This window comes from Kryptolebias marmoratus, linkage group LG19 (assembly GCF_001649575.2).
Source record: "Kryptolebias marmoratus isolate JLee-2015 linkage group LG19, ASM164957v2, whole genome shotgun sequence".
Classification (NCBI taxonomy): Eukaryota; Metazoa; Chordata; class Actinopteri; order Cyprinodontiformes; family Rivulidae; genus Kryptolebias; species Kryptolebias marmoratus.
The window spans coordinates 9,704,433-9,848,611 of record NC_051448.1 but is presented as its reverse complement, the minus strand read 5'-3'; the positions used below and the strand labels follow the sequence as shown (position 1 = coordinate 9,848,611).

Here is a 144,179-nt window from a genome sequence, read left to right as displayed (position 1 = left end):
TTTTAGTTGTTTATCTCTTTTGACACACCTGATTTGAATGAGTGATTAACAGGCTTCTGCGCTATTTTAAAACCTACTGAAGAGCAGGGAAACAAGTGAAACATGCAGGATAGTGTTGCTCCAAGACCAGGATTGTGGACCTCTGCTCTAGAGGGAGGCACCGAGGAGGGATCCTAATCAGATGCCTGAACCACCTCAGCTGACTCCTTTAGATGTGGAAGGAGCAGCAGTTCTACTTCAAGCTTTCTCCAGATGATGGAGTTCCTCAACTTATCTTTAAAGCGGATCCTAGCTTCCCTACCTTTGTCACACAAAGGGGATCTACCTGAGATCTCGCAGATAAGTCACATAAGGAACTTTCAAGAACCAATTTCACTAGATTAACTACAAGGTCAAATGATCACCTTAAATCATACTGGTTGTCTTACCATGTCTTATTCTCTTAACGAAGTCATGACTTATGTGAGAAAAGAAGAAGCTACTTCCTGTAAGTTCTCATCTTAAAAAAATCCTTTCCGTTATCCTTCATCTCTAAATTGAGCCAAAAACTTCAATCAAATGTGCATGAAAACATAAACACACACACACACACGCTTTCAAGGCCATCCAAGCACAACCCACCAGATCGATTAATGAGTCCTGGAACATTCATTCATTCCCCTTTTATTCAGCCATCATTTCCTGCCTTGTAGTATACAGAACATGAGTCCTATGATTTGTTTGTGTCCTCGGCTGTTTCATTAGTCAGATCAATTATCCTTAACATTTGTTCCCTTTAACCACAAGGGGAAAATACCTAACACAAATGGAGAGAAAGGAAGGAAGAGTCTGAGCTGCTAAATTCTCCTCAATGTGACCTGACAGCTTCAACCCCAACATATGGTATCTAGCTCTCTTTGAGTGTAATGTTGTTAGTAGAAACTGAGCGAAGGGCAGATTGTGCATGGCAATACAATTAGGCCACACCTGAAGTAATTAAGATCTCAGTGGCACTGGTTTATCTTCATTCCAATTACCTGTCCAGTGCCATTTCTCATTGAGAGAGGTATGGCTGGAGCTTGGCTGCTGTTTCACCTCTATTATCTCATCAGGCTAATCAATTTTGCAACAGGGATGTGTGTCTTTAGGTAAACTGATTCAGAATACATCCATTCGAATTGTAATTGAACAATTAATAGCGTACCAAATCTAGAAGGAAACTTTTTCAATTAACTGCCTCGTACTCATAGGAGGAATGTGTATCACCTGCTGCCATATACAATATGTCAAGCAATATTGCAAGCTCTTGAGCGATCTATTAGGGTTCAAAATATGTGTTGAGAATGAGTTTCAGCTAAATACTACATCCAATTTTAGCTCATTATCTAAAATTGATTATGTTTTTGCCATTTTTTGTGTTTGCAAAGTTGCTTAGCTGTGGCAACCATCTTGAATGGGGTTGATATTGCATAAGGTATAGTGCTATGAGTATGTTTTGGGGATAATACTCAGTTATGACCATGCCAGGTTTTAGCTTATTATCTCTAAAATTAGCTAAGTTGTACTCATTTTTAGGTGGGTTTATGTGGATTAGCTGTGGCAGCTTGAATAGGTTGACTTTGAAAGTTAATGAGTTGTAGATGTACACCTTATTATTAATTTCTGAAAGTTTCAATAAAATTCATCCAGAGGGTCATGAGATTTTTGCTAACCAACAGGTAGAGTTGACTGTAATAGTCAATGACAATGTTTTAAAAACAGATATTCTGTGATAAGTTAGTGCTCAGAATGTGTGTGGAGAATAAGTCTTGGCTACTGACACACCAAATTTTAGTCCAATATCTGTAAAACTGGTTGAGTTACACCAATTTTGTGTTTGCTGAAGTTGCTTAGCAATATGTATGCATGTTTGTTTTCCTCAGTCCCATCAACTCTTCCCAGTACTGTTAAAGCACAACTGAAACTAAGGGATATTTATGACAAGTAACAACAGATTACAACCAGATGTGGCTGGCACAGACAGAATAATAGAGTCATCGTCAGAATGTAGATGTGAAACAAACACAAAGAGCCAAACCAACAGAAAAAAAACAAGGGAAGAAAATTTAACATAGAAAAGGGAGTGAATGAAATAGATTAAAAGCAGTACCACTGATGGCTGCACAGTATAACCGAACCCAAACCATGACAAAAAGGACAATAAAATCAAATGTTTTTCACGTGTCTCTGTGATGAAGGAGCCACAGGGAATCAAAGTTTGCTTGATGCAGCCCTGAGCAGCAGAAGACGAGGGATGGCAATGATTCGCCTAACTAAAGCATCATGTCATGTGTGACTATAATTCCAATTCAAGTTTACCAGCAAACAGATGTCAGCCAGCAAGACATGGGACAACACAACAAAAGGTTACTCAGCAACACCGACAACCAGAACGTTTTAGATTGGCTTTAGGTAAGGATCTTTTTTTTTCATAACTAAAGAAAATTTAAAAGAAATATTAATCAATTAGCATTATCACTGTAAAATTTAATTTCATGTTTCAGGGTGTTATTTTAGTGTTTTGATTATATTCTTGTTCAATTTTTATTATTATTGCCCACTGCGGAAAGGCAAAGGTCGGCATTAATATTTTTGCTGGTGTGTCTGTCAGCAAAATACCTCATGAACAACTGAACAGGTTTTACTTTAATTTCAGAAAGTAATCATTGGATATACACCTACAACTGATTAACTTTTATAGTCTTATCAAACCAAGGGGGCCACCAGAACTAATCAACATTAGCTAACACCAAAATACCTATAACACAGTCACTTTTAGAAATTCTGAAAAAAAAACTTTTTATGTAGTAGTAGCTGAGAGTTATGCACAACACATACGGTGAGATCTCACAATACTCCATGAGATTGTTGATAACATTATTTTCAAGCTTCGACCAGAATGGCTAAAACTCTGTCATTTCTCAACATACGATGATCTTAGTCTAAAGCTCTGTCATGAAAGGTTGGCAAGGTGATAGAAAGTCCTTCAGGGAATGTTAGGTCTTTAAGTGAGGAATGAGTCATAATGGGAAAAAGGATCACACTTTACAATTTAACTCAGTGAAAAACTTTTTGTTTTTGTTAAAATATCTAAATAATCCAGGAAGGTTAAAATTGCAAATGAGCCAAATCATTACAAAGATCCACACTTCCACTTTTGTTGTGTTTGACAAAGTCCATAACTTTACAGTTTACAACAGTCATCCCACAGAAATGTGATGGCAACAGTTTGTGCATTTTCACCACTTGCTGTTAATGAACTGACAGAGTCTGACAGCAGCTTCCTGGCACAGCATGCCGAGCTCCAGCCAAGCAGTCAAGCTGCCTATGGAGAGTGTTACTGCTGACTACCAGCTGGATAACAGGGTTAACCAATTAGCATTAGGAGGATAGGTCATCATACAGAGTCAATCTCAATCTGTCCACGAGCCGGCTCAGAGACCACTAATCCACCAGCAGGTCACAACCTCTAACACACCAGAGTCTGAAGAAGTCACAGAGAGGCACGAATGGCAGCATAATAGGCTTCCTTTTTATTTGTTGGGCTTTTTTTTTTTGGTGTTGTTTGTTTGTTTTCATATTTATATTACTCCATGTTTCATGACAATCAAAAAGTGCAGCATTCTTTTAGTAGGTAATGGGGTAATAAGTGTAATATTTCCTGAAATAAAGAATTATTTTACGTATGTATCCTTAATTTAACTTGACAAGTAGTTTTTTAATTTGACTTCATGTACTATTGGTTATGATTCATAAACATGCATGTAGTTTGTGTCGTTCGTGTCACTACAAGGCTGCAGTAAAACCGACTCAAAGACTCTCTGTGTTTCTGTGTATATTGTTATGAGGATTAAATATTCAGCATTGACTTATTACTAATACTGAGTATATATCTGGCAGATATGTCTGTATTTTCATCTGTTTTGGACTCAAGCTTCTCCAAAGGTTTTTGAAAAAATATTTTTATTTCTTCAACTAGATATGTCAGACTTATGTTTCATTATGACCTTTTCCAAATGTAAGAAAATTATTTTTTAAAAAAACATTTTTTTAACAAACTCCTATCTTTCAGTTTATAGAAATATAGTTTATCATTCATATAAAATTAAGAGTTTTACCTGAAATACAAGATGTAAGATGTAGTAGATAATGTGTAAATTTTGATTTAAAAAGGAATATTCTAAATTGAACCACTGAAAGTAACCAAGAAAAAAATTACTATTGATGAAAAAATTATGCATGCAGCTAATGGAAATAATATTAAAAGATAGGTGTTTATACAAATTGCCACATCATCTGTGTGTTTAATGAAAAAGCTGGTCTAATATAACTGCACTACTTCAGCAGTGATTATGCAAAGTGTTTAGGCGTGAGCTAAAAATACCAAAACAAACAAGTAAAACCCAGAAGGGGGCTGACCTTGCGACACACCATGAACGCCACCAACAGTTCCATAAATCCTCCTGCTATCAGCATCGTACTAAAAGTGCCATCCAAATCCTTAAGCCCCCGGTGTTAATGGTACACACTATGTCTGTCAGATTAAAGCTCATTTACCCGCAGCAGGGTCTTCAATTACCAATGATTAACCTCCCCTCCCCTTTGGTTTTTTATGGTAAGAAAAGTGGGATCTGTCTAGATTTCAAAGAGCCGAAAGCAGTGGTGTCCAATCCTGGTCCTGGAGGGCCACTATCCTGCATGTTCTAGGTGTTTCTCTGCTTTGACACACCTGATTTGAATGAATGAGTGATTAACAGGCTTCTGCAGAACTTGAAGACCTGCTGAAGAACAGAGAAACAACTAAACCAGACAGGATAGTGGCCCTCCAAGACCAGGATTGAACACCACTGACCTAAAGCAATAATATCAACATAATAATTATATAGAGCCAACAGGGTACATATAGCAAAACATAATGCTTTTAAACCAAACTGAAAAGAACTTATGATGAATGTGCTTTTCTCCACTGTTGGTAAAAAGTTTTCTACAGTCATACTTAGCTTTAGCAGCGTAAACACTGTCCTTTACAAGGACCTTTAAATATCAAGGGATCTGATCTGAACCCACTAAGAACAGAACCACTAAACAGCTCTGATCCATATAAACAAACTGAGGCAGATGTAAACGAGTAAAACAGAACACAGTTGTTCCATCAGAGCAGAGGACACTGTTCAAATTTAATTTGTCATCCAGAGAAAACACAGAGCCACTCATCTGCCGTAGGGTTTGTTTCTGGTTCCACTGTGTTTGCAGAGTTTATGTTTCAGTCTTTTCCCCTCTGGATCCATCTTTGTTACTTAAAATAGGCAAAAAGTGAATAGGGATGTATCACCAAGCACTCACATCTTAACACAAGTTCACTAGTGCATTGTTGTAATGTTATCTCCCATTGCTAAATTAATGAAAATGTAATTACTAAGTTAAAGTTTAAAGTAAGGTTTTAGAGCAGTGAGCAGCACTTGGGGACTGTATCTTTAATTTGGCTGTGGCAGTAATCTTGAATTGGGTTGGCTACAGAAGTTAATCAGTTGCTGATGTACAGCCATTGATTACGTTTTGCAAGTTCTATTAAAATTCATCTAATGGTTCATGAAATATTTTACTAACACACAGACACACTAACACACATGCATGGACACAGACAAAAAACATTGTCATCTACCTTTGCCTTTTGGCAGCAGGTGATAAAAAGTCTATCGGTACAACCAGCCAAACAGGAAGAATTGGGATAAAAGTTTAAAAGGAAACAATTAAAAATTTACATTGGACGTTAAACACATAATATGGGACATGTAGTCTTCAGTCCTCTATGTGTAGACACAAAGCTTAACAAACATATACAGAGTTGTAGTAACCCTTTGCTGTTTATTTATGACTCTGTAGGCGAAGATTTAAGTTGGCACAAATGATCATATCCATTGAAGCAGTGAAGAGAAAAATGGGGTTTTTGTGCTCACCCCGCAAACACATTTTCTTTACCACACAACTCTCACCCATCCCAATTCTCTCTGAAATAGGGCTCCCAAGCTTGGCTGCTCGAGTTAAGCTCCTTTTAGTCTTTGCTGTAACTCCAGGAGACCTGCAAGTGACCCAGAGTACCCCTCGGAGCTGAAACGTAAAGCCTGGTGTTCTAATTCAGCAGGCGGCGAATCTGTGCCTTCACCAATATTGTCAGGTAAATCATCTGCGATTTTCCTTGCGAATAAGATGTATCTACTTGTGAAATGAAGATAAACGATGTGAGGTATTAAGAAAAAATCTGTATCATAAATCAACATTAAACCGCGTTTACTGTTTGTTGTTCTTCTCTGTGGGTGTTTATGTGTTGACGAATAACTCCACAGCAGTATCATGATGTTCCAGGAGTTACACACTTAACCCACCCTGCCTCCCCCTCTCCAGACTGTGATGTTTTTCTAATTACTCTGAAATATGACGGAGGGTGTCTCCATTCAAGTGTGTCGCCGACTATGGCACCGTTGGCTGCCGAGACATACATCACTCTAATTGGCTCAAATGGCTCTAATATATGCCACCATGTTGCCTTCATGGATCAACAGCGTCGCCTTCTGAAAATCAATACAGGAATTGCACGCTGGGACTGAAGAGTGTTGCATTCAATGGGGAGTCCAATGACTTTGACATTTCGGCTTTCATCTTTTTGTGTTTAGAGCGGTAATTGGTGGTAATTGAAAGGGCATAACAGATAGGAAAGGCTTAAATGAGTCAGGAAGCACCGGATTTTGTTCATATGAGCATAAAATTTGGCATGTCTGAGTGAAAGTCAGTGGATGGGTTAACATGTGTGAATGGTGAAAATTCTTTGTTGTTGTAGCTATGCTGATATTTAAAAAGAGTCTTGTAAATATAGAAAATGGTTAAAGGGCACTTATGCTCATCATTAACACATGGGTTCATTTTACAAGTAAGAAAGGAAATTTTATTTACATATATCACCTTTCAAGATAGAATTTTCTAGGTGATTCAGATCAAAATCACATTAAAATCATAAAGATAAAATAAAAAAGTAAAAAAAATAATACAAGACACCAAATCAGATATGATAGTCAAATCAAATGGAATGTAACTTCCATACCAGTCTAAAAAGATAAGATGTAAGCTCCTTAAATAAACCCATTTAGTTCACAGAATATTGTTGGAAGTTCAAAAAGTTCAAAGTAGGGGTGAATGCAAATGCTTTGTCACTTTTGTACTTTTCAGTCGTGATTTAGGGATAACATAAATGCTTGATCGATCTACTTTAAGGTCCTGGTGTTGTGAGAGATCGAAAATGTATAAATATGCATCACCATGCAGAGCCTTAAAGGTCTAGAACTGAACCTTCAACTGAGTTCTGTACTGAACTGGAAACCTAGGCACAAAGTTCCACAAAAGTGAAACCCAGGTTTCCAACAATCTGATGGGCCAAGTTATGTTTTCTCCTCATTAAGCTGGAAAAAAAACAATATTTGATACATTTCAAACACCTTTGCTGGACATGTTTTGGGGACATTGTTAGGTTTAACAGTAATAAAAGGCTAAATGTTAGCAGCATTGCAGTGATGACAGAGTAAGTTCTTTCGGCTGCTCCCTTCTTCAGGGGTTGCCTCAGCAAGCAAACTCACATGAACAACTCGGCAATTGACTTACGCCAGATGCCATTCCTGCTGCAACCTGGGCTTGTACCTGCAACCTCAGGATTACGAGACTGTGGCACTGATCACGAGCCACTGCAGCCATTGCAGTGAAGACGGAGATTACTAAAATATTTAAAAAGAAAAACCAAAAAAAATACAGCACAAATAACATACGGCCAAGAACAGAACCTTGTGGTACACCATACTTAAACGTTGCTGAAGAAGAGTTAAAGTTGGATTTAGTCATAGAAGTATTTCTAAATGATAAACAGAACATCAGCTGATGTGACAAAATGCTGCAGCAAAATACATCGTTTTTATGTTTGCTAATCATACAACAGTTTTGAAAATCCCACAGACTCAGGTGTTTCATCTGCAGCCAAATAGTCTTCAATGGAACATAAAAGGAATAATTCTAATAACAGTCAGTAAAAGCCTGAAAATGTCACTGGTTTTCATTTATTTGATTTGGTTTAAAAAACTAAATTTCTGCTTTTGTAATGTTGAGAATAAAACAGATCAAGCATTCACCATTTATAAATATTTCCACCATTGGCATTTAAGAAAACTGACATTTTAACTTGAATTTAATTTACTGATAAGACATATTCTTCCTATATTGCACAAAATTTTATCAGTAAGCAAACACATAGCTTGTTGACATACCAAAATCCTTGCAGAACGTCCTTGATAAAGCACTACAGGGTGGGTCGTATCATTCCTTGAACTGATGTATTCTCTATCTATACAGTCTGAGATTAAAGGACAGAGGGAGAAAAACAAACAGGAGACATAGATCACTGTCACCTTGGTGGAAATGGAAAGTGGCCTTGCTGTGAGAATTTTTGTCAGGCAATTTTTTTCCTTCCCATTTTCCTGTTCGGCCTTCCGTTGATAGAGCAGCTGTGGTGAAGATTTCAGTACATGGTGCTGGTCTTCATTTAGGCCCATTACACAGTGTGAGGAATGATAAACACACACTCAGTAGCAATGCATCGCTGTTGTGCAAAAACCTCTGCTACGCTGGGATTCTGGCTGTAGCTAAGAAAAAAAAATTCATAAATAAACCCCTGGCTTGGGTTTTGGTACCTTATCACACCATTACAGCTGTTTGTGCTCAGAAAGGCTAAGCTACCATCCCCTGGCTGTGTGTTTGTCTGTGTGTGTGTTCACAGAGAAAGACAGTAAAAAGGGGGAGATGAACTGAGGTAAAGTGAGGAAGAGTTATGGAAAAGGCAGTTGAGGGCTGCTGTTTACAGTTTTTCTGCTTGTTAACAATCTTTACTAATAAATAATGAGCACAATAGTTGACATCACTGTAGAATTATTTCAGTACTTGGGTAATAAATTGAGCCAAAGTCAGTTTCTGATTAACACCATTTTTTTTTTAAATTGCCTATTTTAACTTACACAATTTTAAACTTCTAATGCTTCTGGGTGTGCAGTTATCCAGTTTTCAAACTAAAATGTAACTATTTTAAGAAATGTATTAGAGCTTTGATCAACTTTGCTTTGATTTTTGAGTTTATTTTAATACTGCAGCACAATAAAAAAGTAAATAAATCACATAATTGTGGCCACATTTACACAGCAACTCTGAGGTTTTCCATCTGTCAATAACTGTTTTGTGAAAAGTTTTCTTTGTTTAGCTTTTTAAAAGAAAATTGTTGGATCATTCAGAATCATCATACGTAGACGCAAACATCAACCTCTAAAATTGTCTTTGACAAACTGAAACTCTTTGTTTCACAGCATGAAGCCCTTACTGGCAAACAATGAAAAGAATAAATGGATCATTAGCTCATCCTTACGGTGCAATTTATTTATTTTTTGCCTCATACTGCAGTTATACCCAGCAGAGAGACGGATAAAAAGCAAACTTTCTTGCAAACTTTGTGTATATAAGGAACAATACTGGTTGAATGAATTTTCAAAAAAGTAGGCAAAAAAATTGGAGTTGGTGGACAAGACCTAAAGTGTTGTGCTTTGTGAAAGTTAACTTTGAATTATGGTAAGTGTCACTTGGCTATTGAATACAGGTGGTAAAATGACAGTTGCAGTTTTTTGTTTTTGGTGATCCTCTGATAATTACAGTAGTAATAGCTTACGTGATCCCCTGGTGGCACCTGACAGAGGAGAAGGCTCCAAAATATGTTTACATCCCACTAATATTTCCTGTTTTAACATTGTTTTGAACCTGCAAACATTTGATCATTTGTGTAAATACATATAATAAACTCTGTGAGTATGAGACATGTGGTCATGCATGCACAGTAAAAGACAAAAGGAGGCAAATACCAATTTAAGCATCAGGGGTTTCAGGCTGTGTAAGTAATCAGGTCAGCCCTGTGTGAAGGCCATCTGTCCAAAAGCTGGAGTTTAAATAAAAACAGACTTTTTAACAAGATGATCCTCAGCACACTATCCTCAGCTCGACTGACCGAGTACTAAGATGGAAAATACATCAAAATGTTTTGAAGAAGTTTCAAAGGGGCAATAAAGTCAAGAAAATCATTAATTAATCTTGCAACTAAAATTTCAGACACTGGCACACAGTTGCTCAAACCACCCACACAAACTAGAGCACTGATATAACATTTGAGACTGAGTATTAAACACTTTAAAAGATTCATATTTTGAGTTTAATACATTATAAGAAAAAATGTGTATTTCTAGTGTACAACGCTTACATATAGGCAATGCATCGAAGTGGAGCAAGAGTAGAATTTTGCACATATTATGAAGAAAACCGACACTTTCAGGAGTTGTCACTACATTTTCCCAAAACTGTCTGTTTTTACTCTCTAACAGATGAGTCTCTGAGGCAAAATTTCCTGAGCCTCATCAACTCTGCTGAAAATGTACCTGATAACATTACCAATAACACAACCCTTCCTGTTCACTTAATATTCTCTGAGCCCATTTCCTGAAGGATGTAATTCGGCTTATCAGTTCATTTTATCTTATCAATAATTAACTCAGGCCCCCATTGTTCATCCTTTAATATTAATTAACCAGTACGAAAAATCAGGAATTAATTCAAACATGCAAAGATTTCAAAATGACAACTGTATATCTGTTGTTGAAGATAAACATATAATGGAAGTATTTAAGATGAAATGACATTCATTTGGAGTTTTAGGTTGAATTCATTCCTTTACAGATGGAATACTTTGGTATTAAAGTCCTCCTGTGCTCTCAGGTGTACAGGACTGCAAGGACGTTCTTCATGACAAGTTCTGCACAAGGTTAGATGATTTTGAGAACTTTGAGTGACATACCTAGTAAAAAAAAGAATAAATGAGATTATTTAAATTCTTTTTCATATTCAGATAAAGACATTGGAAAACAAAACATCCAACAGAGGACGAAGTTTAGACTAGAAAACATGAAAGTAGAGGACAAACGAAGCGTCTTTACAAAACAAATTTTGGTCATTTCTTTTTAATATATGCTATACAGTTGTCCAGGGGTCCCCAATCCTGGTCCTGGAGAGCCATTATCCTGCATGTTTCAGTTGTTTCCCTGCTCTGCAGCAGGTTTTCAAAAGCAAAAGCAAAAGCCTGTTAATCATTCAGTCATTCAAATCAGGTGTGTCACAGCAGAAAAACATCTAAATCTTGCAGGATCGTGGCCCTCTAGGACCAGGATTGGGACCCCTGCATTATGGCATGAGCAATAAAATTGGACATGCATTGACAGCTTTGAATTGTTCTTTTTTTCATTAAAAATTATGTAACGTACAGCTTTAATATACTCAAAAATGAGTATAGATGTCAATATTACAGATACTGAGCAAAATTAAATTAATCAACAACTAAATCAGCGATTGTACCTGACTCATCCCCAACACATACTTTTTTTTACTTTAACACATGAGATCTTGTGAAAAATTTTGCCATCCAAATAAGAGGGTGCTATGCTATTGCTTCAATGAAATGCTACATTCATTATAAAAAAAACAATTAAGTTTAATTTGTTAGAAAATGTACATGAGTTACATTTGTAAATAAAGGTTTTGAAACAGAATTGATTACTTTTTTCTGAGGGATACATCTATCATTTATTTTGGTTTTTGCAATGTCTGCTGATAGAGAAGCCTCAGCATTCAGAACAAGTAAATAAATGTATACCAACAGCAGGCATGAGAGGGCAAAGAGTGCACAATCCCTCAGGCTCTATGGGCAGCATAATGAGTTGGTAGACTGTGCCAAGGTTTCTACTGAAGGTCTGCAGGAGTTGTACGCTACAGGACAAACTGCCTTCTGAAAACTAGTGTCTGAAAAACAAGATCACCTATTTTTTTCTTTGAGTAGCAAGAACTTTTAACAATGATTTCCTTGACTGTCAGATTAGAATAGAGAAACGTCTCTATGAGGACACATTTTGTGTTTAATTCTAACCAGCCAATCCCAGCTTTTCAACTCTGGAAAAAATCAGAAAGAACATGAAACAAACAAAATAACTGGGTTTACTGGAGAAAATGCAGTTTCTGTGAAAATGCATAGTGAATGCTAAGCACTGAATGACTGTTGAAACCTGCTGAAGAAGCTGAAACTGAGTTGTTAAAGCTAAAAGAAACAGAACATTAACCAGAAGCCAGAAGTAGCAAAATTCCAGCTATGAACTAAAAGTAGGAAAACACTGTCTAAAAGATAAAAGTAGAAAAAGGGTACCTAAAAGGTGCAATGACTAGCTAAAAGTTGAAAGTTGGAAAAAGCTGACTAAAACCTAGAAGGAGCCAAAGGCTAACTTGAAGATAAGAGTATCAAGAGGCTGGCTGAAAGCTAAAAGCAGTAAAACATTAGTTGAAAGCTAAAAGTATTAGAATGGTAGCCAAACACTAAAGTAGCAGGGGAAAAAAGCCAGTTAAAAGCTAAGAGAAGCAGCATGGAAGCTATAAACTAAAAGCAACCAGCCAGTATCAATTACCCACATACTTTACAAAGTTTTGTTGTGTTTATTTAAATTTAATTATGAGAATTTATGTTTTACAGAAATCTGCAGGGAAAGTGACATCTGTGGTTAAACTAAGATCAACAAATTTATCTTCTGACAGAGTTCTATGATTTATGAATTCCAGATTGCAGCTCCTCACATTTACTGCCTTTTTCTCAATTGTTGATCAAACTAGAATGTAAATCATGTGTTCTTAGAGCCACAGTGGCAGCAATAAAGTTTAGTCAAGTATTTTTTATTTATTTATGTAATGCACAACAACCACACAGGAAGATAACTGACAAGAAAAACTGCAAGTTAGCCACTGATACAAAGAAATTTCAGATCCATTTTTGGTAATGTTTAAGTACAACTCAGGACTGGTTATTGTTTGGCTTTCTTCCAGTTTCAGACATATAGTTCTGTTCTGCTGCGGATCCTTTAAATATTAACAGTATTAGTGACAGCTAAGATTTTTCTCAGCTGAACTTTTCAACCTGCACATCTGGTTTGTGCTCAAGGAGCTTCTGATCCGAGCACTTTGTGCAGATACGGTTTTGAGAGAAAGCAACACTAAACGCTTTAGACAAGTGGGGGTTTAGGGAGGGCGTGAAGTTGGAGAGTGGGTGGGGGATTCTGAGTGATGCTTTTAGGATGTGAGTTTAGGATCTGCCCCACAGCCATGACCCCAAACATTTCCATGGCTGTTAAAACAGACAAACCTGTTGTTAAGAGCGTCTGTTCAGCAGAAATGTCTGGTTTAATAATAAATCTAAAGAAGATTTTGTAGTTAAATAAAAACAAAAACATTTGCTAAAATATGATCCCTTTTGTCAAAGTTAAGAGTCACTCAGACAATTCAAAACCACAAAAACGTCCCCCCAAATAAGCCTGATCATTAACCTGTTGTGTGTGGTCTCAGTGATTTATACCTAGATGGTTTTAACCAACAGCTGTAAATTAAAACAGTGACCCTCTTGACCTTACAGACTCACAAATATAAAAAACACATCCAAAACTGCTGACTGAGTCTTTCTATTTGGAAAATACCCTGGAAACATTAGACTGATTTTTAATAAAACTCAGAATTGAATCATTGGATCATTGGATGTACATCTATAACTTATTAAGTTAATTCAAGATGGCCACAACAGTAACATGAAAATAGTTATCATCAGTCAATTTTACAGATATTGAGCTGATATTTGACATGGTAGTAGCTTAGCGTTGTCCCAGTTTATATTCTGAGTGCTATCAGATTGCGTAAGATCTTTGTTTAAATCTTGAACTTGTAAGTTAGTGGGCAACACACATTTTATTTGATCATACCCTCCCGTTATCAATCAGAGTCATTGTTTTTAATCATTCTTGAAACTTTTTCTTAATCAACTGTGGCTTATATAACATCTTTCACATTTTTCCACAGCTATTAATTGCCTAAAGTTCTTTTGACAGTCCCTACAGATTGAATGAATCTCATCAAAATAAGAATTATCCATACCCGTAACAATGAACATACTCTCTAAAGCACATTGAGTTTTGCTATAACACCCAGGTTCTATTTACAGCAACAATAAGCAATGGGACAGAACAAACAGACTGATGGTGACCCAACCAAAGATCTGGCATGTTACAATTAAAACCTCCAATCCATTCATTTACAAGGACTCCACTTAAAGCACCAGACGGAGTCCAGATTCAAATGAGTGGAAGAACTAAACACATAAACAAAAGGCCACAGCCACGGATAATTGCAGAGGAAAAGACAGCTCAATTGAAAGTGACATCACCAACGTAAACAGCCTTCTCAGATGAAAGCACATCCTGAATCAGACGCCTCGTAGTCACAGCGAGGAACTGAACTATATTACAGAGCAGTTTGTTGGCTCACTGCTACCATGGCTTGTTAGTAATTGTTGAAGTATAAATGGAATCATTGGGACAGTTGATGGTAATGGCTCATTCTATGTTACCAGATGAGATGAGCAGAAGCAGGGGACTGGTTTACCGACAGACGACAATGACTGGTGCTGTGTGAGGTTACTGTGACAAGCAGTGAAGCCGTATGAAACATAGGGGTTGGAGTACTTTGTACCCATTTGTTGATGCATTTGGTTGAAACAGCCTGTTCAAATTATTAGAGCTTGTTTGTTGTATAATGGAGTTCACTTAAACTTAGCAAAACAGTTTTAGAAGTATTAAAACTGTATGCAATGTAAAATTTTGAAGACTGTGTTCACTATGTGTATTTCTGTAAACATGCACAATTTGTTTATGTACAAGTTTACATTTGTCTGTCAGAGAATTGGTGACAAAGCTCAATGAACTACAAACTCTGATATAATTTAGAGCAAACTCCCAATCTTATTGATCATATTTTCTGATGTGAGCCTGTGACCTGAAAACTCTGCAGCAAGACCTTCTTAGAGCTGATAAATGGCTTACTCTTTACTTTATACAGGTTCAGGGTTCATTGTCGATCCAGCAGCAGACTGTGTTGAGTGACAGTAAATTCCAAGGTACTCCTGAGCCCGTGTGGTTTTACGGATCACAGCGGTGTGACAGTTTCTTATGCAGTGCTGCCTGGGGGCTCAAAGTCATGTGCATCCAGTGATCTTCAGCCTTGGCCTTTTCACCAAGAATTCTGGCTGGCTTTTGTTCTGTGACTGAGAAGTGTAGGTTTTATGCTATAAGCAGTCATATTCACATACATGTGAATATGATTTTTGCCACAAGGATTTTGTGGTTTCAACTGTTTGGTCTATCTCTAGTATGATTGTCCAATCACAATCAGTGGTCATTGCAGAAACTAAAATCTTCAGTATTTCCAATTGATTGAAAAATTGTGTAGCTCATTTTAAGCATTTTCTTTTTGATTCCTCATTCCAGGCTGATCAAATATGCAAAAGGAAGTCTTGGCCCAGATATCAGTTAACGGTTTCTTAAAAATCTTTTGGCTAGAAATCCTAAAACGTTAGCCTCTTGCCTTTAAAGACGTACTTATTGAATTGTAGCAGATGGGTTACCAGAATGTGCTCTGGGTATTTATGGTGTGGAGCCATCTTACATTACATTTTAATTTTACAAATGATACCTTTCAATCTAATTTTTTTTTAATTTAAACTGAAACAATAAACAAAAAACAAGACAAATAACAATAAAGGTACAGAGCGAGACATTCAGCATTAAGTATCTCCAACCCTCTTTTCAGCTGGATGAGCAACTGAAGCAAGATAAAAAGGCTGAGGCACAGGTGTTTGATATTCTGAGACAGACAACAGACACAGGCTGAAAGATCAGGCATGTTCAGTTGTCTCTTTGTCTCAGCCCTGTGTGGATGGCTGAGCAACAGCACTGGCTGATACTGCCCTCCTCCAGGAATGCCAGCATGTATGGGAATATAGAACAGGGGACTATAGGTGGGTACAATGTGGAAATGTACAAAATATGCATACACATAGATCATTTTTCTCTGTTTTACAACATACCAACTGTATCTTAAAGAGTAAGAATGAAACAATGTGCATATGTTTCATGTTTACTGCAGCATGTAAATGATGGTTGGACACACTTGTAGCAAGAGGCTCTATGAGAAGGCAAAGGGGGGTGGAGTCACTGAGTCTCTGTGGGCCATTTTTATGCCAGGATTTATAAGCCAGTTTTTGGTTCACTATAAGCAAGTTTATTTTTTGAAGTGGGTGTGCCCACCAGACAGTCTCATGCTTCTCAGTCTGATCCGAGAGATCAGATTGAGAAGAGAGATCAGATCCTCCCTGCCCCACATTTAAAATCTGAATTAAATTTTAAAGCCTCCCTTCCGTTGTCCTGCATGGTTACCTGGGTGATGAATCTAGCTTCAGGTGGTCATGGCGACACCACCGCTGTGTGGCACTTCATTTGCACATCACAAAAACGTCACTGTTTCTAATAAAGGCTTCGGACTGTTCAAACTTTGATCTCACCTCAACCCAACATAGTACCTCAACTGTTACTGAAAAGTGTAAAAACCCTTCACCAATAAATTTAATAACAACCTAAAAAAAAGAGTAAAATAATGTAACAATGTTCTGATAATAACCAACAAAGGACATAAACTCCAGTCTACAGTGCTGAGTCTGAGTCATAGCACTGTCATAAGTTCAGCTCAAGCTTATTTATAGAGTAAACTATAAAACAATACTTCTGCCTCCAGCAGAACCCGACTCAACGAGAGCAGCCATCTGCCTCCACTGATCGGAGTGAAAGCATGGATGAGAAAAAAACAGACTGAAAGAAAGGAAACGCTATAAACAAGCTCAGTAAGATGATCAGACCAATATCAGCTGGTCACTCAGTCTTTTTTATAGTTATTTAGCTAAAATTAGTAGTGGTGGTAGCTGAGAATCATCCACAACACATACTGTAAATGCTAGCAGATAGCCTTTTTTGTTTTTCATAGATTGAGATTATTATATGTATTTCTGTTAGATGAAGTTGTACCTTTTGCACAAACATGTGCAATTAAAAATACTTTACATGGGACCAGAAAGCCTGAGACTTGAAAACACTACTTTCTACTGAAACATGGTAAAGGCTCAAAATCAAGAATGTGGCCTATGTGCTCTTAGTACATGAGGAACCTGGTACTTTGTTTTGTTTTTACTACTTCAATTAGTTTTACCTAACATTTGGGTTTACAGGGTGGTCTCTCTGGACTCTTTCACAGTGAAACATCACAATTTGTTTTTCACTTTTCTTTTTTTTTTGACAACATCTGTCCTCTAAAGGTGACACGTGGCAGCTGTCACATTACAGCTCGTCTCGTCACTCTGCTCTCTAACAGCTTCCTGTTTCCCTGGACACCATCAGTGCTCGCAAAATGCTTTATGTGCCCTTTGAGTCACACCCACACAATGCTTTTGATCAGAGCTTAGCTACCGCAAATGCTCCCTGTCTCTTTCTCTCCCTTTCTCTCTGTTTCTAGCTATCCTTTTGTTCTCATATTTTCAGTTCATTACCTTTTTGTAATCTTAGTTGTGATCCTCTCTTTTACCTGCAAAGTTGAGCTCTTAATCTCACACCTGTCATTGGTATTTGTGCCTTTGGAATTCTAAAGTCATGGAAATGTTGATGTTCAGAGCGAGATCTTGATAGCAAATTCATCCAAATTTTCTTCGGAGAGAGACAAATCTGTAAAACTCAATTAAAATCTAAAAATATGTTTTTCACTTTACTGTGACAGTCTTTTTAATTGTATTAAAACCTGGATGGAAAAAAAGTCTGACAGTAAAAAATTACTTCTGTCATTAATTATTTAGGGTTCAATGAGATTTCAAAAAGGAAACATTTTAACACCAAGGGTAATCGCCCCCGCTTAATTTTCTTATATTCTTTCTATTTGCATTGAACCATGTAAATATTTCTGCCATAGACAAAGGCAATTAGCACCCACAAGAAAATAGCACAAGGCTGCACTAACACTAATTATGTAACTTAAGTGAATGTGCTGTTACACCCCTGTTTTAGCATCAGATGTGCAAAAATCATCACATTAGGAGGTGATTCTGTTCACACATCAGCTCTGATGTAACTAAATATTTGTTCTCATGTCTAAATCCACTTCGAAAATAGAAATAAAGAATACATTCGTATAGTTAGCTATTTTGGCAGTGTTTGATCTAAAAAAATATGTATAATCTTTTCTTTCTTTCTTTTTTGCAATATAAATCATTGATTAGAACCTAGGTTTGGGCTCATCCAGCTGTTCATAATATGTATTCCAACATAAATGTATCTAAAGGCACCAAAATTACAACCTCCCAGCTAAGGCTTACTGAGGAAATCACACTAAAATCCCACTGTCCTTGGAGGCCTCACAAGTCACCCACAACATTATGGCCATTGATAAATAAAGGAATGTCTGATCTTTTCGGCCTCACATGTAGCAGATTGAGTGGAGGTTTGTGTCATTTTAACTGGTTGTGCACATCCCAAGTTTTGCAACTTGTGCCCAGCGTAAGCAGCACCTGATTAAACAGGGAAAGTAAAAGGACAGTGTCTGCAAGATTTGTTTGTAGAAAATTTTACAACTGAACAAAAACCAAGAAGGCACAGTCATTACAAGTGTCATGTAAACTTCAAAAACTATATTAAAGTAAAGCTGATAAATTGAAAGTGTTCAGTTAAATTTGTAAATGAAGGAATGTGCTTTCAGTACCATTCTTGTCTTGTCATCTTGTCATGTTTTTCTCAATAGCGATGCCAAGAGTTTAAGAGAAGAACTGCAGTAAGTGTAGCCCATTTCAAGCAAAACTGTATTAACAGCAACTCCACTATGTTGACATCACAACTTGCAGATGTTTTGACGAACACTCAAGTCTAATCTCCACCTAACATTTCCCAACTTCTCAAACATAATGTTCTGTTGGGAAAACCTGCATTCTGGCATTCACATGGACTTTAGCCACGCCCAGGCCGAAAGCAATGATGACACTGATGCACTCTGAAACCAATTTATTTCAATGATTTGCACCGCAAAAAAAAAAAAAAAAGTTTCTCCGCACTATGAGCTAAGCACACCCACAGCTCATCAAGCTCATAATGTGCCATGGTCAAAGCTCAGCTAAGTGGAACTTTGATCATAGCACAATGTGACAAATACTTGTGCAACCAATAGACACAAGACATCTATCCAACTGCTCTGCACTGAGCCAAAAGTAGGCAATCACTGTGGTTCTACTCCCACTCTGCTTTATAGGTCAAGTCATCTGCTAGGCTTTATTTCAGTACAAGAAAAATGAATCATCATAGCTGACAACACTGCATGCAAACCAAGAGATATCTATTTGCAAAAAATATTATTTGTTCATAGTTTTGAAAACTACACCAACTTTGTGCTGTACTCTGAGACTCCAGAGTGCTTCCAAAGAACCACTAAGCAATGGCTGATAGATCTTGACAAAGTTTGAAAAGTTTACTCAGCCAATAGACTCCCAAGATACCAAGCTGTTTGGGACTGATTGCTTCAACTGACTTTGATATAACATGCAAGGAGAACCAACAGTGACAGTAGACAACCCCCCCCCGCTAGGTCTTCTCTTGTCTCTAATGCCCAAGGAAAGAAAACAGCATCTCAACACACTGCAAAGATAACTTCAATGTAAAATCTGCAAAACCTGCAAAGGAAAGTTCACTTTCAGCATAGCTTTTGGTCAGGTACATATGTTTAACCTCAAAAATGGTGCACTACACCAAAAATAAGCAAATTAAAGACTTGCTATATCTACAGAGGCACCACCTGGAACCCATGGGGCCCAGTGTCCAAGTATCAGCAGAACTCTCAGATCTATATTTATGCCCTGGTTGGTCAGAACTGTAAAACAAAGCAAGACATAATTAAAGTGAGCTGAATTTGACCACTGTAGTTGCACACACTTACCAGCTGAGTTAAGAATTATTTAGGGTATTTTCTGAAGGGTGTGAATTATGTATTTGTTTACATAATTACACCTATCTGTCCCAGTGTATGGCTGAGGTTGTCATACAAACCAGATAACTCTAAAGTTTAGAAAATCTCTTGGTTGTCAAAAATCCATCACAACCAGATTCAAACTGGATCCACAAACTCAAAGTTTATTTTAGGAGGAACAAATGTCAAGTTTAACGTCACGACTAACGTTCCCACATTTGTGGCGTGCAATTTTGCTGAAGAGTCTAGATTTTGGAGAGAAACCCAGCTTCTTAGAAAAAGTCAGATAGTGTTTAAAACAAACAGCGGGTTTGGCAATTTGTCATGAGCAAAATCTCCTAACAACAAAACACTGATTTTGAATGTTGAAATGATGCCTGTGAAGCTGTACTGAGTCTCAGAGTCTATGTCTCAATAGAAAAGCCCTAAAACAGCCTGAGGATATCTGACAATCACAGAGCTCTGGCCAAGTTCAACTGTTACTGAATCTAAATGGAGCCACAAAGAAGAAGAGTCTGATAACATAATGGCTCTGGGTTATAATAAGCGCTTGGAGCCAGTGCTGTTGCAGAAATGAAGAGAGTTAAATGACTATAAGATTAAATTAGATAAATAGATTGGTTTTGGAACAAATGAAAGGCATCAACTACCATGGGAGAAGCTTTATAGTTCTTACATTTTCCCCTTGTGAAATCATAGCCTCTTTATTCGTTTACATGCAAAAATGCTGAATCTGAAATAATTTTTTTAAGGAGTTTCTATTCAAACAAAGGAAGAGCTGAGAATTTCGAGGACAAAACAGGAGTTAAGGTTGTCAATATGTTCCTCCTGAATAAAACAAATGTTGGGGCACACACTGCTGCCCTCCAGCTACCTTACATCTGTTTAATGAAAGGGATAGTTCAGATCTTTTGAAGAGGAGTTCTGTGGAAAAGATATGCACAATTAATACTATATATGTAGCAGATGTGTAAGTGTTCCCTAATCCTTTTGCAGACAACTATTTCTATACAGCTTATCTCTCTAGAACACACTACTCAGGATAGTACATAATACCTCATGATAAACTCTGTATGACCTGCTAATAGCTTGAAGCAGATTCTGTTTTCTACCACCAGTACCCAGATTGCCCCCCTTTCTGCTCTTATGCAGCTCCTCGTTAGTCCAAACTGCAAAAAATAATTAGGACTAATAGTTGTTATTCTCAGTTTTGCATCAGTGTAAAACTTGCAGAACCACACACCTGATGTTACAAACCAGGCTGATCTAAATTTCCAGTTTTTGCCTGTTTTACTTAATCATTGAAATAATTACTGTCTCACGTTGTGAATCCATTTGCACAAATTATTGCAGGTATAAACAAGCGACAAGACAAAAATAAAAAGCGCATTTCTTTCTAACAATCACTTGATTCATCATCAGTGACAGCCATTTTCCATTCTCATAAATACTTCCTAAAGGGATCATGCAAATCAGGCTACGAATTAGCGAGAGGAATCATGATGAGGTGCTCTCCATCTGTGGCATTGCATGTCCTCGTTACTGCATTATAACTGACGATCACTGTCATTGTTCTGCGTTTGGAAATGAGAGCTGAGCCGGGCCCAGCTGCATAAATTAAAACACGTGCTGATACCTAATTGCTCCGATTAGAATTAGCTCTGTGACAAAGCAGTGATGCTAACCTGTAGTAGCAGCAAACTCCCTTTCAGACATGCACTCATTTGCATTCAGCACCTGAACATGTCTGCTTCATGCATGCAGGAGCTTCATGGTCATTTTTTTTTCCATAAAAACTGTGACGGCTGTCTTAAGAAGTCAGACCATGTAGCATAATTATTTTCAACGTGCCACAAATCTGAACAGCACTGAGCCGCAGTAATACACATGAACAAGAGAAAACTACACGAGTATAATATCATTTAAGCAAATCTTAAATTAATTTGAAAATACCACATTCATATTTGGCAATTAAAGTGTAATTTAGTAATTCAGCAGTAACATATTAAAACACAAATAGCCTTGTCCCACCTCTGCATGTCTCCATCGGAGGGTTTCAAAGCAGCGTGTTTGATGTAAAAAGCTCAATGAGTCTGTCACATTTGCTGAACTAGATATAAACAGCACAGACCAAAACAAGCTGTGTTTGAAACCCTGAAACAGCTGAATGAGTCTTTTCTTTCCTTTTAGAAAATAATTGTTCCATTATAATTTAAGTTTGAACGCATTTCTAAACTAGAAGCACACAAACCTCCACCAAGGCCAAAGCGTTATCAAATAATACTCCCATCCAGATCGTGATCCAGATCGCCACCAAAATTTAATCAATTCTTTCTTGTGACAGCCCAAACAGTTCCTGAAAATGTCATCAAAATCTGTTCATTAGTTTTTAAGCAATCTTGCGAATAGACAAACAAATAAATCAGCCAACACTATAGAAAACACAACCTCCTAGAAGGAAGGTTTTAAAAGTAGCATTTCATGAAAGAATGCATGTCACCTGCAGCCTTGCTCACCAAAGTTTTACACAAAGATCAGGCCGATCAATTAGCGCTCTAAGTCTGTGTTGGGGATGACGCTCAGCTATTACCACACTAAATTTTAGCTCTGTAGCTGAAAGAATTGACTGAGCTGTAGCCATTTTTGTGTTTACTAAGGTGTGGCTGTGGTACTGTGGTGGCTATCTTGGATCAGGATACTTCCAAAAGTTAATAGTTGTAAATGTACTCCCAGTTATCACTCTCTGACAGTTTCATTCAAATCTGCCACTGGTTCTTCAGATGTTTTGCTAACAGACAGACAAATGAACACACACAGGCAATTATAATTGCTTTCATAACAGCAGACAATATTTTTTTTTTTAAAAACTCAACCATTTCTGCATTAATCTGTATCCAGATTGATGGAATACAACTTTTTTCCAGTGCAGTTTGTTTGCTCTTTTCATCCTCTCTGTTTATTTTAAATTGTTTTTTACACTTGATCCTATTTGTGAGATACATTCTGGTACTGGATGCTCTGTTCTTCATGAGTTACTTCTTGTTAGCTTTTTTTGAGGGATTGCTTGTTTCCACTTTTTACAGAATGTACCCAAAATCCTTCACTGTGTTGGGTTGATGCAGATGGAAACACTTGAGCTGTCTTGCATGAGCTCTGGGGAAGCAGATACAGTTAAAAAAGATATACATAACATAACACAACTGCAAAATATATTTTTTTTAACATTGCAAATGGACAACATGATGAATCCAGGAAGTGTTAATTACAAATGAAAACCAGGACTTGTAATTAGAGAAATAAAACTTTTCTAGCTCTATGGAGTTTGTGTCATATGTATGTTATTTAAACTCTCAGCTGTAACAGGTTAATATAACTGGGATATAGGAGCTTAGACTTGGTAACGAAAACACTGAAACAATTTCCACACAGTAATATAAAATGACCTGACAGGTTCAATTTTACGTCATATTTTTTGCATAAAAGTAAAGATATTGAGAAGAAAAAAAGTTACAGCATAAATCTGCAGACAGCACTGTCTGCAAGAGTGAATAATTTGCCCTGCAAACAGCAGACACAGCAATAAATTAGAGAGGTCTATGTCTATTCCTGTGAACCATTGTTAGTGCTGCTTTCTCCTGTGGATGGCATGAACTCAAGCATGACTTAATTGATTCAATGTCTGTCCTTCTGTGCAGAATATAGACATCAAGGATTGTTGATGAGACACTAAAAAGGGCTGCCATGTGACTCCTGGTGAGAGGAGCATGCTATGGAGGGAAAAGAGGATTTTCTACCGAGAGACAAAGTTTGACAGATTGCCGGTTTAACCACTTCTAACCGGTGGGTGCTGCAGAAGTTCAGCTAGCATTTCAGGCTGATGAAGAGCATGAAGAAGATTAAATGAGCATAGTCGGTGGAAGCACAGATCTGTGGGAGAGGTGTCCAATGTCGCAGTAGTGCATTTTAACTGCTGCACTTTGTGACTTCAAATTAAGAGCCATTGTGTAGGAGTAAAGGCAGGTGCAGCCGAATGGATGGGGTTAGGGTAAAACCAGGAAATGTTATAAGACTGGTGGCAGTCAACACCCTCATTATGTAATGCCAGTGTAGAGATGTGCAGGTTGATACGTATGCGTTCACATTATTCACTGTTGAATAAATTCTTTACTGACAGGACCAGCAGAATCCAGCAGACATCAGCATTAGGGTCAAACAGGAAATTCTGCTGATAGCAGGAAAAAGCCAACAAAGGCCCCCCTTTTTTTCCCTCAAGACACAAAGATCTGACATGATAAGACAAGATAAGAGAAATGGCAAATGACTGTTCTCCCCTCACAACAGAGAATGTGTTTTGCAGCATGCATGTTATACTTTGTCTTTTATATTTAGACATTTTATAGAGAAAAGGAGGAAGTGGTGTGTCCTAAAATGACTTCTCATTTTGAGAACAGGGGTAAAAGGACATGTCTCAGAAATTACAATACAATAATAATCTAATCACTAATGAAAAACTTTAAATGCCAACCCTAAACTAACTTTAAACCCCACAAAACACAAAGCATTACATTATTCTGTAAGAAATATCATGAATAGGGATGTTGATCAGCTACATACATTAAAAAAGTAAATTAATCATTAATATATGACTCAGCTACACTACCAATTTGGTACAAAAGGAAAAAAAAATCTGATTTACAGTAGCAGCTCCACTCTTAATATTTATGCATTTGTGCACTAAAATATCAATACCTTTATAAATAAAATCTATAAGTAGGTTTGAAAAAACACTGAATATTTTCTTATGTATATTTATAAAAAAAGAAACATTTTGTATCTACCTGATCCACCACTGCTCTGCTCCCCAGAGAGAAGTGTGACATGCAGGCTGTCAAAATCTGCGACACAAACCTGACAACCAACACGGCACCTTAAAGCTGGTTCTTTTCTTTGGCAAACATTTTCACAAGAGATTAAATTCTTTCACTGGTCTGGCTGATACAGACTGCCACCAACAACAAAGGCTTGCAGTGATTTCAACACCTCTTTCATCTGAAAAGGTGATTTTGCTTGACTTTTTTTTTTTTTTTTTTGAGGTTTGGAAAAAAAAAATTAATTTAAAAAGTCTTTTCAAAATCCAGAACATGCAGCTGTATTAGTATGCAGAGGAAAGTGTTGTTGCTTTAAAAAAAAAAAGTTCAAAATATGTGTGGAAGAAAAAAACTAAAAAAAACTAAAAAAAAAAATCCTTTTTGTCCATCTTAAAATACTCTGAAAGTTTGGCTTTATGTGAATGTGATAAACACACACACATCTTTTAAAATTTCCCAAAAAATATCAGTAGGGAGGCAGGGATGGCAGGTGGCATAAGTGTTATAAACCTCTACACCAGTGGTTCTCAAAGTTGGGGTTGGGACCCCACTTTAGGTCACAAAACATCAGCTTGGAGGTCCTGAAAAGATTACTAGAAATCAAAGAAATAAACCAATAATTTCTACTTACATATTTTTACTTTCATTGTTACCAAAGACAACATTGATAAATTAAATTGTAGTTTAATATGAGTTTAAACTATTTGTATTGTCATTACGCCCTCATTTATTTACTTACATAGTTTTAAAAAAGAATATTTGAGGTCCCAAGTCTTTGCCATCATTATTTTTGGGATCAGAGGCTAAAAATTATGGGAACTACTGTCCTACAGAAATGATCATGTTCTATTAGACCCAATATGTTCTTAAGGTTTCTTCGGTTTCACTTTAGCTGTCACAGTCTGACTGCTCAGGTTGAAAAATAAACACATTATTGTGTCAGATTAGCGGTTAGAGAATTTGGACCCAAATGCAGGCAGACACAAGAGGAGCTCAAAATAAATTTAAAAAACATTATTTAAAATATTGAAAAAAAGAAGGCTGATGTGGCAGCAAAAATTTACTTTACATCAAAGAATACGAGGAGGGGATACGAGGAAAACCAGAAAGGGCATAGCTGCAAAAATGAAATGTGAGCAATAGAGGCTGAGGAACCAATTACATGGACAAAAGGTGATTGATAAGTGGACCAGGTGACTAATTACAAACTAGTGGCAGGTGCAGATGGGCGTGGCAGGCTGACAAGTACTGCACTAAACAAGAACAATAATAAAACTATAGAAACACAAGACAAAAATAATAAAACCCAATACAAAAGAACTCAAAACTAACTCAAAATACTCAAATTCTAACATACTGGGTTTAAAAAATTAAAGTATACATGATTTATTTAGCCAGTGGGTCCAAAAATGGAAGTGAAACATTTTAAACATTTAACAAAACACTGCCTTTAACAATCCCCAAGGTTTTACTGAAGCACTGTGATTCTTCCTAAAATGTGGGCAAACATACTGTAGTTTTTACCTATTTTACAATGATTCACTTTTAACAAAAATAACATTATGTTATACAATGGTTTAGCACAGTGCAGATTATAGACAGGCAAGTTGCGCAGACTTCTAAACACACACCGCCTACATAAAACAAAGTCTAGTGCTCTTCACACTGTTCGGCTTGTCAGAAAGCGCATGATTGTTTTTTAACCCCCACACACTGTGTTCAGCAAAGGAATTTAAAAATTAAAGGTGAGTTGTTTTATCTGCAGCCTTCTGCTGTTGTTGAATCAGCCAGAGATGAAGGAGAGAACAACAGCAACACAGTTTGTTGCCTCCTGTATCACCGCAACTCACCACTGAAGCTCCACATTCTCCTTCCTCGGTTGGGGAAACAAAGGCAACTGCTGCAAGAACTTTTACGTGTACTACAACATGGGTTTTGGACTGGAGGTGCATGATTGTGCAGCTGCAAGCACCAGCAACATGTAGGTGTTCTGACTGGCTGCACAGAATCATGCATGCACTCCTGTGAGGATGTGCACAGTTGCAGAAGTGCTCCAAACTACACTTCAGTTTTTGTTATCTGTGAATAAAAATATGCTTATGGTAAGGGGACGCATCTGTTCTTTGATTTCACTAAAGTGGAACAGGAATTGATTTACAATTTAGCACCTCAAAAGTCCACGACAGTGGTGAGTGTTGCTAACTAATTGGTAGTAAAATTATACCATAAAAAAAGTCTTATTCAGATGGTTACAAGACTCACAAAAGCCTGGTCATGAGAGACTGCTTAAAATGTATCTTGACTTCATTACAAGGTGATCCACTGAGGCTGAGAGTTACCTTCGAAAGGTATTAGTCTGATTAATTTATGTCAGCTTGTATTTTTACAATCATTTCTCAGCATTAGGAGGCAAAATGTGAAGCTCTTAAGTAATAATAATTGCAATCTCAAGACAGCCCATTGAATTTCAAGTGTCCAGCAGAGCCTCGTGGTTAAAGCTGAGTAAAAGCACTTGGCCTGTGAGTTAAAACACAATGCCATTTTAAGTGGGGCACGGACATTTTCATGAGCATGTTTAAATCCTATTTCAAACAGGTGAAATCTTATTATTTCACTGCTCTTTTATACTGTCTGTGCTGGTATCTTCCATGTTCTCTAGAATTGGAAGCCATTTGATCAAAATGGGAAAAGTGTAGGGGAGACAAAATCCAATTTCAGGCCCAAATTGAACACAGCTGCAAACAAAAACTGAGGCATGCTCTCCCATGTCAGGGTCTCACTCCCTGTAGAGAAAGCGTTATGTTAGCGCAAAGTGAACAAGGATATGATGCTTCTATTCATGCTGGACTGAAAATCTGATATTTGCATATATATATATTCATATACTGAATGGGTGCAAGGTTTTTATTATATATGTAAGGAGAGAGGGGTGTTAAGTCATATAGCAGTGACAGACAGACTGGATAAAAGAAGACAAAAATGCTAAGACTTTAATTTGATGTATACACTGCACGACGAGTGTAAAGCTTGTGGAAATAAGAAAAGCTTGTTTGCAGAAACTTTGGAAAGTTAGATAGCTCTAAGGTGCCACAGTAAATTTAATATTCTGTGGTATAACTCATAAAACTTGAACTGAAAATGTGCAAAAACTGTTGAAGATATCAAAATGCCAGTTCAGATGTATCAAGTCCAATGTTCTGTGACCAGTTTGAACCCTGAACAATGTTTCTACTGTTATGTTAGCATGAGCTAAAGAGCGCTGAAGAGGGCTCGGTTTTCTCACTTATTTGACCAAGATTGTTGTCTTTTGGGAAAATCTTTTGCAGTTCTCTTGCAAATTTCATTTATGTTACACAATCTTCCGTTACCAAAAGTCACAACACATGATTCCCAGTGAACCATATGTTGTGATGTATATTTTGTATGGGTTTTTCCAAAGCTGTAAGAGGAGATGCAAACCACAAATCGTTTTGGAAATGGAAAAAATAATGGGCAAATGGTTAAAAAGCTCTTCCCCTGCTGACTCACAAATGGCTACAGCTGACTGAGAATTACTTTGTTGGGGATAAAAGAAGTGTTTATAGAGCTGACAAATTGACAGTGACTTAGTAGAACTGTTTTCAAATGAAACTCCAAGCACTGTTTTTCAGATTATTAGCCTGTTGAAAGAATTTCAAAAAAGGACTTTTGTTGACAAATGTGATTTTACCTGACAGTGCAAGTGACATTTTTACAATACTGATTGAAAATATGCGCTTATGTTTGTAAGAAAAGATGAAAATCTGTTCCAGAAAAAAAAACAGAGAGGTAACTTTAACAGAGATTAATCCTAAATCCAGAAAAAAAAACAGAGAGGTAACTTTAACAGAGATTAATCCTAAATCCAGAAAAAAAAACAGAGAGGCTCCTTTGTGCTGAGAAATCCGAGCAAGCCCTTTCTGTGAAACAGCCGCAGTAGATCCACATCTAGTCCTCGCCATCCTCTCGGATTAGTGCTGACGTTAGCAAGCAGAATCTTTGTAGCCCCATATTCACCAGGGAGGACGTTTTAGCCCGAGTGTAGAACCCACACTTGGACACACACACACACACACACATGCACACAAACGCCTCATTCATAAGCATTTCTCTGGGGACGGCGATTATAGTAGCACATTGTTAATCATTACCAAAAGTGTTGATGCTTTTGGGAGTTTGTGTAGCTGTGTGAGAGCATCAACACGCAAAGCTCAACCTGGTGCAATCTAAAGGTCTCTGACCCGCTCAGTTCTTCTTTCTTTAAGCAACAGCTTCAGAATCTAAAAAGACGAACCAAAAACCTATTCCAAAACAGCAATTAATATCAAATAGAAGGAAAAAAGAAAAATACCCCTTAGTAGGACATATGCTTTAAAATCCCAACAAGTTTTGCACATGGCCCACTGAGTTGTATGTCAATGTTTTAAACAAAGAGCTTGCACAGTCTGTTAGTGCTGAGAGTCCAAATTTTCGATCAGTATCTGCAAAAATGACAGCATTATAGCCATTTTTGTTTGCGCTATGGTCAGTTAGTGACAGCCATCTTGAACTAGGTTGACTCCAAAAGTGAATCAGTTGTCGATGCACAGCTATTACTTTCTGAGAGTTTCATTAAAATCTGTTCTCTGACTCAGTAGACATTTTGCTGACAGACAAACAGGCAGTGGAACACACAAAGACACAGACAGTTACATAATCGCTCATTTTTCAAACCCAGCTGAACTTTAAAGACAGCAACACTAAATTAAAATGTCTATTTCCACATATGCAGACATTGCTTCAATGCTTATTTCTGTTCACATTTGTGCATTTTCAAAATATTCAATACGCGAACAACCTGATCCAGAAACAAGACGAGCAAAAGGCAAGCAGAGCTCAGAATGACATCCGCCTCCATCAGCCTACAAGCGCCGGTACGTCTCTACTTTCCCGTCTTGCTTCACGCTGCCACACATTCATCACACATAATACAGCTGCTCAGGAAAGCAGCAGGCAGCATACCACTCTTAATGTAACACAGACAAGGCTAGCAACATGCAAATTAATATGCCTCACCAGGGTGAAGACTTAATAGAGGCTTATGATTGACCCACATTTAACAAACTCTCACAGGGTAAAATGTATCTCTGCGGCAGCACTCAATTTTCCTCTCTGATAGCGACCATTCAAATCCCTTTTTCCCAATCACACTGTTGCCTTGGCAACGCCAGCAGCTGCCAGGCAGTCGTTTAAAAATTCCAAAAACGAGGCATCTGGATCTGTGGAAATTCCAGTAGTGGGAATACTGTCTGGCTGAAACACAGGAGATTAACACACAACATGTTGTTAATTCGGGTTTGATAGAACCTTGTTTTGAAAAATGCTAAGATGAACATTTTGTATGGTTAAAAACAAACAGAGTGAGGAAATTGTTTTATCAGTGGTTTGAGTTCCATGAACTGCCTTTATTGTCCAGTCCATCTCCCCGTTTGGGCATGCTGTATGCCGAGCAGCTGTGTTTGTTCATTCTAGTTATTTTATCACTGCTGTTGTGGGAGAACAGGGCTATTTACTGGCCAGACATGTTAATTGGACCCCCATGAGCTATTGGAGCAGATGGAACAAGTATGAAGATTCACTGCATACAAATTCCTATCATTCAACATTAAGGGACAGCAGTCCGGGTCTATTAAAAACACCATTTTCTTTACAACATTCTTTTAAGCAGCTGTCATGGACAGTTTGATTAAATCATTTGATCTTGATTTAAAGATTTGCACACTTTAAAGGGATAGTTTTGATCTTTTAGGGTGGGGTTCTGTTGAAAGGTTATGAACAATAATATCTTACCTGTTGTAGGTGGCTCTTTGAATGACCTCAGTTTGTAAAAATAGTTTATTTTGACTGGATTTATGAGCTAGAAGCTAGTCTATAATGTGCTAAAAGCAAAAGAGATTGCTGCTGTCTTAAAAATAACATCCAACTCTATTTCAGAGTGTCTGAACTATTACTTTAAGATCACCTTATAGAGATTTTTAAATCTATGAAATGTGTTTTTGAGTGTAAAGCAGTATGTAAAACATAAAGGAGTGGTTTAAAGTTGTAATGATCTAAACATTTAGTGCTCAAAAAGTTCAAAACATTCAGGTGTGAAAAAAGACGCACAACATAAAGCAAACAGTGTCATTAAGTATATTAATACATACTGAACAAACTGACACAATGGCTTTAATTTAACTGAGATTTTTAAATTCCCATTGAACACTACTTGGTATGTTTGTATTAGTCTGATCAAAGAAAAGCAGAAGGAAATACAAACAGACAGGAAGTGTAATACAATTTCATTATATTGCTAAATACAAAAATAAATTCATGAGTTGATCTATAGATTGAAGAGTCTCAGTCATTTTGCTGTAAATGTCAAACTTGTTCACCTTTTACAAAGCTTGATTGTCTCATGTTCCTTTTATAAGATACTCCACTGATAACACGTGTGTTACCATCCACTGTTAATAACATCTGAAGGTAAACAGCATCCTCATGGGCTCGATCAGTACAACTTTAAGTCCCGCCCCCTCCATGTAGACAAATAGATCATCAGCCTAATTAAAAATAAAAAAACACACCTCAGATCTTTTTTTTTCACATTTAGCTGTAATTTGTTTTTTTCATGCTCAAAGAAAAAAGCTCATGTGACACCATGACAGTGTGTCAGGGAGTAGGCCAGACTCCGTAGTGTGCAGACTACTCTGGTTCCAAAAATACAACACCCACAAATTAGCTCCTGCTGGCTCCAATTCCCAACAACAAAAGATTTCAGAGACACAACATCTAATATTCTGAATGGCGATGGCATGCCCATAACACAGTCAGGCAAACAGCAGACTTTAGTGCTACAAATGACTGCTAATACCATCTTACCAAAGCACAGCACTTGGCTAATTGTTGCTTTGTCTAAAAGAAAATACCACATGAAGCCCAAACACCACATCATCATCTGGTTTTGGAACTCGAGTTCTATGCAGTTTAGGATGATGAATGGATTCTGTAAATGCTGATGATGTTGGTTCTTTATGACTTTTCATTACAGAGACATTCAGGCAGTGCAGGCAAGTATCCATTTATTAACTATTCCCATTTTTCTACTCTAATGCCCAATTACAAGTGTAAAATACAACTTTCTAGTAGCTAGGCTCTTTTACAAAGGTATAAAAAAAATAGTCTTTAACCAAATATTTGAGGGTATACCAGCAATGGTGTGAAACATTGCAGCTTGTACAAACTAAATGCTGTCAAATTCTGTTGGGAAATTACAGGCATTTCCAGTTTGAACAGATGTCTGCTGAGTTGAAATCTGAGGTGGTGGTGGGTCTCAGCAGAGATCATGGATCTTTTCACTCCCAGAAAAGATTTCATCTTTAGATTGCAAGTCTCCTTGGGAAACCTGTGCAAGCATTTGAGAACATTTTTAGCTATTGATTTCTCTGAGAACCACAGCAGGTGAGATGCAATCTACACAAAAAAGACTGAACAATACAGTATTTGTTGCTTGCAGTGCATATGATGTTTACTAATTTGAACAAGTTTTGGTTGCCGCACAGAAAAACTTAATAGATATCTCGCTGTTCTTGTTAATCATTGATAAGGTGCAACCTTCTAGATTAGATCTCCTGGTATGATCAAACACATGATGGCAGATGGGGAACATCCTTAATTAATCTGTTATGGTAGCCAGGTTGCATGAAAGTGTCTGCCAGATGGTCTACTCACTGACTGTAGCCCACATGAGTGTGCATCAGCTTTTAAGGAAAAGACTTTAAGATTCTAATATATATTTGCTTTCTTTTTCATCTTATAATAACCAAAGGTAAAGCAACACTGCAGAAGTATTAAAACCATAAGTAATAGAAGTAGTAAAGTTCAATTGTGGGATGAATTAAGAACTTTACAAATAAAAAACTTTACTGAATGAGGTTTTTTTGTGGTAACTGCTGATTAAATTGCAGAACTGTCACTGAGTGAAACTATCTGGCACTTGCCTCTGCAGCAGTTCAGTAGCTTTCAAACCAGCCATGAAAGATTCATTTCCTTTGTGCTGACACACCGCATGTCTTGCATATTCAAATAGCTTCTCTCTAAGAAAAGCAAAGAAAAACTTTCCCTAACAGCATTTAACATTCTGATAAAGTAAAGCACGCATGCATTCACAAAGATTGTTGCATAAGAGGCCTCAAATGATGTCTGTTTCCTTTTAAAGAATGTATTGTTTGTTTTGTTTTTTTTTTGTTTTTTTTTAAAGCTCTTGGGCTCAGTTTTTATACCCCAAAACTAAAGTTATTAATGATGAGAGGAGAATAAGTTAACACAGCAAGTTGCAAATTGGAATAAATATGCTGTATGCCATCTGGAGTCGCAGACAGAAAGATTTTTTAAAGAAAAATTACCATAAGAAGATTAAAATTTGATCTAAAACACAGATTGGAAAAAAAAACACATATTCTATGATCATATAAAGATTCTGAGCAGCACCAAAGTTGATAAGCGAAGCCGATTCAGCAGCGTCTACAGAAGACGGGACATAAGCACCGTTTCCGTGTTCAGAGAATAAGTCTTCCATTTTTTAGTCATGGCTGAAGGAACCTGACTGATTAAACTTTACTTCACTGCCTGCTGTAATTACACACACACACACACACACACATTCATAATCTCAATTTGTGTCAATTTGTCCTGTGGTATTTCACAAGCAAATGTAAGCAAATTGAAACTGGTCGTGAAGGCTGAGAGTTTTGTTTTGGTATGCATTCCATCACACTGTCATTTTCATGCCTCCCTGCAGACATAAAAAAAAAAAAAAATTCATTCAGCAGTTGTCTATAATTGTGAGAGAAAGCGGCAGCTCCGACGAAGCATTCCCTTTAGACTCTTTCACCTCAACAAGAAAAGAGACGAGATGGAGTCACTTTTGAATTACAGGGTCGGATATTCAACCGCACCCATGTCTGTTTTAAACAGCCCCTTTTTGTCCTTAAAAACAGACACTCAGGACTGGAGCACACTTTCCATTTATCTTAACAAGGTATAATCAAAGCAGAAACATTAGTTCATGAATCAATTTTATATGAAAAATGAAAACAAATCTGCCATTAAATGAGCTGCCTGATAAGCAATGGCACAATGTATGAAAAAGGTTAAAACTACCTGAAATATGGCAGTAAACGTGACAGTAGACACACCGCAAGAACACACAGATGATCTCATGAGTCCACAGAATGAAATGTTAATAAATATATACAGGATTTAAAAGGCAAAACTAATGTAGACATTAGACACTTTCAGAACTGGAGGACGATATCCTGCAGAATATCTTTTTTAATGGTTTCAAAAGTCACCGTTTCTCACCCACTTTCTCTGGACTAAATGAGTTGCTTCGCTCTCCTGAATTTGAAGGAATTAAGATCCCAAGTTTGGGCATTTTTAAGGCATTTTTTTCAGTTTTCTATCCTACAATCTAAACATCTCATTTGGTTTACACACACACACACACACACACAGCTGACTGAAAAACTGCTACATTTTATGTCAAATAACCTTCTCAAAGGTTTTAAAATACTTGTGATTGAGTCAACTGACAGCTGTTGTGTCACGTCAATCAACTAATTTGAGACGTTTTAAAATCTTACTTACCTGCAGACCAGCTTTAATCCTGTAATTTGTTCAGTTACATATTTGTTTTAGAGACATAAATAACAAGGATAAAATATTTATTTTGTGAACACGTGGTTCTATCTAAACATGATCTAAAGAATTGCAATTTTTAAGGCCTTTTACCAAAACCAAAAATGTTCCAATAAAGAAAAAACCCTCCAAGGCCAAAGAATAAAAACATGCTGTTGTATTTGTTTTTTTAAGTCTATACCAGTGCCTTTCCATGTCACATAACAAGTTTATTCAGTTATTGTCAAAGCATTTGAATGCACCATGATTAAACTGAGACGAGCTAAAACACAAAAGAGTACATGCGGGGGCTGATGGCAAACACTTGTAAACGATGTAGAGACAAGCTGCTCCCCATCAAACAGAACGGATGCTTGGTGTTGTGTTATTTACATGTTTCTATTAGAAGTCTGATTCTGTGCTTGAGTTTAATTTGAAAAAGGCTACAGAAGCAAGGTAAAACTAATCCACTGTCATACATTTTATTTAGACATTAAAACTGACCTCAGAGTATAAGCTTCTAAATAAAAATAAAAATAAATGCACTTTTTTTGCCTGTTTTACCGAACATAGACAAAAAATATTAGGGAAAGGCATCTTGAACAAGGTTTAAGCACTTAAAACCAGCAAATTAAATTGCTTTTGTGCATTAGTAAAACTAATGTTGGCTAACTAGATCATATTTGAGCTTTGAAACAGAAAACTCTTTCATATTAAAACAACATATTTAGCCATATTAATAAAGCCTTGAGAAGATATAAAACAACAACAACAGAAAAGAACACATGAAATCAAGCTGAAACCCATATTCATCCTTTCGGGCGTCTCTGTGATTCCTGCGGCTCCGACACGGCTCGGGTCATTCATGTTTCCCGTCACCACGGCAACAGTCCCACTGACGTACCATGTGCTGAGCTGTATGCCAGGCTCTGGATCGCCTGACCTTATTTCTCACTCAGTCAGTAGTTCAAACAGTATGCATCAACAAACATTTCTGCCCAGTGACCTTCTCTTCTTAGTTTCAGCCAAATTGCACAAAACAACATGTTTTTCCCCCTCACCTGCACCGCCCCGCTCCCTTTGTGTCTGCTCCACTCTCACCTTAATTTACCCTTCAACCTCCCACGGCTACAGAAGCTCATCTTAGATGGAAAAAAAACAAGCAATTACCCTAAAAAAAAAAAAAAGATTACACTCTTTTGTCTGTTTGGACATTTATACAAAAACGAGATGATAGCTCACTAATGATTCTCGGTCATTATGTTTGAGAGGGCAGGGTAGCAGATAGGGTTATTTTCAACCCCAATACTTCAAAACAGATGTGGATTTTAAATATTGATTTTGTTTATAAATCTTCAAGGCCATGTTCTCCAGGCAGCCACACGGTCTATCCAGTATTTGAAGTATAATATATCTGCTTTTAGTTAGATTGATGATTAGTGAGCCACAAAGAAGGCAGCATTCAATCAGTCTGCTTCATTCCTTCAGCCTGAAATCAATAGCTCTATTTTCAATGAGGCTTTCTTTAACCATTTCTTCAGAATGGTAAGAAATAATAAGAAACAAAAAGATTAAAGCTCAATTTTGGCATATTTCATTCTTTAACTATATTACTAGGAAAGAGCCTGAACTCAAACATCAACAAGTTCACGAAGGATGTGCTCAGGGCTGAAGGGACCACTTGAGATGCTGGAATATATCGAGGTGTTTGTGTCTTTCTCACCTAAAGCGTCAGCCTTTCTGATCACACGTCCTCCCTGCCGAGATCAAACCCTGCCTCATCAAAGAAAATTAGTTCATGATTAGCCGCTGACTTCATCAGTCGACTCAGGATGTAAAGCGTTTGTACATGTAGACATTATACCTTGGATATACTGCAGCTGAAGCTCTTTGACGTGCTATGAGCTGCACGGTTGGTGTTTTCTGACAGAGTTCTTGTCTGGAAAATATTAGGATTACTAGGCTGCTGTTTACTGTGGGAGTCAACAAGAGCAGAGAAGAGTGTTTTGTTCAATATTTAACTCACCTGTTGGTTTGTTGAAGTCTTGATTCTGCAGCCACAGTTAGTCATCTGTTGACTGGTCTGGACTCTTTCACCAGCCTCTGTGATGTTCTGTGATTTATGGTTTATGTTGGTGACTAATCATTATTTTTACAGTGACAACAGTTCATCTTCTCTAAACAGCCCCGTGATTTTTGTTTTGTTTTCTTGTCTCCCTATATCTTCTTTTTTTTTTTTTGTCTTGGTTGAGCTTTTTCTCTCCCTGCTTCAGCTACGTCTTATTCTCATACTCTTCCTATAAATTGCCCAGATGTCTTTTCTTTGTTTCCCTGCTCTATATGGACCAAGTCTGAGCAAAATCAGTTAAAACAAGTGAACTATTTTATGTGCGAGCCCATGCATCAGTAAAAACCTTCCACAGCTTGGCATCTCTCAGAGATTGGAATCCGGTTGTTCAGAGTAACCGTGAACCTTTTTCAAACAACTCCGTTTCAGCGGGTTTGCTGCCGTGTTTAAGTGTCAAAAGGACAAGAACAATGGATACATTTTGGTAGTTGGCGTACGTAAATAAAATGCTGGGGTTATAGAAATTGATGAAATGACTGCAGATTTAGTCAAATCATTAAGTCAAGAGTTCAACAGATAGATGCTGCATTCGGCAAATTGAAAGACATCAAACTGAAAGCCTGAAAAGATCTACATATTTAGATATTTGTTAAAGATCAATTCGTTATTAAATAATAAAAATGACTAAATATATCTGTTTAATATGACTCAGACATGTTTGTCCAGCAGTCTTTTGTTTTCTCTTTTTGGTTAATAACCTGGTCTGATGAACTGAAGCTCCGTGTGTATTTGCTGCCCTCTAGTGTACAAACGGGAGTATTTTTTATTCACGTCAAATTAATACAGATGCAGTTTTTTTTTAATTTACGACAACAGCTGAAGGAGTTAAGTGACGATAAGTCTCCATGTTTCCCTTTGTTGAGATTGGAGCAATTTTAAAAGTTTTCTAAACAAAACAAACAAACAAAAAATGCAAAGTGAAATAAAAGTTAACAGCTTAACTAGCTCCAGTATTTTTAAATGGAGGATGTCTTAGTTGACTGTGAAAGACTGCTTGTCTGCCATTTTCTTTACTGAATTGTTTTACTTCATGTCAATTTTGTTGCTTTTATTGTAAAATAATTAGGAAAAAATGTCATGAAAAGTTTGAATTGTAACTTTTTTAGCAACTAAATTAATTTGGTTAAATTGGAAAAGCTGCTTTTTCACAATTTCACACTTTTTATTGCAAACTTTACTATTTATCCTGTGGACCAAATATCTGGAATATATAAGAGGGACAGTCTGGCTCTTTTAGAAGTGATGTTCTGAGAGCACAAAGCATGGAAAAAAGGGCAGAAGTCGTCATCCAGGCTAGGCTAATGGCTAGTCAAACAAGTGTCAGTTTTTATCATTTTTCAGGCTTATTAAAACAATTTCTGAAAAACAGAATGTAAAAGAATGCCAAGATACAATCTATTGATAACTATTTTACAGAACATCACTTCAAAAATGACCAGCCTATACCTTTAAATGTGAAACTAGATAATTAATTAAGACAAAACTACATTTTCACTTTTATTTTCCATAACACAGTAATCTCTATCTACAGAGTTTCTAAACTTTTTGTGGCAGCAGATAAATTCATAAACATCCATGTGAAATTTGCATAAAACTGTACAAGAAAATTGGCTACAATGAGAAAAATACTGCAACCCACTGATAACTGTAGAATCCAGAACTGAAGATGGCATGTGGCAAACGGACCGGACCCCCTCACGTGGTTGGTTCTGGTAAGAATACTGCGTACCGCACATCGAACAGACCACTCCAAGATGGAAACAAAACCAAATAAAAAAACACAAACAGGACACTGGGGAAAAGAAGATCTGAGTGACAAACAAAACAAAGTTGGGAAAAAGAAAAGAGACAGGCTCTTTTTTCCTGAAGTTTTTTTTTTCTTCTTCTTCTTCAAAGACAAAACTTCCTGCCAGCATTCACACTGAACACAGAAAAGGCTGAATCTGTACCGTTACAGTGGAACCAAAGGACACCCCGAATAGTTTAGAGAACAGCAAAGTCTGAAAAGTGAAACAGAATTTAAACATCCGCCGTTGATCATCTTTATTCGATTATTGGCAGCTTTATTCACGGTCATCTAGCAGACACTCAACTGGACACACTTTATGACCAGACTGGGACACGAACTACCAGAAACAAATCAAATGATATCACCTGATGTAGATGGAGACCGACTTACCGACGCACAGACGTTCCATAGATTCCATTAATACTGAATCAGGAGTATTGTGGTTCTGGATTTAATGAAACAATCATATTAACCAACAGCACTGATCACCTAAAACATTTAAGATTAGCTGAAATGTTGAAACGACTTGGAGTTCTATAAATGGCATTTCACGACATCTTCCCATTTCACGAACTGTGACGAGGAATGAAGACAGTACAGTTCTGAATTAAACCTGATCCTCTGTCTGCCTTCATGTATGAAGCTGAACTGATGTCTCACCGGGTGCCGTCTGGCGCCCGGACTCAGGGCCAGGGTGATAATGCAACAGAAAAGCTAAAGCAACTCTTTGGCGTCAGAAAAAATATGGCCTGTCTCCTCTTTTGTTTCTTGTGCAACCTTAATGTTTACTTTCTAGTTGGTCAGAGATTGTCAAACTATTTACTTATATACAAATAAAGGTTTGACGGAGACACGACACAGGTGAGCTTTACCGCAAATATAACAAACACGCCAATCATCAGGGTGAATGGTTAAACCTTAAAGGGATAGTTCAGATCCTTTGAAGTGGGGTTCTGTGGAAAGGTTATGAACAAAGAACATCTTACCTGCTGTAGATTGCTTTTTAGATGACCTTAGTTTGGGAAAAAAAAAAAAAAAAGTTTCATTCCAATCAGGTTGATGAGCTCCCGGTAGTCCAAGAGGAGCCAAGAAAGAGGATTACTGCTGTCCTAAAACAACTCTAATATCAAAAGATTCAGAGCATATCCTGAAAATGCAGTTATAAACCTTTACAGTTCCATCATTTTCACTTAACACAGTGATTTACATAAAACTCTAGGGTTAGTTGCAAGAGCAAATAGCATTAACAGCAGCTAGCTGTAGCACGTCCAGCAGGAACACCATATTATTAACCAATGGTGATGTAAACATTGATAAAAAAATTGTTCAGACGAATTGCTGTGAAATACGTGAGACTGAAGTTGCTTTAAGGCTGCAGCAATGCTCTTTGGTCTTTACCCTGCTCGGACTAGCCATTAGCTAGTCAGTGAAGTCAGAATTAAACTCTATTTCTCCAACCTGAGGCTGTTTAAAGAGCTAAGTACATCAGGCTGGATATTAAATGTTCATAACTTTTCCACACAACCCCACTTTAAAAGATCTGGACCATTGCTCGATTAAATGATAAGAATCCACACTTTTCTCACACAGTCTGTCAGAAAAACAAAAACGCCACAGAACATTATCTTTCAAATATTGCACTCCAGTTTCTGATAAATAAATACTATTAAGAGCTCTATGCAAGTCAGCACATTAGTAATGTGGAGAATTTGGAAACTCCTGAATTCCCAACAAACGTGGCAAGAAGAATACTGTACGTAACGCCGATTTTATCAAGTATACAGCCACACGCTCAGACTCGGCCAAATCGTAAAGGCTTGTGACATCAGAAGCTTTGTTGCAGTTAGCGTCACATCAGAGAAGTCAATTAATGAATTACTTCAGGTCAGCAGTAATTTTGTGCAGGACATATGTTCTTGATTTTAGAAAAAGAAAAAGTTCCAATGTTCCTTTTACATCTTTGCCCTCATAGATTCCAGCCCTTTTCATAAGAAAGCGATCTGTGTTGTTAGGCAAGTCACGCAAACAGTTAAGAAATCAAATATCCATTTTCACAACCTTAGAAAAATAATTTTTCCAATAATACAGAGCAAAATATTATCCTGGCAAACAATAATCGGATGGATGACGAGAGGAACACACTTTTTTTTTTTTTTTTTTTTTTATATTTTCTCTCTCTCTCTCTCTCTCTTCACAATCACTCTGTTGGGAACAAAATGAAAGCCTCGGACACAGAGGAGAGTTTCGAGATGGAGCGAGATGATGAAATACCCAGCGCACGTCAGTGTGAGTTGCTTTTATCCTTGTGACTTGTGGCATAGTGGAGGTTTCACAGTCGCAGCTCTTCTTATGGTTCACCACCGCTGCCCCCTTCGTCTTTACGCTCTTCATCCATCTCTTTGATGAGCTATCCCTTTCTTTCATACAAAAGTCTACAAATAGATACAGCATTGCACATTTATTAGATCTATGTATATATACTGATTTATTGAAATTCTTTTGTCTTTTTCTATCATAATAACTCTGTCACTTGATTAGATATTCTCAGCCATATCTGATGACTTAAATATTGGCCACAGAGTGGCAACAGTGAAGGACGTTTTGGCGAATGAGAACGAGGAATCTCCGGGTGCTCGGGCCAATCTGCTACCTCGGAGGGGAGGCTGAACACAAAGAGAGATGAACATAAAAAAGACACCATTTATTCCTTCTGAGGTTGTCCGTCTCCTCCCCTGTCCAACCCCTCAGTTCCACCCTCAGACTGAGGTAAAAACAGTATTCGACATTGTGCTGGGGAAGAAAATCCCGAGTGTTTCAGTGAAGAAGGCTTGGAGGGACGGCTGAATGAACAGACGGATGGGTGGGAGTCACAGCGAGTCCAAATGAGCCGATGGAAGGTCAGTCAGATTAGAGTCCACAGAGCTCTGCTCCTCCCCCAGTCCCTAATCAGAACTGGTACCATTTTTTGTCTTTGCACTTCAGCATCATCTGCAAACAAAGAACATTGTTAAAATTATGCACAACGTGCTCAGGTTTGATGTCAGCAACAATTTCTTCTGCATTTTAAGTTAATTACGTATGCAATAACTAATACATTTGCATAGTCAGTAAAGTCATTTATACTGGAAATAATGAGAGATAGGTTGTTATTTCTGAGAACAAAAACTGCTTAGCATCAAAACAAGTTATGAATTTGGTCCTATACTGCTCTCTAGTGGGCAAAGAGCATCAGTGAACAATATCTATTTTTTTCCCAACTCTTTCTTATGCCATTTCAGCCGAAACTACATCTTTTTGTTTGCCACTGTAGACTCAAGACTTAGTCTTTCTGGTTCTCTTGCTCCTACAACATCATAGCTTTAATGACATCTTTTTCTCCAGATGTAATTTTTATTTATTTATTTTTTTTTTAAAAACCACTGTCTTACGTCATGGGCGTGTTTGGAAAAAGAATCTGCGCTGGCCATCATGGCAGCCGTCCTGTCCTCCAGTTCGCCCAGTTTCTGGCCTCTTTCGTCCAACGCTATCCGAGCACGCGCCAGGTCTCCGACCACGCCTGAAGCGGCCCCCTTCATCCCCTCAATGCCACCTGGGCCGGGGATGTGCTGGGCCAGGCTTCGAGAGGCCTTCCCAGCTGCTATCTCACCAACTGAGTGAAGCGGGAAAAGCACAGGAAACACAACATGTTGCTGGATCCTGAAGGTAAGAACTTTATAGAAGTCAGTTCTGCCCTGTGTGACTCTGACATACATAGCTCCTCTCTGTCTAGTGACTGGGCTCCTCCTCCAAAGAGGCCTTTGAAGAAGCCTCTGTTGGGTGCCTCTGGTGTTTCCACAGGGGTAAAAAGTTCCCCCAGCATCTCCTGAAACATTAACACACAGTTCTGTATTAATTAGTTTTCCATACAGTGTGTTAAATATCTTGTCTTTCTTTGTGAGACATTCTCACTGCCTGTGTTTGATGGTGAGAACGTCTAATAACGAGACTAATATGTAAATAAATAACATTTAAAAAGTGTTAAGTGTTTATTAGTACAGATAAGGACACCATCCTTCGTCAGAGTAATGGTCTGAATCAGAAAACTCACTCACAGCTGTATGAGTGAATAGACATTATGACCTTGGCTTTAAAGATGTGTCATCAGATCTTATTTTCCATAACAGACAAATCAATATATTTACTTAATAAGTACACATACAAATATCTAGGTTGGTAAAACAAAATAGGTGGGGAATGAAAGTATAATTGTGTTAATAGCAAAATACTTATTTATAACACTTGAGAGCTTTTTTAAGCTGACAAATTTAACCAGAAAAAAAAATAATTATAAAAATTTATTTGGTTTGATTGTCTTCTTTCAGCTGCTCACCCCACCTCTAACATGTTCCTCTGTCACTCCAAGCCTCTGCTTATCCTCCTTCTCTACATCCATGTCTATTCTCCTTGGTCGTTTTCTTTCCCTCCTCCTGGCTGCTCCATTTTCAACATCCTTAATCCAAAACGTCCACTTTCCCTCCTCTGCACATGTCCAAATCATCTCAGCTTTGCCTCACTAACTTTGTCTCCAAACCACTCAGCCTAAGCTGTCCCTGTGATATACTCCTTTCTAATCCTGTCCACTTCCATCACTCCCAATGAAAATCTAAACAGCTTCATCTCTTCCACTTCCAGCTTTGCTTCTCGACTTTGTGGTAGAACCACCGTCTCCAAACTGTACATCATAACATGTCCATCTTTCACTCCACCCTTCCTCATTCACCTTCAAGACCTCTGCTCCTTGCAGCTTCACAGTTAGACCGGCCTGCTTCTCATTCACACACATGTATTCCTCTTTTCTCGAGAATATACTTCCACGTTTCCAGACTCTCTTCCACTTCTTTACTCTACAGATCCCAATGTCATCCATGGGGATTCCTGTCTGACCTTATCTGTCAACTCTGATGCAATCCCACTATTACCTTGAACTTAAAACTGCACTCCTACTGCACATCTCATCACCATTTACTCCCCTTGTACACATCCTGCACAGCCCCTACATACTTGTCCTCTCTTGGCACCCTATTATATGCTTCTCTTGATTCACAAATCTAGAATACAAATCTTGACTTTCTCTATACATCTCCATCAAATTTCTTAAAGCAGACATTGCATCTGTAGAGCTCTTTTCCGATAGGAAACCATACTGCTGCTCACTGATGGTCAACTCTGTTCTATCTCTGGAGTGCAAAGGGTATGTGTAGATATGTGCATCTGTGAAATCACATAGAAAAGCTCACCTGTAGGTTTTCACAGGTCTCCTGACTGTATGTGATCCTCTGAATCTCAGTAGGGGAGCAGAGGTACATGGCCTGACCCAGGTTGGTGAAGCAGAACGTCCTGGCTATTCGCATGTCTGTCAAAGGTAGGTAGTTTACATCCATGAGCGGTCTCAGTCCCGGCACGCTGAACAGGAGACAGAGAAATCATCTGAATTCAGAACTTCAATCTTTGTTTGTGTCACTTTAGCTGCTGAAGTGAGAACTGCAGAGCTGGGATTTCACGTTTTAATCACAATAAACAACTCTGCCAATGTTGTATGTAACATGTTTTAATCTCCTGAAACTCTTGAGGACAGCTTTCAAGCACCAATCCTTCAGAACAAACACGCCCGCACATACACAGACACGCACGCTGACTGGGAGACAGCTGGACATCTTTGCTTTGTCAGACACCCATATGGATGGCTGTTCTGTCTCTGTCACTGCTGGGAAATAAAGATTGATGAGGACAAACACCACACTAATACACCCCTCTTTAATCATACCCTGCCACATACTGCATGAAAACCAACCTGGTGTCTGTCTGTGTGCAATGTTGCCAAACCTACAGTAAATCTGTAGAAACTGCATGAGTGGCTTTCAGAATGATATTTTCATTTAAGATTAGTCAATAAGGTAAAGCAAAGTCACTTTAAAGCTGCTTAAATATTCATCACGTCCAACAGAACTTGATGAATACATTTTATTAAGGACTATTTCTGACCTGAGGTTCAGATTGTTATGTTTCTTACCTGAGGGTCATAATGTGGCCGTTGGCACAAAAACAAGCCACGCACACGCCTTGGTTCATCTGCACGACATCTGCCCGTAAAATGAAGGAGGTCTCTGTAATGCTGTGTTTATAGATGCAGGTCTGGGAGGGAAGGGAAATGACTTTGGCCTGTTTCTCTGAGCAAATCACAGCGAACTGGCTCTCGTTGAAGTCCTGGGAGGTGGTGGGTGACACAGAGACAGGCCGGCGCTTACGGACCTTCTCTCTTTCTTCGCCATCTGCTGTAACGTTGGGTTCATACCAGGGTTCGAATGCAGACGGCAGCAGGGTGCCTGCGGAGTCCAGGAACGCCATCCGCAAGACACTCCCCTTCAGCCGCACCAACATGCCTGGTGAATGAAACAAGAAGTCCCAGTGGATTTAAAAACCCTTTTCCACAGATTCATGCTGTTGTTTGTGACATTACTCAACATTTTGCAGCAAACACAATAAAAATACCAATTTTAGAATTGTTACCTTTGAACTTAAAACGGCACAATGTGACATTTTTAATAAACAGCCTTTTCTTTACTCTTTTCTAAATGAGACGCATTTTTAAAAACTCGAAAAAACAGATTTTGGCTAAACAATCATGTAGTCTACTAAGCACAAGCCCACTTTTGCTCCTGCTAGTTACAACATCAACAATAGTATTCATGAGATTTTGTAGGAATCTCTGTTTTCAGGTAAGGACATAGTTATGTCTTTTAATAAAGAAAATCATATTTTCAAAAAATATCTGAACCCACCTGTAGGTGAAATGATAACTGGCTGCAGTTGCCGCTGCTCACCAGCAGGTGGCAACGTGAGCGCCAAGACCAGCACAGTCCCCAGGGAGGTACCCACATAGAGACAGGGGGTCAGGGTGCTGTCCCCCTTCCGGGCGAAGCTCTCACAGAAGTGGAAGGAGCTGGCGGCTTCTCGTGCTTCCTTGTCGATGCTGGTGACGCTGGAGGAGCGCGAGCGGCTGAAGGAGTTGTCCCGGTGGTCTAAAGGGTTGGCACCCCGCGGAGGGCATACGGACAGGAGGACAGTAAGAGGGAAACAAAGAGAGGTAAAGCACCTGCAAAAACACTGAACTCTACATACAAAATGAGATGATAAACAAGCAATTGGGTGACATTTTTTTTTACTGTAAAGAGATGAACATGGCTGGTTTACTTTATGCTCTGGAAATCTTTTTTTTCTTTTTTTTGCTTTAAACTTCCAGCAAAGCAGCATCATGTGACCCTATAAACCTTTTATATACGTCACCAAAAATGACCCAACTTCAAACAGTATTCTGATGGCACTTAAAAGTAAAAAGTAATTATAACATTACAAATATACAACTAAATGTCTTGACATCCATCCACGCTCCATCCAACATTTCTGCTACATTAGAGAAAAGTTTTAGTCATATAGGAAAAAAAAGACTTTATATGCAAAGACTCAATTGGACAGAGAAAGAAAAAAATATGTAAAGAACAGATTAGAAACAGAAAGCTGCAAAAATTACAGAAAGCTTTAAAGTGAAAAAGGGTGTGCAAAGATTAGCACCACTGACCTTTTTTTTTTTATTTAAACACCCACGATGGTTGAAAATATTTAGAAATAAATAAAAAAAAATAAAGAAGTGGGATTTGAACTCCAACAATTTGAATTAGCTCAATAAATTTCAATTCAGATCAGATCAGTGCTACTGTTGACTCATGCAAACTCAGGAGAACATCTGCACAGCTTGCCAATTTTGAGACTAATAACCAGATAAAACTGGACCAGTGGAATGTGGTGGAGGTCCAGTCGGAGTGAAGAAAAAGCAAAACTGCATTTTTTTACACAAACTGTTTGGAGACACGAAGTCAAGGCTTACCCAAGTCTGGCTTTAGCTCAGTAGGCAAGCTTAATTTCCGTGACATCTTTGCTGGAAAAAAGAGAACATCCCTCTTTACAAACACATCTAAGCTAACACACGGTGCCATGCAAAGCCAAGGAGCCAGCACTGAGCGAGGACTGTGCACAGGGCAAAAGCTCATCAAAAAAATAAAATAAAATAAAATAAACTGGAAAAAAAGTGGGATAAAAGCCAAGGGTTTTTTTTTTCTTTTGTTTGTTTTGTTTTGGGTTTTTCGAGGGGACCAGAGGAGCCAAAATGCTTCACATAAGAACATAGAGGCAACCCTGTGTGCGTCAAAGGCATGCTGCGACAGACGAAACACAAAAGGTAACTTCTGGGTGCACAGTGGCCTTAAAGAGAGGACAGACCAAAAACTGCACGGCCATTCAGGTCCTTCATGCCAAAAGAGCATGCAGCAAGAACGAGGAAGTCAGAAGTAACACCAGAGATGGAAGAAGACAGTGACAGTGAGAAAAGATGGTTAAATTTGACTCAAGTATTGTTGCAAGTTAAATTTTTGGAGTACTTGTTGAAACATTTTACATTTTAGTTTTTGTTTTTTTTTTGCAAGTGTGAAAACAAAGGACAGTAAAAAAAAAAAAAAAAAAAGCCCAGAGATATTTTCTCTGTCCTCAATAAAAAAAGAATACAATTATATAAAATCAGACTCGTCATGCACTCATTAATATATTACATCCTCCAATGATAATTAGGAGTTTTGGTTATTTACATTAGTGTGTTAATGCAACACTATACCATCCAAAACAACAACACAAAACATTTTTATTATGTTCTATTTAATATATTTGGTTTGATCATTTAATTGATTTAATAATTGTAATACTTTTTACTTAAAAGAAAGACTTCTGCAGAGAATGTAAAGGAGGTGGAGGCACTCGCCCACTCTGCTTTATGCATTCCCCCCCAAATACCTCACCAACACTAGCCAGGGATTCTCTGGCTAGCATATCTCTGCAGTGATTTGTGCAGCTGCACATTTGCTCGGTTTTACAAACTTGATGTCACGGCATCATGGCCGGCTCATTCAGTACTCAGTGTAGCACCAAGTGCTAAAGAGAACTGTGACTAACTGCTTTGAATAGCTGGCATGTAACGTGTGACCTGCTGAGCTATATGGGTGTCAGTATATTTTCGTTCCCAAAGTGAGACAAAACGAATGCTATGAAAGGGAACCGGGGTTACGACAGTAACCTAAAGTTTTGTTTGCCCCCTTTATGGACCTGTGGAAGTTTGAAGATGTTTTAGATCAGCGATGTTGAGAACTACAAAGCTACACTGGTAATGGTGCGAAGACACTAAATTTCAGAAACTTTAACAAGTTTTTCCTTGCACTAAAAACAACCAAGATGTTCTCTCCAAAATTTGGGTAAGTCAGAGCTAAAATAAAGAGTTAATCTTTTCAATAATCAGAATGTTTTAATAGAAATCATTTTTCTAAGTACAGTTCTTATTGATAAGAACAACTGAGTGATGTTAAAGCATTTAACAATCTGGTTTTAATGTGTTTTCAGGTCTGAGCAAAAAAAAAAAAATTGTTACAAGTACATATGATGATGTTCTATTCTTAGTTACTGACTTGTACAAACCTCATCCCAACAGTTTAATAATTAATTTATAGGATTTATCAACACAGAAGAGGAGGTACACATAAACATAGTTGGACAAATGAGTTGCTCTGTGCTTTCATACCATATTATAGACGACCAGGACACAGATCAAACGCAAACACATTTACAGTCTGACAACTGTGCTACATACAAGTAGCATGCAATCTCTGTAGCAAACAGCTAAGGTTTCTAAAGACAGCTGTAATCCCACCTTCCGTACAGGTTCTCCTCTGCTCCAAGAACTTTCAGTCTTCTCACATTCGTATTTTAGGTTTGTTTTGTGTTAAAATATCATGTAAAAAGCACTTTCTTAATTTACATAAATAAAATCAACTTATATTTCTAATTAAGCTTGTAGGGAACCAAAAGCTAGTGGAACGGAGGCTAACCTTGAGATATTTTCTGTTCTCTAATCTATTTCTTCCCACTGTGGCTGCTGTAACTACAGACACAAAAAGGACAGGGACGGTTTCTTCACCACAAAAGGGAAAAAACAAAACCAAAAAGATAAACAGGGGTACCAAATGTGGACCACATCGGTCTCGCCAACAGAGCTTTTCATGGAAGCTTTGGGCCAATCTTACCTCCTCTACCACCTCCATTGTAGAACTGTTGAAGGTTGCTGTGTGACATCAACACTTTTGAGGGTGTTGGGGGGGAGGGGGAGTAAAGTACAGTAAATGTACAGTTAGAAACACCCTTAATAAATTGGATTTTCCTGAGCATCAAAACAGCCTTTTGGTGAAGTTGGCTCAGGACACGGGTTTGACTCCAGCGCATGGTTTTCTGATGAAGAGTTCCAAGAGAACGCACACTCTTGACAGGGATATTATGGCTGATTGAGGGCCGTTAGAAGCAGTGGTGCAGAATGTGCTGTAGCACCCCCTAACGGATGACAGAGGACATGCATGTCCAAATACATACTTAAAACGAAGTGAATAAAAACAAATCATCTTAGTGCTGGATACGCATATTTGGGTGATACTTTTTACCTATTAAAACTGGGCAGATTATCATTAGTTCATTAGTATTGCAATTGGATGGATATTGTAAGTCCAAAACAAACAACATATTTATATATGCATTTTACTACATACATTTGGTTTTATGATATTTCTCATGTAAGTGTTTGGCTCTTGCAACACCAATTCTTAAAATGTTGGGACATTGTATAATATTGTAAATAAATCAATGAAATGATTTGCAAATCTCATAAACCCATATTTTATTCACAATGGAACATAGGAAACATAAATGTTTAAACTAAGAAATTGTACAATTTAAAAATAAGATAATTTAGAATTTTTAAAATGTAAATAAAGCTATCTGATGTATCTTTGTAAATACATAGACAGTATCCTTGAACTAGAACTGATTTGTCGTTTTGCAAATTCTTCTATTTAAATGCATTTCTCTGATTTCTTCAGCACACTCCACCACGAAAAGAGAGAAAGAAACATTTCGGCCTGGACTAAATGACTAGTTAAGACGGAGGGCTTTTGCTGTTAAGCACCTTATCTCTGTCTATCCCATGAATAATGCAAAGCAGACACCGTCTGATGGCACCAGACAGGGGGTCGGGACTGAAATCACACCTGGAAACAGCAGCCAGCAGATTTTGAGATCTGATTTTTATCTGACCTTTTTAAAAGATTCCCCTTTTCTTTCTTTTTTTTTTAAAGACACTAATGCCAAGTTACTCATAATCAGATGAATCTGGGTCGTAGCATTTCACTTGTGCAAAACACAAGAAAATTGTTTGAGCCTCATGTACTTTGTTTGTTTTCATCTGGGAATTAACATATGAAAACTGCTTAATATGATAATGCATTTGGAAAAAACAGCTTTGAATTAAACATTCTCAGACACACAACTAAACAAAGTCACAAAATCCAAATCAAGAGTTATTACACATAATCCTAGAAAGAAATCAAATGCATTAGACTGTAAAATATTGTTCACAATTATTCAAATAGGCTCATCTTATGATCAAATAATGCAAATGAATGCATCTCTCTACCAGAGTTTTAGTTTACGGCTGCATGTATTTATGCCTCTTCGATCACATGGAATTAACGTTACAGATACTGGAAATGTTTACAGTCTATAATTTCATTTTCCAGGATACTGAGTGAGATTAAAGAATATTTATTACTGTCTGTTGAACTCCGAAAAGTATAAGAGGGGCGTGCATGGAAATGGGAAAATGCGCTCAAAAACCCGTGGCATTAAACTCAAACAGTGCATTTCTAAAAGGCTGAGGCAGAATGAAATTGACAGTCAGGTAATTTTATGGTTCGGTAAAAGAAATTCTTCCACATAGTTCTGGTTTAATGAGCAACAATTAAAAAAAAAAAAAGAGTCTGAAAAGAAAGTAGGCGCTCCTTTGAAACATTAATCTTCATTCCTAACACTTCTTGCATTGTTGTGTACGATTTTTTTCCCCCACTCAATAACTGTTTGGGCTTCATATTTGGATAGCTCAAAGCTTTTCTTAGTTTTTGTTTCAATAAGACACTGAAGAACAGGTTACCTGAAGTGGGGGACTTGCAGCGGTCTTCCGATGTGGCCGAGCCCTCGTTGATGTCACACAGACCTGTGGAGGACATCACAACTTGAAACCAGGGGTGGAAATTAGCACCCGCCACCGGCCAAATGTGGGTAAATATTTGAAGTGGCGGGTGAATTTCATCAACACACACGCCACTGTGGCGGGTTGGCAATTTGAACAGAAAAGGTATTGTTTGTCCTCTTGACATATAGGGGGCAGCAATGTGCTCGAGTTGCTGCTGTTACGTCGAGCCACGTTCCCCCATCAGATATGGTTCCCCCTGTGTCTCCGTAAATAATGACTTATCTATTAACATAATTGTTTAGAGGGGCAAATATTTCTCATTAAAAAACAAAAAACATAATTCTTTTAAAAATAAAATGTGCTAATAATATCATAATACAGAGGAATAAACACAGGTAAGGAGTTGTTGGTAAATTATTTTTGTCCTGTGTTTCAGAGGGGGAACCGATTATTTCAGACGGCTGAAATATTTGGTGATAATGTTTTGGCTTGTGAGTGTGAGTGTTCATGACCACTGGATGAATTTTAAAGAAACTCTCAGAAAGGAATCATTGGATGTACATCTACAGCTGATTTGGAGATCCAAATCCATCTCTTTTTAGCACAAGATGATTTTAGTTTAAAACTCTGGCTTTAAAGGGCAATATGAATTCCTTCAAGGAATGCTAGGCCTTTAACTGCAACATGTTTTTGCTTTGCTTTGTGTGACATTATCCTGTGAGGCAGAGGGCCAACCAGCCAGCAGTGCTTTTTTTGGCTCAGAAACGCAGCAGGACAGCTGATTACAGATCACTTTTGCCAAGCTCTGATACGAGCCAGCCCACTGCTCACAAGTCAGTGACATTAATTGCCCTTCATGTATTTACACTCACATATTCTTGTGTTTTATGGGACCCTGGAGATGAAGGTGTATTTTCTGTCTGTGAAACACTTGATCTGCATAAATGTGTATGCCATCATCATATTAAAGAGTAATCTCTCAGCATCTGCACACACACATTAGAAATATATCAATAAAACATATGGGAGGTGCAGTGCTATGACTCTGTAACGCTGCCATGTAGCTGCACCGCTGTTGTCTAACACAAGATGGCAGTGTGTCCACGCTCAACGCATCCTGGAAGCTTTATTGGCCACGTGTGAAAAGAGAATGGGCTGCAAAAAAGTACGTAAGACTAAAAGCTGAAAAACAAAATTAAAACAAAGTGAGACCAATAATCAGACGTCGCCATTTAAAGCTCAAAGAGTAAGTACTTCCTGTTATTAAAGTGCTTTGTCATGTATTAGTCTCATGAATTATGCCTGAATAGCATCCTCTTAAATGCAGTGTGTTGTACTTGATTGATTCTCATATTTGGATCAGATTACAGATTAGATCAGGGACCGTTCACCTGGGATTAAAGCTTCAGTGCCAATAAGTCGTCATGTTTAATGAAAACCTAAACTTGCTGTTTGATGGAAGAAAAATGCAAAATGGAAATTAAAATCAAATTCTTTCGAGAGCCACTGTTTACATGGTCATGGCTGACACAATGACATATAATAATTTATAAAAGCTGTGCACTTTTTACTCTGGGTTTCATTTGGCCTTTAGACTAAAGCACATCTAAAAAGAAAAAAAAAGTCGAACTTAAAATTGTGTTTAGTCTTACTCAGCTTATACATGTGTCATATTAACATTATATTGAAATTAAACTGCATGTTTGGTGCACAGACATCTAAAACGTCCTAATAATTGTTGTGACTGTGCATAAGGAAGTTAAGGTAAGTTGTTTTTTTTACCTCCTGAAGGCTGTCGTGTTTTTCTTGGAGACCGAGGTTGTCTCTGATAGGGGTCATTGGAGCCGTAAAGCTCAACCGTTCCCAAATTGAGTACTACTGTCTTCTGGACGTAGTCCACTACTGCCAGACCGTTACTGTTGCCAAACACCACCCTGGAGGCCAACGACAGAACAAGAGGGAGCCGAAGAAGCAGAAGGAGAGAGAGAGAGAGAGAAAGAGACGTTAATGAAACAGGATATAAAAACTCAGAAAAACATCTTTCTAAATTTTGTACTAAATAGTACTTAGCAAACTGCTTAATAAAAAGGTAAAACATAGTTAGATCCCAGTGCCATTATTTCCAGAAAAATACTTTCAGTTGACTGAAATGCTACAATGTGTTCACTTACAGGCTGTAGGAGGAATTCAGAGCCAGACTGGTGATGGGCTGAGGAGGCTCTCCACTCACCCACACTGACTGGACCACCAAATCTACCTGGTAACCTGGAGACTGCTTCAAAGGAGTACTTCGCACTCTGTGAAGAAGAACACAATATGGAATGAGAAAGAGAAACATGAAAAGGAAAAGCACAAGTGGTGCAGCTGCTAAGGCAGCTCTGTGTATGGAGAGTCTGGCATGAGTGGTTGCAGGGGGATGATGGGAAGGTTTTGGCTGAGAATGTTTCAGGCGCTGACTAACTCTATACAAGTGTGCTTGAGGCTAAAAGCAAGACTCGTGCGTGTGTGTGTGTGTATGCTTGCTGCTTTTGAAAGTTCATGCAAGTGCCTCTGTTTGTGTGTGTGTCATACTTGAGGCAGGGAATGTTGCCTCCGTCAGAGTTGTTGCTGCTGGTGGACGGGTGTGAAGGCGGGCCGCTCGTCTGCGGGGAGGCACCGGGGGTGGGATGTGCCGACGTCTGCTCGCCCCCACCACCTCCGCCATCTGGAGACTCCGTTTCGTTCAGCTCATACTGCATTCGCACCTCCAGTAGCTGTAAACACACACAGATGTGCACGCAGCGACGCTCAGAGAAGAGGAGGTATTGGCAAACCAGTAAATGAGGAGACAGAACTCAGGATAAAAGGAGAAACAACAATTTATCCAGGAAAGAATGCGACAGCGAATGGCATAGCTTTGATGAATTGGATTTGTTTGGTGTGTTTTGTGTGTGGGCAGGCTGCAAGTCAAAGAGGTCCTCTAATGCTTAAATATTCCTTCAAAATCCTCCTTCAGGCTCCCCCTTTTGCAACCTCCGCCTTCGCAAACTCCTGAGCTCACACACAATGCTCATAAGCTCTTCTCTTTTGCATTTTGTCAGTCTCATTAGCCCCACTGACACGTGGGAGTGAAGAGTGATCAGTGCCCTTCTTCAGATTGCCTCTCTGCCTTCACTCCTGCAAATTTAAGGAGACATTTGTCCTCGTGCAAAACGGAGAGTTTTTGTCTAATAGGCACCAACTACCTGCACATTATTTTGTCCTGATCCACACCGCAGGACTCAGAGTGAAATAATTCATGAATAAATGTTTAGGACAAACTGTTCCGAACTCAAAAAAGGGGGCATTAGCTAAAGAACATTGCAGCGCTGCCCACACGCTGTATGACTGACAAGAGATCACAGTTCAGACAGGTGCTGCAACACCACAGCTGCTGAGTACGAAAACTACAGCCAGACTTAAAAAAAAAAAGTATCATGCTGGGCATGATGATTAAAATCTCAGCGGCAGAAGCTAGGGATGTAGGCGCAGATTGTCACACTTAATATAGGAGCTGTGAGCAAAGTCTCAGAGATTAACTGCGTTTGTCTTTATTCCACTAAACACAGACTCTCATTGCACTGCCATTAACACTTCGGTTGCTATAAAAGAAGATTATAATGTTGGTCTAGATTTGCTTGTTCACTGCTGTCTGTTGGCATGGCAACCATACTGCTTTTGACTGGCCAGATTTGTGTGTGTGTGTATTAAGCTGGATAGGAAGTGAGTGGTAACAGCAAATCATAACAAACACAAAATGTCTGGTGATGGACTTAAAATAAAATCTTGAAAAAAAAAAAAAAAAAGAAAAGAAAGGATGAATCAAGACCCACCTGCACCACCTCGGTGGTTACTTCCAGCTTACTGAAGCGGTAGATGAGAACATTGGCCGACACGCCGGCCACACAGAGCATCCTGCTCTCTGGGCACCAGGCCATAATCTGAATGGCAAAAGGATCTTCGTCTGACACCTCTGTGTTGCCCTTGTCCTCCTTAGACCGGTTCCTGTCAAATACCTTGGCTGTTTTTAGCTTATAGAGCACCTGGAGCATTACTGCAGAGAGGAGAATGAAGGGAAGGGTCAGTTGTAGTGTGAAGATACAGGAGATGTGGAGAAATTAAAGCTAAATGAGGCTGTGAGTTAAAATCTAATCAACAACTACTTTATTTCCATTGTTTACATAAGAGAATGTAGATATTCCTGGGCAGGAACTAAGATTAAGTTTTAATTTGTGGCAAAGTTTCATTCATAATGTCCCTGTTCTGCCTCTCAGTTTAGCAAAAGCTCATAATGTCATGTCTTATTCCTCGGTCAAAGCAAATAGAGATAAAAAAAAAGCTTTAAGTTAGTAAAAGTAACTTACTTGCAGAAGCATCCCAGAACTTTACTGTTCCATCAGCATGCCTGGAAAAAAACAAACAAAAAAAAATTATATATTATAAAATAAGTATTAAATATGTGAGGAGTTATTGTAACTTTTAGGGCGGTGTTTTTCAGCATAAGAATAAAAATAAGATTTATATATGAGGAAACAAAAGCATCCACTATGAAACATTTTATGAAGTTCCAAAAGATTCTACAATTGATAACATTTGATTATTTTGATTATTTTGCTGTTCCACATCATTTGCAACCAGACATTTAAAGTATATATTAAAAAAAACATATTTATGTTTTTTATCTTCTAGGAGGTTTGACCTTCTAGTGGTGCTAAGATCATTTTGTCTTAAAAAAAATGAAGGAAAACTACCGAAAACAACATTATTCTTAATCATATGCAACATTTCCATCTCGGGATCTCATGCGATCCGTTAGCACTCCAAGTATGTGCTGGAATTGATTCTCATTAACTGCCACGCCAAAAATTTAGCTTATTTGTAAAATTCCCTGTGTTAAAACCATGTTTGTGTTTGCTAAAGTCAACTGGCTGTGGCTTTAATCTAGTTGATTCCAAAAGGTAATCAGTTGTAAATGCACATCCAGTGATGCCGTTACATATCACACAACACGAGGCTCCACTGGGCTCTTTGTGGCAAAAGTTTAAATATTTGAATCCAAAAAGGTCATGCATAAAGTTATTTTTACTTTCTTTGCAGATATTTCTTGTATTTTTATTGCCAACTCAGCTGAATGGACAGGCAGCTAACTCCCTGGCAGTCTTGGAGAGACAGAAACCTGGTCAGAATAGTAATACAACATGAAGGACTGAAGAGAAAGCAGAGGAGAGGAGCAAGAGCTTCCTCTTGCTTTGTCCATAATTCAATGTCACCTCTTCAGTTGGTGTGTTTTGCTATAAAAACGCTGCTTTGCCCTTTGTTGACAGGTCATTGCAGTATAATAAACATCAAAATGGAGTCAAGTGCACCTGACTTGATTACATGAAGAAAAAAAAATAGAAAAACCTTTCTTGCTGAGGCAAGCTGACAGAGCAGTTGAGGTGAAAGTAATTACAGCAGAATGATGATGATAAAACTAATGAAATTCAGGAGTGTCTCACCCAGTGATGATGATCTCTGAGTAGCTTTGTGTGCCTTGACCCCAGTTTCCACCACTAATAGGCCATTCCTGGGTTGACAGGAGACACAGTGAATGAGAAAGCCGGCCTACACAAACACTTATGTCAAAAAAGAAACATCATTAAAAAAGGGACAATTCAAAGCTTTTAAAACTCTGTAAATGTTCTTAACAATTAATACCTTCTTTGTTGCAGATAGCTGTTTGAACAAGCTCAGTTTGGAGAAAAAGGCCCTGTTCAGACCTGGCACTAACATGTTTCTTGGGTGATTCAGCTGCAAGTGGACAGCTCCAATTGAGAGTGTTCACACCTGGCAGCAAAGTCCGTTCCCCACTAGTCTTAGCGATTGGATGTCAATCACATGCTCTGCATGCAGATACACACGCAGCTACCTCGCACAGTGGGCTGTCAATGAGCAACAGTGTGATGGCAGGTCTGCTGATGTCTCTGTAAGATTTACAATACATTCAGACATCTGAGCTCTATCAATATTTTTTACTTTAACGCAGTTCAGAGTCATTTGAGTTGCATTTTTTTGGCGGTATTCAGTACACAACTCCCAATACTCCCAATTACAGATGCAGCATGAAAAATCCACTGCACAGTGCTGCAGCTGCTTTTTTTTTTACACATCACTGTGACTGTAATATTAGCACCGTATTTAATTAGATGACTATAATGTGAAATAATTCTCTGTCTATTGTGTTGTAATTGACACAGCACATTAAAGCCTACAGTGACCACAGTGAGTCTAATCAGCTCTAAAAACAATCAGAACTAAAGAAACTTAACACATTGCATCGCAGCAATTCACTCTGATGAATAAAATCCTGACAAAACAGAAAGTTTATTGAGAAAGGTTCAGAATCAGAATCCTTTATTAGTCCCGGGGCAAAATTGGGTTTATTACAGCTCCAGCGAAAGAAGAAGTTGCAGAGAAACAACACTTCAAAGATAATACATTAAAAACAAAAAGAAATAGAAGTCCTAGAGAAGAATAAACAGATTATTAAAGCTGTTAGATGAAAAAAAAAAGAAAAGAAAAAAGCCATATCTTCAGGATATTCCCCAGCATGGATGTTTAATTATCCTAAACCAGCCAGCAGGTATAGTGGGCTTTTTTGTTCTTTATCCCAAGACGTCCAGGCAACAACTCTGCTGCTTGTGTGGCATCACGCCAGTTCAGTAGGACATCCTACAGTGGGGCTCAGAACAGACTGTGTTCAGACTATCAAACATTTGCATATAAAAAGAGACCCAGACCACCTCCTAAGGTGGGTTGAGTGAAAATGTTTTCAATGCACACTGAAGCCATTTACAGCCGTATTTAGCACCTGTATTTAATAAATTTGAAAGTTAAGGACGGATTTTAGTGCCAGGTGTCAGTAGGTTCATAGAGATTAACTCTAACTGGATAGATGAGCTGATGGCTGGGCAGAGCAAGACCAAGACAAAAATGTATTTTACTGCCGTCTTAAAACAACAACAATTTCAAAGCTGTCACAGTGGTTCATGTAAATGCAAACTAATAAACCTTACCATTAGTTTCACATTACACAGTTGCTCTAGCAGAAATATTATGATATTCCTGCTGGAATTGTCACTGGTTTCAGAAGCAGTACAACCACGAGCTGATGTCAATATTTGCACTCGCAAATAAACAGAGAATTATCTTTAAATGATTGCATAAGTCAAAACTGACAGTGATGTAGACGTTTGAAAAATGGTGTTTGCAATAATTACTATAAAATGAAGGAAGTGAAGCTCTTTTAAAACAGCAGCAATAGACTTTGATCTTGGTTCAACTTAAACTAGCCATTAGTTTGTCCTCGTGTTTGTCCAATTAAAATTAAACTTTGTTTTCTTCAAACTGAGGTGGTGCAAAGAATCATTTAGAACAGGTAAGATTTTAATTGAGAACTTATCACGTAACCCCATTGATTCTAGAAAGAGTCGTCATGGTAATCCTGTGCAAGAATGAGTGTACACAAGAAAACTTGAAGGAATGCTTTGTGTTTTGTCCCAGTGTGTCTCAGTAGTATACATTATGCACCTCACTGAGAGTGCTCGTGTGTGTGTGTGCACGCGCGTGTGTGTATGTGTTCGTATGTTAGTGGGGGGTTGGCTCTGAAGACGTTGACGCATACAAAGGTCAGCAGGATGGCTCACAGTGATCTTCATATGAGAATGGCCCCCCTCGCAGCTCGGCGAGGCTTTTGCTCAGTAAGAAAAGGAAAAAGGAAGCGGCTAGGCTGCCAGTTTAGGTCAGTGCATGCTGGCATTTCCAACAGAAAGCAGAACAAGGCGACAAGGAAAAGAACAGAAGCATACATAATGGCTTAAAGAGCAGGGGGTCTGTCTGGGACGATACAGGGAACACAGAAGAGAATGAGAGGAGAGAGGAAGTGAGAAGAGGGGATGGAGGATCACTGGGTAGGATGACATTCTTACACATAGTTCATTAGCTTCAGAAAAACCACTGCTTTTTTTTACTGCTAACAAAAGTTTAGCAGTGCTGTGTATTTTTGCAGTAAAACATGGACTTTAATTAAAATGTACACTTCATCAACACGGATAATCCTGATGTATGGCATGATTGTCCTTTTCTGTTTACATTCTTGTACATTATGGTAGGTGATGTGTAAAAGCTACTGTCTATTGTAATAATTTTTTTTTAAAGTCAACTTAAAACTTTGATCAGTAACATGCAATTAAAATAACAACTGTCACGTTTAGTGTAATTGAATAGCTAATCAAGCTAATATTTGCTAAACACCACTAATCCCAATATAAACCTCAGGCAGAAGTCCTTAATTTTTTTAAGTGCTCAAGAAATTCTACATATTTCTATATATTTGGTATAAAACAAAACAATATTTCATAAGAATAATAAAAAAAATCTAAATCTCTTGCAGTTCTAAGTTGTTAACTCACACTTTGTATTTTTAAGGAACAGTTGGCAACTCAAAGTTGTTAAAGTATAATTTGGCTCTAAAAATGAGTAGCTACGTGGTGCATTTTGGGATGTCTTTGCTCACAATCAATTTCTTCAAACAGCTGTTTTGATTATTTTTACAGAGCGTGAAAAGAGACAATCAATAAAGAGACACTGAGGTCATTTCTGAATGTTGTAAAGTTTGTCACAAAGACAAGTTTCCCTAACATAACTTTACTAGCTAGCTGTTGTCATATTGACCAAAAACAGGAATGAGTTACATTTTACAAACCCTGGAACATAAAGTACCTATGCCATTCAATACCGTTCAGTTAAAAAGAGGGATCTAATCTATCAAAACCTTTTGCTGAAGTGTTACAATGATGTGGCTTAACCACATTTTTTGTGTTGTGTCCTTAAGCCTCAATAAATGAACTTGAATAAAATAGACTGGAACTGGAATAAAATCCCATAAAAATTAATAAATGTCTCATAAAATTAGAAAAATTAACTTCAGTCATTGTTATGCCTTTACTGAAAATATTCCACGTCAATGTATTTCTTTTCAATTCAATGACTGATTGATATGGTTTCTGCACTTTCTATTTTTCTCCTTGTCAAATGATGGACCTAGAAATGAATCTTTGAACAATATGTGAAACTAAATCATGAAGCTTTTCTTCACCGTACCTTTTTGCTGTAGCCCTGTCGTTTCTGCCGTGAGCCAACGGAGTAAAGTGCAGGTATGAGGTCCACAGGGCAGTCAGCAAAGTACTCACAGCAGGTAACAGGAGACTCATGGATAGTCAGAGGATATGGGTTCTCGAATATGGGATAACTGTTAATAAAAGGGAACAAACACTAAACACAAAAGTTACAATATCTCATAGAAAATATTCTGGTTTATTTGCTACATGCTTGCTTGAGATTTGATTTTGACGAATTCTAAAAACGGCCAGCTATTATTGTCTCCTGCCTTTCATGGCGTCAGGTGATCACGTAACTACCTCTGTCTGTGCGCGTGTGTTCGTTAGTCTGCCTGTTAGCAAAATATCCCATGAACCAGCTGATCTACAACTGATTAAGTTGTGGACTCAATCCAGTTCACGACTGCACCCACAGTTAATTAACCTTAGCAAACACAAAAATTACTTTAGCTCAGTCTATTATTTAGATATTGAGGTAAAATTTGGTGATAGTTGAGAGTCATTCTCGACACATACGCTGAGCACCAACATATCACGCAAGAGCTTTGTTCAAAGCTCCAACATCCTTCAAGGAATGCTAGCCTTTAAATTGTGAAAATAATTTTCCACAAAAAAATATAAACTAAATGGTCAGCATTACATTTAAAAAATAAAAAAGAAACTAAGACTTACCCATTTTGTGCAAGGTCGATCACCACTAAATCTTTTTCTAGAAGGACCACCACAGCATAAGGCTCCTGAAAATCTGCAAAAGGAAACGAACCAAGAAAGATCACTACTGTTGTTTATTAGAGCTCCATCTACACTTGTGTGGATAGTTTTTAAAGAGGTGTTTATTAAAAGGACTTTTTTTCTCTGATCACACATTATTAAACACTGTAATACCATGCCAAGCCACTAGGTGTTGAGAACATCCACATACAACATAAAAATACAGAGAGAAACTTGGCTAAATATTTCTGAAACAGCTGTAGCTTGTTTCTTTCACTTGATGCACTTTCATTTCATTTAAAAACCATTTCAAAACAAAATCAAAGTTTAATTGCAACAAAATCAGGATAAAACAAAAACGACTGAAAAAACCCTGATAAAAACAGAATCTGTCTTGTTTAGACTACTAAGGCCGAAGTCATAGTGGACATGTGCTAAATAGGCTGCTATGTGTTTTTTTGTATCTCCTGACTACACGGAAACTATAAACAAAGTTTTAAAATATTCCACTTGTAATAATAGATGTTGTTCTACATCAGAATATTTGTGTGCGGCTGGGAGGTGTCAATCCAGCAGAAAACGTAGAAGAAAATTTCACATATAAATATGAAATAAGCTCCATGAATGAGGACTGTTTTTTCAGGTTCTCTATAGTAAAATTAGTTTTAATGGTAGTCAGCAATTTATTTTCTTATCTGATACTCGTAAAACATAGAGACAAAGTTTAAGTTGCAAAATATTCTTATAGTTCCGTCCAATCAAGTAAAAGAGAAGAAACTGCAACAGAATAATGACAATTTAAGCGTGTTTAAACACATTCCATCAGCAAGACACGTATTGTGCAATAATCCAAACCCCGTTATGTCCATAACCAGATGAAAGTCAGTGCCTTAATGAAGTCCTCACTGTTACATAATTTATTAATCCTTCCTAAAACTGTACACATGCCACATTACACAGCAGCAGAGATTACAGACAGGATTACACGCATTCTGGACCCCTTGTCGTTCAGCTCCAGTTGGACTTGTTTTAGCTGTTGACTCACCAATGCAAGAAATAAGATGATAATTTAATTCAAATGGAAGCCTATTATATGCAGAGGTACGAAATGAAAATGTAATAAGATATTCTGTGTGTCCGATAATGAAACAGAAAAATAGAATCCTTCCTGTTGGGAAATTTATTACAAATAAGGACCAACGCATTTAAAAGTAATCCAGCATAATTCAAATAAAAACACCAAGGTGTGTGTGTGTGTGTGTATGTGTGTGTTTTCAAGTCCAAAAGGAAAATAGGAGCTTTTCTTCAATACAAATGTGCATTATATTTGTATCCAAAGAAGAAACACTCCGAAGTGCCAATTTAGACCAAAACATACTCTTACCGTTAGGATATGGTGTCTCACACAGAGTGAGAAAGTCTACTATAGGATAATCCATCTCCAGCACAGCGATACTTTTTCCATGCATAACAGTCAGACAAGGCCGCCGACCCACCGTGTCATAGGACAGACCCCCGGAGAAAATTATGAAAGGGTCCCTGGAACAAGCACACATAAATACAAACAGGTTAGTTTTACAAGCTTTAAAATGAACGAAAACATAATACAAATAAAGATTTGATAGGTGGTAAAAAAATTTATTGTATTTGTTAGGCTCTGAGACGAGAACTTTTGAGTACTGTCCTTCCAATAATGGATTATTAAACTAATTAAATTGCCACAAATGACATAAAAAATCTATTCCGAGTATTTTTCTTTGTATTTTTGTTCCAAAAAACAAAAACTCGTCTTACTATAGCATTGTGATTTTAAAGTAGACTGCAGTCTGTCTCAGTTTAAATGAGTTTTCCATCTATTACAGATAAAGTCTAATTAGATGAGTACAAAGAGAAGTTGTTGACATGGAATTGTTGCTTTTATGGGATTAAAAAGCTTGATCGGAGTGTAGGCTTTTTGTAAAGGCAAGTCCAGTTTAATCAATAGTGCTTATTCCTTGGAAAGAAAGGGGGGTTTTACCCAATCCTAGTTGTTTTATATTCCACCTTAAGAATGGGTTTACACGACTCTGGCTTCTTTCCATCCTTGGGCTGTTTTCCTAAAATAAAACAAAACAGAAGTTACTTTACATCTCCAGTTTATTCCTTCCTCTCCTCCTCTTTTCTCATTTCTCCTGTCAACTAGATTTCCCCCAGAAGCAACGCTTACAACGCCGAGCTGAGCAGTAGCCAAACAATGAGAGAAACCTTTTTTTTGGAAAGGAGAGAGACAAATGCAGAGGCAGGGATATGTGCAAAGAAGGTGTGAGGACTGTTGATGATTTAAAAAACGAATTTCGTCAAACCTTGGGGGCTGTCAATGTGTGAGGAAAATTTGCATATTTGTATATTTTTCTGTAAGAGGTCGAATATATATTAACTATAATTGAAGTGCCAAAATGAGACGTCCTGCAGTTTGTACATAGCAAACTCATACAATAAAAAAGACTTAATAACTATGTCCTAATAATGGATATCAAAAAAGACAATTAAAGGAGGACTTAAAAAGCCTTACTTAAATCTGTCAAAGGAATTTACATAATTGCCCATTAAATACTAAAGTAATTATGTATGCAGCAGTGGGGGAAACAACTAATTAAAAAGCCTGTGTGGTAAAATCCTTCCTGCAATCCCCTGCACACAAAAACAGCTTGAAAACTCAATTTTTTTTTCTTTCCAATTTTCTTTTAATTACTTCCCTTGTTCCGTTTTACCCCCTCTTTTTTGCTCTCCCTGCCCTGTTGGCGCTCTCACACAACCTGACGGTTTTCTACGTCCTTTAACTGTGAACCGCCGGCACCGAAATGCACGGTGAGGTGAGTAGGTGTCTGCGGTGGTGGTGGGAAAGGAGGCAGAGATGTTTGGATTAAAATACATCTTCAGAAGAGTAGACTTGCTTTCAGAAAAGAAAAAGAGCGTCAGCGATGAAGTACGCACGTGTAAGCACGCGGTAAAGCAAACAGAGGTGGGACCTAACTAAACTGACTATATTCCTCTAATTGAAACAACAAGGGACTCATGTGTAGGAAGACTCACAATGGATGGTTTCCAGTGAAGACGTGAGTAATGTACGAGTTCTGAAGAAATCAGACCGTGCAGAGTCAGTGAATGTGTTGGTCTTTAATCAGCTATGAAAAGTGATGCATTTATCTTTTACTGGCATGAAGCACAAAGAAATAACGTCAGCAAGTTATATTTAGACTATTGTTTTTCCATATTTCTAATTGCAAACGATGTCCATTTGTACCTCTTCATAACAAAGCTATAAGTTGTGAACACTGATTTGAATGATTTGGTATATTATATACAAAGCTTTAAGGATTTTTTATTTTAAATGAACAATGCAAAATATTGAACATGGCAACTACATAAGCAAAACTTGCAAGTGTTCCAGAATTAGCCACAGATGCAATTTTTTATTTACCTTTCTTATTTTTGGTTATGCAAAACTAAGAACAAATCTATTGGAAATTAAATAGTAAATGAGTGGATATGTTATGATTTTGGACATATTGTAGTCCTTACAGGGACCAAAATCTTGTGTCTAATACTGTGGAAAGTCATTTTTGGGTTAGTGGTTAGGTTTATGGCAAAGGTATGAATTGAGTTTGGGTTAGGGTTAAGCATGTACTGGTAAAGGTCAAGGTTAGGGTTGTAGTATGGATTAGGCAACAGAAATGAGTGGGAATCCATACAATGTCCTAACAAGGACAGAATTACAAACTTGTGTGTGTCTTGTCCTCCTTACCGTGCGGTGTGATTGTCTGGATTGGCTTGCCTTGGCCTCTGACGTTCCATATGGTCAGAGTTCCATCTGAGTGACTGCAAATGAACTGCTTGCCCTCATGATGCCAGGCAACTGAGTGGATAGCCTAAGAAATGACAAGCAGGGAGGGAGGAGGTGGAGGAGGAGGGGGGAGGGCGGTAAGGTTGGTCAGTGGTTGAGCAGGATGAAAACATTATGTCCCACCTTGTACCTTATGCTACACGTATGTTGCAGTACTAGAACCATACAGTACATGTTGCTCGTAAGTGGTCTAAATGCCTGCGACAGTGTACTCATGGACAGATGGTTAAAGAGCGAAAAATGACTTCAGAGCATTTCCTTTCGTTCAGCGAGTGGTTTAGATCTGCATGGAACTTCTTCAAGCTTAAAGTTGAAGGCCATGTTACCTCCTCATCTTTAATATAGAACTGAGAGGTATTTTGTTTGTTTGTTTGCTATTGGTTTTTGCTTTGATATTCACTAAAAAATACTATAATAGGTTTTATATTTCACTTAACTCCAAAAAAAATTTATAATGTTCTCTGTAATCTGTATAGAATCTTATACTTAGACAAGAAAATCTGACTTACTGCCTGTTGCTATCAAAGTTAATGTAGTTGTCTGTATGTAACTGCGGATGTTTGCCTGTTAGCAAAATATCTTGTAAACAACAGGGCAGAGTTTATTGAAACCCTCAGATAGTAATAATTGTATGCGCAAATTAATAACTTTTGGAGTAAGTTTTATCCTAAAAACCATCCTAAACAAGCAACAAAAAAATGGAACCACTCTGAAGCTCAGGGTTTACTGGTATTTCATATAAAACTAAAAATGTGAGAGAGATAAGTTTATTAAATGGCCTGACCGGATAAGTTATCCATCGTTTGGATCAATAATGTAGTGTTTTAATAACCTGGGTCATTTTAAAACATTATAGGCATCTAGAATGGGTCTGAAAGATGGATCAATCCCAGCTATCCATGGTCGAACTGCAGAAAACAGAAATGATTAAAAGATTTTCTAACAGCTTGAATGTGTTAGTCTGTACTTGGTTTGCTCTATGTGCTGTTGGCAGCTGTTAGATTGAATACCAAGGCCTCTCTTAAAAGGGTGAACGTTAGGGCATGTTGTGTGTATTCAATCATCCCGAAAACACACTATGCAAGAGAAGGAAGAACTTGAGTCAGTTGTTTCCCTACGCCTCCATAGATTAACTGTGAAGAAGATGGCTCAAAGGCAGCGTTTTTAAAAAGCTTTGGTACCAAAATGATACTGTTTTTAAAGCATGTCTCAGACCTTTAATTAAGACCTCCAGAAAATGTCTCAACTTTCAAAAGAGGGCATAAAATGTTTCCTTTAAAAGCTTGAATCAGAGCTAAAATCACAGACTAGGGCAAAGTTTAAAAAAGAAAAGGAATCAAATGAAGATACTGATTTCTAATAGAGATGAGCTAACAAGGACGATAGTCAAGTACAGGAGAGATGGTCCTCTTATTTCTCCTGTCAGCTAAACTGTTGCTGTCAGAGGATAAAATATGAAATACTCTACCTATTTTCATCTGTTTCAGAAGAAATTGCAAATAATTCTTTGTTTGCCGTTACAAAATCCAACCCCTTAGATATTCTTGCTTGGCTAAATCCTAAAAAGGGACATCTTGTACTTCTTTCCCACCTTATAATTTTAGTCTGTAACTCGAGTAGTTATGGTAAAAAAAACCTCTGAATTATGTGTTTATGGTGATGAGAATTTATTTTGGGCCAATCAGACACCTAACAATTTCTCAAAGTATTATTGATTGCAAAACTTCCTTATTTCCTGTTTATAAAGATTCTTTTTGTAACAATAATGAGACATGATGATTAATGGCTGAGATGGTCTTTGGAAGCTGCTGGTGGTGGCGTGGTTAAAGTGGTTAGTATGTTGGCCAAGAAAGAATGACAGTTTGTCAAATATATTTGCCATGATTGATTCATCAGTGCGCAGTGCCAAATGCATGTATGTAGGTGTCCAAAATGAAGTGCGAAGAAATTTTCTATTTTGCAAGAATGTGTTTGTGTTCCACACTCCTAAAATAAAGTGAATTATCCATGACTATGGAAATAGATCTTCAGTCATATTCTGAGCCGATTTCCCTGGGTTTCTAATCCAAAATTCGCACTGAGCATGACAGACCATACAGATGGTATAGAAAAGATACATTGATCTTACATAAAGATTAAATCAATTCAATTTATTTAAGAGTAACTTCTAACTCCAAACCGTTCTGTTTTGAATTGAGAAACTTTCTCAAATATGAGGCGAAATGTCTTCCCTGAATGAAAAAGATTAAATGAAATTCCTCACTCACTCTTTTATTAGTACTTTGATAATGACAGACCTCTAGATGGATTCTTAAAAATCTGTCAGAGCATTGTTCATTGTGACAGTCCCAACAGGCAACAATGCACTCTACTTAATTGGAAAATGAGCAGGGTAATTAAAACACACGGTACTCATCAAATCAAACAATACCAATTAAAAAGACTAATTTCATAATTTATCACATTAGACTTCTTTCCACAGATTGGTCTTTGGGGAAAAGAGAATTCAGTCAACACTCATTAAGGTCACATGAGAGCACCCCACATTAGAAACACACACTCAAAGTGAAGACAATAACGAGCATGCAAATTAAGATCGCTGTAGGAAAACAGACGTAACACATAGGCATGCATGTCATGGCCTCAAGTCTGTATATCATCTGGCATCAGCCCTGTGTCACGCTGGGACCCAAAACAGCCCTCAAGTGTTAAACACACATACACAAACAGCCATGTTTCCATCACTGCAGAAGATAGTATGCTGATATACATTCCAAGGGCCTAATTAAAAAGCAAGCAAGAGGACTTCCTTGAGAATCATTTTCCTAACAGAGGCCTCCTCAGACACCACAAATGGTTAAAAGCTTTAGGTTTTCTAGTCAGAACTAAGGAAGCATTTTGAATAAAACAAGTTGTTACACAACCAGGCTTCTCTTTAAACCCTAATACTCATATAAACACAGACAAACTGGTGAGAATTTGATTCTTGGAAACCTTCCCAAACACTTGTTTTAGATTAAACCTAGCTAAATCTTGAAACCATTTAAAGTAATCCTAAAACTTATAATTCCCTTTATCACAACCGAAAAGGCAGGTGAGTTCCCCACAATGTGACTCCCCCTTCAATATACACAAACAGACAGACAGACAGACAGACACACTCACACACTTACCCAACAAAAGACAATCTACAAAACAAGCACTTGGGGCTAAAATGTCAACATTGATTTCCACTGAGCAATCCATTTTTGCTTTGAGATGTGAAATCCATTTTGGGTCTGTTGTTTAGTTTCCCTTCTCATATTGAAAGACAAAACAAAGCCCAGTGAGCTTTAAAAAAAAAAGTTGTTGTTTTTTGTAATAAAATGATGATTCACCATCACATTTCATGGCAAACGGCAAAAAAGAGTCTCAGCTAATATTCATCTCAAAGCTGAACGATGTCTTGAGTTTTGGAAGTGAAGGATTCTGACTAAATGTATGTCTTTTTGCAAAAGTAAAAACTTCAATGAAAGGTTATAGGCATCACAGATTTTCTTCTTTATTGTTTCTAAAAATGATTCTTTTGGCGCTGTAACACTGCCACAAAAAACACACCAAAAACAGGAAACAAGGCATGCATGTCTGATGTGCTCAGGGTCGTAGGTTAGGTTAAAGGTAGGGTTATCATGTTCAAAGATTGCATTTTGGCTCTCTACATAAAAACACAAGGTTGGCGTTTAAAAAAAAATTTGACTCTGGAACCCATTTTTTAAAATATCATTTAACGGCTTGTAAAATGATACAAACTTTTGTGAATTTCCAAAACATCGCCTTTAGAGGCATAGATTCTTCTGCGTTTGGTGAATTGAAATCAACAGACAAGCATTTCTTAATGATTGTTTCCTGGTTAGATGTACACTCTTAACTATAATCTTTCAAGAGTTAATATTTTTCAGATAAACATAGCAACATTTCTAAATATTGTGCAGCCCAATGATAAATAGTTCCATTTTCATGTTTGTAACTTTACAATCTTGAACAGTTTGAACAATTCTTGAATGTTTAACATAAGTGGAAATACTCACCCAGTCCTTTTTAACTAATACGCATAGTTTAAATTGAACTGTAAAATTTGACTAGAAGAGTAAAAAACATGGTCAAATGCCATCTTATAGTCATGTCTTCATCAGGTTTTTCATATTCATGAACAAAGAAAGTCTCATATTAACTAATGACTTACACAAGCAGAGTTTATTTTATAATGTTAGATCCGCAAGTAACATTTATTTCATCTGAAAGGACAGAGGTTCTTACAAACTGGCCAACATCTAAAGAATATTCTGTGCACTAAAAGACATTATTTAAAGTTAATTTGCCAGATATCCAATCATTTTCAGTGATTTATCAGTCTGGCTTCTCAGCAAGTCTAAGAGATCAAAAAGTGCTTCTTAATGATGCTGTATCAAATAAAGTCTACAAATGACTGGTAGTGTTTCAGTTTCATTTTCACACAAAAGCAGTTGGGATGGATTTTCCATATAAGGAACATTAACTGAAGGCATTTATCTCTATCTCAAAGAAGACTAAAGGAAATTTGGAAGTAAGGCCTTTATGGTAATGTAAATAGTGTAAACAGTGATGCTTTACATCAGACTCAACCTGAATGTGGCACAAAATATTTTCAGAATGTTTACAAAATCTTTGTTGGAATAAAATACATTAAAATGCTATTTCTCCACAGCTGCATTCACAAGAACTTTTTGGTTATTACAGTCTCCCCCAAGACACAAACAATTTCCCTCAACTGCATTTTCCAAGACTTGACAGAGAGAGATTAAAAACAACAACAAAAAAACCCACCAGCTAATTAAAAAAAGATAAGAGAATTAGCTAGACAACTAAGAATTGAAGTGAAGACTATCAAAAGAAAAAAAATGTAAATTTGAACAGCAGCCGTGTTTAAGGATTGGAATAAAAAAGATCATGCATTCAGTCGAGGGGAAACAGCCACCAGGAGACACACTCAGAGGCAGAAGGCGAAGAGAATAAAGATCTGGCTGCAATATGAGCCATTCATCAGAGCCAAACTCAGCCCAAGGTGTTGAGTCAGACGGGGCAGACTGAGGCAGGGTCAGAGTGACAGATGCTCTCTGGCTGCCACTTACTCGAAACCCATAGTGCTGATCCACAGCTAATAGACAATCCACTGAAAGAAACAGTGAACTGTGTGCTGCATCTTCAGCCCTTTAAGAAATCATTAAACCAAAACATTTTCATGGTTTTTTTTCTTATTTAAAGTTAAAGTTCCTTGATTTTGCTGTCAATATTTCGCCAAGTTTGAAGTTTATTTGTGTCGATGTGACATTCTAATCTCAGATGTTTTAAAATAAGTAGTAGAAATGTGCAGAGAAACAGGATTCAGCATTACTTTCTACTTTTTTTTTTAAATCAAAAATCCAACTCTCTTTCAAACTTCCATAAAGAATCAATCACAAATTTCTATCAAAACTTGGCTTCAAGTATTCCAAAGACTAAACCCCATGCTGCTGTGTGTGTTGGCTCGCTCTGCCGTTGAAAAGATTAGGAGGAAATGCTTCCATGAACATTTCAGTTGACAACTTTCATACTTGCCAGTAAGCTTCTAGGCAAATAAGATTTGAATGAAAGCACACAGCAGAAAAACAGCATAGCTGGAAGAATATACTGTAGCTTACAAAAGGGATTGATAGCTGAACAAACTTTTTTTACCCCATAATATTGTTTGAATACATAGACAATTATGCATATTCATGATTCCTGGGAATGCTAATTATAATTCTGCCTTCTAATCCAAGTATTGTCTGACTTAGAATTAATGTTGAAAACCTCACAGCAGAAATTAGCTCACATTTATAAACAAAGATTAAATTAGATGAATGCATCCAGCATTCAAAGTTTATTTAAAATTGATTTAATTGAATAAAATCAAATAGAAACCTTGAACACAGTTTATGCAGTAAAAAGGCTCAGTCAAGTTTTGCCCTAAAGTCTTATTGACAAATCTGTAATCCAAGAACTAAGTAAACCAGTAAGGAGCCAGAATCTTGCAGTGTTTTCCTGCTGTTATGGGAAGATAAGAGAAGAGTCCAGCTCTTTCAAGTCTAAGTTTTTACATCTATACAGTATTAGGACATAATAAAAATGACCTGGCATGTAGAGGAGTTCATGGTCAACTGTGGCTGCAAAACCAGCCCTAATCATCACCCCACCCACCACCGTGCTTCACGGTGGGCATGAAGTGTTTGTGCTGAAATGCTGTGTTTTGTGTTCACCAAACAGAGCACTGTGCATTCCTCCAGATGCAATACCGCAAACCTAATACATGCTGCCATATTCTTTTTTAGAAAGAAGAAGCTGCCTCCGGGCAACCCGTTGAAGATTTGCTGTTCAATCCCTCATATTCGTAAATTCAAAAGCACAGATTTGCAAACAAACGATTCTCCAAACTTTTACAAAGATGCATGTTTTTAATTTAACACGATACTATTGATTATTGAAATTTGTTTCACTTCCATTGTTGTGTTGGCTTCTGTTTCCTTGTCCTATCCAAAAAAAAGCTAAACAAAAGTTATTTTTATTTGTAAAGCACATTTCAGCACAAGGCAGTTCAAAGTGCTTCCAAAACCCCTGCAGCTCATAGATTTAAATTTTATTGTAAATCCATGTGCAGTTTAAAACAGAGGGGGATAAAATATGACCTCTGTTTTTATTTAGACCAATGTCTCTGTAAAAAAATACAATTTACACTTTTTTAGAGATGTTCCAAGATTAGCAAATCACTTTTAGATAAAAGGTTTTAATATTTTGCAAGTAAATGTATATTTTTTAGAACAGAAAAGTCCACAATGAATTACTTTAACTATATAAAATATATGTGAATAACTGAAATGCATTTCAAGAGTCTATTAGTTCCTCCACACCAGCAACATATTTTATTACAAAGCCCTGCTGTGTTTATATCCTATGGCACTCGCTCTTTAGTCAGTTTAATTAGTGATGGCATCAGCCATCTTTTGGGGACAAATTAAAATACAGACATTAGATTTATTAGATTTTTACAAATATCTTCGTCTATTAACCCAAGGGCAAAGCCGATAAAACGTTTGAAACCAGAGCAAATAACAGCAGAGGGTTTGTTGGCTCGTTTCAGTCTTTCAGTGCAAGTTGCAGAGAGCAAATAGAGAGGAGGAGCACCTCTATTTTTTTTTTTTTTTAACTTCTTCAATTCCCACCCAATCAAAGCCCGGCCTCTGGAGAGGTATATCTGTGAGAGTCTGAGGAGGGGAGATGAGCTCCTCTGGGAGGATTCAGTTCTAGAGACTGGAACGCTCTGAAGCAGAGGGAGGTCATTAACTGATCAGAGACACTGAGCAGAGACAGAAAGTGACAGAAAGTGTGAGCTCGGCCCACCGATACCAAACGTACCAAACATTTTATTAAATCCACTGTTTGTGGACTTCTGCCAGCAAACAAAGAACGCCAGCAAGACAATAATAATAAAAATGTTAAACTCTGTTACTTAAACTCTGTAAGCAACACAAACACCTGTGTGGAACCACGTCCATTCTGACTGTGTGAGTGTGCGTCGTCGTTATCCTTTCATTGGCTTCGGTTTAAGAATACAAGCTTCTGTTCAGAGATATTTTCAGTTTCCACTCAAGGCATTCTAACACGGCACAGACCCACCGGATTGCTGTAAATGCTCCAGACAATTTGCTTCAATATTCACACGCGAGCACACAGAGTGGTTTTCCTGAATTATCACCTGGAAGCTGGCTGTAATCTCTGCAGGAAGCCTGGAATGTTGGGGATATTTTCATTTTCGTGTAAAACCTCTCCTGAATATCTCTGGGAAGTGTAAGAGCTGGAAGGCATGTGTGCAAAACAACTTGTGCCTTTGAAACCAACGCGGGTTAGAAATCAGGCTGTGGTCAGAATGAGGAGCCAAATGTGTTTGCTGGAAGGGACACTCAACATCATCGCACCTTTACAAACTACAGGAAAGAGCTGAGACAAACAAGTTATTTAAAAAACACACTCTTTTACAGCCTCCATGACAAATAACCTAGAAAGACCAAAAAAAAAATGTATGACGCTTACATTTGTAAAAAGTTTTGTTTGTTTGTTTCATTGATTTTCCTTTTTTTCTCCAAAATAGTGCTTTCAGATTATATGTATAAAAAAAATATCAGGTTAAAAAAATAAAAATAAAACTTAATTAACTGATAAAAAGTAAGACAACACATGCACAATTCATTTTAAACTGAAAGAAAATGTAATGTGATTTCAGAGGAAATCTTGACCAAAATGATGATTTTCATTTATTTAATTACCACAGACACGATGAGATGAAAAGAAATAACTCAAAAAAAATGATTGGTATGCATCTGGCCCTGAAAGAATCCAAGAGGCTGTAACACCACTTCTGTGTTGCTAACCTGAGAAAATCTGCGTTAAAGCTCATTTTGCAAACCAAATTGATTATACTCTTCTAAAACACTTTTTTTAAGAGCTGCGTTTATCACGCAGAAACATCAAAGAGGCACATAAACCATTCAAAATCATCCAAAATTCATCCTGAATCCAGCATAAAAAAACAAAAATGAATGAAAAAGCAAATATGTAATATTTTTAACTCTGATTTGGTGTATTTTATTTATCATCAATTAGTTATGGATAGATTATTAACATTCTTCACACAAAACTCAATTTTGAATATCTACCAAGATGATTTTGAATAGTCCATCCAAATAAAGTCTGATTAATGTTAGTGTTTTTGGAAGTACAATGTTGCTTGTTAAAGAACAAAAAAAAAGTCTATTTTCAAACCATCATGGCTGTGCTTTTTGCACTTAAAGTGTTTTCGCAGAGAATATATTTGCCAAGTTTTCAGAAATGAGTGATTTTTACATTTTGTTGAAACATGACTTCTGAAGAATGATCCAAGGTAAAATCCTGCTTGTTCCCCTTTTTTCATTAGCAGCAGAGTCCAAGTGTCTCTTTGTCCAATCAGATCAAGGCTTTAATCTTTTTTTTCTTTTTTACAGCCAGCAGCTAACATGTCTATAATTGACACAAACCTTTGTTGAGTCTCCCCTTCTTCAGTGACTGTTCAGTACAAATCCATTTAGTGGGATGTAGTTACAAGTAGATCTGAAATAAGCTCTGGTGAAGCAAACTTTGGCTTTACCTTTTTCAAAACAACTAATCAGACCTATTACATGTCTCTACAGAAAAAAATCATATTAAAGAAAACAAACTGTAGTAACTTTTTGTACTGTAGTCACATTTTTACAGTAACTTTCACAGTAGTGTGTTAACAGTTTGTGTGCATCAAACCTCTCAGACCGTACTGACAAGCTAATAATGGCTCGTCTGAGCGGGGCCACTTCTAGGAGTGCAGCCATTTTAAAACTTCATAGCTGTTCATGCAAGTGCCATTTAATAAACCTTTACATGGTTATTACAGCAGAAATATTCAATCCATATTTGTACATCACGCTGAAAATAAAGAAAACAATCAGAAATTTTAAGACAACAACCCACTTTGGTTTTTACTGCATTTGGACTAGCCATTAGCTCGTCAATCCTGTTAGAAATAAACATTATTTCTCCAAACTGAGGTCGGTCTGGACTACTCCTTTAAACAACATCCCTCGCCAGTTGCAATACAGTATCTCCAACTCCAAGTTTGACGCACACAGACACACTTGAACAGCTGTGTAAAGTTTAGTTCATGAATATTTGATTTAATTCCCAGCTTCCAAAAGATACTGTGCAACCTTTTACCGCAGATCAGAAGTCAAAAGAATGACTGAGAGGAAATAAATAATACAGAGAGATTTGCCTACCTCATCATAAGTGTAGCGGTAGTCTGCCTTCTTTGATTTCAGATCCCACAGGACCACAATCCCCGACTCAAATCCAATTATAAGCTGCAGAGGAAGAGCAACAGGCATTCTGTGAGACACGCGGGGGAGATGAGAGACAGGAGACAGAACAAATCCTATGATGGGCAGAAACTGAAGTAATACACTTAATATCCTGCACAGTATGAGAGGAAGCCAGAGTAAAAGGTTTACAGTGGCTCAGGAGGAAACTGCTACTTCTGGCTGATGACAGAAAATGCAAGAGGAGATGTAGAAAATACAATGCAAGGCTTTTTTTATCCCGGCAGCATATTTATAGAACCACCTATCTTATTCTGTCTCTGTTCCTTGAAACTGAAATATGTGTCACATTTATGTAGAAAAAAAAAAAAAAACAGAAATCTTCATGTGCTGAAAGTATATAACGTTTTTCAGCCACTGCTGTATTTATGTAAAAAAATAGAATAAATAATTTTTAAAAGTATAAAAAGTAAACTAGCAATAGGACTCTTATTTGTTTATTACACATGAACATAAATGTACATTTTTTAAATAGATCTGCAAATAAAAATGCTATTAGAATAAATTGTACTCGGTCCTAATTCCAAATATTTGTTCATTTTTTTGTCCTTTTAATTTAAATGTGATAAATATGTTGAGCTTTCTCTACCAGTATCCCACCTGGTAAGGATGACTGAAACCCTTCAAAGTTTAATAAAGATTAACACACATTCTGCAGTATCTTTACCTTTCCTTCATCCATAGGGTTATCACTTATGTGTACAACTGGTCCAGGGTGAGCCTTGGAGGACCTTATGAGACACAAATTTTTTTTTTAAAAGTACAAAATGTTAGACCAAGATACGACAGTCAGACATTACAGAACAAAAGTCGTAGTACATTTTGCTTAAACCACAAAAGGAATACAGCATCTGTGAAATAGACAAAACTCAGCTGAGGTAATGTTTTAATTGCAGTCTAAAAAGGAATTCAGAGGGAGCAATTATCCAAGAAGTTGTGTGATAGTTATGTGGAAAAGTTATTAACTATTATTATCTTACCTGCTGTAGATAAGTCTTTGCACATCGTCAGTTTAGAGAAATAGATTCTGACCGGAGGACGAGCTAACAGCTGCCATCTTAAAACAACTTCAAACCAAAAACTTTCATAGCAGATGAATGCCATTTTAACAACTTTTCCAATGCTGTCAGTTTTATATTACTTGATTTAGTCAGTATTTGCTTGTACCAATGGTGTCAGCAGCAGCTAGTTGTAGCACTTCCAGTGCAGCCTGGGGCACTTCCAGCAGGAATGTTATAATTTTTCTGCCAGAATAACAACGTAATGTGAATTTAATGGCAAAATGAAAGCTTATAAAGTAGCATAGATATGAACTAATATTTTAAGATTGGACAAGTTTTAGGACAGCAGCAGTCTACTGTAGCGTTGGTCATATTGGGAGTAGCTGTTAGCTCATCAATCTGGTCAGAAAAAAAGCTATTTTTTCTAAACTGATGTCATTCTCAGTGCTCTCTGCAACAAATATTAATTTTTCATAATCTTTCCACAGAACACCGCTTTCAAAGATCTGAATCTCTTTAATGCCAGCTTGCCAAGCATGCCAGCCTGATGAAAGACATTTAGTAAGATAATTCAGATAAGAATAATCTAGAAATACAATTGAACAACACTATTATTGAACAGAGATGTGTAGAGAAAAGCCGGCGAGTCAGTGTCTTTAAACGTGGATAAAATCAGATGGGAAAAGATACATTTGTCAATCGGTCCAAGGTACTTAAAGGTGGCTGAAAGATGCAGGTTCACCAAAGGCTGTGATGAATGACTGTGCCAGCTCCCAGCCACTGTGTGTATGTGAATACATGTGCATTTATTTGCATGTCATGGGCAAAAAAGCACAAATTACTGGTCTCCTCCCTCCTTTCCCCTTCCTGTCTGTGTCTTACCCTCCAGACAGCCTTACGTCAAATCCCCTTTTTGTGTGCGACACATGGTAGCATAATTTTCCTAACCTGCCCTTTAAAAGATGAGATGGGAAGGTCACAGCTGAAAAACACCAATTGTTGCCGCTGCTAAAATACACTTCCAAAGTCATGCAGCCAGGACAAGAGATGTCAGACAAGGAGAACGAAGTAGTAAGCAATGCAACATTTGCTCATACTGATGCTTTATCAGTGCCTACACATTTGCTTTGCTCAATGTATGGTCTGGAAGTGAAGGTCAGGTTATGCTGATATTGACATAAAACTATAAATAGGTGTGAGTTTGTTTTAAAAAGAAACCAAATGGCAAGGAATGAATGTTGTCCCTTTTCAATTAAGCTCTGTGTATTTGCATAAATCTATAAATATAATCAAAGAGCAAAAGAAGGAGTGTTCAACAATGTGTGTCTTAGTGTAAGTGTGTGTGTTTGTATTAGGCAGTAACGGTGGGCAGGCAGTCAGTCAGTTGTCTCTATATTTAGCCTGTTAGTGCTGGAGCCTTATTACCTAAGCTCTGCTGCAGCCGGATCTGTTGATTTATCTAATCCCCCTTTGCTGTCCGACTGGGAGCTAAAAGCTATCCACACTAGCATGCGCATCCGCAAAACACACATCTGCATGTCAGCATAATTAGGAAACATCTTAACACCTTCCTCATTTGTAAACAATGCCCTCAGAAGCATGAGAAACGGTTCCTCCTGTGGTAAACTTAGAAGTCCTATAGGACTCTACTTTGTTGGAGGAGTTTACAGTATGAGCAATAATCTTTGCATTTTCTTGTGAATTTTTTTAAGACACAAAATACATCCAGCACGCAAATCTGTCACGAACACTTTTTTTTAAAAAGTCCCTAAATACACATTTTGGTTTTGAGTTAAAGTGATCGCCATGGCAACAGAGGCAGGATGGGCAGAGTGCACGTAGGCTCCCAAAAACCATCTGCCACGAACACCAACAGACCCCCCCCCCCCCACATACACACACACACTGTCGTGACATGCCTTACAGTTTGGAACTGTATGTGTCCATGCATGCTGTTATTCTCATAGTGTCTTTCACATTCATCGCACTCAAGTCTTTCAGCTACTGATTCAAGGTTTTTCATTTCACACACGAGCACGCTTCCTTCAAAAGGCGACTGCTGGAGTTAAACCAAATACCCCATGGCAAATTTAACCTTGGTACCTTCGGTTCAGCCACTCATCTTTTATAAACTTGTGCTATGCTGAATCCATCTCGGAGTATCTCCCCCATACCTGGCCATGCTTTCAGTGCATTTCAAAAAAAAAAAAAGAAAAAAGAAGAAGAACTGTTACGTTCACCCGTGGTTTGTGAGCAAGCACACAAGCATCGAAAAACGATTGTTGGCTGGTGAAGAGACGACACAGCGGGATGTTTAAGCAAAAAGAAAAGTAACACCTCATTAAATTTGAGAACATCTACTCGGTACAGACATACCCACAATTTCTTTTTTATGGTTTAAAAATGTAAATTTCTCTAAGCTACGAGAAATCAGAAAAAAAGACATTTGGTTCTATTATGCATGTATAAATAAATGCAACTATAGTCACTGTGGATATTTAGAAAAAAATAAATAAAACTGCTACATCTGGTATCATCACAGGTGTCAGTCACCAGGACAGGTAAGGGATGTTTCCATAGAAACAAGGTTCAAACAGCACTTTTGCAGTCCATTTATACCATGTGTGAAAACATTTTAGACAGTTCAAAGGTTAGTGTCCTTTCATTTACTGTCAGTTGATTTTCTGTTGAAAAATCTGTAACCTGTTAAAGACATCAAAATGCCAGTTCAGACGACTAAAGTCCAACATTCTGTAAGTCATTTGAATTTTGTATGATGATTCTACTCTGAAGAATGCCTGAGCTATAGAGCTTCTCATTAGGTTTGACAAAATCCCATTGTTCACCACTGTTTCCCCTTCAATCTTTTGTGAAATTTGTTTTAAAATAGACTCTCATAAAACGTTCAAAACCAAACAAAAAATGTGCAGTCAGTGCAATAATTGGCTTGCATTTGATGACTTACAGTTTGTTCCTCATACAAAGTGATAAAAACAATAAATTAACATGTAACAAATAATCAGATTGTGTAATGTTTTGGTTTCATTTAGCTAATAAATTATAACTGCAATGCATATAAAAGGAACCATACGAAAAGATACAATTCAAATCATACGGTACCTAGTTTCAAAATTTTTAAATGCAATACATGTGGAGTGAGGACACTGGAAGAATATAAATCTTCTAGAGCATATCGTACCACCAACCAAGGACCTCATAAATGCACATAAACACAGTGTGTGAGAAATAGAAGCTTTAAAAAAAACATCCAAGTATTTACAATAGCTTCAGGCCCATGAGTGTGAGAATGGAAGAAAAGAAAAGTGAAACAGAACAAGTGATGCCTGAAGTCAACATGTTCGCGTGAACCATGTGCCATAGCAAGCTGTGAAGATTTGCCACTCCTGTCCCACTTCTTCTTAGCTCCCAGTGAGCATTTAGTGGAATCAAATTTAACAACATACACAAAAAGGCATTCTTGGACACATTTTTGCTTATAGTGCAGAGTGCATTTATGCAGAAAAAAAATATGCCGTCGTGTGAACCAACATAGACCGAGACATGGGCTAATTGCCACATTTATGAGACCAACTAAACTATGGTGCCATAGTTGGTGTACGGTACGTGTTTATGTTCTAGTCCAGTGTATTTTTCCAACACAGTGGCTTGGGAACAGAGGTGTGAGTCATACAAGTACACGGAGCGCTGGGCCTGGGTCAGGCTTGGGGCTACTGGCACAGCAACTGCTGAACGTCTCCAAATAGAAGGGCCCAGGGGATGATGACCCCAGAACGCTCAACATCTCAGACTTATTAGCAGTCACAAAAAAGCAGCGGCATACTGAGCAGGAATTGGGACAAAATATTCAGTTCTTTTTACAATAACTAAAAAAAAATGCTTCTTATAGGTTTTTAATGCTCTGACTAGTTAACTGTCACTTCAAGAACTGTTCCTGGTGTACCTGCAGTTTAGATCATGTACTGTTTTTGTTTGATGACAGCATCGCAAGCAGACAACAAGAGAAGTAAAGAAGCTTTTGTATCTAGATGCCAACCCTACTAACCCCACAGCTGGCACTCACACACTAGGAGGAAGACAAGAGACTCCCCTTACACCTCTCTGATCTGCTTCAAAGCAAACCGCCGATGCACACCCTGAAACAAATATGCAAACCGACCTCTACTGAAACAAATCAGAGGAATCATTCGTGGCACTGCCACCATCTTATAAGACCTAATATCCCTCAGAATGGCTGTGTGAGAAAGTAAAGCCTCAAGAAAGAGATAAGGAAACCAAATTTTCTGAAACCAATTGTGCAGAGCAACATTTGGGACCAAAGCAAAGCTGTTAGGGTTTACAGAAAAAGAGGCAAGATGATGTATGTCGATAAGCACAATGTATCATTGGATGGGGTCAAGAAAAGGGGACTGAAATGACGAGAGATGTGGAGATGTCTGCTTATCAAATAGTGTTAGTACAGAATATGAAGCCATTTGTAATCTGGGACAAGCAGGTCAATATGATTTGAAAGAAACTTTGAAAGCATTTTGTATTCTGTTTTATTTTTAAACAGAAATACTGTGTAATTTACGACCTATGCATCAGAACAGAAATTATTATAATTTAATGACTGACTACATTGGCATAAGGTGATAAAAATTCAGGAAAAATTCACAATTTTTGGTGTATTAAGGCAGCACCTCAGCAGAGTTGGACAGGTTTTTAAATATTCACTACTCATCATCAGTGTGGTTTTTAAACCTGGGCATTTGGGATTGTAGCCTCAGATGTTTTCAGTCAGAGGAGAGCTCCCATGCAGACGTCAAAATACAGCTCTAGATTTTACAGAAACTAAACTGAGAGGGGGTTAAAATGCCTGTGACCACCCAGACTATTTTAAGAGAAAATTTGTAGATTATGAGGCTCCCTCATGAATGCTGATCACAATCTAGTTGCCAACAGACCATATTTTGGCCTGTCTTGGGCTGATGTGTACACAGCAATGGCACAAACACGTCTAAGCATTCCTATTATTTCCAACAAATGCAATTATACCCTATATAAACTTGCGTGCCAGATAACATGAGAGTGATTTATTTAAAATCTATGCAGATCATTACTTTAAGAAACATTTGGATGGACTCATTACTTGGACTCATACACTTGGCAGAAGTCTCCATAAACTAAAGGTTAAAAGTAAACTATTTCTGAAAATCCACGCGTACATTTTTGTAAAGATTTTTTTTCTGCCCACACAGAGAGTGGTCAAGAGAAAACGCAACAAAATAAAAAGAACCAGAAAAAGGTGAACTATGAAGGTGAAAGAAACAAAAGGAGGAGAGTTCAGCCAAGAAAATTGAAAGTTAAAGCTCACCCTTTTGTCTAAAGGTACCACAGGATCTACCTCTCGATCCTTCATATCGACTCTCCATCTCATCATTATCACTCCTTAGCTTCTCTCCTTTTTTTCCTTTAATTGGAAACCTTCTTCATCTCCTCCTCTGTTCTCACTTATCTCCACAAGCACTTTCATCTGCTCTGCCCTCTGTTACCTGCTGTTAACCCTCCATCACAACTCCAATCGTCTCTTCCATCACCCTGCCTCTCTGCATGTCCTTTTCCTCAGGCAACAACCCTGTCTCATCCATTCTAGTCCTTCCCCCTCTGTCATACTCTTCATCCCCCCCTCCTGCTTTATCCCCCACCACTGACTCTTGCCTTTCCTTCCCTGCAGCTCTTTCGACGAGACGAGACGTCTGTGTGTACCATACACTGATCTCAGCAGACACCTGGTCCTCCCTCTCCCTCCTCTCCCTTAACACGCACACACAAATATACATGCATATACTCTCACATATTATGAAGGGATGAGGGGAAAGTGTAAAGCAAAATGCTCCAGTGAATAATTCAAGTCTCTACAGCAGGAAGCCAAAATGGAGCCTGTCAAGCTGACAGATCCATTGAAACAGCAAAGAGACGCTCACTACCTAGAATCTGATACTGTGCACAGAGATGGTTGACTTATTTATGACTTTGTGTGTCATCACATTTAAACAATGAATATAAGAGAAAAAATAATCAAACATAAAAGGTTGCAGAAAAGACATTATTGTTATAAAAACTGATTAAAATCTTGTATGAATCAAAAAACAAATCTTCAGCTGCTTTTTAAAGGAACTAACACTATCAATACAATGTAAAAACAAAAGCTCATTTCACAGTCAAGATGCAACTACTTGAAAGGCGCAGTCTCCTCAGGTTTTAAACCAAGATTAAGAAACTATTAATCAGGGTCTAAACTAACATGTAAGGCTTTAACAGGTCAGTATTAATATATGAAAAATGAGGAGCTTAACTGTCTGCAGTTCTAAAACTAACACCAAAATTTTAAAATGAATTCTAAAACTAAAAGGTAACCTATGAAAAGACATTTAAACAGGACTTGTGTGTCCAATTACTTGTTCCAGCATTCTGTAGCATTTGAAGAAGATCAGGGGCTTTTTTTGTTAAGAAAAGCAAAAAGTACATTTAGACAATCTAAACAAGAGGAACTAAAGCAAAAAGCATTTTTGATTAAGGCTTTAATACCAGCCTTCTTCATGTAGTCAGGTAAACATAATAATTTTATAACTCAGAGCTCTTAGGAGATAGAGTTGAATATCACCTAATAGTTAAGTTCATTCTACTAGTGAAGACTATTTGATTTCAGTAAATATTCTCAAGCCCCTTATTTTATGTTTCATGACCCAAAGTGGGGTCTCAACGACAATTTTGAGAACCACTAATATAAAAACTGAGACTTGTCAAAAAGGTAAGATATGGGCCAATTTCAAAGCCGTACCTGAACTACCCACTGAATCATAAATTGGAATGTTGGTTTACTTATTGTTACATTTTAGATGCGAATTCCATCCCTGCAACACAAACGTTGTATGTTAAACTGTGCAGCTGTGAGGAATTGAGAGAAAGCAAAGACACAGACAGACATTTGTTGGAGGGAATCATCAGAGGGTAAAAAAAGAGGCCAGAGCCACTCACAGTTCAATGGCTTTGTTCCACATGATGACGTAGCCTGAGAGCATGAAGGACTCCACGTTGACAATGTGGATATTTCCTCGTTCTGTGCCGATGTACAGCCACTTACTCTGGAATGGCAGGTGGCAGAAAGTTATTCTGTGAAGAGAAAGAAAGATGTTTTAGAAGAATAGAAAAGGAGGAAGAGAAAATGATGAAGAGGAAAGGAAAATAGATTGGACAAAGATGGAAGAGTCTTGAAAATCACTTTGTGTTCTATGAAACCCATTGACAAATTATGCAAAACTTTAAGGGGATTATTTACCACTTCAACAGGTCGGAGGAGTTGAGATTAGAGTGGCAAACCCAAGAAGCTTTTAAGTCGTTCATTTCAACCCTTCTCTCGACACCCATGAGACACATGAGGGCAAAGAGTCAGGCGTAATTCTCCTGTTTTCATTATCACTCGCCACCTCCTCCTTTCATCCATCCATCAGACTTAAGTTTAATGAGAGGTTATAAACCCATCCCTCCTTAACTGTGGATATCCATTCATCTTCTCATCCCTTTTTCATCATTTTGTTCCTTCATCCATCCTCCTGTGGAATAATAATGTTCAACCTTGGTATTCCATCATGCTAATATTTCAAGGTCATTCAGCTCCTCCAGTGATTCTTTTGATTCTGCATGAAGGTTTGAGCCACAGCCATAGGCTTCATTGGCATCAAGACGATGCTCCAAAGTTTCCTTCAGAGTGACTATCCACCCATGTAGAAAGAGGAAAAGGTCCATCTATATACTGTTTGATCGTTCTGACTTCCTGTCTTGCATTTCCAACAAGGAGGACGCAGTATGTGATAATTTTGCTGCAATCGCAGCAGATTTGCTGCTAATGGGCCATGGAGTGTGTTACCCTGTGTGTCAAAGTTTATGTATGAGTGAGTTTGTTACTAATTAGTTTTCTCTTTGCAGGCATAATTAGCTGGCTACACTCCCCCCTCTCCATACTACCAACACCAGCCTGTCATTTTGTTATGAGCTAAGAGTTACCAGCAGTACTGTTTTTGGTTGTGATGAATTAGTTCAGTTTTGGGAATTTCGGTTTAGGTGAGTGGCCCAAATCTCAGCTAATAGAGCTAAAGTTTGGTGTGGTAGTAGCTAAGAATCATCCCTAAAACATACTATGCATATTATGAGCATTAACAGGTCACACAAAATCTTTGGAGTCAACTCTGTTAGTCTGTTAGCAAAATACCTCATGAACCACTGAACAGATTTTGACACAACTCCAAGAAAGTAAACACTGAATGTACATTTACAAGTAATGAACCTCTGTAAACTCATCTCAAGATGGCTGCCACAGCTAAATCAGTCTTAGCAAACAACTCAGTCAGAAGATATGAACTTAAAATTTGATGTAGTAGCTGAGAGTCATTCACTCCAAGTGCTAACAGATCATGCATAATCTTAGTTTAAAACTTTGCCATGCATGACAATGGGTTCAAGAAATACTAGTTTCATTATTCTTTTAATACATGGATGAGCATGGTTAACATAAATGTGTGTAATTATCTCTTAATTCTGCCAGTGACTCTCTGCCCCAATCCTCTGCTTTTTTTTGTTCATCATTTGTTATTATAATCTTATTCCCAGTATCTAAAATGTGCAGAGATACACAAAACATTTAATATAACACTAAATCCATAATTAGCCATTTTTGTTCTACAGTGCCAAAGATCATTTCAGCTCAATCAGCTTCTGCTTGAAAGTTGTTTTTTTTTCAGATAAATTTGGGAGTCTCTGTCTGAATGTGATTTCCTGAATAAATAAAGGGCAAATGGTAATCCCCCCCCCCCAGCCTTTTTTCCTCTTTCCTTTCTGCTTCTGTACAGACATGCATCATTTGAAGACATGCAAGCACTGTCTGCAGATGTAAAATGTTTCTTCCGAGGTAACAAAAAATATCAAATCTAAATTTGCATGCAAGTCTGCACAACAGGAGACTCCTAAATATTGCATATAAGAACTTCAATTAGTTTAAAACTGAATTGCAAATGAGGATATTGTTTTATCTAAACATAGCACAAAAAGTAAGGAAATTTATGTTTGGTTGACCATTTCTTTCTTGTAACAATGCTTTGTGGCAATAAATCTTATACCGCAGGAAAAGTCTGCTTTTTTCCCTTCAATGGTGCCATATTTGTTAGAAAAACGCATTTGTGGGTTGAGCAGCAGAGTGGAGAATGTGGCTTGTGCCCATGAAAGCAGAAAAAAAAACTTGGCAAAACCTCTTTGCCAATGCAAACAGCTTTGTCTGCTATTGACTCTAGTTTTGAGATTCTGGTACACCAGGTGCTGACAATCAGGTGCCTGATTGGAACCTGATTGTCAGCACCTGTGAAGAACCAGTCATAACCATATCTCCACAGCCTGGGACCAAACTCTATCCTACAAGACAACCACACTCACTCCCACAGAGCAGGGTTTATCTGAGACAACCTCCAGAATTTGGCAGTGGAGAGGATGGAATGGCCTCCCTGCAGTCCCAAACTAAACCCCATTGAACATCTGTGGGATCAGCTTGGGCGTGCTGTTTGTTCCAGAGTGACCAACGCAACCACATTGGCTGTCTTACAACAACTGCTGGTTGAAGAATGGGATGCTATCTTAAAGCAGTGTGTGACTAAGCTTGTGAGATGAATAAAGAGAACGTGCCAGACTGTTGTGGCATTGTATGGTTCTTCTGCGAGCTACTGAGGCCTCTGTTGTTAAATGAATAAACTGTTTAATTGCCAATGTCTTCTTTCTTCAGATTTTAAACATCCAACCAATAAATGGCACAAAATAAGAGTCAGAAGCACAATAATTTGTTTGGCACTGACAGAGATTTGGCGAGTTTTTCATGGGCTTAACCCACAAATGCATTTTCACAACAAATGTGGCACTGTTTAAGGATAAGTAAACAGGATTTTCAACAGTATAAGATTTATTGACAAGAAGCATTGTTACAACCAAAAAAATAATCAACCAAAAACAAATTTTCTTACTTTTAGTGTTAGGTTTCTTAGGTAAGGTCAACAAGGCACATTATGTAAATGCTAAACTACTTTAAAAGGTTCTGGAAAACATCATTTCAAAGTCTACATCAGTCTCATTCATGAAACAGGATAAACCAAAAAATATGAATGAAAAAAGAAGCCTATTTTAAAGAAAGACAGCAAAGACCAAATTACCCATATGTGGCCAGCTTGGATAGACTATAGAGATGTAACTTGCATCTGCCTAATAACCACGCAATATTTTGTGCCTTATTAATTGTGCACAAGAGTTGTGTGTGTGTGTGAGGGTGTGTTTTTCAGAAATATCTTGTAAAAAAGAAACCGTGCCGATTTGTTTCTCCAGTTGTGGGTCTGTAAATGTTTTTCTGTTTATAGAAAACAAATGCTTCCCTGGGGGTGAATATGCATTCATGTTTTTTTACATACATGCTGTGTATGTAAATGTATGTTGCATAAGTCGGCCGTGTGTGTGTGTGCGCACGTGCACATGCATGCGCATACAAGCTAGCTGATTAAGTATTCTGAGAGCCAGTTTGAGAGGGCAAACTGAGAGGCAGTGTCAGGAGCATAATTATACAAATTTGCTGGCAATTTGTTAGTGTGTGTGTCCATTTCACAGTGTGTGTTTGTGTGTGCAAATATGTACCCAACTGTTTGTGCATACACGCGTCTCCTGGTGAAATCTCCAGCTTCAAGTGGTCACGACGCACAAAGGCAGCTGCCAGCTTGCTGGCTTAGGGCCAAACACATTGCCTGAGAAATGACAGACGCCTGCCACGCAGCTCAACTATGAGACCAACTGAACTGTGGGCCAGACGTACGAGAGCATGGTTCACTGAGAATGAATGGAGGAGGGGGGGATATTTTAGAAAACTGTCTTTTGTATTGCATGGTTTTGTGGGATGTTTCTAGCTATAAGGATCATTCTTAGAAAAGCTATTCCAGTCTGTCATTAGAAACAGGGCAGTTTAAATACTTGAATCAAATGAGTGTCGATTCCGTGATGCTTTCTTTTTTTAGCAACTTTTACTGATCTGCCCTTGAGCAATGACTGATTACTGCTGAATAATGAGAGAGACAATGTGGCACAAAATGAATATGATTTGGTTCATGTAATAAAAGCCTGTCATTGCTGCAGTGAACCAGTAATTTGACAAATTATTTCAAAGTTTTCATATCAATTAATTTCATATCAATTAATTGTAAACATTAAAAAAGAATTATGGTTTGCACAATGACAGCAGTGAATATACAATTGGACAATTAGACAAATAACTTAAATAATGTGTGATAATTATAAAATGCGTCATATTTAGCTGGCCAGTGCCTCTAAAGTTTCGAATTATTACAGTGTTTTGAGAACATGAGGATTCAAATATTCCTTTTGGCATTTTGTAAAATGACAGCAAAGTATACAGTATTACCTCTCAGATACTCTTGACACAGACTGTCCATCACTATGACAACATATATCAAATAGAAGTCAATCAAAAAGGCGTACTATCTCTACAGCACCTTCTGGTAGCTTTTACACCTTTTGCCACCGTTTAAATCTGTGCCTGGCAGAAATGAAAACATAAAAGTATCCAATTGCAATGTTAGCTTGAAGAGGAACTGGAGATAGGATGGAGAAAAGTTGAGGAAAGAACTGAAATCAAATCCTGCAGAGTGTATTTAAAAAAAATCTCCACATAAAATAAGTTGCACCACAAAGTAATATTTCTTTGGGCTTGTTCCCAATTCAAGCGACAAGACTGCAAGCCTCTGACTGATGCCAGGAAACAGAGCCCCACTGAATGTTTCAAGCCATTTTAGAGACTCCCCCACAAACACCCTTTGCCATTTAGTTGCCAACAGTCACATTAGTGAGATGGTACCTTTAGGCTCCCATTCAGGATGATGTCGCTGCTATGATGTCCTCAACCTACACAACCTATCATAACATGTCTGGATCGTGGTAAATATGGAAAACCTTCACCTCTACAGTCTTGGTACTCAAGTCTGAAAACCATAGAAAGACTATCCACCTTCTGGCTGCTGTTCCAGATCGTATTCACTGTGAAGGGGGCCTTCACAGTTTTATTCACTGATAGTCTTTTTTCCTCTAATTGCATCAGACTCTTTGATCAGTTCACGGAAAAGGAATATCATGTCCATATCTCCTTCAAAACGTGTAATGACCCATAGGCATTGTAGGATTAGACACGCCAGTAGTGGTTAAGGTAACTGTAACAGGTATTAAAAATTGGTTCAAATTTTTGAGAACAGATTAGCAAATCCCTTTGCTGTTCACACAAAAAAAGAATTATTGAACCACATTGTTTGTCCTCTTGCACCTTTATCTCAGTTAGAAAGTCCTGCTGTCTACTGACCAAGAACCTGCAGTATTTCCACACAATACTTCTGTTGAGGTTGTAATTCCATGGGCTGTAAAGTCTCTGCAATCATATTTCTACAGTTTCTTTTGACTGGTAGACTTTTGTCATGAAGAGCTACTTTTCATTTTCAGTGAGTGAATGTAACATTGTATGAGTCCATCTAGAAGTGCACTCAGTGCAGCAGCTAGAAACTACAAGAGGGAGACAGCTGCCGTTTTCAGAAGTGTAATAGTGTCTTTGATGAACAGCTAGCATTCATTTATAAGTAGTGAAGTGTTTCAATGCACACAAACTATGGATCTTTCACTGACAGTGCTAAAGAGAAATCTAGGAATATTAAGCTTTCAGGTGTTATTCTAAATGCACTTTGGCTTACTCACAAGCTTTTAAAAGTGTATTAATCATTCATCCATTTTCTTTACCCATTTTTTCCATGCAGGGTAATGGGGGAACTGCTGCCTATCTCCAGCGGTCATTGTGCAAGAGGCAGGGTACACCCTTGGCTAGTCGCAAGTTCATCGCAGGGCAAGATGGAGACAAATGAGACAGAGAACCATTCACACTCTCCCTCACGCCTGGTGACAATTTAGAGTTACAAAAGACCCAAACGTGCATGTTTGTGGTCAGTGGAAGGAAGCTGGAGTACCATAGGGAAACCCATCAGGCACAGGGAGAACATGCAAACTCCACACAGAAAGGCTCCAGGCGGGAGGCAATCCTGTGACCTTCTTGCTGCATGAATCAGCTTTCACTTTTTTTGTAAGTATACACTTCCTCTCCCCCGCAATTACATCCCATTATATCACCCTGCTTTGACAATATACCATCCACTTCTGTATTCTTGCGAGGCCAGGAGGTGATGAGCGCATCCTACGCCAGAATGACTCGGCAGGATTTCTTTTGCGTTCCCTGCATTCCCACACTCCTTCCCACATACTGAATCACTGCTCTCTGGCTGAGGCCCAGTCTGTCTCTACTACTCCTCCTCCTCTCATCCTTTTTCTCTTCTTTCCTAGTGGCTGTGATCAGATGTGAGCGGATGCTGATGCTTTCTGCAGCACTGCTTTCATAGAACAAGTTAAATTCTGGTTGGGGGAAGGGAGAGAGACAAGACGGTAAAGAGTTGGAAAAAGCTTGCTCATAATACTGGAACAAGTCCAAGGATGAGAAGCAGTCTGTAAAGTTCTCCCATCAACCAAAAGATACCCTGATATCCATACAACTAGGTAACTCCTAAAAGCTATATTCTGTCATGTTTAAAAAATTGTTTTTTGATCTTGGTGTGACATCAATATAACATCTACTCTAAGCCAGTGGTGTCAAACTCAAACACAAGGGGGGCAAAATTAAAAACTTGGTCCTAGCCAGGGGCCAATCTCAATCAATATTTATTAAAAAACACATAAATTAAGCCTGGTTTTAGATGTAATATGTCAAATCATTCATATAGAAACATCAAATACATTTTCTCAGTGACAAATTATATAGAGTTTTGAACAAACTTAGTTTAATGAACAACAAAAACTAGATCAAACTTAAAAAGACACATCATTAGCATTCATTTCCTATGCCTTTCTTATAAAATTTTCTCCATTAAAACAGTTAAAAAGCCATCAACAAAAATCTGATCATATAGCTACTAACATCCAATATCGTTTCGTGGCTGCAAGTTTAATCAACAAGGGTTTGATAGGTCCTATTTGATGTTCTTCGTTGCCCTTGCCACATCAAAATCAAAGATTACTGAAAAATTAAAACTTCATTTTATTGGCTCCAAAGTAACTGTCACAGGACGATTTCACTAAACAAAATGAGAAGCGACAGAGACTCGATCTGTCACAAAGTGGAGAGCCAAATCTAATAGTATTTCAAACTTGTCTTCAGGGTAAGATAAAATGTTACCAAGGGCTGGATCTGAACTGCAGGCCTTGAGTATATGGCCTGCATATATGTGCTCTAAGCCTTAGGTTCAGTCATGGTGTGTTAATAGCAAGAACATAGCTGCTTAAAAATTAGGGATATCCTTAAAATGTGGTTGATACGACACACACTTTTGAATGAAAAAAAAAATATTCACACAAAAAAATGTGGATATGTCAAGAAGAATTTGGGAAAGTTTCAAGTTTTTTGTTTATTTTACTGTGGCAGTGGGTTGGGTGATTATGCTTTTTTTTAATGGTAGAAATAGCTGCACCCCCATCTCCAACTTGACAAGTTCAACTCATGCTTTGAACAAACAGACTGAGGGTGGGGGCTAAGTTTAAAAAGATGAGACAGACTGATGGTAGAAATGATTTGCTTTACAGATGTGTCCTATTCAATCTTTCATGTCTCTATTAAAAATAGTTGACACTGTTTCTTGACTTCACTTCAACAGTCAGTCCTAACTACAAATGACAGTTAGATGAAATGCAATTTCATGTTTGGTTTTGGTTTTATCCCGCAAATATTTCCAAGAAAAACAAAATGATGCACACAAAAATCAGCAAATCATTTTGTGTTACATAAAGTTAAATACCTATTTAACTTTATGTAATCCAAAATTAGGTATTCTCTTATCTCTGGAACGACAAAATAATTTGACCAAAATGCTTTTCCACTACACACCCACTACTTTATTCCAAACAGGAAACTTTTGTTTGGATCATGTTCCTGGGTGTAACTTGTTGGCAATTTCATGAAGATGAGATAGGATGCCATAGAAGGAGCAGACTTTTGAAAGTCAGCACTGACCTACCAAGCTGATGCAGATGTATTTTTTTATCAGTTTGGGGGAAAACTGATGTTTAAGATATTCCATTTGCACCCAAATAATTTATATTCAGAAGGAACTCATGGTTAGAATTCTACCTAAATATTTCAAACTACTTGAAAAGATTTGTATTGGATATTTCTGTGATATAGCCCCTTTTGCCTTTGTTTAATTTACAACTACAAAGGCAAGCCGGTCAGAGTAGGCTGGGGAATTTAAAATTATTCAATACTATTATGCCTTTGGGATCTGGCTTCTTGTCCAATAGTGTCTGCCCTACTAGAGAACAACATTAGTCTAGACTAGAATAATGACCACGGTAAACTGTTCTCTCTCAAGGGCATACAGATATAAATTAAGGGACAATGTGAGTTTTTAGGAGATGTGAGAGAAGCACAGGTACACTCATCCAAAGCTTGGAATTCAGCCTTATGCACACAATGTGATCATCTTTCATTGTATTAATATATTCTGAGTGATCCTCTTCTCCTCAAAGCTACAACAAGAACACTAGGGATGTCTCCAGACAAACCTTTAACTTGTATTACCAGGTGAAAAGTTTTATCTATCTATCTATCTATCTATATATATATATATATATATATATATATATATATTTTTTTTTTTTTTTTTTTTTTTTAAGATTAGCAAACTGCATCACTATCGTCATAAAACCCCAAGGGTTTACTAAAGCTGAAACTTGTTTTCCTGTGCCGTTAATCAGCCTATGTTTTGTTGACTCACTGTGTTTCAGTTTTATCGTCCACATATGATGCATCTGGCCTGTTGCCTGGTTCTGTTAGAAATGAAAAAGAAGAAAATGCACAAAACAGAGATAACAGACTTGAAGCCCTAAGTGCCAGGGGAGATTTTAAAGTTCATTGCAGCACAAGAAAGAGACCTGGCTCAACTGCGTGAAGGAAGAGCTGAAATATGATGGGTCTCTAACGGATACCTGATGGTCTCATCAATTCTGAAGGCCACCCCAAAGGGACACCGAGTTACATCCAGCCTCCATAGCTGTTATTACAGTAACAGCCTCTGAGGATTGCAGAGGTGTGTTAGGGTACACACACAGAAAGAAAGTGCTGATCTACCAGCACTTTTAAATAATTTTATAATTAATGTAGTTTACTCTAAGATACATCGTCTTCTGTTGCAGCATAGTTTACATTCAGCCTGCAAAGAGCACATGAAATTACTAGCTAATGAAAATTCTTAAAACATGTAGTTGATGCATTCACATCAAAGCTGTGAGCTTGTAACACATGAAGTAATCTGTAATGTCATTATTCAAATGCATTAACCTTCATGCATTTATGTACCTGTTTACTCCTTGTCAGCATCTTAAGAGGCCTGGAGAGCTCAGCAAAGCCACTCTGAGTTTCTATGGCACGCATCAATGCATGTCCAAAATGCAAGTCTAACACAGCGATAACGCAAATCACCACAGGTTGAAGCCCAAACCTACAAAATGTGAAACTACACAAAATCCACTACATATCTATGCTCAGACAGCAGATTTTAATTTCACATACCTCCTAGATGTGCACATTCCAGCTACTGTGTGTAACAATCCGTGTCTAATGACATGTTCTATGTGTCTGAAAATAGCATTCATTAGGTGATACACATAAAATACAGACAACTAGTCTGTTTGGACTCAGTGCAAACAATATACAAAGAAACATGGACACTCCTTTGTCATATAAGAAAAAAATCTAAACCTAAAGAAAAACAATGTCAGTTTTTAAGAGAAATCCAAAAAGCTTCTTGTGTGACAAAAAAAGCCTTAAGATAAAATTGTTGCCTGTTAAAGGCCGGATGCTGAGATCAAGCTCTCACACTGGCTCATCCGGCCCAAACAAGCTTCTTATTGGTTCAATGCATATTTGAAAGAAAAAAAGAAGAAAAAAAAACATCTGCATCAAAGCTGACAGGATAGAATAAACTTTTCAAAATGGGTGTACTACAAGGATCCATTTTAGGACCACTGATCTGTTTCCTGTACATTTCTAAACCATCTGAAAGCTGTAAAGATGTTCAGATGCGAAGCTGATGTGTCACTGCTTTTCTAAGGCTCCCAAGCTGTTTTTCCTTTCTCTACTCAAATTTTCTGACTGTTGTACTTTAACTTTTCTCTTTCCTCCGTCCATCCTAAATGTGTCAAAGTGACTTTGTTGCTTGTCCTTCCCATTTTGACATCTCTTAAGCAACACAGTACTCCTCTCCTCTCTCCTGTGACTCGAGGTCACTGCGTTCAAAATGCTTACTAAATGTCAGAAGCGGTCAAGCGCTTCCTCAAGAACACAATCCGCCCTAAAAACTGCTGCTGGCCACCTGTCCATCACATCAGCTCTGTCAAAGATGATTGGTTGTGACGTTTAACCCTTTCACAAGTCTTCGCTGAGGCAAATCACTGGCAAATGATATGATTGGCTCTGAAGGGTCCTCAGTACATTTGTGATTGGAGGAGACAGTGGACACAAACTTCCTCGAGGTGAGGTGATTCTTAACTTGCATCTTCAAACGTAAACAGCATTTACTTCAGAAAAAACAAGACTGATTGTATTTGACGCTGGAGGAAATTGGGAAGTTAATGTTAAGGTGCTCATTTTGTTTTCAGGAACAGTTCACATTTGTAATTTACAAAGTAAGGGATCCATTTTACAAGCCACACTTTATAGTATTGAACTGTCTGCAAAATAAATGTACTAGTTTTAGTTTTAAAGGCAAAAAAAATCTAGGAATAAATTGCTGGTCACCTAAAGCTGGGGTTCCAAGCCTGTGGTCCCTGATCTCTTAACAACCACAGCAGGTGTGTGGAGTTCTTATTGCACTGAGGTTGTCAAAGTCAGTTTCTTTTACAATATAAGAAGAAATTTATTAAAAGATCTGAGTGAAACTGAATGAATCAAACAATATTACAGAGCTTCCTTTGACAAGTGCTTGGTTGTTTTAAAAAACTGCAGGAATAAAAGATTTGTTCAAGAAAAATGCAGGGATCTTTTAAAAATATCTGCGCAGATGCAGCGGCAGTCTTTTTTTTTCCTATAGTCCTTAAAAAGCTCTTTACAGCTTAATGATTGCACACACTTAAATAGTAAAAAAAATTGGCTCATTTGGTCCCAATCTGCAACCCTTGACTCCTATATTATGAATTTAAAGATGTGAATCTGCAGTGGTCTAATTAATGTTTCCATGTAACTGATCTGTTATCTTATTCATTCAAATTAAGGGCTTAAAAGTGTCAGCTTTATTAGTTTGAGGGCATCACCTTCAGCTGTACATACTAAAAAAGATGAATAGTTTTCTCTAATCTTTTTAGTTTAACAAAAAATCAGACTAAATTTAAATAGGAGCTTTAATATCACACACCACTCATGTTTCTTGTTTGTGTTCGTGTGTGTGTGTGCGGCAAGCTTTTGGTGGAAACCTTCAGCTGTTTGGAGTAGGCTCACACCTGTGTCCCAGTCATGGGAAATCCTCAAAGGCAGAGGAAATGACCCAAATAAAGACCGTTTAAAGACCAGCAGGAACAAACCCACAGAGAGAGAGAGAGAGAGACAGAAAACAAGAGAATTGGCCTCTCTGCCACCTTCTTTGCCCTGTGAATGGTTCTTCTAGGCGCAAAAACACATTTGCCAAATGAAATGTCTGATATTGTATGAGTGAAAAAAAAAAAGCTAACAGTTGACACAGGCAGCAAATTGTGATTCTGACCCTGCTCAGAGTGTCACAGTTCATATTACACCAGATCATTTAGCACAGAAAGAAACAACTGAGGAAAGCAGAGGTCTTGATTGTCACTATGGTTGTAGATTATTGTAAACACTTTACCTCTCTTTGTTGAACTTGAGGGAATGGAGGACTGCTGGTCTCTTCTGCCTCAGGTTCCACAAATGAACACTGTCGTCAGCCAAAGCACTCACCAGCGCTCCCTGTCATTGCACAAACATGGCTGTTTCATTTCATTTGCTTAACAAAATAAAACGCTCCCAATAAACATGCAACTTTACTGAATACATGAGGCTGCAGCAATAGATTTTTTTTTTAAACACGTCTTCAGACGGCACATTTTCCCTGCGAACATGACATGCATTAGTCACACTGCATTCCCTGGCAGCTTCACCCAGGTAACGAGGATGATTCACAAGATGTATAAAAGTGTATGTGAGCATGTAGGAGGCACTAAAAATCATCTCCATCTCCCTGAGGGTTTGTTTGAGCTGCTGAGTCACAGTCACACAGACGCTAACACACACACACACACACAGAAATTGAAATTCTGCACATCTCAAATATGATTCAAAACATAACCAGGTTGTTTTTAAGTGACATAGAAAGGCCTGGAGGTATTTTATGCCACTGGCTTACATTTAACCATTTTAATACAAGGACCCCTTTTCCACTTAACCCCACTTCAGAAAACACAAACTATTCCTTTAACTACAAATAAAACACAAAACCACCACTTTCAAGAATCTAATGACATGTAACCTACCTCATTGATGAGAAACTGTAGCTGGATGATGGCCGCTCCACTTTCATGCTGACAGTAGCACTCCACTCCTGGACGACCAAACCTGAAGGATCTCGGTCAAGGTATATTCAGTCACAAAAGTTTGTCACCAAACCAATCACGAGCACGATTTTCTTTGTTCCCAAATGCAAAATTATGAACAACTGTCTTGGCAGAATTAACTCAAAATCCTGATTGTTTTAGTTGGTTTTTGTTATACAAATAACTATCATTAACAATTGCCATAGTAGGTCAATAGCAATTGTTAAAAAGAAATTACTTAACCTTAGAAAACTACAATCTAACACAGTGAAGTCAAGATAATTAGACTTTCAAAGAGACCTGAGACCAGTAGATCTGTTATCTTAGTAAAACAAGAATCTAAGTATTATCACTCTGGTAATGATGGGCTTTTGGTTCAGCAGGTATGGGCTTCCTTACAAGAGGAAAGCCTTGAGGTCAACTCACTCTGATATTACAGATAGCCCATCACTTGTACATGAGTCCCACTTGTGTTGTTCAAAGAGGGCAAAAGCTTGGTCATAACAATAGAAAAGGAAAAGAAGCATCTTTCTCTGGTAAGACTGCTATTACACCACTAAATCAACAAAAAAAAGTTTTATAGCCTTTTAGGCCTAACTAACAATGTCAACAGCAAGTACTAATAATCAATTTCCAGAGACCAGTTCAGGTCATATTCAAGTTAGTCACAACCACAGCAAATTATGTCAATAGATGATCATCAGAAATTCTTTAGCTTCATTTGAAATGTTTGGTCTCTACACTAGCTTTCAACATTCAGCTGAAGTCATGCTTATCAATGCAGTGATTAGTCAAGGCCACAGTGTCCCAGAGAAACCTAAATGGAGTAAAATATCAACCAGCGTTATGAAAACATGCTTGCTTGTGACTACAATATCTATGTGCAATGTTGTATTAACTGTCTCCAATTACTGCCTCGGAGTTAACTAGAAAATATAAGCATCATTGTTGTTACTCTCAGAGAGATCCAGGGAGGCCATATAAGGATTGTTTAAATAAATCTCTCTCTCATTATACGCACAATAACAATAAACTAGAAATGTCAGTCTAACTGGGCTACAGTGGGCAACATTTAAACAGATAATGGTCTTGGTTGGAATCTGGGTACCAAGGCTAAAACATGTTAAAGAATATACTAAATGGACACTGGGATCTGCAGTTATATGGAGAGACGCATTAGAGAAGTAAAAGTCAACAAGTCAAAGGATAAAAGGTAACAGTGGTCAAACAACTGTTGGGACAGGAAACTGATACCCACTCTTTTTTAACAGGCTTAAGGAGGAGAAAATAAAAATGAGTGGTCAGACATTCAAATATTTAGAGACTAGATCAGCGCAGAGGCAGCTATGATGAGAACAAAACCAAAAATAACAGCAGAGAGAAAATCTGCAGGAGAGAATATAGTAACAGTGAGATTGACAAGTCCAATAAAAGATGCAGAGCCGAGTGAGAAAAAGCAGAGGCACGGCAGTTGGGAAAAGACGACAAAAGTGACAAAATAAGTTTCTCTTTTTGAGGAAAGTGAATGGCTAAGCTTCATTCATTCTGCCCAACAGCATCAGGACTAAAGTGAGGGCTGGGAATCTGTCCTCGGGTTCACATTAAACTTTAACTATTTAAGAACAGCACTGCTAATCAGTTTGTCAAAGAATATGAAGCAGCTGTGTGTTCCACATGTGGCCATATATACAGCATATTGTGTATCCAGCTGCAACGTATTTGCACAAAAAGTACAGATTTGCCAGCCATAAGAGAACCTTTTTAACATCATCATGCACATATAAAACAGGAGAAAATAATACAAAAGGATGAACTTATTACCTTAAATTACTAATAGCACGAAAAATAATCCTGTTTAAATAATAACCAAATAAAGGTGTGAAATATAGGTTTTCCTCAGAAAGACTGGAAGAGAGAACCTGTAATCAGTCTGAATTCACAGCAGAGCACAACCTACCCAAGCTCCAGTCAGAAATCAAAGTTAAAGCAGCTTCTACACTTCTTAAAACCTCCTTTTAGGCTTTTTAGGTGAATTAAGTTTTGCTTCCTTCCCTTGAGGCAGCAATTGAAGGATTAAATCTCTGCACCAGTGATGCCTTGGCCCAGAAAAAAGAAAAAAAGAAATCTTCCAGCTCTATTGGATTAAGACCACTATACCCTCAGGGGAGCTGTAGAGACTTGAACTGTGAGACCAGGAGGGTGCAACCAAGTCAGCAACAATCAAAGCTTTAAAACAGAGTCGTGTGGACAGCTCAGACGAAAAAGATTGGAAGTTCTTGTGGCGACCAGCTGCCTCCCTGACCCTGAATGAACCCAGCTGGAGTGTGAACGCAGTGACAAACAGAAATTACTGACACCTGAATATATAAGAATAATTTGTTAGAGTGAAAAGTTAACCGTTTTAATGGAATGCATAATAACTGTCTAAAAGATGGTAGAAAAATGGTGGATAAATGTTTGAGGCTCATACTTGTGTTTCTTTCCTCATGCACAATATTGTCCTCCGACAGGTCTGTCCACTGTCCCAATGGTGTTTGCATGTTTCTAATTAATCAGCTTGAAAAAGAAGCATAAGAACAACCTTTTCTGCTATCAAAGGGACTGCATGATGATGTTGTTGTTTGGATGAAGTATACAGTCAAAGAAGATCACTGCTGCTCAGAACGTTTAAAGTTTACAGCTTCTTTCACAAATTAATGAATTTAAAAAAAAATCATCTGACTAACAGAGAGGCAAAAAGCTCATCAGCACGCACCACATCACTGTGACTCCCTGTGGATGAGACAATAGGACCCTGTAGTTTTCTCCATTTGACTTACTAAATCAGCTATCCTTCAGGAGATTCTCCTGGCTTAACTGGCACTGACTCAGAGAGGGATGCTGACATGCAACTAAAACATTGCTTTTCTGTACAGTTTTCAAGGTCAAAGAGGGAACAGAGAATTTTAATGCGATTGTACATGAACAGTAATATGATCTTCTGACTTACTGTCACCAAACAACACACTGAAACAACAGCAAGTCTGTGGCGACCATCATCTATGCGTAGACTATAGTGTAGGCACTTCTTATGAACATCAGTAACACTAAAACAAACTCTTGACGTGGTTTTTAAACAACGTTAGTAAAATGAACACTGTTTCGTTGAGAAATTTTTAAAAAATCTTTACAATGCAGTCAATTTAAAATTACACAGTTATTTCTGCAGACATATGATATTCCTGCAGAGAGTGCCCAAGACTGCACAGGAAGTGCTATGGCTAGCTGCTGCAGCCACCGTTTGTGCTTGTAAATACCCAAAGAATTTTATGTAAATAACAGTGTGGTGCAACATGGATGTTATAGGCTTAGTTCTCTGTGTAGAATGTATCCATCATCTCTGAACAGAAGATTAATGAGTACAAATACACCAGTGCAAGTTTATAGTTGGTCAGGATGTTTTGGACCCAACGACAGAACAGCCTAGCTAACTCAAAGTGACTTAATTGAAAGCTCTGTCGCATTGTTGCCTGGCAACCAAATCTTTCAGGGGCTCAGAAAGACGAAGGAAAGGATTTAAGGTTGTGCTTTTTAAACTGCTCATTTTGCCTTCTATTTGAAGGGAGCCAGCCATCCCATAATCTCATTATCCTGGAGCACACACACACACACACACACATACACAAACACACACACATATCAAAATATCATGCAGAATAAATTCACAATATCTAAAAAATACTGAAAGACCAAAGCTGATGTTTAAAATTGATTCAGATTTGTTACAATAAATGGCTTATAGCAACAAGACACACATGATCTAGTTACGCACAAAACTGATCTCAATTATAGAAAAGACCATTTCATCTGAGCAGTAATAAGCTCCTTGTGTTATTTGAATGTCACTCCTGCTTCTCCCAATATCTGATGGTAATTTAATCTTGATCCAAGACATGAAAGCTCTCACATTTGTTTTTGTAAACCTGTGGCACCTTTAAACACGCCGTGTCAAAAAAGCATTTCCTATAAATACCATTTTCCTCTGGCAGTGTGTTTTTACTTTAATTTCACACCAGGATGGAGAAAAACATTTTTCCCCCCCTTTGGTGAGTTTGTTTCGCATCACTGCCTTTTGACATGGTAAAATATTTACAAAATATTTTACATGCCTACAATTATACTCCTAATATAATTGTATTTATGCAACTCCTACATTATAGGAGTTACATAAACCTAAAACCTTCATACATAAGCATGCTTCTTCTGTGGTCTGTGTACCAAAGGAAATGTGAATTATGTGGGGCAGAATGGACTTTATCTTTTCTTTTTTTTTCATCTAATAAAAAGGGGAAATTGCAGTTAAATCTCCAAAAATAAATAAATGAATTTCATGCAGCTATGCAGCAGTTTGGAACAAATTTAGCACATTTTTTCACACTAAAATCAGTGGCCCCATTCAGACAACCCAGGACTGGAACTCAAACCCGACTATAGTGTAAAGTAGGGTTGTGCATCTCTGGTCTGTGGCCGATACAATACGCATCTCCATATACTGCAAATAACCAGATTCATTAAAGTTAGATAGGCAGCAACAACAGATATAATGCAAAACAATTCTGCCCTTAACTTCTGTTGCTTTTAATCACGATACTATTTAATATAAGTTTTAATTCAACACCTTGAGTTTCAATGCAATATGATGCAACAAAGCAAAATAATGAGCCTTTGTCATCTATTGAGACTAATTATTTACTGCCTAAAAAAAAGCTCATAAAAAGCTCATTTTGAATTTGCAAAATACTTTTTGAAAACGTGACTTAAAATTATTAAATAATACACAAACAAATGAGGCTTAGGGCAAAATGAAAAAAAAACAACTTTCCAGCCTGCAGACATGTTTAATACTCTTAGTAACTCAGGAGTGAGCAGAAAACTATTTTCCAATTCAGCTAAACAGCAGAAACTGCACCCAGAAGAAGACTTGATTGAATTTCTTTTAAATTCTTTAGATTTTGTTTTTGTCTGAATTGTTTAGATAAACAGATTTAGATCCTTAAGTGTCACATTTTGCATCACTTCTAGTGTGACATGATGCCAAATTTAGAGAAATACTTAGAGTCATCAGTTTAGCTACAATATAAGCGTTTGACAACATGAACAATAGAGAGATGATGTTGGCATTTTGTTGGCAGTCTTCTGTGTGGTACAAAACCCTTTGAAAAAAAAATGCATCTATGTAGTTACTGTTGAATAACATTGCTGACATTACCCAGTCTAAACATTGCTATAAATGATGAACACCTGATTTTTGAACTGGCAACCACTTGCATTTGAGTTTTAAGAATTCTTTCCCTTCTTGAATTTTAAAGTGACAGTGATGGTTTTGCAAGAGAAGCTCCCTGACATCCCAGCTGTCCGTTCCTTTTTTTCCAGCATTTTAACAAACACGACCCAGAGTTACTCTTAAATGCCTCAGCTCAATCAGCATGGGACGGGCCTCACAGAAGATGTATCACAGTTGCTGACAAGAGATTCTTCATTCCTTTTAAGCCAAGCGAGGTCTCTCTATCTCTGACCGCATCCCTCTCACCACACTGCATCAACTATATAAGCAGACAAACTGGCCGGAGGCAGCGATGGCAGCAAGACAAGAGTACAGGAAGACAGAGAGTGAAAGCAAAAAGTGGGTCAGCTTCATGTCTTGTCAAGTCCAATGAAAATTTCCGGTGCTATTCTGGAAGTCAAAGTTGACTAATATTTCACTTTCATACTGCTTTTTTAATATATCTATTTCTATGAAAGGCCACAGGCCACTTTTCTGACAAACAGAGGTGAGTCACTGGACATCTGGCAAAGTAACACTGCTGAAGAACCAGCTGTGGGAAACAGACCGAAGGTTTTCCATTTTCCAGAAGAGCACGGACAAGTGTCACACTGGAGAAGGGGTGGCTTGCTGCTTGCAGACCAGCTCACTGGACTTTACATGCCAAGACACCCCCTACGTATGTGAAACTTGTCAGGTTTGTGATTATCTGTATGTTTGTAAGAGAAATGGATGGCAAAATTAAAAGAGGGGAGGGGGGAAGAGAGATATACAACTTTAAACAAAAATAAATTTAATAAGTGTGAGACAAGAGTAGAGGGAAGGGAAAAACTTCTCACAGGGACATGCATGGTGAAAACAAATCTGACAACACATTGAAGGAAATTGATGGAGAAATGGTTGAACTTTAAACCTGAAGATACACCACAATGAAAGATAATGAAGAAAAAAAAAAAGGTGATAAGGGAAGGAAAGAGAGGAAAACGAAGGAAGATGCTGTAAGAGAAAGTACTAGAAAGAGCGAGACTGGGAGCAATGAGTTTTTATGACGTTAGGGCCAGAGTGACGTCAAAGCTAGGCACTCATACATCATCGTGCCAGGAAGGGGGGGAGGGGGAGACAGATCAGAGACTGATCTGCAAACGGTTTAAAGAAAGGGACGCGGCAGTGGAAGTTAGAAGGCCCAAACAGAAGGATCAGTGGAAAGGCGCTGCAAAAAAAGTGTTCAGAGAATTGAAGCTAAGAGGGATAGGAGTGAAATTAGGCTTTTCAGCAATAAACCATGGGAAAGTGGTATAAACGCTGCCTTTACATGGGCTTTGGCAGCCATTACAAACCCATCCATGGTGCTCCAGTCTACCTGGAACTTGGCCCGTGTAAAATTTATGTCATCGATTTCTCTCGACCATCTTTTGGACCGATCAAGAGGTAAGTGATATGATCAGTTTTAAAGCCAGCTGATACAAGTTCTTTTCTCCAAAGAAAAAGAAAAAACCTGCACTAAGGCAGGCACTATGCAAAACCAGGCATGCAATGGATACATTTTTCTTATTTGAAACCTAACTTGGACAAAAATATTCTTTTGACCTTTGCAACCTAATTTAAATCAGTCTTAGTAAAAAGATGTCTTTTTTCGACACAATTATTATCATTTCATCTAAAAATTCAAACATCCATCTTCTTTGATGATTTATTTGAAACAAGCAAGAACTTTTTCTTTTTTTTAAAGTTGTAAATATTGGTAGAAGATGCAGCTAATATTAATATGGCAGCTAAAAAACAACAACATCTATTGATTTATCCTCCAAACCCAATTTGTCCTGTATGTGGTTGTGGTGAGGCTGGAAACATCCTGAGCAGGTCACCGGTCCGTCCCAGAGCCAACATGAAGACATATGAAACAAGCCACCACACTCCTTCACTCCTATACTTAACTTAGAATCAGTCGGTCACCGCAAGCCTCAGATCAGTGCATGTCGTCAGCGTGACCACAGAACAATAAATAAACCAAACAGAAGAAAATCCTGGGAAAACCAGGGACTTCGTTTTACAATCCTGTCATTGCTCTGTTGGTTTAGATGATAATAAAAACGCTCGGAACAAAGAGGGAGATGTTTTTTTTTTTTGCTGAGCTAGACATTGGTCAGATTGGTCAGTAAATTTTAAAAACATCTCAACTTCAGCAAAAAAATAAATAAAAAAAAGACGTTGAAGTCAGTTTTCAATAGTTGCTTAGCAACAGCAGTAGCAATGACTAGCATCCCGTCAAGGCTGCCAGCTAAATCAGCTCTCTTCACACAGGTCCTCACCCCTGGAGCTTTTGAGATTTACACATTGTAGCTCCTTAGAGGCCCACATGACTTATTTGTGTTAATTTGTTTTCCTTTCCCCCTTCATCCACTGGAGCTTTCAAGCAGCATGAAATACATCAATGACAGAAAGAGCCGAGAGAAGCTATGAGAATCACACTCCCCTCATGAATTTTAGTGGCACAAACAGGAGGAAAAAAAACAAACAAAAAAAAAGACCCACAAGTCTTGTCATAACCAAACTAAAATGCCTGTGTAAAAGCCATCCTCAGGCACCTGAACACAGCTACATAGCAAGAAAAGAAGAAGCGGAGTTGAGCAAACGGGTGATTAATTTGTTTAACAGAGCTTGTATAAAGAATCCTCCTTGACACACTTGATTTATTATGCAGGGAAACAATTAAACTGCATTGGAGCCACTAAATAACGGTCGCTGCATCAGCCTCCTCACCGGGACGCACACACAGATCCACACATCTCCCCACCTCTACCTGCTTTTGAGATCCATCTACATGACATTCGTGACAACAGGCATTTGCTGAGGTACATAGCTCAACACTGCAGTAAACCTCAGTCAGATAAAAATGAGTTCTGTTTTGAGAGTTTGCAGGTAAATAAGGAGTGGACAAATGCTACATTATTGGAGTTTAAACATGTTTATCAGAAGGCCTATTAAAATGCTTATCGCTCACTGCCTTTCAAGCCAGAGTTTTAAACTAACATCATCTTATGTTGAAAAATGAGTTGCAGCAGTTTTGGTCAAACCTTTAAAATAAAATTAGGTGCTTTTTCATTTAATATTACAAGATATCACACTCAAGAGTATGTGCTAGGTATGTCTCTCAGCTACTACCACACCAAATATTAGCTCAATATCTATAAAACTAACTGAGTTATAACCATTTTTGTCTTAGGTAATGTTGATAAGCTCTGGCAGCCATCTTGAATTAGACTCTAAAAATTAATCAGTTATAAAGATTTTTTTTTTTAATTTGCTCAGTGATTCATGAGTTAGTTATCTAACAAACAAACATGGGGGACAAATGCTAAAGTTTTAAGTAGAGATCTCATGCAATGAGCAGCACTCTGCACATTTTCAATGACTCTCAGGAGCAACCAAACCAAATTTTAGTACAATATCTGTAAAAATTAACTGTTATGTGGCTGTGGCAGCCAAATTGAATTGGGTTGACTCAAAAAGTTAATTAGTCGTAGATTTACATTCAATGATCACTTCCTGCAAATTTCATTAAAATGTGTTCAGTGGTTCGTGAGATATTTTGGAAACAGACCACACACAGACAGGCTAAAAAATTATTCAAAAGATGGATTCTCAAAGACACAAAACTTGAAATAAAAGAAATGTTTCAAACATTAAGAAACTGAACTTTTAACCTTACTAAAATGGGATTTGGTGCATCAAATACATTTCATAGAACTAAACTAGCCACCACTTTTTCTTCTTTTTTTTCCAAGCCTGTAATCTTCTTCAATGACTTGTGTAGATTTCAGTGTAATTCAATGCTGGGACAAAAAAAATGTGGCCAGTTGTAGCATAATCTGGGTTCATAAATACTAGTCTGGATCGAAGCCAGTGAGGAAGACAGCCATGATGCTGATACACAGGAAAAATTGTGATCTCCCCTCACTGTAGGGATAATGTAGATTGTTTGTTGTTGGAGCTCGGCCAGTTCTCCTCAGCAGTAGGGTGTTAATAACCTAAGACATCATCCTATTTTAGCAGGGTAACTCAGTTCTGAACTACTGCATATTAAATACGAGCCGAACACCTGAAACAAGAAGAGACAGATGGAGGAATGGAGCGAGAAGAAATAACAATAAATGTGTTTAAATAGGTTTGGAAATTCACTAGCTGTAGAGAATAAAGGCGGGAACGAGTAAGAGGAGGTGGGGAGTGCAGAGGAAGCTGGNCACACACACACACACACACATACACAAACACACACACATATCAAAATATCATGCAGAATAAATTCACAATATCTAAAAAATACTGAAAGACCAAAGCTGATGTTTAAAATTGATTCAGATTTGTTACAATAAATGGCTTATAGCAACAAGACACACATGATCTAGTTACGCACAAAACTGATCTCAATTATAGAAAAGACCATTTCATCTGAGCAGTAATAAGCTCCTTGTGTTATTTGAATGTCACTCCTGCTTCTCCCAATATCTGATGGTAATTTAATCTTGATCCAAGACATGAAAGCTCTCACATTTGTTTTTGTAAACCTGTGGCACCTTTAAACACGCCGTGTCAAAAAAGCATTTCCTATAAATACCATTTTCCTCTGGCAGTGTGTTTTTACTTTAATTTCACACCAGGATGGAGAAAAACATTTTTCCCCCCCTTTGGTGAGTTTGTTTCGCATCACTGCCTTTTGACATGGTAAAATATTTACAAAATATTTTACATGCCTACAATTATACTCCTAATATAATTGTATTTATGCAACTCCTACATTATAGGAGTTACATAAACCTAAAACCTTCATACATAAGCATGCTTCTTCTGTGGTCTGTGTACCAAAGGAAATGTGAATTATGTGGGGCAGAATGGACTTTATCTTTTCTTTTTTTTTCATCTAATAAAAAGGGGAAATTGCAGTTAAATCTCCAAAAATAAATAAATGAATTTCATGCAGCTATGCAGCAGTTTGGAACAAATTTAGCACATTTTTTCACACTAAAATCAGTGGCCCCATTCAGACAACCCAGGACTGGAACTCAAACCCGACTATAGTGTAAAGTAGGGTTGTGCATCTCTGGTCTGTGGCCGATACAATACGCATCTCCATATACTGCAAATAACCAGATTCATTAAAGTTAGATAGGCAGCAACAACAGATATAATGCAAAACAATTCTGCCCTTAACTTCTGTTGCTTTTAATCACGATACTATTTAATATAAGTTTTAATTCAACACCTTGAGTTTCAATGCAATATGATGCAACAAAGCAAAATAATGAGCCTTTGTCATCTATTGAGACTAATTATTTACTGCCTAAAAAAAAGCTCATAAAAAGCTCATTTTGAATTTGCAAAATACTTTTTGAAAACGTGACTTAAAATTATTAAATAATACACAAACAAATGAGGCTTAGGGCAAAATGAAAAAAAAACAACTTTCCAGCCTGCAGACATGTTTAATACTCTTAGTAACTCAGGAGTGAGCAGAAAACTATTTTCCAATTCAGCTAAACAGCAGAAACTGCACCCAGAAGAAGACTTGATTGAATTTCTTTTAAATTCTTTAGATTTTGTTTTTGTCTGAATTGTTTAGATAAACAGATTTAGATCCTTAAGTGTCACATTTTGCATCACTTCTAGTGTGACATGATGCCAAATTTAGAGAAATACTTAGAGTCATCAGTTTAGCTACAATATAAGCGTTTGACAACATGAACAATAGAGAGATGATGTTGGCATTTTGTTGGCAGTCTTCTGTGTGGTACAAAACCCTTTGAAAAAAAAATGCATCTATGTAGTTACTGTTGAATAACATTGCTGACATTACCCAGTCTAAACATTGCTATAAATGATGAACACCTGATTTTTGAACTGGCAACCACTTGCATTTGAGTTTTAAGAATTCTTTCCCTTCTTGAATTTTAAAGTGACAGTGATGGTTTTGCAAGAGAAGCTCCCTGACATCCCAGCTGTCCGTTCCTTTTTTTCCAGCATTTTAACAAACACGACCCAGAGTTACTCTTAAATGCCTCAGCTCAATCAGCATGGGACGGGCCTCACAGAAGATGTATCACAGTTGCTGACAAGAGATTCTTCATTCCTTTTAAGCCAAGCGAGGTCTCTCTATCTCTGACCGCATCCCTCTCACCACACTGCATCAACTATATAAGCAGACAAACTGGCCGGAGGCAGCGATGGCAGCAAGACAAGAGTACAGGAAGACAGAGAGTGAAAGCAAAAAGTGGGTCAGCTTCATGTCTTGTCAAGTCCAATGAAAATTTCCGGTGCTATTCTGGAAGTCAAAGTTGACTAATATTTCACTTTCATACTGCTTTTTTAATATATCTATTTCTATGAAAGGCCACAGGCCACTTTTCTGACAAACAGAGGTGAGTCACTGGACATCTGGCAAAGTAACACTGCTGAAGAACCAGCTGTGGGAAACAGACCGAAGGTTTTCCATTTTCCAGAAGAGCACGGACAAGTGTCACACTGGAGAAGGGGTGGCTTGCTGCTTGCAGACCAGCTCACTGGACTTTACATGCCAAGACACCCCCTACGTATGTGAAACTTGTCAGGTTTGTGATTATCTGTATGTTTGTAAGAGAAATGGATGGCAAAATTAAAAGAGGGGAGGGGGGAAGAGAGATATACAACTTTAAACAAAAATAAATTTAATAAGTGTGAGACAAGAGTAGAGGGAAGGGAAAAACTTCTCACAGGGACATGCATGGTGAAAACAAATCTGACAACACATTGAAGGAAATTGATGGAGAAATGGTTGAACTTTAAACCTGAAGATACACCACAATGAAAGATAATGAAGAAAAAAAAAAAGGTGATAAGGGAAGGAAAGAGAGGAAAACGAAGGAAGATGCTGTAAGAGAAAGTACTAGAAAGAGCGAGACTGGGAGCAATGAGTTTTTATGACGTTAGGGCCAGAGTGACGTCAAAGCTAGGCACTCATACATCATCGTGCCAGGAAGGGGGGGAGGGGGAGACAGATCAGAGACTGATCTGCAAACGGTTTAAAGAAAGGGACGCGGCAGTGGAAGTTAGAAGGCCCAAACAGAAGGATCAGTGGAAAGGCGCTGCAAAAAAAGTGTTCAGAGAATTGAAGCTAAGAGGGATAGGAGTGAAATTAGGCTTTTCAGCAATAAACCATGGGAAAGTGGTATAAACGCTGCCTTTACATGGGCTTTGGCAGCCATTACAAACCCATCCATGGTGCTCCAGTCTACCTGGAACTTGGCCCGTGTAAAATTTATGTCATCGATTTCTCTCGACCATCTTTTGGACCGATCAAGAGGTAAGTGATATGATCAGTTTTAAAGCCAGCTGATACAAGTTCTTTTCTCCAAAGAAAAAGAAAAAACCTGCACTAAGGCAGGCACTATGCAAAACCAGGCATGCAATGGATACATTTTTCTTATTTGAAACCTAACTTGGACAAAAATATTCTTTTGACCTTTGCAACCTAATTTAAATCAGTCTTAGTAAAAAGATGTCTTTTTTCGACACAATTATTATCATTTCATCTAAAAATTCAAACATCCATCTTCTTTGATGATTTATTTGAAACAAGCAAGAACTTTTTCTTTTTTTTAAAGTTGTAAATATTGGTAGAAGATGCAGCTAATATTAATATGGCAGCTAAAAAACAACAACATCTATTGATTTATCCTCCAAACCCAATTTGTCCTGTATGTGGTTGTGGTGAGGCTGGAAACATCCTGAGCAGGTCACCGGTCCGTCCCAGAGCCAACATGAAGACATATGAAACAAGCCACCACACTCCTTCACTCCTATACTTAACTTAGAATCAGTCGGTCACCGCAAGCCTCAGATCAGTGCATGTCGTCAGCGTGACCACAGAACAATAAATAAACCAAACAGAAGAAAATCCTGGGAAAACCAGGGACTTCGTTTTACAATCCTGTCATTGCTCTGTTGGTTTAGATGATAATAAAAACGCTCGGAACAAAGAGGGAGATGTTTTTTTTTTTTGCTGAGCTAGACATTGGTCAGATTGGTCAGTAAATTTTAAAAACATCTCAACTTCAGCAAAAAAATAAATAAAAAAAAGACGTTGAAGTCAGTTTTCAATAGTTGCTTAGCAACAGCAGTAGCAATGACTAGCATCCCGTCAAGGCTGCCAGCTAAATCAGCTCTCTTCACACAGGTCCTCACCCCTGGAGCTTTTGAGATTTACACATTGTAGCTCCTTAGAGGCCCACATGACTTATTTGTGTTAATTTGTTTTCCTTTCCCCCTTCATCCACTGGAGCTTTCAAGCAGCATGAAATACATCAATGACAGAAAGAGCCGAGAGAAGCTATGAGAATCACACTCCCCTCATGAATTTTAGTGGCACAAACAGGAGGAAAAAAAACAAACAAAAAAAAAGACCCACAAGTCTTGTCATAACCAAACTAAAATGCCTGTGTAAAAGCCATCCTCAGGCACCTGAACACAGCTACATAGCAAGAAAAGAAGAAGCGGAGTTGAGCAAACGGGTGATTAATTTGTTTAACAGAGCTTGTATAAAGAATCCTCCTTGACACACTTGATTTATTATGCAGGGAAACAATTAAACTGCATTGGAGCCACTAAATAACGGTCGCTGCATCAGCCTCCTCACCGGGACGCACACACAGATCCACACATCTCCCCACCTCTACCTGCTTTTGAGATCCATCTACATGACATTCGTGACAACAGGCATTTGCTGAGGTACATAGCTCAACACTGCAGTAAACCTCAGTCAGATAAAAATGAGTTCTGTTTTGAGAGTTTGCAGGTAAATAAGGAGTGGACAAATGCTACATTATTGGAGTTTAAACATGTTTATCAGAAGGCCTATTAAAATGCTTATCGCTCACTGCCTTTCAAGCCAGAGTTTTAAACTAACATCATCTTATGTTGAAAAATGAGTTGCAGCAGTTTTGGTCAAACCTTTAAAATAAAATTAGGTGCTTTTTCATTTAATATTACAAGATATCACACTCAAGAGTATGTGCTAGGTATGTCTCTCAGCTACTACCACACCAAATATTAGCTCAATATCTATAAAACTAACTGAGTTATAACCATTTTTGTCTTAGGTAATGTTGATAAGCTCTGGCAGCCATCTTGAATTAGACTCTAAAAATTAATCAGTTATAAAGATTTTTTTTTTTAATTTGCTCAGTGATTCATGAGTTAGTTATCTAACAAACAAACATGGGGGACAAATGCTAAAGTTTTAAGTAGAGATCTCATGCAATGAGCAGCACTCTGCACATTTTCAATGACTCTCAGGAGCAACCAAACCAAATTTTAGTACAATATCTGTAAAAATTAACTGTTATGTGGCTGTGGCAGCCAAATTGAATTGGGTTGACTCAAAAAGTTAATTAGTCGTAGATTTACATTCAATGATCACTTCCTGCAAATTTCATTAAAATGTGTTCAGTGGTTCGTGAGATATTTTGGAAACAGACCACACACAGACAGGCTAAAAAATTATTCAAAAGATGGATTCTCAAAGACACAAAACTTGAAATAAAAGAAATGTTTCAAACATTAAGAAACTGAACTTTTAACCTTACTAAAATGGGATTTGGTGCATCAAATACATTTCATAGAACTAAACTAGCCACCACTTTTTCTTCTTTTTTTTCCAAGCCTGTAATCTTCTTCAATGACTTGTGTAGATTTCAGTGTAATTCAATGCTGGGACAAAAAAAATGTGGCCAGTTGTAGCATAATCTGGGTTCATAAATACTAGTCTGGATCGAAGCCAGTGAGGAAGACAGCCATGATGCTGATACACAGGAAAAATTGTGATCTCCCCTCACTGTAGGGATAATGTAGATTGTTTGTTGTTGGAGCTCGGCCAGTTCTCCTCAGCAGTAGGGTGTTAATAACCTAAGACATCATCCTATTTTAGCAGGGTAACTCAGTTCTGAACTACTGCATATTAAATACGAGCCGAACACCTGAAACAAGAAGAGACAGATGGAGGAATGGAGCGAGAAGAAATAACAATAAATGTGTTTAAATAGGTTTGGAAATTCACTAGCTGTAGAGAATAAAGGCGGGAACGAGTAAGAGGAGGTGGGGAGTGCAGAGTGAAGTGAGGGGGGTAAACGATAAATGTCGAGTCAGCCGAACAGCTTGTGGCCGATCCCTACTGCGAAACCATGCAAAGCATAAGAAAGAATCTGAGATGCGGGAGGAAAGGCAGGAAGAGGTGAAAACAGAAAGAGACAGAAGCAGCGTGTGGGAGGGGCTGTCAGAACGAAAAAGAGGCAAGTAAAAAAAAGAAATATAAAATAAAAAAATCCGGAGATGGGGAGATGCTACATTAAGCAAAAGAGACATTCACAGAACTGAATATTTCTAAAAGTGTGGATAGGACAGAAAAGACTTGCTTTTCGGCAGAGAGAAAACAAGTTTATGTGTCAGCTGAAACAGAAATCAGCTTTCCTGTAGCGACAGCAATGCAAAACCTATTAAAGGATAACGTTTCAACAAGCAGTCGAGCCAAATACAATACAGAACAGGGCTAGATGTTGGCACTCATCTTGTGATTTAATTTAGATTTTGAAGTCCTGAATTAATTCATTTGAATATATATATATATATATATATATATATATATATATATAACAGATAACAGACAGGTCTCTGAAAAGAGATTCCCATGTAGATTGCCCTTAATTCTGACTGAACTGACAAACTAACGGCTAATCTGAGTGAGACCACGGCCAGTGTTGATTGCTATCATCTTCAAATAACTAGTTTCAAAAATTTACGAGAAGTTTATCAAAACGCTGTTTTATAAACCTTTGCAATGTCACCCGTTTGGTCATAAATGGTCACTCTAGCAGATGTAATTATGATGTTCCAACTGGAAGGGACTCAGGCTGCAACAGAAGTGCTACAGCTAGCTGCTGTTGCTGCTATTTGTGTTGGGAAAAAAACTGTAGATATTTATGTAAATAGTCTTATAATCCCAATGCCTATAAATTAGCACTGGAATAAAGTGTTGTGAAATTTTTGAGATTGGAGTTGTTTTAAGATGGCAGTCTACTTTAAACCAGCTGTTAGCTCATACATTTAGTCAGAACTGAAGTTACAAAAGAATCAAATAACTATTCACACAACTTCTGAAAATTCATGCAGCACAGAGCTGAGTGAGCTTGGATCAGTTATGGTGAAGTCAAATGACCTGAACCACATAGATTGCTACGTTTTACACACTTTGCAGGACTACGGTGAAACACGGCGCCTAAGCGAACAATTTTTGGGTCGGTATTTTGGATTTAAACAACAATTGTGTTTTCTCACAAAAATTAGGCATGCTATAACTTTACCAGTATTATCAAAATTTTTCAAAACAACAAAAACTGTTTTAAGCTTATTTGTTTATTTCTACTATAAAAAGGTTGTTATCCTTGTTAACACATCAATAAAATCTTAAGTTACAAAATACTGATTAGTCACAGTTAATTAGTCAGTTAAACCATTTTGATAAATAGCATAGATAAACCCAAAGTCTCAACAAGGAAAAGTCAAGACCTTATGTCTTAATCAAACGTGTTGGAACGTTGTGTAAGTAGATGCTCCCCTCCTACACACACAAGTTTTTGCAACAGTGGATCAAAAATACTAAAGAACACACCTGCAGGTTCTAGCTTCCTGAAAACCCAGCCTTTTCTTTCCCGTCAAAAACAACAGCGTCTTGCTGCAAAACTAATAAATTATGATTTATTTTTGAACATTCATCTGGAAGACACTACGAGTGGGGCATGTACGGCAACAGTTTTTTTTGTTTTTGTTGGGTTTTTTTTTTTCGTAAATGTCTTTCCTCCCTGACCTGCTCACATACACAGTTCTTGGACTTAAGACGACAGGGTAGTAATCCGCCCTCCGGCTGATGTTTAGCTGCAACAACTGGTACCAAATCCAACAAGCGATGAGTGGGCATGTCTGTCAACCAGTAGATTTAACTTTCTCTCTGTCCTGCTCTTGTTGCAATACCTGCACTTAACTTGGTAGTCTTTTGCTAAACTCTTGTCATAATCATGTATCCTTAACTTGCAAAAGAAGGATGTGCCAAAAAAATGAATGCTTTGCTCAAACTGTAAAGCTCTAACAGCAATAAAGTAGTGATTAGGGCTGATAAGGCTCACTAACTATCTTGGGCGAAAGTCAGAACAGTCACTGCCGAGGGGATAATTGGTTTAGGTTCTGGAAACTTGCAAAAGACATCTCTGCTTCTGGGACGAGACCATCTCCCTCCCTGGGAAATTCTGCAAGTGTCTCTCTGAAAATTAATTAAGTTCTGGCAGGTGAAAAGCAAACATGGTTTGCCCTCAGAGACAAACAGTTAGCAGCAATGATCATTATTTTAATCATAGTGTTAAACTTTACAATGTGAAAGGGATTTTTGTTTTTTAATTTTTTTTTAATTTTAGAAGAGTTTTACGCTGAAGGGCAAAGTTGAAGGCGAGGTCAGATTAGCATATTCATAGATGCCCTGTTCGTAAAGGAGAAACAAGGTACACAGTGAACAGAAAAGGTAAACCAACAGATGTTTTTTTTAAATTATTATTACAGAGAGACAGTAAAAACCAGTGAATCATTTAAATATTACTGTAGTTTGTTAAAAAGCTAATGTCAATTTCTATTTTGGGGTCTGCTCATACGATGAAGAACAGTTGCATTTGGTTGCTGTTTATAAAGGTACATTTTTGTTGCTGCATCTGATTAGAAAGTCAGATGTTATAATATTCAGAATTATTCATAACTGTTTGGTTTTGAGCTGCTACAATTTATTCTTGTTTGTGTCACTCACATTTTACATGTTACTTATCAGCTGGGTGCAGGGTGATTCGGGATTCCACATGAGTGCTGGCTCAAGGACAAGTGCAAAGACAAAGTCACTGTCTGGCTGATGTTCATATCAACTTCAAAGCTTTCATATCATTTAAAAAAAATGTTTGCAGTAATTGGAAATATTCAAAACAGCTACTTTGGCCTGATTCGTTTACGTAATTAAAGCGCCAGTGAGTGGCTTTTCAAGAGATAAATTGACACAAATCCAAAATTATAATCAGAACTACATTTTCCTGAGGGAAGAGAATACATTTTTTTTTTTTTTAAATTTTAAGTGTTTTTATGATGTTAAAATAAGAAATTCAAGACCCAGATGTCCACAAGGTTTCATCCCTTTTTACTTACAGTAGCACAAAATAATGCATCTGACACCGGGCCAATGAGTTGGCCTTTTTGCCATTTATCCTCCACTGCATAGAGGTCATTTCAAAAATTTGCACAAGGGCCAGAATTTATTGAAGCATACAGTCCCAGAGCCTGTTTTTTATTAGTCATGTTTCTGGTAATTATAGATGGTCTGTTATTTTTATTTCAGTTTTTGCCAATTGAAACTTAGCAAACAAAATAACCAGAACATAGTAGTTAATAATTCAGTTTTTGACTAACTATTGGGTTAATATTTGGTGTGGTAGTAGTTGAGAGTCATTCCAAACATATTCTGAACACAAACAGATCCAGCAAGATTTTGCACTATTGCATGTGTAACATGAGCTTCAAAGTATGACCAAAAAGGCTAAAACTCTGTCAAATTTCAAGATAAGATGATCTTAGTTTAAAACTCTTGCATGAAAGGTGAATTTGTGTTCCTATAAGGACTGCTAGGACTTTCATTTCTTGATGAAAAATTACTTTGCAGGTTGGGTCAACTGAGCTTGTGATCTGGACATGGCCTGAGGGCCATCAGTTGATGATCACTGCAGTACAGTTCCTCCTGCCAGCTTTATAAAAAGACTAAATGTGACTGACAACACAACCCAAGAAAAAGAAACAAAGTTTGAGTAATTTTACATGGTGGTTAGAGCTGTCTCCACACAGAAAAAAGGCCACTGGTGGCCCTGTGATGGACTTGCGATCTGTCCTGGGTGTACCCTGCCTCTCACACAGTGACCGCTGGAGATAAGTTTCAGCTTCCCTGCGACCCTGCACAGAAAAGCAGGTCAAGAAAATGGGTTGATGGATGGATGTGCCATTATACGTCCAGTACCCTGCAGAGATGCACAGGTATAACAAGCAGCTACACCTGTTTATTTAAATAATCCCACAGGTGTGTCAGTGAATGTACTGAAAGGGTAAGGAGCCCTCTGGGACTGCATCCTGTATAAATTTCCAGTTAACTCCACTTCAAACATGCCCTTGGCAATTTCCAAGTTTTGCTGTAAAATTAATCTTTGTCTTTAATCCCCTGAGAGTCTTACCGGTGTAAGAATGTCCCCGCGTAGAAAAAGAGGAACAAGTTGGCAACACAGAAAATCACACTCTGCTAGAAACCAAGATTTATGTGCTCTATTATGAAGCCCCTACTGGTTTAATCTGTCCCCTCAGGAGCCACGTGTTCACCTGTTGAATGTACATTTAATATCACCAGTTTTATCTATCAACTGTCTAATAAGAAAGGAAGGTAAATAAGGAGTAAGACTGTTTTATAACTTAACTAATGGACATGATTTCTCTATTTGGTGACTGTGACCCAAAAATCATCCTTATTGTGGTCTCCACTTAGTCACTAAAACATTTCTTGTTATTTAGCTGCTAAATATCACTGGGCAGGTCAGCCAGGAGTTTTTCCACTGTAGTTTTATAGAAGACATTTGTCTCTGAAAACCGTCTGTTACATTGAGGAGATAAAATGAAGATATGAAAACAGTCAAAGATGCTGAGGATCAGGTTAAGTTCTCAAAAGAAATGCTTTTAGACTGTGTTTCATTTGCAAACATGTAGATGCCAATATGATCTCACAAATCTGGAAAGAGATTGGGTGTATGTTCAGTGTGTTTATACAGCTAGTGTTTTTATATATCACAATAAATCTCTGATATTGAATGAAAAATGCATGAACCACATAATGCTCACGTGTCCCAGGGGATCGTTATGAGACACTTCCTGCAGAGAGTTTATTGCATATACATTCAGCTTACGATACTGTGTTTAACATACGAAATATAATCAAGTAAAAAAACAAATTCTCTAGACCACAAACCTGTACCAGGTAGTCCAAACAACAGAATCCAATGCAGGTAAAATGATTGAACTTTCAGTATCGTGTAAACATTATTTTTCAATCATTTATGCCATTTATTTCTGCAAAGATACAGTGTGGAAAGATTAAAAGAGTTAAAACAAATAAAAAGAACATATTAACATAAAACATTACCATTTATTAAATTCCATTTTCTACTAGTGTATCTTTTTTTTATTTATTTGTTTTCTTTTCCTATTCATGTATTATTACTTTTGAATCTTTAGTGTTTTTTCAAAGTTGACTGATAGCGTTTCATCCAGTCCAGCAGGATGGGTGTGCAAGTGAGGAGGCCAATGGATGTACATGAGTGTATATTTTTTGTATTTGAACATGTTTGGTTAGATGTGTGTAGGTTAGGGGATCTTATTTCTATAAAGGTCAAAGGTTATGTGATGTCAGATGTATCACATTGGAATTATGACACACTGACTGGCTAGCTTTGACAAACTATAGACTAGATAGTAACATCTATTGAACATCTAAGTCTGCATTACTTCAGTGTTTTTGCTAACATTTTATAGGGAAAATAAATTGTCCATTCAATCCTTTTAGTCTGTCTTGTGAAAACAGGTTAGGTGTTGGCTCCAAGACTTCAAAATAAGAAAAAATTGTATTCTGCAAATAAACCCTGTACGGAAAGTAATTTAACTTTTAAAGTTTGCTCCAAAGTGTAAACTGTGCCGTCCAAACATTTTTAACTGTCTCATCTGTGCTTACTTTAGCAAATCATGGGCTTCAAAAAGGGATTATACAATATCTTTTCATCACAGCAAAAGGTGTCGGCAGAAAAAATAAACTAAAACCGTTTGCGCCAACTGTTCACAACTAGAATGTCCACTCAAGTTTTCTTAAAGTTCACTGACCTATCTCACTTTCAAGTTTGTTCAGGCATCCAGGCTTTTACTTGCTTTCAGACTCGGAGTTGTGAAATTTCCTGACACTGAAAGAGTAAAAGAAAAAACTAGCTTTCTTTTAAAAAGGGATGCATATCAGTTGCCAGCTTGGATGCCAAAGTTTTAGACAAAACTCTTTCAGAATCTGTTAATGCTCAGAGTGTGTGTTGTGAATGACTTGCAGCTACTACCACACCAAGCATTAGCTCAGTATCTGTAAAACTGACTGAGTTAGTCATTTTTGTGTTTGCTATGGTTAATCAGCTGTGACAACCATCTGGAACTGGGTTTAACCCAAAAGTATTCAGTTGTAGATGTACATTCAGTGGTTACTTTCTGAGAGTTTCATAAAAAATCTGTTGAGTTGTTCACTAGATATTTTGCCGAGAGACACACACGTGCACACACAGACTCAAGCAGTTGCATGACCGCCCATGGGGGATAAAAATATCAGATTTAAATGTTCATAGTCCATTTATTCTTTTGGTATGCTGCAAGACTCCTTGTCTAGACCAGGAGCTTTTAATTATGATCATATTGACTTTGGATATTCCTCACTGAAAGAATAGCTGTGGGAGCCATATTGAATGTGTTGCCACTCAGCGAGGCATGTTCAAGCAGCACCACATAGAACAGGAACATAGGTGAATAATCCTTGTAAAGTGCCCTGAGTAGCATTCATTATAAAAAAAATGAATTTACAAAAAAGATTTTTTGGCTGAATAATTGACTGAGGATGAGCATCATCACCTCTCACCACCCTGGATGGCTAAAAATAATAAATAAACAATCCTAAGAAAATCCTGAAGCAGACTGTCACTCAAGTTTCTAAAATATTTGGCTGTAACCTTTTCCCCAAACAGCTCGATGCATTGATAGGACCTTCTATTAAAACATTCTTCCCGGTCTACCCACTCGTTTAGCTTTTCACCCTAATGAAGGGCAATCCAGGTTTATATAACCAAAACAATTTGGTTCAATAGAAGCTTCTTTCCTCCAGCAATGTCAAAACTGTCGAAAAGCTTAACTTTTTCCAAAGTCTGACATACCTGAATGCACTGTAAGCAGTGAAGTGGATTTTATGCTCCGACGTGTCAGTCATTGGGCTCTCGGAATGCAGGAGAAATTTAATCTACATATCCTTTACTGATCGTGGTCCAAGTTTCACATTCTTATGTCTCCTTTTGGGTACGATGCTGTAATAACTTACTGTACCTATACTGTTGCTAACATCCCATATCCAGTATTTCCTGCATCTATACATCTATTAATCTGGTTCATGTAACTGAGAAATCCTAAGTGCCACACTGAAAACAAGTGCAACAATTTCAAGAGAAAAAATCAAATAGGACAAATTTAAAAAAGGAGAACATTTTAAGCAAAAACACAGTTTGGCTTTATACTAAGATAAAAAGCTAGAGGAAGATAACTGCACAAAAACTATCTGACAAGTTTTTTTTTCCCCCCTTTCTATGAATAATGGATGTAGGAACTGGAAAATCCATTTAGATGACCTTATGTATTACACTTAAAAGCTGTAGGGAGAAGGATGTTTAATCAAAATTTGTCAAATTAACCTTAAACTAGTTCACCCCTGCATTATCATAAGTCTATTTTATAAGAGTTCCAACACATAACATACTTCTGTTAATCTAATATGAAAAGTCATTGCTACTTTTGTACATTGTATTGTCTGGTGTAGTTACTTTGGACAAGTATTTCACAGTCAAATCCCCTAAATTGTTCCAAAGCAATCCGAGTGCCCTGTATTGTTTGTGTTCACTCTCATCTGTCTGGACTCTGCCATAGAGACAAACATGCTCACCCTCTGGCATCAGTATCAAACACATCTCTTCAAAAGTAGGTCCATGGGAGATCAGCCACTGTTGGCCTCTAATGTGTTTCAATGTGCCAACCCATGCAGAGCCAAGCCTTGCTTTCAAGGTGCCTGGAAGCTGCCAGGAAAGCAAAAATCAGCATATTGCCAACCTTGCAGCAGCACCTCACCGACTGTATGGACACACAGTTTTCACTATTTACTCTTTGTAAATGCCTTCTCGTGTTCTGGGGCTGCATGGTGGCACTGGAGCCTATCCCAGATGTCACAGGTTTAAAACAATTATGCACCCTCACACTCACTCTTAAGGTCAATTTAGAAAACCAATTAACCTAACATGCATGATTTTCTGCTGCAGGAGAAAACCACAGTGCCTCGGAGGAAACCCAGGCTTTCAAGCAAACTCCACACAAAAAGGCCTGGACAGCTGTGATTCAAGGGGCCTACTTCAGGACACTCAAATAATTGTTTAGTAAAACATACTGGGAAAAAAGAGCTTACTTTTAATCATTTTGGCACCACAATGGCTGTACAAACCTCCAGCACAACGATTTATAGATTCATTCATGCTGATGGATTGAGTTTTCTGTCCAGCATTCCCTGTTGGCATGAATTCTGTTGTGTCTCCTTTAGGACTAATTAGACACCAGTGGTACACTGTACAGCTGTCACTTTGCCAGTGGAGAAGGGCGTCTCGCCAAGTGTCACACAGCATATAAAATATGAATCTGAGAGCTGTCCTTTGCTCTTTATTAAATGCAAAGCAGAGGGCCGAGTATTCCCAGCACTTAACTGGTGACCACCAGTGAACCAGCATGCACACACACACTTTCTCTACCTTCATCTTTGGCTTTCAGACAGACGCATACTGAAGGCAGCAGGGCAGCATACACAGTAAGGAAGGTGTCCTTCAGCCTGAGGACAAAAGTTTAAGATTCCCCATGATGGTGACCATCTGTCTCTGAGCATGCATCCTTAACCACTTTCTGCTCCTTTTTCTATGCTTCTACAGGTTTTAGATATACAAGAAACAGACGTGGTAAGGAATACAGAAAAATCTGCCAACAACTGCACTATATTCATTTACTAGTCCTCTTTTGATAAATAGATTAAGCTTCTCAGTTGAGAAGGTTTGACTATTGTTTTTGGCTTTGAGGTACAAATTACCAGTAAACATATTAACTAATGGTTAACTAGGATACATCCTAGATGTCTAAAATGCGTTGGATTTTTTACTATTAGGACACATAGTACCTGACAAATCAAATGGCTCATAACACGAGTCCACCAAGGAAGTTGTTTAAGAGAACTGAGACAACGTTTCAAACATATTTAGTAGCTGTAATGCAAGGCGACACAATAACTAATAAACATGCATTTGCAATATTATTGTAGAATATTGCAATGACAATATAATTTGCAACAAATCCAACTTTTTACAACTCATTACAAAGTTCACAATGCTCTCCACGTGCCAGCTGTGACCATTTAGAGGAGTTCAAGTCCATTTGAGAGCCAAATTTGGCACTCAAAAAACTGTGTAGGAGGCAGAGAACACCATGGACAGGTCGCAAGTCCATCACAAAGGAAATAATAGAAAATCGCAAAAGAATATTATCTGTGTATTGCATAGTTAATAGTTTAATTGATTACATAGTCACACAAACATCATGAATTTAATTAAACAGCAGTGCTTTGATGACTCACGCTCATTTGTGCAACATAAAAATGTAATGCAAAACATTAAAAGGTCTGCGTGTGTGCGTGCGTGCATGTGTGTTCTTCCTGTAAGGACGGAGATTAAAAGAGACAGGTAAAGAAAGAGGAGAGGATGGAGACGAAACAGTCCTGCACATAATCATATCCCCCACCATATACAGGCTTTTTTTTTTTGTGTGTGTGTGTGGGGGGGGGGGTCTAAAGTGAGCGGAGATTGCAACAAAGGCATAAATCCAAAGGCTTGTTCATGTTTTTAAATGCGTATTTGTAGACATACAGTGCAGAGGGCAAACAGGGCAGGGTGTGTTAAGCAAAAGTGTGTCGGATACAAGAAAAGAGGAAAAGGAGTGAGATCACAAAAAAGAAAGGACATCTTCCTCGCTCTGCTGCTAATCCCCTCTGTCGGCTCTGCTTCTCTCGCTTGTACCATCTCTGTCATTTTTATCTGTCTGATTCCTCATTCTTCTTTTATCCTCCTCCGTCTCATTCCATCACTCTTCCGGGGCTCTTGTTGCGTAGCCAGCACACGCTTGTACAGGTATGAAGAACACAACAGTGAGCGCACACAGGAAAACTGAAGCTACAGTCAGTTTATGGGATCTGTCTACTTGTACATGATAATAAGGTGACCTGTATGTGTTTCCACCAAACCGTTTCTGTTCCCTGGAAATAGAAGAATAAGTGCCGCTGAGCGTGCGTCTTGGTGTATACAGCTCTAATCTTTCTGTTTTCTTCTTCTTTCTAGGCATCAGCAGCCTCCCAATTCCCCAGCGGGGTGGTGTATATTTACACTGTAGTAAGTTTTATTTTCACATCTCTTCTCCAGAGAGAACAAGAGGAACCACAAACTACGCTGAATGTGTTAAGTTGAACATGTTTTGTTTGTCTGACTCTTGCTCGATTGAAAAAGAAAACAAATTAAATTAAAAACAAAATAAAACTTCATTTGTTTTCAACGATTAATAGTTGAACTTTTTTTAAACACAATATTAGAAGCTTAGACATTCTGAACAAAGTAAAAAATAGACTATTATTCAGTCTTTACTAACCCCCACCTCACCACACAACTTCATTTTCTCAACAACCTTTACTACTTGCATATCCAACGATCTGTCTTCCCTGTGCTGGATATAATAGTCCTTCACATCTCTCAAATCATTGTGTTTTTCCTGTCAACAGTAATCAACTAATGTTAGCGTACCCATTCCATTTACATTCATAGGTGTCACATTTGATAAAAACGGTGGTTCTTTATTCTTCATCTTTGCACGCATTTTTCTTTCCATCATTCAAATAGAGTTTTAGCCTGAGCTGATGAAAAAGAATCTTCTCTACTGAATTCTCTGAGGTTTGTAGCCATAAATAGCTCTCTCGATTACTGACAAGAAAAATGCACATCAACATACTGGAGAACATTATTAGCTACCACTGGGACAGATATAGTGTTTTATTCATTAGTATTACAGTGGAACTGATAAGTTGGGGTGTCTGATTTATTGTTCCGAAAATGTGTTGAAACTTCCATTTATGAACTGTTTTTTTTCACCTGTGCAAGATGAACAGCAATAATGGAGGAAGTGAAATTTCCTTGAAAAATAAGTGCTGAATGGCATTGCTGGCAACTGTTAAAGACGCTGAAACTGTTTTTTTTAATAAAAAACATAAAGAACAAATGCTAAAATTAGGCAAACAGCAACTAAATGTTAAGACCAGCAAAACAGCTGCTAAAATTAGCAGCCTTTAGGACTAGGTTATATTGGGTAAATAAAACCAGCTTAAGTGCGTGTTGGTTGACCCTGATCATTTCTGCTGAGCTGTCAGAACTGCTGTGGATGAGACAGCAGTCAACAAATAGTCTAACAAAGATGTGTATTTCAGTTGTAGAAGTGCAAAACAGTAGGGGAAAAATCTTGAAATACTCGACCAGTAAGAACTTCAGCTTCACTTTAAAGTACTACTCACTTACCAAGGCTGTTGACTGGAGCTAAGTTATTCCAAAGAACTCTAATGTTTGATCCCTAGAGTCAAAACATGAGTCGGACAAAGAAAGGATCTATAATAAGATCCTGGCTATTAGAAAAGTGTTCAGTGGTCAAAATTAAGTTATTCTTTGTCTAGACTAAGAATTGTTAAAAAGAGCTAGACTTTGAAAACATGTTTTTATTCAAGTAGGATTTTAAGTTTGTTTCAGAAGTCATTCTGTTCTCTGCCGTTGCTCTAAGCAGTAAAGAACCCAAAGGGAAGTACAGCTCAGACTGTGCTCTTCCAAAGACCTATTTTACAACTCAAAGTGAAAGCAATGAAAACATGAAAATTCAAAGAAACAAGTTTTTGTAAGTCAAAGGAAATTAATTACATTAGGGGATAATTAATTCTGTCATAAATGTTCATCTGGACATGGTTATTAGACCAAGAGATAAAAAAATTAAACTTCATACTGCTTGTAAAATGTAGGGTTTCTTTGGGGTTGTTTCCTGATTTTATTGAGGTAATTTAATCTTTTTTTTTTCCTTTTTTGTAATCCTTACATTAATTTTGCAAGGGTGCACATGAGCAATGACAACATTAACAAAGAGACTTTAGGGGATCTTACCCATAAAAGACTAATTTAAAATGATTCATGGAGTGTGTTTGAAACCCAAAGCTGTCGCATCACATTAGTGTCCAAAACATTGTTAGCAAACAGAACAATGTACAAACAAAAGAAATCAGACACTCTTTCACAAATGTACACATATGCAGACACAAGCTTACATGCCCAGGTTACTGAGTAATATTAATCGAGTAAAGTTTCCTCATGTTAGAAGGCAACAGACTTGTTCTAAAGCAGATAAGCCCTTACCATTTTGAAGGTCAGCTGGTGGGGCATCAGCTGTTTGCGTTATAAATTTGCTTTATACAGAAGTACTACACATTAGCAGGTGCTCATGTGAGATTCTTCAGATAAAACTAATGGAAAGAATGTTACTAATCAGTGACTGTAGTAAGTACAATCAATGTCAACAAAGAAATTCACTTTATGCTACAAGATTTCCACTGAATTATTTGGATAAGGATTAACAGAATGATACATAATTCACAAACTTTAGGTGATGTCATCTGCTACTATAAAGTTTAAACTTAAAAAAAGAAAGAGAAGGAAGTGTTAGCAGTTTACATTGCTTAAGAATAATATGCAGTAGCTACTTACTTTGACCAGTCAAATCCAAAATGCTAAACTAGTTGTCAAGTTTCAAAGTAACATCCTACCAGGATAAGAAATCCTACTTCACCTACGAATAGTCACAATATTATGACTGATAAGAGTGTGCCAAGAAAAAGACACCTAAATAATTTGCAGATCATAAGACACAAAAATTTTAAATACAGATAAAATTGGTGAATAATTTGTCCACAACTCTTGGAGAAAACCAGACACTACAGTCAAACGTTGTGATGGCAGTACCCTTCATGGGGGATGTTCATCTATGACAGCGTCTTGTAAACAAAAACAAACAAAAAAAAATTGACGGATAGAGAAAAATACAGTGCAAATGTTAGTAAGAAGCTTCTCTGGAGTGCTCAAGATTCAAGACAAATGTTCAAGAACAAACTGAAGCATCCTGCCATGATGAATGACTTCAGAATACCTCTGTGACAGTTCTGGCGACACCAGGCCAGTGTTCGGGCATGCAGTCAGGAGACTCCCTGGAGACACCTGAAAATGGCTTTGCATCAGTCCTCCACTTCCAACCTGGTGGAGCATGAAGGATTCTGCCAAGAAACTTCCAAAACAAAAGGTGCTCCAAACTTAAAATCCATTTAGGATCATTTCCAAAAAGAAAATTATATTTACATGAGTACAAACCAATGATGGAAGCTCAGTGATGGATGGCTAACGTGCCAAGGCTTTCCCTTACTCTGGCCTGTTAACTGCTTGGAAAGACACCATCCCTCAGCAACGCTAATTAAGTGCAATGCATGTATGGAAAATTAATGAGTGATTAAGAGTAATATTCCAGTATCATTCTTGCTAAATTTACAAAAAAGATAAGGAAATATCAAAATTCTAAGATATTATGTTTTAATTGCTTAAAATAATATTTCAACTCTTTTGAGATGGCTTTGAGATGACAAAATGTTAAAAAAAAATTATATAAATGTCTCAAAAACTCTGTGCGGTGCTAACACAACCACGATCGCTCCCAAAAAGCCGGCACATGCAATAAACAAACACACAGAGGCTGCTACAATGGGCTTGACCATTAAAAATGCAAGACACTGCAGCTACAGTTTCTAAAAATGAGCAGCAGGGCCAGTGGCTGGCTGGTATACTGATAACTGCCAGATTTAGGATGGACAACTAGAAGACAAACATAAAAACATGGCGCATACCATTTAAAGCACTCCTTCTTATATAATCCCTGATTTAAATGGTAAACTGCATGGGTTATCTCTTTCTAGATGCTCATAGGGTCGTGCCTGCAGCAGCGGCGGCGACAGGTTAATGAATTGCCATTGTCTTTCCTCTTTGTGATATCGGCAATCATCAACGCCCGCTTCTAATGTGATGGTAACGTGTTGCCAAGCACCAGACAGGAAGAGAAATCCGGCCAATAGACCTCAATTGAAGCTTAATAGGGGCCTTGTGGCATGGCTGGCTGAGACTTCCTTCGTTGAACGTTCATCATTCACTCCCACTGCTGTCTGGGGGTGGCAGAGGCTTCTGGCTTCTCAGACAAATTAGCTGCTTCATGACTGAAATTAAAGTGGCGATGCACAAGCTGCAAGGCTGTCCTTTCCTTCACAGGCTATTCTAGTTACAAATCAAAGTAAAGATGATGCTCGTTTTTGATGGAGACAGGTAAACAAGAAATGGTTGCCCTCGTTCCCCTTCAAATCTCTGCAAATCACGCAACGCCTGGGCCCTGAGTCACTGACTGGAATGGCTGCAACCACTACGGCTCCACATATGCAGACACTCCTACACTATACTTTCTCTCAGCCCGATTTCTCTTCCTCCTCTTCACTTCTCTAAACTTAGAAGCAACTTTGTCAGTCTGCAGTGATTTCAGCTCTAACTGTTCCTGTTGCTTGCCATCCTGTCTCCTCTAGCTGCAAGGATTCAGCCCTGCTCGTGCTGCAGTGAATGACAAGCCAAGGTCATGCCTTCAGCACTTCAGGTTTTCTACATTTACTGCTTTGCAAAACCCTGATGCTATTCCAGCAGTTTTTAAGTCTTGTGAGGAGGGAGGGGGGGGGAGAAAATCACAGCACACTTTCCTCAAACAGAATCTGCCATTCTGAATGATGTTAAAGCAAGCACAAAGTGCATAAAGTGTTTCTCCCCCAGTGTTGCCCTGAGTTCTACAGTTTTTGCATGCACCTTCTTGCCCATCCCCCACCATTCCTCTACATTTTACATCACAGCATAATCCATGTTGTGCTGCCATCAGATCGAACAACGCAATAGCCCAGCGGCAAGTTTAATCCTATGCACAGACGGAGCTGCTGGACATTAACTTAATACACACTCTGATACAGGACTATGTCACACACAAGCTGAGAGCTTCAGAGAGGAGGGGCTGTGTGCATTGCAGCCATGTGGCAGGACATTAAAGCCTGAGTCATTATGCCATCCGACACATGTGTGCATCCTCCCTGCAGGCGCCCAGCATGACAGCACACTGCAGAACAATCTTTGTAGGAGCATCGAAGGAGACTGATACCAGTAAGCATAAAGATTTGCTAAGCTCTTATTGACAGACAAAGACTGGATCAAATTCTGGGCAGAATCACAGCTTCTGTCGACTAAAGTTTGGGACACAGGCTTTACTTAAGATAAGTCCATTAGAAAATGTCATCTGTTTAGGCTGGCAGAGGCGAGGCTTAAGTTACTGAGTGGACATTTAGAGCCCTCTCCTTTCGGCTGAGGGAAATTTCCAAGCTTTATGTAAAATGCTGCCATCAGCAAGACGCAAAGCACAGAAACACTGCAGGCCCTGTGATGGTCTGTTAGTTAAAGCAGAGAAAATAAGTCCAATATGTGAACACTAGACTGGTTTTAAATGCATAAATATCTAGCAAATGAACTTTTCCACCCAGGAAAAAAAATAATAATAATATCAACTTCCATTAAAGGCAAAGCTGAATTTCACAAAACTAGAGTCCACTCATGGGGCTTTTTCAATATTGTCAGCAACACTGGCAGTTAATGCAGCATAGCTTTGCAGTTAGCTGTTTGCGGGCATGCAGCAAAAAAAAAAAAAAAAAAAAAAAAAAAAAATAGAACTTTTGTACAGTGCTAGGCTTAAAAATAAATAGATGGTGTGCACATCTCTAGTGCTTTTAATACTATTACGGCATTCAAAGTGCTTTATCGTGTTTCTTATTAATCCATTCACACTCCACAGTAACAGTGTCAGAAGCAGGCTCACTGTCTTACCCAAGGACACTTCAGAATAGGTGAACAAGGCAGTAAAGTATTGCAATCAAGATGCACTGAATTTAATGGTTCTCTTAGCTATGCAGTTTTTTTTATAATTGGCATTTATATAAAATTGGATTGCAACAAAGTTAAGATTCAAAGCAATCTGCTGGCTTCCCTAGATAGATAAAATTTAGTAGTTGTCATTTTACAAGGTAAATGTTTTTGAACAGTGCCCTGAGAACCTTTGTTGTGACTTGGCAGTATATTAATAAAGTATTTGACTTGAATTGAATAAAGCATCTTAGAAGTCTTTGATCTTGGACACTGAAATAAACTGAATCTTGGGCGTACTGTCCACACTAACACACAAGCCACAGCGACACAAAAGAATGTTAGACGTGTGCTGCAGTGCGTGACGTCGGTCGTGCGAGTGCAGCAGTTGATTGCAGTTGGGCGACTTGCGAATAACTTGAAGACTTCGTAGTATTTCAGCTTTATATGTCCAACAACTGGTTTTGTGTGACTGTATGTGTGCACATTCAGCTCAGCAAGCACAGAAATAAACACAGATTCTGTCCACGAAAGCTTTTGTTACTGCTTCTCTGTGCATTGTGACGTACAGGTTTGTTTTATACCCATTACAGTGTAAATATTTATATCCCAAACAGATAAAGAGTTCCTTTGTGTGTGAATGAGAGATATAAAAATCAGCATTTAAAGCAGCAGTATTTATTTGTTTTGCCCCTATACATATAAGCAGTAAAAACAACCTTTAATGGGATTAATTACAAGCAAAAAAGAAGTTCAGCATATAGCTATAATATGTGTTGAATTCTTTGCCTAAAATCTACATTATCCATATGGCCACACTAGTACACTAAGCTTGTTAGCTACAGCTGACAGAGATTCTATTATTCTCCAGCTGGAGTTGGTTTAGTTAAGTATGTAGAAATTAGCCTTTAGCAAATGAGGTAAAAAGCGTGAAATAGAACAGTCAGATTCTAACTATGTGATTTCCGTGTCCAGGATTCAATCTTTGATAAAATAAAAATATAGGAAATTTAAAAGAATGCCGACATCTGAGCTGAGGTTAAATACTTAAAAAAATTGAAAAAAACTGGGATAAGGAATGTACTGTTTGCATGAAGCTAAAATCAAGCACAGGTCTGTCTCTGTCTACAGCAGACTTCATCAAACACACACAAATACAAAGGTGGTGATAAGAAATTCCTCTTGGTGCAGTACCTTGGGAGCCACCATCTTTCCTTTTTTTTGTGTGTGACAGTGTTCTTAATGCTGTGTTTGGAAAAGCTTGAAGACAAAAAGAGCATCTGGATCTTGATATGGTCATAAAGATTTACACAGCTCATAATCATTAAATGCTGCTCAAGAGTCGCCACCCTTACTCCACCAAACTACAATCAAATTATCTGTTATATCAGTTGTATTACAAACACAGAGCTGCTCAAAAAGCATTCCTACATCAGTGTTCTGTATAATTTGTATGTCCTACACCCATTCACACAACAACAAATACATAGTTCCTTTCTAAATGTGTCTCACTTGTGCTGTTGATTTGCTGTTGAGTTTTGCCCACATATTTGTGATGATTTTAAATCAGGAAGGCTGTGAGGCCTTGACAAAGTCTTCAGCCTGCATCTCTTGAGTTACTACATTGCAAACTTTCACTCTGCTGTGAAAAAAAAACATTTCTCTTCCAACTGCCTGTTGCAAATATGCATCATGTGTTTTAAGAGTGCATTGCTAATCCTATATATTTTATTGGGAACTTGTGAAGGAAATCATTTCTGCTAGCAATTAAATGTTTTCTCCACCTCTGGCTGCAACACAAGCCAAAAGCATGATTCATCTACTGAGCCCAACTCTCACCCAGTGACAGCTGGGAGAGGATGAGCAGGTTAAAGCAGTTGTAAAAAAATGAATGAAATAATCTTGCAATAATAATGCAATAATCTTTAATGAATGCTAAAGATATAACTTAAATTGTGGCTTTAATTAGTTTCAAAATACTTAAATAATAAAATCTTTATTATAAAAGCATCTGACAGTCTAATAGTAAGCCCTACAGGATGTAAAGCACACCCGACTGCATTATTGTTTAAACTAATAACAAAAGAGGCAGATCCATCTGTGCATTGTATAATGGTTCAGAGAAATCTAATTGCTTATTACTTATGTTTTGTTTTTGTTGTTTGTTTGTTTTTTTAATCATAGACATTGTGGTGAAATAAAATGCATCTAAAGAACAAAATATAAGGAAATCAGACAACCCCTTGAGACAAAAACCTCCGTCTGGGTAAAGCATTTGGCAGAAAATAATGTTACAAAAAGAAATGGAACGAAAACATATGAAACAATCATGGGAAAGGAGCACAGCCTCTGATCCAGATTGTCTGCAGATTATCTTCAGCAGCTACACAAAAATAATGAAATATAGAGAATCAGCAGAGAGACCAGGACCGCACAGGAGGGAAAAATAATAACAACAAATCTGTATATCTCATTAAAATAATTCTTATCATTGCAAAACATCAAAACAATTACGTCTCTAAAAAGCAAAATGTTGTACAACAGCAGAAGAAAAGATGGAAGAAATCCTTTGCGGTTGTAGTGTTGTGGCCCCGTGGAGACCCGGAGGTCAGATGAAAGGCAGGCAGAAAAGCGAGATGACAAAATCTTTGTGCTTCACAGCATTCTGTAAGCCAGTCCCCTTACAAGCACCACGGGGACTGTGGCAACCTGACAGCAGGAGTTTGACTCAACCCTGCTACACTTCCTAGTCCCAACAATGTCAGGCAAAAACCACAAAAGTCTCAAGCGCTAAAAACCGATGTAATGCAAGAGCCTATTTTAGGTCATTTCTAATTCTAATTGCTGATTATAGTTACAGTATTTATTCCGTCGGGTCACTTTGAGAACAAACACAACTGATCTTCATTTCAACATAAAATGACATTTTACTTTGAACATTAAATCACTTCTCTGACAACAGATTACATGAAGAGCTGCAGAACTTGACCTGTGGATGATAATGTCACAAGACGCCATCATTCACTGGCACATGCCATGTATACTAAATATTTTTAGGATATATAGTCCTGAAAAATGTCTCAAATAATTTCATACAGGTCATCCTTTGTTAGCATTATAGTCAACTTGCTAACCGACACAAAGACACTGGATTTACAAAATGCTTGATGAGGAGATGTTTAAAATCACCTGACAAGCAATCAGTTGATGTCATTTTCTGCTTTGACCAAGTCACAGACAACTGGTTTTTTCACTCGACCAAATGCTGCTGTATTTCTGGAAAAAGGTCCATCTGGAATATTTGTTTTGATCGTCAAGAAACTGCTGTCTAAACTATTTCTTGAAACAACAGCCTCTGTTCCTTGGGGATTTCACTAAAGTGTCAAAATAATGAGAACCTCAGACTTGGAAACAAAAATCAATAGGAGGCATATTGTTACCAGAGGCTACAGCGTTAGAAGTCCTGCATGAGGAAGTCTGAAATCAATGACTTTAAACAAATGCTATAGTGTATAGGATACAGTATTTACAGTGAAAATTTTACTCTTCATCATAAGGGACCTCTGTGGTATAGGGACGGGGCAGTGGTCAAACCCTTTGGTCATGAGAGCCCTTCTACAACTGAGAAGCATATTGATTTGTACTAATATGAGTACAAATCAATACAATAGGAACATGGTTCTCACAAGTGAGCTCAGCACTGCTGAAAAGGCACAAATTCTGTCGTAAATCAAACAACACTGATCGACAGCTTTGATTAGAGCATGTAAACTGATGAAAACACTGTTCTGAGATTAGGACTGATCTGGAATCAAGTCAAATTAAGTCAGGTAAAACAATGAACAAACTCATACAAAGGGTTATAAAAGCAAAAGCTTTAGCTAGACTGCCTCAAAAATGATTAGTAATTGTGCTGAGAGAGTGTTTGGAAAGCTTGGTTTCAGCCTTACAAAACTTCGACACACATTTCTAGTTTATTATTTTGTCATTTATAAATAATTTATAAATAGTTTGTGTACTATTGCTTTTAAAAAGCTGCGGCTATTCTTCATTATGAAAAAGTGTAGAAACTCTTTAGGATTGTATCTCACTGTGCTGCAGTTGTTGAAGACTTGTTGGCAAGTGGCCTTCGCAAGGGAGTCCTGAAACATTCCCAGGGCTTCTCAGTTTCCTCATCGCAGAGGCTCACAGCCTTGTTACTTGAACTGTTCAAAAGAAGCTGAGAAACAAATTTTCCCTCAAAATAGTTGCAAAGTTATTGCACGCATCTTGAACGATTCTAAAATATACACTATGATTTTTTTTTTTTTAATTTGTCGAAAGCTGCACATCTTATTTTCAAAATTTTACTCCTGAAAAATAAATCATAAACATGGGTGCCGCTGCTATGGTGGGAATAAAGTGGGCCGAGGCGAGTATGATGTGGGTAGAGCCTCCAATAACGTTTTTTTTAGCACAGGCTGTGATTTTTTTCAAAACTGGCAACTCAAAGCAAAGCCATACAGCTCACTGATCACTTAGTAGAAAACAGTTCAGTGAGGTTGCGGCTAAAAAATTCACCTACAGCATGTTCTCACAATTTAGAGACGCCAACTAGTCTCCAACAGTCGCAGCAAAGTGAGATACTGCCCTTACACCTACAACACGTACCCCTCCACCCCTAACTCCCCTTTAATCTCTCAAAGGCATATTTATTTTCTGCTTCATTAATGTTTATTAAATTTATTGGTAAAGTTAAAGTTTTCCATTTCTATAACTGTCCTGACTGCTACCATAAATCAGGTTTGTAGCTTTCACTTTAAGTTTGTTTAGAGCATGTATAATTGCATGACTTTACTTTTTACCACACTGATCTCTATCACAGTGGTCACGCATCATATTTACTTAAAAAGAGTAAGTCCTGTGAAGGTGTTTTACCATTACCCTGATAGAAAACAATGGATTTTTGCCCGTCCAAAAGAGGTCAGGGTAGAACTAATTCAGCGCGGTACACTCTGTGTAAATACATGAATCATTTTATTCTCTCCTGCCCACATGATAACAGCTTATTGACAATGAGCCACTGAAGTGTCACCTCTTGTCTGTAGGGAACAATTAATGCACAGGTTGGTGACCTCTCGGGCATCGATTTTCTGTATATTGCACACGCATGTCCATACAGAGGCGCTGCCTGCAGCCTTGTTTGTATTTTCATTGTGTTCAGACAAAGACGGCAGGGAACAGCAATGCTTCACTGCAGAAAGAAACATCAATAAATGTTTAGATCAAATTTGGTTCATTAATAATTTTAACTCTTAAAATTTCAAGTATAAAAACAGCAAACAAAATATTTGTGCACAAATGACACTCTTCTGTTCACAGAAGACATTGTTCTGCAGTCTTCAAAATTACTGTATTCAAGTGATCAAAAATATTCTTTGGGCTTCTGAGTTTTGATGAGTCACTGAAAAGACAGGCTGCCTCTGTTGTCCTTGGCTTAGTTTTTGTACATAGTAGTTACTTGGTCAAACATATCCAATCCTCAAGGTCGTCCGTTATTTACACACAAAGCAAACACACACAGAACTATCATCTCTAGCAAGTCAGGAGTAAACAGAAACAAGAGACAAGGAGCAAAAGTACGAAAAAGTGCCAGTGAAATTAACACATAATTGTTAAGGGAAATCAATCTGGCAGCATAACTTTAATCAATCTAAACCTCGATCCCTCTTGTCAAGGCAAAAGGAATTAGGCAGACACACTAGACACCAGACAGAAAGAGGCAGCAAACTGCAATGTTGTGGAGCTGATGCTGCAAAATTAGTTTCCCAGCTCTAAGAACCAACAGAATAAAGGATGCCGAGAGCCTCTGGAAGATGAAACCTGGTGCACAAGAGGTCTTTGATTAACCGTGCTTCACTACAATACACAGTCTCTCACCTCCCATGTTCCAATAATGCTGCAAAGCTGATGTGGACCAAACTAACCTGAGAGCTAAATCTTGAGATACTCTCGGGCTTCCTCACAACAGCTTTTACAATGCCATCTGAGAGAGAAAAAGTTCAGTTGTTCGATGCGACCAGCAAATTTAGGACACTCAGACACTCGTTAAGTCACACAATACATTTAATCAGATGGCTTAAATTCAAACTATTCTCTCTTCTTGATTTACTTGTATACTTGCTCCAATTGTGTGCAAAGTAAAAGAAGGTCAAATGGGATGAAATACTAACCCCTTTTGATTTAGTATGATCCTGTTATTCTTTAACAAGCCTTTGCTACAGCATACCAAGGCTCACCAAGGACAAGGTTAAACATTTTCAAAACAATTTTAGTGCTACATATAGTGCAGAAAACATGTTCTATGCAGAATAAAAGTGATAGACAAAGTTGTTCAAATCAGGTACATTTTTGGAAAGCTACATTTTGGCTTCATTGCATTACTTAGAATGTTTAAAAGCTCAAAGTTAACAGGCAACTATAAATCTAAATAAGGAGTCCATCCTTTCATTTTAAAATGCTCATCTACAGTCACTTCACAAAGACAACAGTTTAAGAAGAGAAACCCAATCATCCTTCTCCCTAGCAACTTCTTCCAGCTCTGGGTTGGGGATACCAAGGTTTTAACAGGTGGGATAAATATAAAAAATATATAATAATACGTCCAGTAAGTTTCATTCGAATCAGATGCATAAACCACCTCAGCTAACTCCTTTCAATACAGAAGAGAAGCAGCTCTACTCCAAACTAACAGAGTTTCTAAAGCTGAAACAAGCTGCCCTACAGAGGAAGCTCATTTTAGCCACTTGTATCGGGGATATTATTCTTTTGGTCATGATCCATACCCCATGACTCCAGGTGAGGTTTAGAAAATGAATAGGCCAGTAAATCAAGAGCTTTGCCTTTTAGCTCAGCTCCTTCTTTGCCATGACAGAATGTAGCAATGCCTTCATTACTTAAGATGAAGCCCTGATCTGTGCATCCGTCTCTCGCTCCATTCTACCATCACTCATGAACAAGACACAAAGATACTTGAACTCCTTCACATGTCCACATGAGGCAGAGACTTATCCCTAACCCAGAGGGACAAATCCACCTTTTTCCGGTCAAGTACCACAGCCACAGCTTTGGAAAAACCAACTCTCATCCTAGCTCCAGTGCACACTGAAGGTCATGGCCAGAAGATGCCAAAAGCCTAGAAAATGCAGCAATGAGACCCTGAGGTTCCTAAACTAGACATCCTCCTCCTCCTCCGCTCCAAATTAGAAGTGCACAAGGAAAAAAAATGTCTAACATAGTGGAATGAAAAAAATAATAAATTAATGAACAAATGACCCTGAGAAATAGTACAACTGTTCCTGAGTCTCTAAAGATGCTGAAGATATGCAAAGAAAAAATGGCAAAGAGTCACCATTATGTCTCATTACATTCAAAATCCATTATCATAATAAGCAGAAATAATAATGATGATAAAGCAAATCTTTGGAGAACCATTCATTTTTAAATACAACAGATTTTGCTGAAGCAAACAACTCTGTGAAACAAGAGATCACATCCTTGACAATTCTTCAGAACATGCACACTGTATAAATGCATCCGCCTGGTGGATTTCAGAAGGAACTTTTTTTTTTTTGCTTCCTTGGGTAACATTTTCTGCTTTAAACACAAAGAACTTGTTCCCATTCTGCAGTCCAGTCAGACAGCTCATGGCTCGTTGAGGTTTTCCTGTGACTGCAGGAAAAGCTTGAACGGCAGCGCAGATACTGAGTGAATCAGAAGGAAGATTAATGATGAAGATATGTCATAGTCAATCTGTGCCACAGCCAGAAGCTGTGCAGGACTACTATCAGTCCCAGCAGTCACTGCGGAGTCTGTGTGTGTCCAAAGTTGGCTCTGCAAACATGTTTGCACCAGCGTCTGTGTGCATGTGCAAACCCCTTTGTGTATGTCAGCACACATACAATATTTAAAATGATTATCATTTGCAAGTCATCTACCATTGTGTCTGCATGTGTGAATGCACAAATGTGTGTTACTGTACATCTGCCACCTCTGAATGTGTGTGCTCAAATAATAACTGCGCGTGCACGTGTGTGTCTGTGTGTGTGTACCATGATGTTTCGTGTCTGTCGATGAGATAATCGGGCAGAGCGGGGACTGACAATTTGATCTATTGATCTGCATCTTACTGGCTCACTGGGACTCTATGAGTTATGATGCTGCCATTTCTTCAGACCACCACCAGTAAAAAGGAGAATCATTTTTCCACCAACAGCTGCAGACCACCATGGGAACATGCAAACACACGCATGCAAACACAAAAACATATAAATGATTCCAGATCTATGATAAGTTTCCAAAATTCTCTGTAACACTAGATCTTCTGTTGTGTGATGCTTTAGAAAGCAAGCCCACACAAGGAATAATAAAACTGTAATATAAACGGTGGTGCAATGTGACTGTTTTGTCTTAAACAATATTTTTACAATTTTGTATACAGTAATTTAAGACCTCAATGAAATGTTTTGATATGGTTTGCTCAGCATACAAAAAGAATATGTTATCAAAGTACTCTGAAAAAGCCTGCCTTTTGAGTTTTTCTTTTTGTCCGGCTGGTTTTAGAAAGATACTGAGAAACTTGACTCCACTCCTTCCTTATTTTTGTGTTCATGGAGACCAGGTTGCCAGTCCATGACAGGGCCACACGGAGACAAACATCCACTCAAGCGCCCACTCATACATTGTGGCAATTTAGAGTTACTAATTAACTTAATATGCATGTTTTCAGTCTGTGGGAGGAAACTGGAGTACCTGGAGAAAACCAACAAACACACGGGGAGAACATGCAACACAGTCAAGTTTTGAACCTGCAGCCTTTTTGCTATGAGGCAGAAGCTATAACCACTGTCTAACACAGGAAAATACATTTAAAATAATGATCCAGGTTGACCAGAACTCATATTGATTTTCAGCAAAAGAAATCTGACAAATATGCTTACAAACTTCATTTACTCTCACAAACCTAAATGACCAACTTTGTACCACCCCAGGAGCTTGAATTAACACCATAGCAAGGGGGGAAAAGCCCATTAAAACTACTGATATAGGATTTAACAAGGTTTAGAAAACTCAATTTACCTTTGTACAACAGAGAATGTTCAATAAACAGGATTTTTATTTGAATTAGCCAGTGACATATTTTGCATGTCAGAGTCAGAGCCAAACCTTTAAAGTTTACCTTCATACTTGAGACGATTTCTGTCATTCACTTACTTTCTGCAGCATTCCTCTCATGTCCCAGGTGTAACAACAATGCTTTACCTGCCATGCTTTTGATATTGTTCCCAAATCTTATTCTTATGAATTAAGTGTGGGGACAATTTGTGTTCATTCTCCTTTTATTGATTTATTGCAGCTATTATTTTAATTTTCTGTGTGCAAAAAAAGCCTGCTTTCTTTGGAATACATCAAGAAACCAAAGAGGAAAGTCGGAGTTAAAGACAGATCATAACCCACATCATACTACCATCATCTATGAGTGCAGTTTTGGGTTTAGATGAGCCAGCTAACACAAAAAGCCTAGCTGTAACCAACTTGCTTTGTAGCATACATGTCTTTGTGCAAGAAATCAAGAACGAATAAAACAAAAAGTGGAGAACTTCCTTTGATGTTGTCCTTTTCTATCTCTATCTTTATTCCGAAATAACCAAGCAACTTTTAAACACACAGCATTCCTGCTTATTGTAGAAATTACACAGGTAACTCCAAGAATAGCTAATATGAGTTGACTGCTTGTGTAGCAAAACCTGTTTTCTAAGACTCATGGCTTCTTTATACTGCAGTTATACTGTACAGAAAACAATTGCCTGTTTGTGTGTGTGCACGAGAAAGAGAGATAAAGTGTGTGTATGCACTTGGGCCTATCTGAATCAGTGCATTACCACACACAGATCAATAAGGATTCTATTCTTGGCCATTAGCTCTTGAAAAAGGGATAGCCTGCCTCCCCTAGCCCTTCCTATCTTTTCCCTGCTCCTTGCTCTCCCCTGTCCTTTGGGCTTCTGCTCTTCACTGTCTTTTTTCCCCTCTTCTCCTCCCCCAGACAGCAGCAAAATCGTTCATTGTCAGTGTCCCAGCTGAAACACATGGGACAGTTCATGGAAGGGAATCACTGAAGTGATTGGTTTTTTGTTTGTTTTGTTTTGGCCTAGAGGGATCAGACATGTCCTCCGAGGGTACATGCTGGCTTCTCTTGTAATTCTCAGTCCTCTGCTGCACTGCCAGGCTGAGACCCTTGATCTGCCATTTCCTGTAAATCCAAAGCCAAATACCCTGGCAGGCCATCGAGACAAACAAAAAAAATAAATAAATAAATAAATAGAAACATGATGTGTATCAACACAAAAATCCCATAACACTAGCAAAACCTGCAACCAGGCCAAAACTAAAATACATCCAAACTGCAGCAGAGCAGCGATGTAAAATTTACGAGTGATTAAACCTCCATTATGCCTCCGTCATCTGTGCAATGACAATATCATTGTCATCAGATAAAGAACGAGCGCTGAGGAGGAGAAGCAGCATCACAGAACCGATAGATGACTCCCACTTCACCTTCACCTGACTCTGATAAAAAACTTTCTGATCCGCATCGCTCAAACGCAAGACATTCCTCTGTTCGTTCAAATTCAAAGTGACCACTTTCAGCTGGCAGTAAACTGACTCGGGATTATTTGAGGGAGAATGCATTTTTGATCTTTAAGCCGATTGTGGTTGACGGCCTTCTTAGTTGCAGCTTTTTCTTGTATTATTCTAAGACGGAATGTAGCAGCAAGTAACAGATAAGCCCCATTAAGCTCCAGTGTTTCAGTTCCTGCAGAAGCCCGAACACCGAGCTTCTACCAGAGGAGGGAATTCAGCTCCTGTCTACCAATATGTGAGGAACCTGCTCTAGATGGGTTCGGCTTTTAGATAAATCTGTGACTTATTAGACATTTCTAGAAGACATTTGGGTTAGTCATTATAGCCCACTGCTGGTGTTTTTGCCAGTGTCTGTGTATGTGTGTGTTAATTTCTGTCTTTGTAGCAAAATATTTCATGAACTACTGACACTCTCAAAATGCTTAAAAAACGTTGGCATTAACAACTGGAGTCACATTTGTCTTTCAGCAAAATATCTTGTGAACCGCATGACGGATTTCAAAGTAATAACTGAATGTACATCTACAACTGATTTACATTTGGAGACCACATAATTCAAGATGTTCACCACAGCTAATCAACATTAGTAAACAGACATATTAGTCAAATGTTACAGTTTGATGTGGTAGTAGCTGAGAGTCACTAACAACATACACTACGAAGACTAACACATCTCACAAGATCTTGTAATACAGCATGAGAATGTGTAGAAGATCATTCACAACAGAATGATCTTAGTCTAAAACTGACATAAAACATGGCCGGCAACATGCATTCCTTGAAGGAATGCATATTGCCTAGTTCCTGACTACCGGCGAGAATCTGTTTCCAAATTCTCCATTTTCTTGCATAGGTGAAGACTGAGTCACAGGCATGGCTAGCAGCAGGTGGGGAAGAGAGACAACTAAGAGGACGGCTCTTCATCACAGTGTAATGAGCTGGCAAAGGTTGTTGGACAGGCAGCAGAACACATGGAGGACCTGTAAAAGCAGCCTCACACAAACAGGCTTTGCAGGCGTTCTCTGAAGCTATACGGCTCCCTGCAGTGTCATTTCATAGCAAGCTGTTGTCCCTGTTTCTGCAAACGTCTTCATATTGCAAGGCGGCCGAGAAAAGAACCCACTTGTGCTGATTTGTGGCGCGTCATTTCAGCTTGTCCCTAACCGGGTGATTTTTTATTTTTTTTTGCAACCTAAAATAATGTGAGGAAATGTACAGGGAAACAATACAGCGATGTCTGTAAAAGCAGCTGAGATGATGGATTCAAGAGTTTCAGAGTGGATCTCATGAACTTGTCGTGTGGTTATATCTGCAAGTTGGACTTAAGTATACAGACAAACTAAAAATAACATTCCCGACAATGAGACTCTCGAGCATGAATGCTTCAGAACTGCAAGCTCGAGCCATCAAAACCTCCTCAACACATTCAAAAAATACACTGAAATCAAACAAACCTACAGTGCTGTGCAAAAGTTTTGAACTACACCTCAGTTTTTTTTTTACATTTTTTCTTTAGAAAAAACAGACTTTGTATTTTTTAAAGTGGTCTTGAGTAATAATTCTCCATGCTTTCTGAAAGCCTGAGAAAGCCTTTTTTTATACTTTGGATGCTTTTCCATTCACCTTCAGTATAGTGTCATAACATTTTCAAAAACATGAGCTGTTGTTTGATAAACCAATGACTCTTGAATCATTCAGGAATAAAAAGGCTCTAAAACTCAAGGAATAAACCAACGTGTCTATACGTGGCAGCCAACGTAGCATTTTTGAACTGTGGCTTCTGGAATTTTACAGTATTATTAATAATCTGTTGCAGCAAAAAAATGTCTTAATTTCTTTAGCTGCATCAAGAAAAATCTAACAAATATAACACAGTTTGACAGGCGTAAAATAGTATTTCTGCAACATCAAGGTGTTTCCTAAAGAGCTTTTAGCTCAAAATTGTTGCCCAAGATGAGGGGCTGCACATTAATTTAAAAATGTGACATCGAAACATCAATATCACAAATCATTTTTGATAAATTGCAGACACAAACTGCAAGCCAATAATATTTTTGTCAATCAGCTGCAGTCCCACACTTGTGACAGAGAGTTTAGATGACAGTGGCCAAAATGTTAAAGCACATGGAGCCTTTTGTGAGCATCGTGAAAGAAGAAAATTAGAAAAGTGAGGAAAATGTGGGTTTATTACAGCTGATAATAATTATTATTGTAATCCTATGTTTTCCTCATGTCATGCAGCCCTATCCAAGAATATTTAATATTTTTAAAAAGGAATAAAAACCTTGAGTCTTTTAAAGTAAAATCGGAAGAAGCGTAGGTTGGCCCAAGATGCTTGCACAGATTTGTGCATCTGCAGCTCAGATGTTTGTTGACTTACCTGTTTTTGCCTTCCAACAGATCTGCCACGGCTCCCTACAACAACTTAACTGGAACTGAAAGGATACAATCTGAGAGCTCCGCTCTGGGTGCCGATGGCCAGGATCTTCTGCACGGGGTCGAAAGCCATCGCTGATGGCTGATAGGGGAAGCCATGACGAACAGTCTGGTATATATGCAGAAAGATGGGGGAAGGAAAGAAAAGGAGAAAAAAAAAAGGACATTTGATGAGAGCGAATTTCAATTTGCATTTCACAGCAGGGGTGTTGTTTTGTCAGAGGATGTCACACACCTGACTTTGGTAAACAAATGCTCCAGATGGATGTGGAAACTGTTATGAAACTGAAAAATGAAGATTAGAATGCTGAAGAGAATATGACTGAGAGGAAATGATGTCTGTGTATAATTTTGCATCTAGGTCCCCTGTTCTTCTGGACAGGTTGATATCCAGACTAACATTTAAAATTCTTTTATAATCACGGGCCTATTTTCAGATTTCTTCTCGCTGATTCCCTTCTCTTTATGGAGTCTTTCTCTCGCTGCCTCCCACATGAAGTCGTGATTACACTGAAGTCTGGAAATAAAATACATCAATAAGGGGGCATTTGGTTGTTATTTGTTGCAGAGACTTTTAACAACAACACTGAAAAGTCTTTCTCACTTAGTATATTAGTGTGACTGTAGTTTTATGGCATCAGTCAACCATTGGTGGGCTGTTGGATTTGTTTGCTTAGTGGCAGAAGGCTAAAGCACATTACATAAGAAGCACTCAGAGCAACAGAGACACCTGCTTCTCTTACAGAGAAACATTACAGACAGCTTTTGTCCAGGCAGACAGTAAAGGTCTAGGAGGGAGTCAGACGTTTGAGCGAAGACAATTCTATCTGGTGCTTGTAGGTATTCTAGCTGTCGCCATTTCCTTCAAGCCTTCAGGTGTGTCGACTCTAGATTATTATTGCCTGCCACCGTGAAATGAGGGCAATCATGTAATTGCCCATGTGTGTGCGCATGAGTTATTTTGCTAGAAGACACATTATCTCACGAACCAATGGACGTTTTTTCATTAAAATTCTCAGAACCTTTGGAGTCAGCCCAATTCAAGATGGACACCACAGCTAAATGACCTTAGACAAAATGGCTATAATGCAATTCATTTTACAGATACTGAGCTAAAATCTTGTGTGGTTGTAGCAGAGAGTCATCCGTAACTCATACTCTGAGAATTAACGGATGCCGCAAGATCTTTGTTTAAAACTTTGGCATTCACTTTTGCAGTCAACCCAGTTAAAGATATTTGTTACAGCTAAATCAACTGTTGTGAACAGCAAAAATGGCAATGATTTAACTCTGTCAGTTTTGAGCTAAAGTTTGGTGTGGTAGTAGTGAAGAGTGATCCCCAACACAGTCCAAACAGATCAGGTAAGATCTTTGTTTAAAACTTTGGCATGCAAGATGGAGGTCCCTTCATTTTCGAATTATTACTTTAAGGATAAATATTACCTCTTGCAGATTATGTCTTCAATTTGGGGAGATTCAAAAAAACATTTGTGTGTCTATGCAGACTCCATTCGATCAGGCTCATTAAGTGATGGCAACATTAACGTATTTTTGACTATTACGTTAGCAAAAAAACAATAGAAAAGCCTATATTTGTAAAAAAAATCTACTTAAAAATGAATTAGATTATTAAAAATAACTCAGAGCTGAGCCTGCAACAAGCATGCAGGTCAAATGTGTGGGGAAAATCAATAGCAAGTGCACAGTGTGGTCTATTAAAACTCCACACCTAGTCATTAGAACACAACTGGGGAAATGCTGAATTAACTTTGCAGTGGGCTATGATGTTACATGAACAGCATGAAAATTTTATGAGTGTTTAATTATCCCATCCGTTGTTAATGTGACAAATCTAGGCAGACTTTTTATCCCTGGCTAAACAGTCCTGCAGTTGCTTCAGGCACCATCAGTCCCTGCAGGACAAGGGACCTTGAGATGGAGCAATGTGTTTAGAGGTCTAAGGGGAGGAAAATGTGAGTGAACAGCAAAATGTGGACACACACACACACACACATATCCATCATGACCAGCCTTTTGTTAATCCAGTCCCAGCAGATTATGCAAGAAAAGGATCAGTTCGGCCCAGCCCCTTAATATGACAGCTCATGCCATGCGCATATCCAGCAAACTCTGGGATTTTACAGCGTGTGTGTGTTAGTACACACTGTGCAAAATCATCACACTGTGACTGGATGCTTTTGGGTCTAAACGAAAACTGTTCACTGCCTGGTCGGGGAGCGCACTCACCACAGAATCTGCCATCCAAACACAAAATCTTTAAGTATTTAAATACTTTCGAGGAAGACTGGGGTGTGAAATGATTTGCCATAAATTCAATAATTCTGTGGAGCTCATTTCAAAAACACAAGAGATCAGAGCCTGACAACAATCCGAAATGATGTCCCCCACCTTGCAGAGCTGGAAATGGTCGGACTGGAGAGTCTCCTGAACCAGATGGTTCTCCTGTGGCCCCACTTGGACAGACGGCGTGGAGGAGGACACCTCCTTCAGCCCGTCCAGCACCTTCCTGATGTTGAACTTCTTCATTGTCACGCTGCAGAGCGCGGAACTGAAATCGCCCGCAGAAGACAGATGATGATGATGATGATGATGAGGGTGGGGGATAGCCACTTTCTTGCTCGCGCGCACGCACGCGCTCTCTGTCTCCTCTGATTTCCCCCGTGAGCCTCACATTTTTAGTGCCCGTCCTTTAGCGCAGTGTCTCCATTCTGGCGCGCGCCGCACAGGTCGCCTCTTGCAGAAAGGTGGAGGCTGCTGGGGGGGGTGTCCGGGTGGAATTTGCTCGCTGTGTTTCCCACCACCCCCACCACCCCCCTCACTGCGTCTCGGCGGCTCTCGGGTTCCCTCCCCTCTCCTGTCCTGTCCTGTCGGCGGTGCGAGCCGCTCAGCCAAGGCGGAAACGCGGTGCAGCGGCGGTGATGGTGATGAAGGTGGTGGAGCTGCTGCTGCTGCTGCTGCCGCTGACGCGCTTGCGCATGTCTGACATAATGAAGGGTTCAACTAAAATCCCGCCACCTTGCCTGCCCACTTTCTCTCTCCTGGTTCCATCTGCATCTATCCACAACGCCCCCTCCCCTCCGGATCGCAGCCACGTTAGTGGGCTGATTTTGCTCCACTGCACCTGGTGATGCTGGGATGCTACAAGTAAACAAAGCGGTGCTTCGGTCTCATTCTTTCCACTGCAGCTTCATCCTGACTACTCTGACAGAGACATAGAAGACTCGCCATGTTCAGGTCCTTTATTTATATAGCACCAATTCGCAACATAAGTCATCTCAGCGCACTGTATTAAAAAAGTCCAAGTCTTAATCAGTCGGAAAAAGATCAAGATTCAAACCAATCAATACATCCACATTCAGTGCATCATAAAATGCCAGTTGGTGAAAGTAATCTATCTAAGAAAGCCAGCAGACTGGTTTGAATCTTCTTTCCTTCACAAATGTCCCATCCAGAGAGAACGTGGGCAGCAGACAGTGGAAAGAAATGACTGCCTGTTAACAGCAGAAGCAGGCTCAAGATGAGCAGCCAAGGCCGGCTAGGGTCAAGAGGACAGGAAAGAGACAGAAGGATTGGTTCAGGGGCAGAAAAACACAGCTTAATGATAACAATAGCTACATGCATATACATGGAGAAAGAAAGAAAAGAAGCAAAGCGAGCAGAGTGAGGAAATGTGGTCAGTTTGTCCTCCAGCAGCTTAAACCTGTAACAGCTAAGGGATGGCTTAGGAAACCCTAACCAACCCAAACTATAGAATTTATCAAAAAGGAAAGTCTCAAGCCTAGACTTAAGAGTACACACCGTGTCTGCTTGAAGAAATGCACATCTCTTGCTACCTATCATGCCCAAATTTTAAACTAAATATTTTTAAATGAAGTTTTAGTCTGAGTTTTGTGTCAAGCATTGAAAATAACCTGAGCGGTCTGTTGATATTACATGATGCAGTATGTGTTGTGAATCACTCCACACGCTGCTACCACACCCACTTTTAGCTCAGTATCTGCATCAGAGACATTTTTCTGTGTTGGCTGAGGTCAATATGTTGTGGTGGCCATTTTGAACTGGGTCTGCTACTAAAGATAATGAGTTGTAGATGCACATCGAATGATTACTTTCTGCAAGTTTCACTGAATTCCATCCAGTGGTTAATGAGATATTTTGCGAACAGAAACAGTTGACTCTGACAGTTAATAGCAGAGTTTTAAGGAAAGCTCCCATGCAATATGTAGCACTCAGATTGTGCATCAGGGATGAGTTTCATTGACACCTAATTTTTGCTCAGTATTTGTAAAACTGACAGTTATAGTCATATTTGTATTTTCTATGGTCACTCATCTTGAATTGGGTTGATTTCAAAAGTTAATAAGTTGCAGGTATACATCTGATGATTGCTTTCTGAAGTTTCATTAAAATCTATTCACTGGTGAATGAGTTATTTTGTTGATACAACAGATAAATGAACACACAGAGACTATGGCAAAAAAGGAGTT

The 144,179-nt window shown here is 38.1% G+C and overlaps 1 protein-coding gene across 6 annotated transcripts; it reads right to left on the bottom strand.

Annotated features, from left to right (window-relative positions):
• Nucleotides 1-38,234: 38,234 nt before the first annotated feature.
• On the bottom strand, nucleotides 38,235-142,689 carry stxbp5a (syntaxin binding protein 5a (tomosyn)). 6 transcript variants are annotated; one of them, XM_017423292.3, is made up of 27 exons: nucleotides 142,081-142,689; nucleotides 139,683-139,780; nucleotides 95,137-95,218; nucleotides 94,473-94,573; nucleotides 82,468-82,602; nucleotides 75,096-75,159; nucleotides 74,330-74,413; nucleotides 64,359-64,482; nucleotides 62,592-62,670; nucleotides 61,959-62,113; nucleotides 60,536-60,608; nucleotides 59,847-59,994; nucleotides 56,204-56,271; nucleotides 55,070-55,110; nucleotides 54,539-54,759; nucleotides 53,259-53,440; nucleotides 52,859-52,984; nucleotides 52,470-52,621; nucleotides 50,646-50,726; nucleotides 48,697-48,750; nucleotides 46,461-46,511; nucleotides 45,358-45,639; nucleotides 44,589-44,958; nucleotides 43,816-43,981; nucleotides 42,290-42,401; nucleotides 41,968-42,188; nucleotides 38,235-41,527 (listed from the first exon to the last, which is right to left on the bottom strand). In XM_017423292.3, the coding sequence occupies exons 1-27, from the start codon at nucleotides 142,216-142,218 to the stop codon at nucleotides 41,486-41,488; spliced, it is 3,450 nt and encodes a 1,149-aa protein (XP_017278781.1). In that variant the 5' UTR covers nucleotides 142,219-142,689; the 3' UTR covers nucleotides 38,235-41,485. The 6 variants fall into 6 exon arrangements, with proteins under 6 accessions (XP_017278781.1, XP_017278782.1, XP_017278783.1 ...); XM_017423293.3 differs by having other exon boundaries at nucleotides 50,646-50,708; nucleotides 142,081-142,688; XM_017423294.3 differs by lacking the exon at nucleotides 48,697-48,750 and having other exon boundaries at nucleotides 142,081-142,688.
• Nucleotides 142,690-144,179: the final 1,490 nt, after the last annotated feature.

Excerpts from the sequence above, each read along its gene's own strand:
- stxbp5a (XM_017423292.3), bottom strand. The coding sequence starts at position 142,218 with ATGAAGAAGTTCAACATCAGGAAGGTGCTGGACGGGCTGAAGGAGGTG. Across the intron at positions 59,995-60,535 it reads ATCGACCTTGCACAAAATGG|TTATCCCATATTCGAGAACC; the intron begins GTAAGTCTTAGT and ends TTTTATTAACAG. Across the intron at positions 44,959-45,357 it reads AGTTATCATTTCACCTACAG|GCATGTTGGTGCGGCTGAAG; the intron begins GTGGGTTCAGAT and ends TTCATTCACCAG.